The following is a 144,179-nucleotide window of genomic DNA, read 5'->3' on the forward strand; positions in this document are numbered from 1 at the left end:
CAGCAGGCCTGCCCCTTTGTGTAATGACTAGTCCTTTTGTCCTCATTTGTATTTGAAAGCTGTGGTCCAACCTGCTCCTTTCTGCTCTCACCTCTGCTTCTGCAGTGTTTGAGGCACGGACTCAGATGTGAACGATCCAAATCATTTATTACAAGTTCTCACATCCCTTATATACCTTCACAAGTTTTTGTTTTCTAGCTTTTCCATCCAACTTACAACTTTCCCGACCACCTTTACATGTCAACAGAGCATTCTACAAAACACTTTTCAACTGTCCATGCAGGCGCATATCTAATCAGAGCTGTGAGTCCCTTCTTCTCCTTCTAGAGGTGTCCTTGGTTCTCATGCTGTTTATCTTGCTCCACAGCTTCTGCTCTGAACAGCTTTTCTTGTATTCCCACACTTCTTGGGTCATCTCCAGTTTCAGTTTCAAGTCTCCATGGCAGATGTTTCAGGTAAGCACTGCCATACTGCGTACTGATGGCTTTCTGCAGAAAAAGAAAATAAATAAAAAGGTCAAAATTGTTCAGAAGGTATTTCCCTGTTATTTATTATTGTAGTTACCTTAAGAATGATTTGTAACAGAACATTTTTAAGAGAAGTCATGGCATCAGCAGTGTCTTTAAATTACTTCATTAGGTCACAGTATTTGATGTGGAAGCTGCATTCTTCATGCTTGCAAACTGCACACCATATTGACTCAAAACTGAGGGATACAGACAGGGCTGGCATTGCTTAAAACTCCAGCAGAGTTTTTAGGAAGCCCAAAAGTCTTTGCTGGGTACCATCTTACTTCCAGAGAAGTCCCGCTGATTTTTTGTAGGCAAAAATGGACAGTAGTTAGACAGCAGTTGGCTGCTCCCACAAGACAAATAAGGTTCTCCCAACCAAGAGGTGCATTGTTAGGCTTGAGTCTTTCCACCTCTTGTTCATTATCTTACCTGCCTTCTGGTTTTCTAGTTCATCTCATCCCTGCCTTTCCTGTAAGCTGTCCCTTGAAGTGAAGAATGTGATGGGGTGGACCTGCAGTCCCAGAGGCTCTGCTATGTATTTGGACATATACATACCATGACAGCTCCTTTGCATCAAATAATAGGGGAATCAAGCTTGGAAGTTTTGCTCTTATGGCCTTCAAAACTTTTCAAGTGAGTACTGGAGGTCTCCTTATGTGAAAATAACTAAAAGATTATTAAACAGACTGAAAAATAAATCCCTTTCCTTCTATCAGCACCATCAAGAACTTAACTCAGTTGGAATCCTGATGTGTTGATAACAAGGTTAGTTTGGCCAGTTTATATTTTTTATTCACATCTTGCATTTTTACATAAAGTTGATAATTTCCTAATAAATAGTGAATTACTCCACATTGTACTTGTCAGAAAGTTGCACTTACCTAGAGATGATACTACATGAAAATAGTGGTGTATTCTCTGTTTTGAGAAGAAAACAGTGTGTGCCAGATTAATGAATTATGAACAGAATGAACTAGTAAAATGTAATTAAGCCATTTAGCACTCCATAAAAACAGGAACACATAAAAAAGTAATGCAAACCACAGGGTGCAGTTAACCCACTGTGTCAGTAAGACTTAAAGGGGCGTTGTAGAACCATTTCAGCCTCTTTCTCTCCCCTCTCCCCCCCTCCCCCCCCCCCTCACCTTCAAGGCAAAAGAATTATGGACAAATGTTCAAATCACTTTGAGCTTTAGAATGTCTGCTACCACCATTTTTCTCCAGCTTCATGTCTTCAGTGACAGGAGGATGTTTTTGAAGAAGGCACTGTTTCTTCCGTTCTTTTTCATCTGAAGAAACTCTCCTCCATCTTTAGCAGCTGTTAGTTACTGTGTTCTCTAGTAGCTAGTATATGTAAACTCACCAGGAAGCAAATGCAGCAACCAAAATTGCTAGTCTGTATCATACTTTGCCATTTTGTATCTGAGCTTCAGATTCAGGGATGCCTGGACAGATGAGCCTTAGAAATGCACAGTATTGCATCTATGGATATCTCTAAGATGCACAGTATTGCATCTATGGATAGCAAGAGGGAGTTAATATGTGCTCATTTTAGGATTTAAACAGACTCTCAGTGATAACCCACAGCAGCTGCAGTTCAGTAAAGATATTTTCATTGCAGAGAATAGATATTTCCATAGTTGTTGTCTACCAAGGGTTGTAAAACTGGATTTTCATTATGCATAAAGCCATTTCAAATGCCACTATGTACGAGGTAAAGGATCACAGGAAGAGAGCTTAACATGCTGGCAATATATCTTAGATTCCCTCTAGTAGATGATCTTCCAGAATTTAATAAATTACTATTTCCAGTAGATAATTTAAATATAGTCCTTCATTTAGCTCAAGTGGAAGCTGTTAAAGCCATGTAGGTAATACCAACAGGGGAATCATGATAAGGGTTGGGATGGAAAGAGACAGAGGGGGAAATGTTGTACGTTAACAGAGTGCTGCATCCAGAAAGAGGACTTCTGAGAGAGGCATAGGATGCAATCTGCCAGCAGTGGCTTGATGTGACAGATTAATGGCTCCCATCCTAGAGAAGGCTTGATGCAGAGATGGTCTGAGGGCTTCCATGCATCATGATAACAGTCAGTCAGAGAACAGCAGTGAACTTCAGTAAACCCAAAAAATTGGTTGGCAAATTCTCCTAGGGAGTATTTCAAACACAAAGTGGAAAGCTGAAAGTTTCTAAGGGAGAAAACACAAAAAGCCAGTCAAATAATTCTATTTCTGAAGAAAGAAGTTTTTGTAAAAGACACCAGGATCTTTTGAGTGAGAATAAAATCAAGGAGAAACTGTAAGTAGAAACAGGGTGCTGTGTGCTGCTTATAAAAACACACTGAAATGCTTGGACAAGACCAGAAAGAGAGAGAAGAACATTTCATTACAAAAAGAGATGGATGTAAGGGGCAACATCAACATTGCTAAAAATATTGCTCTGTTATAGCAGATAGAGAAAAGTACAACCCTCTAGCTGAATGGAGACAGGAGCAGAAGCATTCAGCTTTAGTTTGTTTCATTTTGCAATGATAATGTGGTTACTTCTCTAATACAGCTAACAACAGTTAATGAGAGGACAAGAACTCCGACCAAATAGTCCAAGATCATGTCAAATAATTCTTAAATGCTTTTAGGGCTCTCCAATCATTAGATTTTCTGGAATATACCCTTCAAGTGTATAGGGACTAAAATGAGCTATTGCTACATAGTGATTGAAAAGATAGGTGAATTTGAGAAGTCTGCGCAAGGACAGATATGTTGCGTACCTTTAAAAAGAAGGGAATGAGAAACAGAAAATCATAGAATGGCTTAGATTGGAGGGGACTGGATATTCTAGTTCCAGTTCCCCTGTTATGGTCAGGGTTTGCAGCCACTAGATCAGGCTTCCAAGGGCCCCATCAAACCTGGCCTTGGGTGCCTCCAGAGATGGGTCATCCACAACCTCTCTGGGCAGCCTATTCCAGTGCTTCAGCACCCTCTGAGTAAAAAATTTCTTCCTTGCATCTAACCTAAATTTCCCTTCTTTTGAAGTCATTTCCCCATGTCCTGTCACCATGTAAAAATCAGTCCACCTCCTGCTTGTAAGTTCCCTTAAAGTACTGGACGGCCACAATGTGGTCTCACCAGAGTCTTCTCCAAGCTAAACAAGCCCAACTCCCTCATCCTTTCTTCATAGAAGAGTTACTCCAATCCTATGAACATATTTGTGGCCCTCCCGTGGACATGGGAGCTCCAACAGCTCTGCATCCTTCCTTTACTGGGGGCTTAGATGTTTGTGTGTGAGAAGAAAACTGGAGACAAACAGACTGAATTTCTGTACCCTAACAGAATACAAAGGTCTTTCAGTGCTGAGAGGATGCAGTGGCACATGACCAGCATGTATTTATAAAGAACAAAGCATAATGAAACTATATATTAGCAACAGTGTTGCACCTCTGGCTCACACTGCAATGAGGCAATAGATGCTATCTACTTCCATTGCAGAGAGGCTTTTGGTCCATTCCCACATCGTTGTTGGAAGCAGTCTAAGCAGCTACAGTACAGATAAAATTACACTGTGAGGTTCAAAAAGCAAAGCACTATATTTAGCAAGGAGACTGGCGACCAACAGGCTACTCAGCCACATGGCAGTAATATGACCTAGAGCTGGTATCTTATGTTCTGGGAATTACACACCCAGTTTAAGTTCCCAGTGCAAAAATGTTAGCTTGTGCATGCAGTTTTTAAAGTCTTACCTCTCTGTGATCTTTCCAGAGTGAATTCGCATGTAAGTTAGCTAAAGGATCTCTTTTAAAGTAATTTTCAAGCCTGTTGTTAACATTCGCAAATTTGAGAGTCCAGCACATCTTGCTTTAGAAAACTCTTCCAGTATTAGTAGTATTAGTAGTTTTCCTTTCCTCTCTAAGCATTTCTGAATTTTACTTCTGGTCCTGAATATTGTTACATTAATTTGTTATGAGAGTATTTTTTTTCATATTAATGTGATACTATTATCAAGTTAGCCCTTCACCTCTTTGGAGAACTAGCTACATGGCAGTCCCTGAGTTTAAAGGCTTGTATTCCAACCATGTAATGATTCTCACTGATTTTCTCTGAACCTTTCCCAGTACGTAAACATCCCTGATGAATCATGGACACCATATTTCAGCATAAACATCAAAATATAATTATGCTAGTGCCAAATCCAGGCTTAATATAATTCCCTTTTGCTTGCTTGCAGACTGCCTACAGAAATTTGGCAGTTTATTCTTCTGGGGACTGTACTGTGTCTTTTGGATGCAGCATCACACTAGGCATTTGTGGACCATTGATTATCCAGTATGATTCCTAAGTGCTTTTTAGAGTCCCTGAAGTAAACTACTACTATATGTTTGGCTTAAACATCATATTTCTGGATGCATTTCTTTACATTTAGCTGTGTTGTATCTCTTAGTGTTTGCTCATTTGTCTAACCTAGCCTATGAGTTTTTCTGTCTTACCTATTTTATTCTGATTTCACTTATTCTTATTCACTTATTCTTAGGTATCACTTCTAGAAAAGATTATCTTCCCTGGTCTTCTGGATAATTGATTAAACTGCTAAAATCATGCAAACTAAAACAGGTTCACAGAGATGCTTTGAAAAAAGCCCAGTCTATTAGTGATTATTCTCTCATTTGAATACTTATAAAATTCCTCTATGTTTTTGATCAAAATCATGTCATCCATTTCTTGCCAGGCTTGAACATTGCATATAATGCCAGTCATTACTTGTGTACTTCAAACACCTTTATTAAGTAGCATCAGAACCTGTGGATTCTTTCCCACAGTTTCAAAACTAAATAGAAATGAGCAAAGTAGTCCAGAAAATTCCTAACCAATTCCTTTCTCAGACTGAAGGTTGTACATTATCCCCACTGATTTAAAATGTCCAACTTCAATAGCACCTTTATAAGTCTTGAGTTGCTCTTGGAAATCCTGATGTGATAAACTTTTTGTAATTTTGCAGCCTCAGGTGACTTTTCCCAAACACAGAACAGATGCCTAAATGAATGCTTCTTGCTGATGGCTAGTCTCCCACACACAGTTCATCTTCATTATGCATTATTTATTCCTCTTTTCATTGTTATGTACCAACTGCAGGTAGCATGCAGATTGAAGTGAATTTTATTGATGCTATGTCCATCAAGGTTTATTTCGGTTGAGTTACCTAGGACATCCCATTCCCATGGTGATTAATATATCTCAGTGCAGCATGTACCTTGACTGCATGCTGGATTTTGTCTGTGTCTCACTGACAGTATAGAGGGCAGTCTTCAGTTTACACAGATTTAACTGAATGGAAGACTGATATTAAGAAATTTGCAGCACAAAATAAAATTTGTAGTGTAGTTGAGAATTACTGCATGTTGAAAAAGGATTCATAACTACATTTTAATAATGCAGTGCAGAGGTAGCAATTAATATCTGACTAGTTTCAGTGAAGATCAGTGTGAGATTTCAGTGAATTAGTGCAGGTAGCTGTTTGCAACTCACTTCCTATAAAATGATGGTAAATTCCTTAGTATTACTCTATAGGCTTTCTAGAATATCTGCAGATATTTATTGTTGTTGCTGTTTTAACTTATTATTTATGCGACCAATTTACTTACACTGGCTGCCCATTTTTGGGTCAGGATGTAAATATTTCTTGCAATACCTTTGGTGCCTTTTTGTCCAGCAGAACTTCAGGCATTATCATGAAGTAGAAAAGGCACTTAAAAATAGTCATCAAAATCCCTCTAACACTTACACATTTTTCAGAAGTAACATTATCTTGTTTTCTATGGTATCTTTTTGAAACTTGCAAATTCAAACATTTAATTGTGGTGGATTACTCTACACATCCTATTTTTATGATACCTTAAAAATATGACAGTACACACAATTGTCACTGATCTAAATGAACTCTGAAAAGACTTACTTATATATAATTGCTTATATTTTGCAGGCTAACTATTTTTCACTGGGGTTTGAGGAGTTAAAAGACATTAAATTCACAAAAACAATGTTACTTAGATTGCCTAAAAGTGGACAATTATATTTTTTTTCTTCGTTAAGGTTTAAGTTTTGAAAAAGTGATGAACACTTTCAGTTTCTTTTCAGTGCCTGTAAGGGCTTGCAGATACCCGCTGTCATCTTAAGGCACTGATAAGGACAATAAGCAGAGCATTGGGAGCAAACTTCCATTTTTCTTCTATTGTTTATAAAGTGTATTTCACACAAAATGAAGCATGGGAGCAACCCCACATGACTATATGTCTAAAGCTGTTCCTAGGCCTGGTGCCAGCAGCTCTCCAAGCTCTGCTTGTGTTGTGCTGTGAGAAGCCAAGCCGGGGGTCCCAAACCAGCACTCAAATCCACACACAATGTCTGCAGATAATTCCTGGACAGCTTTTGCATTGTGACATGTCTCCAGTGAGCCGTGGCTCCTTGAGGCTGCAGGCAGGCTGAGGGCCTTCGTCAGTTGCCAGAGGAGCAGGGAGATGGTGATTCAGTGCCCACACCATGCGGCATTTCATGTGTTTCTCTGGCCTGGCACAGCCACGGAACAACGGGGCACATGTTCCGCATGGAGGGAGAACATGCTGAGAAAAATAATTGAAAATGAAGCCACATTTAAAAGTAATCAAGTGACTCCTTGAGATTAAGTTCTGAGAGAGAGATTTTAGCTTCGTGCTATGACAGTGCCTTGCCAGGATCACGTAGCCTGGCCCAGTTCCATGCCTGGGGAGAGTTTACTACTTTTCTGAGAAAACAGAACACAGGAAGCCAGACTATCCTCACTGTCATTATTGCACACGTTTTCAACGGAGTCCTCCATGATGGCCTAGTTACTTCCTCAGGGATGCTGATCCTGCGCTGTTGGCTGCAAAGAGTACAGCAACCATTAGCACTGAGAGACTGACCCCAACATAGCACCTGAGAAGTGTAAAATTCCTCTGTTTAAGGACTCCACCCTTAACAGAATTGAGGGGTTTACACTAAAGTGCTCGTCTCATTGCCTCTTGCCATCTTGCCTGTGAGAGTAGTTTCTGAAATATACAGGGGAAGCAAAATGATGATGTTCATGAGGCTATGGTTTGTCCCTGATCTTCCAATCCACTTCTACTTGCAGGAGTCTAGTCATGGAAATGGATGTTGGTGGTATGGCAGTAGAGACTGAACTTCCCACAAATATTCTATTATATTTTGTTGCTGTGCGGCAGATGGCAGCAGAGGGGTAGTCTGACAAAATGGTGCCTGACATGGAAGTACACAAAGCAAAAATGTGTCACTGAATTCCTCCATGCAGAAAAAATGGTACCCATTAAAATTTGTTGATACTTGCTAAATGTTTATGCTAATGTTTACAAACCATGGCTGTGAGCACAGTGAGACAGTGGGTAGTACATTTCAGCAGTGACAGTGACACTGGGTCACCTCAGCTGGTGCAGATTTTTATGAGTGCAGCATGCAAACTCTTGTTTGTCGCTGGTAAAAATGCAAAGTAAATGATGGTGACTGTTGAGAAGTACTGTTTTATAGCTAAAAATTTGCTCTATCAATGAAATAGCATTATTGTGCTCTTCTTATCTGTTGCAGTTTCCATATAAATAAATAGAAGGCATTACTTTTGGAGCAACATATGTGTTTAAGAAAAACATACATTAACATTTTGAATTTAGCAAGGAGATAGAAAACTCTTGAGGATGGTGGCAAGATTGTTTGTAATTAAACTTGACAAATGCACCAGCCTAGATTTTGTTGCACTGAGGTTTTGCATTGTAACACATGTATCTGTCTCTCCAGTTTCTTAGAACGAACCCATCAGCATGTTATTTGAAGACTTTTGTGTCATATATCCTACACTGTGCTCTGACAGTATCTAGGCAGTACAGAGTGAGTTAAGAATGGACTGACACTTCCAAGACAGTCCCTTGCTGTTAGTTTAGCACTGTTTCATGTGAAAAATATCTTCAGAATGGCTGTTTCTCTTTCAGATAACAGACCTGTCTTCCCTTACTGCTGACAGCTCCATCCCTTCCACTTCAGAAAACAGAGGGCATCATTAAAATGTTGACATTCACCAAACATTTGTTAAATTTATCATAGTATTTCCTGTTCTCTGTATAGAGAATACCAAGAAAAGAAAAGAAAACAATGAGGGTAAATACCAAGGTCTGGTAAATGTCAAGATTTTAATGGAATCCATGTTGTTGAAGAATTCAAAACCAACCACTTGCTTAAGAGAAATATTATCACTTCTTTACTGTTCTGGTTCCTGAAAATTGGTAGGCAGGTTTTACTGAAATTAGGTCTGTAGTGCCCCAAGGTGAGAGTCGCCACATCTGTGGTCTCATTAGAAGACTTCACTTCCTCCATGAACACATCTATCAAAAGCGATAGGCAGGAATTCAAGTAATGAATCCAGATGTACTGTCTCCTTTGGGATCTTGAGTCAGTGTTCACTGAAATCAATGAAATATTTCTATCAGGTCCCTCTGATCGCTTTTGGTATTCCAACATGGATTTGTAAGTTTCATTTTGTTTCTAAGATTAAAAAAAAATAATAAAAAAGAAAAAAAAAAGAAAAGCAAAAAAAAAAAAAAAAAGTAATAATAATAAGTTACTTTCAGATTGCACTAAATCTGCTAGTGTGTTGATGACTAAATGTAAGGATTAGAGGAGTATCAGTTGCCAAATCAGATTGGACACAATGAACATGTTGGCTCTGAAACTAGCCACATGTATGACAAGTCTTTATGGGAAGCCATGTAGTAGTGGGATGCGACTGTAGAGGAATTTTCTTCCTGTCCTGTTAGATAGAAAGAGCTCTTTGATTTATGTATGCTTGTTTATTTCCTCTCGGGTTTTATTCTTCTAGCGTAACTCTGAAAGGTCTTATTGTCTACAATTGAATAAAGTACCTTCTGCTCAATTCTGGACTTTTACCAAAAAACAGATACAAAGCAGATACAGGGATCAGCCTCTCTCATTAATTTGATGGCAAATTTCCCATCTTTTGTCCTACCATTGGAAGATATTTCTCTGTTGGAACTAAATTTGCCAAAAAATGTCACAGAATCAACCTGAAGGATTTGTAGAGTTTTGGCTTAATTTCTAAGATTGTGTTAGGCAAAAATTAGGAAAAACTGTAAAAGCATGGAAAATTTTAGAAAAACAAACATAGTTTTAGCTTTCTTTATAAAAATTGATTTACTACATATTCATCAGCTTATGTTTTGCACTGATAAAAATGATCAAAAAATGACCAGATATCATCCACTGTATATATTCTGTCTTTTACTGTGAAGAACTGGGATTAGGACTGCAGAATCCAAAATGCAAAATATGTTTTTGGTTTCTGACCTCTAATTAAGTACCCTCTTATCAAAGGACATCTATTCACAAAGGAGAGGAAATCCCATCATTTAAAGGGGTAGTAGTCATGAAATATAAATGAGAAAATAACAGTAAGGCTATGTTCTCTTATCATGCATCATATCCCACAGTGATTTTTTTACTTATAAAACATTAAACTGATTGCCTACTGTTTTGGTCTGTATCACTCTCAATAACTGCACTTGGGTAATGAATTGTAATTAAGAGGAATCTTATGTATCTCTTCATTCAAAGCCAGTGATTTCCCGTTAGGTATCCTCTAGAAATATGGCACTTTGTAGAGATAATCTTGACCATTACTTTAATTGATCCAGCTGTCTATATATGTTAGCACTGGTTACCAACAGTTAGACGTTTCTGCTTAACTCATAGGTTAAACTAACATAAACATATAACACTCCTTACCAGTCATCAGGACAGTTTACTAGAACTGATGCTAAGCATCCATTTCTTACTTTGAATAGTATGAAGTATGCCCTTTTTATTTTTTTAGAAGTTTCTTTGCATTTGCATTTGACAACTGGATGCAAATTGGGTAATCTTTGCATTTATTATTTTTTTTTCTTTCTTAGGTTCAATTGCTGTGTCTTAGAAGCTAATCAAATACTAGTGGAACTTGACCATATCAAATACCTAACTTCTGGTTTTCTGAGCACTGAAAATCCGCATACCAGTTTATGATTGTCATGGTTTTGTAATTTTTGCTATTGGTATTCCATATCATAACATCGTGTGGAGCATAGAGAAGAACTACACATCCCAGAGGACCTCATGGTCAGAGAAGAAAATATGTCATGGAAGTGACGCTCTCTCTCTCTCTCACTGCCTGGAAGCTGGTTTGGGTGTGCTTCCAAGACGCACACCTTCAGTTTCAAAGTAGGCTTCTCACTCTTCCGAAAACTCTTTCTCTCTCTTGTATTTTACTTGATTTATTAGATTCAATTTCAATTAGGTTGTATTATATTGTGTTATCTTGCATTCCAATATCATAGTTTGTAAAATAAGCTTTCCTCCTTAGATTGTTGCCACTGCTCTGTTTGTTTTCTTAAGCACAGCTCCCATCTCCCTACTTTTTCCTTCCCATTTTTGGGGTCAGGGGGCCCCCCTATCACAAACATAGACTGATCTAGGTAACTCTGTGAGAGCAAGGGCATAGAAACAGAGGGAAGATTAGTACACCCTCAGAGGTGCAGCAGCTTACACAGATGTGTTATTCCTTACTTACAGCTGACAGCTGACATCTCAATAGGGGTAATAATAACCTCCTTGACACCTGTCTGAAAAGTCACAGTAAAGACCTGTTCAGGAAGTTCTGCAGCCTGGTAATGATCTGCAGGGGAAATTCAATATAGACATGGTAAAATGCAGGATAACAAAAAAATTAAAAAATAAATGAGCAAACAACTGAGTTTATGAAATTGAACACACTGATTTCCAGTTAGATTTAACAGTCTTTTATCCTAGTCTTCTACTAAGGAAATTATCTTTAGATTGAAGGAATTTGTCTACTCTACAAAACTAATAAGGGCAAATTAAGCAACAAACTGCTGCTAAAATAGCTCAATTTCTGGGCAGCATCAGCCCACTCCCTTTCAATTTCTGTATGAACATTTGATTGCAATGCATTTCACTAGCAATCCTGATACCTGCATACAAGTAAGCATGAAAGAGATCACCATGACTAAGTTGACTGATCTGAAGAACAAGGTGCCCTGATTTACAAATAGGTGAAACTGAAAAGAGATTGTTTGTTATACAAACTATATATTAGACTACAGCTGGCTCTTCACAATAAGATATAAAAGAAAGCCATCTACTTTTCTGTATGAATACAATAGAGCCTTGGGGTGATTCATTCTTCACTCCTTCTGGAAAAAAAGACTATTCTGAAATCACCATATCTTTGCTCCATCTCTGTTCCAGTATACAAGGCAACACCAGTTTAGAGATTAGGACGGAACAAACTGAAGGTGTAACAATCCCAGCAGATCTCTTTTCATGGGAGCTCTTCACTTTGCAGTATACTGTGCCTTCTATAAAACTACCTTTGTTCTCTGGAAGCAAGCTCTCATTCAGTCCTCTGGCAAAAAGGAACTGAGAGGGACCTCATAAAATATGCAGTCTAAAATCTTGCCCTAAAATGTTGTCCTTCCTGCCCAAACTGGCAGACTTTTGCTAGTGGAAGTGAAAACCTAAATAATTTTGAAAGAAAAAAACCCACATTGTTTTTAATTGTTATGTTCTTTCAGCCTCAGTTAAATCAGCCTATTAACTATGTCTTTCAGCTGCCTAGGACACAGAATCACTGTAAACCCCACTTTGGGCCAAGAGCTTTCTTCCAGTCAGCACTGACACTATTGAGTTAATGGTCATGAAATGTCAAGATTCACTTTCACCTTGAAGAAAGCTTAGAACAAGAGAATAATAGCTAAAAAAAGTGGAAGGTTAGAGGCATTATCATTTTATTTTATTTTATTTTATTATTTTATTTTATTTTATTTTATTTTATTTTATTTTATTTTATTTTATTTTATTATTTTTTAATATTGTACAACAGAAGGGAGGTTATCCGTACAGAATTTTTTCAGGATGGGTGCATCAAGAAGAGAATCTCTTATCTTTAAGTTACTGTATACATTTGTATATGTTAAAGATATATAAAGGAACAGACATGTAAAAAGTGTTTCAATTAAACATTACGTAATAGATTCTGAAAAGTCATGTGGTATTTTGAATAAGCACCAAGGAAAGAGATTACTTTTATTACTGTATTTTAGAGCTCACAAGAGATTGCAGACAGTTTGTTATTCATTTCAACCTAATTTGAGCATTAACAAGCTTACCGAATAAGGCTTCTGCTATCTGAAATGTCTTGAATCTCTAATGCTCCTTATTAATTGTTCTAATATATGTGACTTGATGCAACTTGTCATATATGTCTAGACATTCTTTAGGAAATTAGGAAATAGGGTTTCTGGCCATTAAAAATGCCCTGGAAAAAATGAATTTTGTCACTTCTCAGTTATCTATGGCTTGAATACATAAATTCAAAGAGAAAAAGCTTTTGGAACAGAGGGATCGTTGGGAGGTTAAAAAAGTTGAATAGTGGCCAAACAATAGCATTTTTGTATTAGCTGCTACTAATCTCATAACTGTTAGAAATGGTTATTAACATGTTAGCATTTTATTTGTTAACCATGGTTCTTTCTTGTGTCCATGAGCTCTCTTTTTGGCTTTTAGTTGAATAGGTCTCAGTGCTGCACAGCTGTAGTTCAGAGGTAAAAAAGAATAAATGCAGATGTGTTCACAACTCCCAAAATATTGATGCATCCTTATTTTGGAAGCTGCTATAAAACCAATGCATTGTATTTCAATAAGACATCTATTTTGTAGAATTTAGGAAGATGTAGGACCCACTGTCAACCTTTGTCCTTCTGTATGCTGCTGAATTTAGTAAGCCTAATCTTGAGGCATCCGGCTGGCTTAAACCACTCCTATTTTATTCTTCAGATGGCACTGATTTACACAATGGTTTGCTTTAGACAGGGCAGCTAGGCTTTGATATCTGATTCCCATGAGATCATTGATTAATAAGGGCTGAGAAAAAAGTTGTAAGCGCAGAAGATGGGAGTAAATGAGAGTCCTTTGTAAATGAGAGTCATGGGATCTGCAATGATTTCAAATTATAGTTCTCTATGCATCGGAGTGTGTGCACATGCACACTCAGTCCTTTGGCATTCCAACCGCTCTTAGTACGCTTTACAAAACACTAATAATCTTTGGAGCTAAGCTATAGAAATGGCACAATCAGAGAGTTACAACTGGAAAAACAAACAAAAGAAGAAAAAAAAAAAACACTACAGGAAAAAAAAATACTGTAAAAGCATCAAGCTAAGGAAAACAAACTTGCCATATATTTTAGCTGAGAACTATGCAATTTCTTCCTGAAGGTATAAGAACAGACATATTGCTATAAAAAGAAAGTTCCAAATTTGAGGCATGAAGGGCCATGAAAGTAAGCTGTCTGCTTGACACCAGGCCAGACACCTGACCTTATTGCTTTGGGCTGTACCTGAGCAAGCAGGAGCTTCTGGCTACACAAAGCATCTGACACTTTTTCATATGACCACATATGACCTTTCTTAATGTGGAAAAGGCTGTGAATTTAGCAACTTCCACCAAAACCTAGTAGTGAGTTGTATTACATGGAGGTAACAAAAACTGCACTGCAAATGTACTGAAAAATGTTCACAACATGCACAATCAAAATGAAGAAAATATCTTTGGAAACTCCAGTCACAGTGATCTCAGATTTTGCTGATGACCTTCACTGAGAATACTGTTTAAAGCATAGAGGACACATTTTGTAACCAGCCAAATGTTAAATATTGGCTATGATTTTCAAGATACACGATTAACTTAATATTTTCATTTTATTTTACCTCAGATTAGTTGTACAAGGAATATTAATGCTGGTATTTTGCAGTCAGTACATCTAGGGGTATTTAAATCAGAACATAGATCTTTCTTCTAAATATGGATGAGAAGGACAGGCACTTAACAGTTTTGAAATATATGGTTAATAGGCATATGCTTTAAATTTATAGTTTCATGATTATATTTTATTTTTCAGTTTGTAGATACTGGGAAATAATCTTTGGATGCTTAATTACTTTGCATTCAGCTAAAGTGAAATATTTCTACAGTCCAAATTCTAAGTTTACAAAGAGGGAAACATACGTATTATTGTTTTCTTGCTGAATGCTATTAAAAATATTATAATTCCAACCGGTAAACAGTTTTATTTTAAATTTATTGGTCTACATTTTAGAAATTTAATCACTGTGTGCTGTCCTTCATACTGGGTTATTAAAAAATTCAGTACAAATAGCTGGGTGAGGCCATGTTTGGACCAAACACTCATCCTTGTTTACGTGATGGGAGTAGCCCCTTTTCCATGACATTAGGAGGTGAGTTTGGCCTCATGCTGGTGGCCACAGGACAAAGGTGCCCACACACTCAATAGTGCTACCTACTCCACAGCTTCTTAGTGGCTTGGCAGAAGCTCAAAGGAAGGTACACCATATCCCTACATCCAGTATATCCATGCCACTATTCTACCTGGAGACAAGGACATGGGACTATTCAAGGCAATTAGTTAGGAGGACAGGGGCGGGCAATGACTTTAGCAGGGTTTTTCTCCTGCTTCCACTTTCTTGGAATAACTTTCCTTTACCAGATTGTTTAATGAAGTTGGGATCTCACAGATTATGATTTCTGCTTGTGTCCAACAAGTTCTGCATTCTCTCACTGACTCAAGGCATCCATTGCAATGAACATTCTATGTATGCCTACAGCAAAATGCTGTCATTCAGAGATTAAAATAGGCATTTGTTTACATACAGTAATACTTTTTCCAGTGTATATCTGAAAAGGTACAAGGAAAGCATGTTATTTGGGTAGCTTTGCAGATAACTCCATTTTACTATGGCAGATTTGCCTGTGCTTTGATGGCTAGTTGGATTCCTTGGTAATTTTCTTTTCCTGTGCAGGGTTAAAGAAAGGTGATTCTTTGTGCTGAGGCCAAGGCATAGAAATGGTTACATTCTTCCAAAGCAGGACTTCAGTGTTTTGGTAACTGCTTAATTTCCTGTAGCATCCAAATTTTAAGGGAATCATTGCGTTCTCTTTAGTTTGAGTGTGATGGCAGGAAATATAAGTAATTCCTGATCCTGAATCAATTCATGTATTTTGGATTAAGCTGTGTTCCCATTTCAACTCAATAATAGAAAAGAAGGATAATGCATTGTTATGTATAAATCATCTGATAAAGATATGTTTTGACCTTGATTAACTCTGCGCTACTAATAATATAGGAATGGAGAGCATGGGGGTTGACATGATTGCCAGCAAGGTATTTATAGAACTATTTGAACAGACTTTACATTAATTAAAACAGAGTATAGGTTATGTTTAAATAAACGAAATCAGTTTAGTTCATGATCATTTTTTCAGTGTTTCAAATTAACATAACAATGACAACTATAGTTGTCACTGACTTGAGCAGCAGCAGTTAATCATTGTAATTAATCACTATTAATACATAATTCATAATGATTGATCATGCTTAAATCTAGGATCATAGTGGACTTATACAAAATACTTAAATAAAAAATAGCTGTCCAAAATCTAGGAAAATTAGCCCCTAGTTTTCCATTTTTAGGTACTATTACAGGTTATCACTGCCACACGTCTGAATTTGTTAGGACTTGTTTAGTTTGAATTAACCTTGGCAGCTGAGAAACGAGATTGCAGCACACACAGACAAATTAAATAAATGCCCCATGTTTGTCTGAGATAACCGTGTACATGTCAGAGTTCCAGTAAGTCTGTCAGACAAATCTGGAAAACAGAGACCGGGGAGTTTTTCTCCTCTATTCAAATAATGCATGCTTAAACCATTAGTAAACTACAGAGTACTATAAAGTACAGCCCATTTTCACTGAATGTCAGAAAGACAAAATCTTTCCTTACCTGGTGGGAATGCATATATAGCACACGAAAGATTTCACAGCAAGTGATGAGGTTATGTATTTTTTATGTCACCTGACTCTTTTTGACATTTTTCTCTCTTTCTTAAACTGGTGCTTTCACCGAGCAATCCTCATCTACTCTTCTCCACATGGCATGAACACTAGGAAAATCAACATTTGGCTTTCAAGAACCACTCTGAGGTCCTCCTTGTTCCACGTTCTCAAAGTTTCTTCAGTAAAGGTATATTCTGAGGTGGACATTGAGCTGTGGTTTATAACTAATTTGCAATAGCAGTTGTCAAAATTACTCTGAAAAAATAATTTTGTGGGCTGCATCTATGGCTTTACAGGTCACAGGTGTTCTCCCTGTATTTTAGAAGCCCATGTTGCTGACCTTGTTTGGTTTTGTATCAAAATTTCCCCCTTTATGTGCTTGGCTACTTCTATGGCAAGTAGAAAAGCAATGACATAAATTATGTGTATTCTTATACTGCATCACACCACTACTATTCAAGTTAAACCTACCTAGACATTTTTATGAGTGTTCTTTGCACTGAAAAGTAGCCATGTTTCAGACAGATAATGCACCCAAAATCAAATTATTATTATTTTTTAAATGGAAGGCTGTCTTAAAAGTGTTTGTTGTTATTGTTGTTGTTTTTGTTTTTACTATGACTGAAAAGCAAAAGCATATTTAAATTAATTTAAAATATTTTGGTTTACTCTATAGAAAACAAAAACCCAATGTGCATATCCATAATGAACTGCAGTAAGACTTCATTCAAAATCAAAACTGTTTCTCTGAGTACTGTTGAGATACAAATGAGATGATTGATAGAATTAAGGTCTGACTGACATGATTTCTGGGCAGAGGGTAAGAACCCACTGGAAAAACTGCATAGTTACCTGGTACAGCAAAGGGTGTTTAAAAGCAAGTGCTTTTTTCTTAACCAAACTAAATATTTCAAAAGCAGCAAACCCTTTATGTAAATTCTTCCATGAAATGAAAGCCCCTTCAAGGGTTGTTTGGTAGAATTAAACTATTAATTCATCGGATTTCAGCAGCGTCTGATCTCTGAATAGCATGCACACCATTTTGTGCCTGAAGGACAGACAGAACCATGTGACTCCTGAAAGTGGGTAGGCATTCTCAAAGCAAGCTTAGAGCAGCAGATAAAGTCTACTTCAAAACAGGCCAGGGAACAGGAAGCCATCACTAAGTAGTGAATTCCAAATCAGTCTTCCTACTACAGATGTAATTTCAATCTTGTTTTCTACCCAGAAAAGTTCTCCTTTTTTCCTGTGTTTTCTTTTTTTTTTTCTTTCCCATTTTGCCAGTAGTTTCGCCCCAAGTTTAAGGATCCTTCATGAAACTATTATTTTTGTCATGCTGCAGTACCTCTCCTCTGGGAAATCTCACTGTGCCAAGGACATGAATTTACTTTTCACCTTCAAGCTGGTACTTGTTCACGTGTCTCTCCTGTTGTCCAAAAAACACCTTCACCTTTTATAACCAGCATGCCAAAAAGGGATACTAATAGAGTAAATTATTTCTCAATGTACAGCTGATTGCAACCATGTACAAGCCCTGGAACAGGAGGCCACCAGTACCATGACAAAGCTGGGGACAGGGTTCTGATATGCACCTTGTTTCCGAACCCTGTCAGTGGAGAACTGCTATTTGACTAGAATAGGACTATTCTGCCTTTCTGCCCCAGAACATTCTCACTGTTTAACTGTGATAACCTGATTCATTACCTAAGTTGAATTAATAATGGATTCCACCTTTGTCCTTCTATTTTCTCCAGTCACAAAGGGACCCCGAGAGAGAGGAACAGAAAAAACAGGCAGAGTTGCTGGGGAGGGAATGAAGAAAAGCCTCTTCAGTGGTAGAGGTAGGCCTTTACCCAAGATCGCTATGAGACATCTTTTTGTCTAGCTGGGATCCACAGTCTGAGAAAAATCAATAAAATTCTTTTTTTTTTCCTTTTGGTAATGAGAAACTGAGCAGGACTCACTGCTCTGATTGAGGAGAGTGGCAGCACCAGGTGTACACTTGTGTAAGCCTCAGAGCTTAGGGGATTCAAGGTTAGGGAGGGCATAGACACCTTCAAGTTGAAGTGGTAGCTGGTGTCTGCTTTTGAGAGGCAAGTGCTCTCTGTAACTCCTGCTTTTATTGCTAAATCATGTATTCTGTCCTGTTATTTGTCATTCATTTCTTACAGATATGAGAAGTTCTTCCTAGGCATATTTTTTCTCTCTTATTTATGTCAGTCACAATTCTGTTGATGAACTATTACTGTTCAGATACAACATGCTTAGCAGAGCAAAGGATTCATCAAGATTGAATTGAAATGTATGTATATTTTGTAAATTGAAATGTATGTATATTTTTACCTTTTCTAAAGTGATTGGAAATACAGTTGCTTTCTGAAATGCAGCAGCATTCATTTTTCAGGATGCTACTGTGAATAAGGGTTAAGTTAAGTGGAGCTTGAAAAAGTCAACCACATTATTTTCTCCTAGAGAATTTATCTTTATGTGAGGTCCTGAATACAATAATTTATCAATTGATTTCCCTTCTGTTGTATGTTTCATTGCAGTGCTTTGAGTCTTGTAAGTAAAAAACTATGATTATTATTTTTTGTGTGTGTATGTGTGTGTCAGATTGCAAATAAATAGTTTTGTTTTGTTTTAATGTAAACTTAATAAAACACTATAACACATGGCAAGTGGGTGTCAAAAATATAAAGAAAATAATTTTGAATGTTTTTTCTCTAGAATGTCAAGGCTTTCTTTAGGAGTATAGAGATTAATGTGTATATGAATGAGTGACACTGTCACATTGATGTATTGTTGTGTATGTGAGGAATGTGTTAAAATATACTCTTATATTCCTTAAGGTGAGTGCACAGGAAGTCTTGAGAATTTCAGTGATGCTAAGGTTACTTTGTATATTAGTTGCACAAGAAGCTGTAGGCATTTATATAGGTGGATTTACCTACAGCAGAATATTTTTTATCTTTTTTTAGTCTTCTTTAATGTTTGGGTAAAAATCTTATTTGTTCATAATGGAGAGCACTCTTGATGATCAGAGTTAGAAATTAGAACAGAAAATATGTACTGCATATGTTTCCTTTGCGTCCTCCTGCAGAGTTTCACAAATCAGAGTGTTTCCCTGATGGCAGCTTGCTGTGGGTTTATTAATGCCTTGAACTGCAAGACATCCACTGTAGATATGTGTTTCATGGACATTACATGGAGATTTAGTTGTCTGAAAATGTAGTACAAGGTCTTGACTTCAAAAATACAGGTACTTTTTACAAAGGCCACTTTCAGCTACTCCTCAGTTGGTGTAGGTAATTTTGTACTTTGTGAAGTTTAGGTGCCTGGAGGGAAAGCAGTATTACACACACACTATCTCTTTTCTAGAGGCTGCTCTCCCTTCTCTCACTCACAACTGTAGTTCTGCTACAAGCCTAATGACTTCTACTCTCACACATTTTGTGTTTGTGTGTTTTCTGAGGGAGAGATGACGGTTGCTGGTGACCTTCCTCTTGATCCTCTTTGTCATCTTAATCGCATCTCCAGACACTGAGAGGGAATAAACTGCAGTGTCTATTCAGAAGTGCAACCCAGCTGAATTTATATATATATATTTTTTTTTGTTACTATTTGTGGTGTTGAATCTCTGCTCTGGTGTTGCATGCTGAGAAGCAGCTACAGAGGTACGCTTAAATTTAATGCTTAAATCTTCACATTACTGTCATAATAATTTGGGGAAAGCATAGGTAACGTTTTTTGTTATTAAACAAGGTTTACGAGTAGAGGCTTTCTTTGCTGTTGTGTCCTAAGAGGAACCAGCTACATGCAATAGTGTGAGCTTGTGTCTACAGCATCCTTAGGAGGAGTGCCACTGCTTTGGGGTCTGGTGAGGCCAGGGCATCCTCAGTATAGCTTGGTGAGGGCCCTCAGCAAAAGGCCCCGGAGTTTTCTGGGAGCTTTCCTGCTTGTTCCTGTAGTGGTGCTTGTTTGATGCTTGGAGAATGCTAATATTTCAGTTTCAGAAGCATGAGTGCACTCATTCATTCACTCCCAGTTCCAACAGAGGGGTCAGCATCACAGTGCCTGGAGCTATTTCCATGTCCAAGCCCATTTTAAATTGCCATTTTGTTAGAATATTTGAAGAGAAAGACACTATCTCAGTTCAGAACCTTCCAAGTAATTATACTTTGACACAGAGGTTGGAGAGAACCTTGATTATCAGCTGCCTGGGTTGATGAGGGCTAGTGATGAATGATGATTTCTTAATAGTCCTTTATTTCAGGGAGGCTGCATGATTTGCATTTGTAGATGAATAGCAGTGGTGAAGGGTTTTGACTTCTGCCATTGCAATGGCATATTTTTCCAAGAAGATCTCGCTATACCTGTTGTGAATACAATTTGTTACAGCAAAATCTATTTCCATCATTTAAATATGATTTGAAGGTACTTTTCAATTATGTTCAATTCTTCTTGTTGTAAAAAGTCAAACAACAGCACACAATTTACCTTCTGAATCACATTCTGCATTATTTCCCATATGGGCTACCTGTTTATGAGTCATTGTTTTTTTTCTACTTAACTCCTCTAATGTAATAATTGAACAAAAACAGAACAATAACCAGAACACTTCATTTCTTGTTACAGCTAGGAACAAGTTTAAGAACTAGATTAGGTTCAAATAGAATCCATGAGTCATGAGTTGTTAATGCAATCAAATTTTAAGCTAAATGTCAGTGGCCTGAAGTTGGGTCATTTATATATATAAAGATTTCTGCATACTAATAGTCATATTTTGTTACAGAATATATCATTCTTAATTTTTTATTTTTAGCCTGATATCTTTTAGCACTGTGTGTTACTCTGTATAAATCAACTACTGTCATGTAGACCTTACCAAACACCTTTTCTCTCTGGCTTTCATGCTACTTGGAGAATAGTACTAGATGATTTGGTTAATAAAGTTTTTTATAGATAAAATCATTTTATGCAGCTTCTGCTCAAGAAGGCTAATTTTAGAGAATTTCAGAGCTGACAAAATGTGCTATGATGACGGAACTTGAAATTTCAGTCATTATACAGTTGTACCTCTGCCACCTCCAAAAAACCTGCAACAAGGTCATTACTAGACCCACTGCCAAACATGCTGAATTTCAAAACCTACATATATGTGTGTTATCCTACCTCCATTATTTTACTTAGGATGACCTAAAGATACTCCCACTGATCATGAGCCCCTCTTACTTGTCTAAGCTCTCCAGTGATAGTTAGATCAGTGAAACAAATCACAGGGAAAATGATGCCACAAGCTTTCTTGTCCTAAACATATACATCACTTTATTTTCTCATATGTATTAAATCAAACATAGAATCATAGAGTCACTCAGGTTGGAAAGTCCTTAGAGATCAAGTCCAATCATGACCTAACCATACTACCCCAAACAACCAACCCTCTGCTAAATCATATCCCTGAGCATCACATCCAAACAGTTTTTAAACACATCCAGGGATGGTGACTCAACCACCTTCCTGGGGAGCCTTTTTCAGTGCTTAACTACTCTTTTTGTAAAGTGTTTCCTAACATCCAACCTAAACTTATCTTGGTGCAACTTTAGGCCATTTCCCCTTGTCCTGTCACCTGTCACCAGTGAGGAGAGACCAACCCCACTTTTGCTTACCTTTCAGATATTATTCATGTCTTCCAGAGTAACTGTGCTCAAACAAAATAAATGTATGCAAATATTTTTCATCTGACAGTAAGTTCAGAAATTAGAAATTTTTGCTATTCATATCATCATTCCAAACTTCCTTTCTTCTTCTATCCCGTTGTTTATGTTGCTGTGCCAGAGAAAGCATTTAAGTAAATTCAGATCGTATAAAACCTAACATGGGTGAAACAGTATTTTCAAATGCTTGCTTGAATTTCATTGGTGTTTTTCACAAATCACATTATAAAAAAGGTTAACAAAGAAGCATATGTATCAACAGAGAGAAGAATAAAATAGATAAAATAGATTAAAAGCACATTTTCCTTCTCAGATGCTTTACTTACATCTTCCTTGGCACAATGTGTAAATCACAGCTCAGTCCTTTTTTCACATCTTCCTGGAGTCCAATTACATACATTGTGTCATAGCCAAACTTGAATGTTAATCAAAATTAATATGAAGAGAAAGCCTTAATTTTAGACCCAAAAGAACATCATTTCACTTTAAGTACAATCATCAGATCTCCCGTCTCAGAGATACTAAATAACAACTCAATAAATAGTACCATATTAGGTACTTAATCATTATGAAAATTAACCCCTTAATTTTTAAAAATTATTATTATTATTATTATTTATTTCTAAATTTTCATCCTGAAGTTATATGAATGTTATTTTTGCATTTCATGGTTTAGAATTTCTCATGGATTATGTTTACAGAAATGTTGATACAGCAGAATAAATAAATAAATAAATAAAATGCTACAGTTTCACTGAGATTTGTACCCTGTATATGTTAAATGATTATGTAGGTGAACTCTATGAGTTATTTATCATCCTGAAAGAAACAGAAATGACTTTGTCACAAGCTGCAGAATATATGCGGGACTTCACAATGCTCAGCCCCTACTGCATTCTGAACAGTGATATATTTTGGCATCTAATATTTATATTCATTTCAACTTGTATTCTCATTTTTCATCTGCCGTGCCCTTGATGATGATAAAAATTAATTTTATTATGGCTTCCTTTAAAGGACATCCAGGTTTGGAGAAAAAACTAGGAGGGGAGAAGTCATCCAGAGGCATGGGCTCCAAATTGGTATGTCAGGGAAAGATATCCATGAATTTCCTGTTGACATATAGTGATCCACAATCCTCTCTCGTATTATACACTTATAAATTACCTTCTTTTATGGTGTGTCGTTTAACTATAAGGGTCTTTGTATCAAAACTAGTGTTTCAAGCCCAGGCTGAAGCTGTCAGTGCTGTGGAGGTCACCCTGAAAAATAAAATGGATAGTAGTTTTGATGAGCAAAGACCTCCTTTGCATCAGACCCAGGTGGGGATGTGACTGCTGCAAGACCGTGGCAAGTCCTCGTGGTAGCATTTGTTCCTGTTATGTGGGATGGGTTGACACTGCTATCTGTCACTCACCATGTTGCACAGCTTTTGTGTTTATGTTGCACCTCGCTTTTTTTCTGAGATGGCCTCCCTCCAGGCTGCTGTAGTTTAAATCTTAGCAGTCAGGTGCTATTTTTCCTATGTCTCGCCTGTCAGCCTGGATCTTTGTCAAGCCTCCAGCGGGCCCTTTTCTCCTCCTCACTTCCAGAAGGGAGGCATTTAAGTAAGCCAAGTTTCAATTTCTGACAGGAAACAGATAAAATAATAAAGCATCCTTCCACACCACATGAAATTGTGGTAAAAGTATAGCGAAGGAAGGAGTAATTACAGAGAAAAAAGTGTTCTGCATTGCCTAATCTTCAACATCCAACTTGCTTAAAAAATCATGAAAATTGTACTGTAGCTGCAGAATTTTTGTTAGACTGGCCCTAATTATCTGACGTTTATTTGGTCAAATTGACAAAATATATTAGATATATATGAAAACATTTTGCAATATACCAATAATAACCTTGCCCTTTAGACCCGTGGTTGCAGAGATAATGACTTGGAGCTTGCTAAACATTTCACTTGTGTTTCAAACTTCTGCAAGCTATTTTTCTTTCAAGAAGGAGCTCACAAGACACAGTAGTGTTGCTGCAGCTCATTATGGGGAAGGAAAACAGGCAGACAGGCACAACATGTATAATCTGAAGCTGTTAAAATAGAGCGTGAATGGAGACTGAGCTGGTGACCGGTGGAAATTCCAGGACTTGCAGATAAACTGACAGAAATGTAGCTTTGCACTCTGGAGACAAATGTGTTACTTAGAATTTTCAGGAGTTCAGAACTCAAACCAGGCATCGCTACCTGCTGTTGTTCTTGAATGACTTGCCTAATTTCCTGTGCCCCCAGCAGGGGCAGATTGGGAAAACGGTTCCCAGGGGCAGAGTCCTGTATGAAGGCTGGCAGCACACAGTGCAGGTCTCAAATGTGATCCCTAAATAACTAATAGAATCCATATATTGAGCCTACCAGTTGATCACAAAGCATTTTCCAAAATTGTACTCCCAAAAGGAGGGGGCGCTAGATGAAGAAGGTAGATATCTGAAACCTTCACACCTGATTTCTTGTCTCTTTTTCATAGAATCATAGAATCACCAAGGTTGGAAAAGACCTAAAAGATCATCCAGTCCAGCCATTCACCTATTACCAATAGCTCCCACTAAACCATGTCCGTCAACACAATATCCAGTCGTTCCTTGAACAACACCACAGTCAGTGACTCCACCACCTCCCTGGGCAGTCCATTCCAGTGCCTGACCACCCTTTCTGAGAAGTAATATTTCCTAATGTCCAGCCTGAATCTCCTCTGGCGCAGCTTGAAACCATTCCCTCTGGTCCTATCACTAATGACACGAGAGAAGAGGCCAACCCCCAGCTCACTACAACCTCCCTTCAGGAAGTTATAGAGAGCAATAAGGTCTCCCTTGAGCCTCCTCTTCTCCAGGCTGAACATTCCCAGCTCCCTCAGATGCTTCTCATACAGCCTGTGCTCCAGACCCCTCACCAGTTTTGTTGCCCTCCTCTGAACATGTTCCAGGGCCTCAATGTCTTTCTTGCAGTGAGGGGCCCAAAACTGGACACAGTACTCAAGATGTGGCCTCACCAGTGTTGAGTGCAGGGAGACAATCACCTGCAAGCCAGGATGCCCTTGGCCTTCTTGGCCACTTGGGCACACTGTTGGCTCGTGTTCAGCCGAGCATCAATTAATACCCCCAGGTCAATTTCCTCTACGCAGTCTTCCAGCCACTCCGCCCCAAGCCTGTAGCGTCATCCGTGGTTGTTGTAGTGCAGGATGTGGCATTTGGTCTTGTTGAACTTCATCCCATTGGCTTTGGCCCAGCTCTCCAGACTGTCCAGATCCCTCTGTAGGGCCTCGCTACCCCCAGGCAGATCCACACTCCCAGCCAATTTAGTGTCTTGATGCCCTCATCTGGGTCATCAATAAAGATATTGAAGAGGACAGGTCCCAGCACCGACCCCTGGGAAACACCACTCATGACCTCCCTCAAGGGTTTTTGTAACTCAACTGATTTCAATCCTTGCCCCAAAAAGCTACATCAGGCCAGAGAGGAGAATGCACTCTAGGTATGATATAGATGCAGGAACAAACTGCAAAGGTGATAAAACCAAGAATATTTTAAACCAGCTTTGCTTTTTTTGTAAAGGGTACTTTACACTGGAAGCTTTGGACTAATTCTCCAGAGCCTTTGTCCAATCTATTTTCTCTCATTTTTCCTCTGCTATGCTATAATCTAAAGGTCACTTTGGCTACAAAGATTATCAGTGTGTGTAACAACTGCTTTATTTGGGAAGAGTGGCATGAAATTCTCCCATTTTGATATATTAAAAGTTAGTAATTTGCTTATTCCAGCACTGATTAGTATGGAGGTCCACAGATGAGCTTGTCCAGTCTCCTGAACTATGCACTTCATCACTGGCTCCTTCAGCTTGGCCTATGCTTTCCAAATTAAGAGATTCGGGAAGAACTGATGCAGTTCCTGCCAGCTAGTTTTCTTACAAACTGACCATTAGCAAAAACAGCACAACAGAAATTGAAGTAGAAAAATGCTATGAGTAGCAATTCCCAGGGAGCGGACATGGAGTAGCCCTGGAGTAGAACCCATGCAGCCAAATGTTTGATTCAGTGTTTGAATATTTAGGCTAGAATTGACAGTATTTTCTCTATTGCAGAAACGAGTTCAGACTTAGGCTGTCTGGCTGCCCAGTAGATGCTCTGTAAGGTCAGCTGAGTTCTTTGTGGGAGTAGAACAGTGCTGGGGTGCTGGGGTTATTGAGGTACAGAGGAAAATTAGGAATGACACTGGGAGGCCAGTGAGAGCCTCAGGCAGCTACTTTCAATACAAGCAAGTCATGTTTGATTGCAGGCTGATTTTTCCAGCTTCCCATCACACTGTGAAATACTTCTTTGTGCACATGTCAGCTATCAATGGTGCTGAAAGACCTGGAGAGAAAGAAGGACTGCAATGATGTGACTGCAGTAGCATCCTCTGTTGCTTCCAAGCTGCTTCAAGGAGGTGCAAATGCCCTGCAGCACTGTCCTGCCTTGCAGGTAGGAGGTCCTGAGAATGGCTGAGTTCAGCCAGGTGCCAGTGTTGGTAAAGTCCTGTATGCATCAGACTCTCCTGCATTGCACATGGCTCAGCTGGAGGGAGATCCTCAGATGTCTTCTACAAAGGCATGCCAGAATGTAGAGTGTGGGTCAGGTTTGAAAATAAAATAAAAAATAGTGCAATGTTTTCAGTAATGGCCCTCATGAAAATGAGGTATTAAAGAGATGTGAAGAACCTACCATCTTGTTAGTGGCTGTTGTAAGACAGTGTAGTGCATCTCTGATGGAAGAGCACTGCAGGTTGTGTGACATACTGGATTATGTTTGCCTTTGCGTCATTTATGACATTCTTAATTTTCTTCAGATACTCCTCAGATTGTATTTTATTTTTGAGTAACATGGCCAACTAATTATGTTCTCTAAATTCAGCCAAACAATTTCTTCTTACCCAGTACTGAATCATGAACCTGGAGGAGTATAACTTATAGTTATGCATGTCTTTAGGGTCTGTATTCTGAAATAAGTAATCAGAAATGAAAAACTTGTGTAGGAAGGACTCTAATGTGGACTCAGCAATCAATTCTGGAGTAACATACTATGTTTGCTTTTCCTGATATGGAAATCTTTTCCTAATATGCCATCCATTTTTGTGGTTCCCTTCTGTTTGATAAAGCTGGGAGTTTCAGCTCTAAAGCTCTGGAACTGGAAGCTTCCTTTCTTCTGCATGATGAAAATAATTAATCATTGACAGATATTTCTTTTATGACACTTTCTTAGGTGCTGGCATATTTTCCAAATGAAGCTAGCTTTCCACATAACATTCATGGCATTTGTCTGGAAGGTTAAGCTCTGACAAAATTCTGAAACTTTCACATTGAACTTCTGATCTGCTCAGCAAATAAATTTGCATTGATTTACTGTTAAACCTCAGTCTGCCTTCTCTGCAATGGTTGCAAGCTTGTGCTGGCTAATCTGTGAAGCAGTTCTTGCAATGCCAAATGAAGAATAACCTCCTAAACTTGTAGAAATCATATTTCAGTATTACAGATTTCAACTTGTATTCTATTATAACATCAATACAAATTATTCTACTTTGTAGGAAGGTCTAAGATTGGTAATAATAGTAATAATAATAAATGATTTTTAATATCATAAAATCATATAATGTCCCAAGTACCTATGTAATGAGTTAGCAAACTTTAATGATCAGATGTTGAGCAAATCAATAAAGAAAGGCCGGTGGGGCAAAGAGAAAAACAAGGACAAAGAAGACTCAAAAAAAGATATAAAGAAAAACAAGATATAAAGAAAGTGCTTGAAAGTGGAAAGCATCATACAGCTGTAGAGAGGCACTGAACAAGGTAGGAACCCAAAAACAGAGAGGTGTAAAAAATAAGGAACAAAACAAGTAATGCTTTCATGACAATGGAAAGAATTCTAACATGAACTAAAAGATAGCAGGAAGCTAGTTATCAAGTTGTATCAAAGTGGTAACAAAGAACCATGAGGGAAATGAAATATTGAGAGCTGCAGGAAGTATGAGAATGAAGCAAATGCAGAAATAAAAGAGGATTTGAAGGATTTTTATGTCTTCCTCTTTATTAAGCCTCATCCTTGACAGGAATGGTGTTTTATGTTATTTATTGTATCAATATGCAGCAGCTACAAGATCTTATCTGATACTATATCATCAACCGTAACTACAGATAAATTTTAAAGCTTTGGCAGATTAGCATATGGTAAAGCCATAGTCAGGCATTGTTTTCGCACATTTTAAATTATGTCAGTGGCTTGGACAATAGCAATTAAGTGCTCCTCCACTGAGAGCCTTCTGAATATTTACAGCATGTTGTATGGGAAATCGGTAATCACATCCTGAACCTTTGATTAATCAGCTGAGGCAGGTGTCGGTCAGCTGTAGGAGCACAGGTGAGAGTAATTTAGCTGTGCTCCTGGAAGGGGTGGAGCTTGACTCTAGACCTCATTTAAGGGCTGACCTCCATGTCTTGGAGATTGCTCCTTGGTGGAGATTGCCTCAGTGGTTCCCAGCAGACTGAAGACTTCTGTACGGGTGAGTTTTCCTGTAAATAACCTTTTGGATATTTACTACCATCTTTTCTTTATTGTCACTGTACACACGTGCATAGGTGACAACCAAAGAGCTGATAAGAAAGCTATTACAGCAATGGCAAATCAGGAGGAGAAGAGTAAAGTAGACAACTAGGGAAACTTCATCTGTTGTTCACTGCTGAAAATAATAAGATGCACACTATAAATTAAAAAATAATAATGCAGGGGAGCTATAACTAATACAAGAAAGAGAAAAGTTTGGAATGGGGAAAAAACAGTATGAATAATAGGAAAAAGGTGTGAATATAGAAAATAAATAACCTATCTAAATGAATCTTTTGAAATGGGAACTGGGAATAAGATAAATACAATCATGCACTGATGTCTGTTTTGACAGTAATAGTGATTAGTGTGAGTTGATAATTGACAACAAGGAGTGACAGAGCAGAAACTGTCTTCACCGAAGTCCTGTGACACTGTTACTTAATTAGTTCAAATTGCAGACATGGAGCTGAATAAGCAATATTATGAACTGTGACTCACATATGCATTTCACTCTAGGAAAGTAATTCAGAATCTGCTAAGTAGAAGCTAATAGCCAGTAGGAGAACATGCACAATTTATGACTTTCATTTAAAAGGGACTGCTTAACCCAGATAACAGTTTTAAAACAGTAGGTCTGTTTTAACACCTTTCTGGTTACTAAAGAGAAAAATCTACATTGAAGTAAAATCATCTTTCTAAGCTATGAACACTAGTAATTTTGACAAAAATAGTAGCAGCATCATTGACATTGATACTTCCTTATGTCAGAACAATATTACTTGCTTTACTTCAGATATCAACACAGCTGTAGATCAAGAGGTGCTATCAGAAGCCTAGGCAATATTTTTGAGACTGTGTGCACATGTGGTTTCATTTAACTACTCGCATTGACTATTAGGTTCATCTTTCCTCCTACATTGATTAAAGAGAGGTTTGTTCTGACTTGCACAGCTGCTCCTAGAGCAGTCAGGTCAATTGAGTGTAGCAATGAACACATTCATATGTCAGCAAAAGCTTTCTCTGAAAGCAGTTTTGGAACCTTACTCCACAAGCAAAAAGATTAGACCCCCTACCCACTAACAAGCTCAGCTCTTACAACTGCCACATGTTATATTCACAAGCAATATCAAATAACCATCACCTTTCTTAAACAACATGACTTCTTCCTCCCATATAATCAATCATGTAGATCCAATCTGAAGATGTCATTGCTTCTACAAATACCAAGAAACACACACCTTTCTCATTTTTTACTTAAAACTCTTACCTCTGCATTGGCAAGATTTGGGGAATCATGGAGGGAGGGAGATGGAGCTTGATGGGTTGTGCAGTTTTTTTGTATTGAGTACTTTTCAACTTAATTCCTTGATTTCTTGTTTTCCTTGATTGCTTCCCAAGCTTTCTCTCACAGTGCCATTCTAGCATGCAGTCTGTAAGAAGATAATTTAGGATTTAATAATGTAATAGTCAGCCTTGAGCATACAGGAACAGATCTGTAAGGCAATACACAGTGCTGATATAGAATCAGTTTGTCCTTAGAGTGTTAGCCAGGCATGGCATGTCCCAGAGTACATGATCACATTGGTCAGACTGAGTTCACGGTGCAGCCTGCTGTATGTTGGCAAGTCCAAGCAGATGGCATTAGAGCATGTAATGATTACTGTAGCTCAATTATTTATTCTCCTAGCTATTATAGCTGATATATTATCTTACTATGAAGTACTTAGTTTGCTCTGAGAGTAATGCCTCTTATTTATTTCCATGGAAACTACAACAGATTAAAAAAAACATTCTTGATGAAGCAAATTCTCAGCTAAAAAAACTCACTATTTTTCAACATAGTCACCACTATTAGCCTATTCACACAGATGATCTCATCGAGATGCTCTTCATTTTGTGGTATGACAGCGGTTATACCACCAACATCTGTCTCTGATGTCATGAGTCAATATAACAAAATAGCAAGTATTACTTCCAGAGCAGCCTTTATTCATGCTCAGAAAGTGTTCTCAGTGTAGACTCTCTGCCATGTTGTTAGTTCAGAGACCTGAACCAAGAATCTGAGGACAAAGGGTGGGAAGAGATCTGGGATGTGAGCTGCTGCAGTCCATTATTCTAGTGCCTCCAACAACTCAAAAAAAGCTCCAAAAGCTCATGCATTTTTCAGTTTTGATGACCCTTGTTCAGCATGTGATGAATTACAGATCCTTTTGCATCTATGACAGTTTCTGAAATTGAGTTTCTTCAAATTAGCTCAAAGCTCTGAGAAACTATGCCATGCAGTGAGGCAGCCCAGTGGAAGAGCTGGATTTTCCTGCCCCTTTAATATTGCATAGATAAAGGCTCCTTTCTACCAAGCTTATGAACAGACAGCCAGATCCTTACCTAAAGCCAATTGATGTAGATGCACCTCAGTGCAACTGTGCTTTTCTACATTAGCTGAGGATCTGGCCTGAAGGATTATTAAATTTTGTATTTCATTTTTCTAAGCAACCATGTCTTGCTGAGATGATGTGCCTGATTCATGGGGCCTATTTTGCTACTGAGAGCAGCTGATGGGCAAGCTAAGTAGTAGTCCAGTCATCAAAAGACAATTAGGCAGAAGGAAGCCAGAAATTCTCCATCTCTATTCTGTGCTTCACCACCCGCTGGTACTTCCTGCAGGCAGCCGCATGTGTGAGGACAAGCCTTCCCCACAGCCTCACTTTCCTTCACCAATACAAGCAGCTGGCAAAAAGCAGATTGCTGCCCTAAAGTGGAGAAACCAAGCTGAACAAAAGGTGCTAGGAAAATGGTGTGGTTGTAATCCAGCACATCAATTCAGAGCAGTTTTTCATTTGTTTGTTACATAACTAGTCCAAATAAAAAGCAAGTCACGAGTGAACTAGCAGGATGTATGTAGACGTTCATGAATTCCTGTTAATTTCCAAAAAGCAAGGCTATCATGTCCTTCCTTTCTCTCTCCTTGCAACAAGTACAATCTGGCCTATTTAGGTACATATTTATTCATTATTCCACTGGTGTTTCTTAGGTTCTGAGTGAAGGGATCAAAACTAAGGCTTCTGGGATAAAATGTGCTTGTTATCATTTCAAATGTAGGTGTCCCTAGTTTTTGGTGTATATTAACTTTAGAAGGGCTTTGAGGTGCTGCAGTTAAAGATCCTTCTTATAGATCTGTGGCCTGACTCTGCCTGTCATGTTTGTGTCTGTGCTTCTTCTCTAAGCATGTTTGTGCTCAATGTTGTATTGGGGACAGCATTAAAAATAAAAACAGCGTCTGCTATGTCTTATTTAGCACTGGCAGAACAGGAAGCGTGCTGCAGGTTGCCTTGGGATTTGTAGGAGTTACCTGCATGGGTGAGGAGCAGCCAACATCAGCAGTTTAGGCCAGGACAAACCACAGCAGGTCAGAACCCAGGAGCCTTCCCAGTCCTTCTTGTCCTTCTCTTCCAGCAAGTCATTCCTGTCAGCCTGAAGACCTGACACTTGTTTCCCTCCCTAAATTTGCTTTGATTTGGCTTTTTTTCCAGTTGTTATTTTTCTGGAATATCCCAACATAGGCTTAGTGCCAAGCATGCTGCTGTTGAAAAGGAGAAGCTGTTCTGCAGTTGTTCTCACCATCAGGAAAAGCAGGTAAGAGCCTTTCAGAAATGCTGTCATGCAGTGGTATGGACAGTAGCTAGTAGCAGCAGGAGAGGGAAGAGCAGGAAAGAGGGTAAGCACGTAGAATGGTAAAATGTACAAATACTGATGGATTCTTTGCATTTTGTATTTTTTTGTTATATCCCCCTGTGGACTTTCATTTTTTGTTATTAGTTTTTACAGTGATGTGCATTTTACCTTTTTGCTCTTACAACATCCCATGGAAATGCTTGCTGTTGCCCAGTTATGTAGGCACAAACCAGCCTCTGCTGCTTTCTGCTTACTCACTAACTTCATTCTGGTGCCACCAGTTGTTATCTTAAATTCATTCATGAATCTATGATCCATGTATTTATACCTTGTGATTCTCAGAATTTTTACAGCTTTACCATGAGCTTCACAGTTGACTTTTTTTTTCTAGGAAGAGGGGCTGTATTAATTTCTGATATGGCATCCTTATTGCTCTTCTGAGTTGGTTTGTTTCTACTGTATGTTTTAGAGGAAAGTCTGCAAAGGCAGCAAAGCAGTCAAGATTTGAGCTTGTATAGGAGCATACAATATTCCCTGTTTTGTTCTGCTTTCTGCCATAACAGTTCACAAACTCCTCCCCATCTGGTACTTCCTAGAACTGTTTAATGACAAGATCTCTTTCCTAGGCAGTTAACTGTCAGGCCTATTTTTGTGTGTATGGAGTTAAAATTGTTTTTTTGGGGGGGTTTGTTTTTTTTAATCTTGTATGCTACTATACCTTTATCTACATTCAATTTTGCCAGCCCTTTCATCTGCCAGTAAGTGCCAGAGGTCTTTCTACAACTTTACACAGCTGCTTTCATTTTTCTGACATTGGGCAAGCGTGTATCGTTAGCTGGCTTTGTCACCTCAGTACTCATGCTGTTTTCCAAATGGCTTATGAGCTATCCAGTATAACTGATTTTTCTTTGGTAGAGTTATGCTAAAAGAGAATCAGATGCACTGGGTGAAACCCTTCTGCTCTACTGTCAATAGAGTTTTGTTAATGAGAACTTAAATGAGAATGAGGGTTGAACACAGAAAGCTTAGTTTCTTTTTCAGGGCTCCCTTCATTTTTTAAAAAAGCAGAAATGAATGCAAACTTCAATTCTATTTATTTCCTTTTTTTTTTCTTTATTTCTTTTTTTTCGTTTTTTTTTTCCCCTCATGACTGATGTATTAAACAAGTATCAATTACATTTAACAAAATGCACACTTAAGTTGGGCTCCCATTGAGGCTGATTTACCAATTAGAGTTTCCTTATTCTGAGCCCTGGTTAGATGCTATCTTACTGGCCGGTGATCCAGCTCCTGACCCAGGGTGTCCATTACCATCATCAGCCTCAAAGTGGGATGGTTTGAGTCAACTCTAGTTTAAAGCCCTCCTTCTTCCATCCTGGTAGATGTTGGCTAGCTATTAAGAAGAAATTTGTTACTGGGGGGGTGGTGAGACTCTGGAATAAGTTACCCAGTGAGATTGTGAATGCCCCCTTCCTGGAAGCATTCAAAGCATGGCTGGTTGAGGCTTTCAGCAATCTGGTATAGAGAGAGGTGTCCCTGCATATAGCAAGGGGATTGAAACTAGATGATGATAAAGGTCCTTTCCAGCCCAAACCACTGCATGATTGTGAATAGTTGGCCAAATAGCATCATTTTCTTGTCTTCAAGATATCTGAGGTGCCATTTGTTGCAGCTGGGTGGTGGCAAATACTGGTAAATGTAATGGAGAATTATTTTGCAGAAATAAGTAATTTTAGCTGTGTGAATTAAACATGGCCCCTTCAAGGTTTGAAAATTCCTCGAAATCTCTCTTTGGAATGATAATACTTAGTGCTTATACATCATCTTACATTTTTAAAGCACAGTGCCAACACTTACAAATTAATCTTGACACCCCATAGGCAACCTGGAGTTACAGTCCTTATTTTAGATGTGAGACACTAATTTAGAACTCTGTCTCTGATCAGCTTGGGGCTCTTTACAGTTCTCAGAGTTAAAAGATAAGGACACTGACCCTTTTTTATCTTTTTCTCACTCTTCCAGTTTTTAAAATTGTTGAGGTAACTCTGTGCTGACAGGCTGGTCATTTCCTGTTTCATCCTTTTTTTTTCCCCTGGTAAAAGTTTCACTTTCCTTAATCTAAATTTGTTGCACTTTCTCACTTCATCATGAGCTGTAAATAAAGACTTCACATTTGGTCATTTTCTGTTTAGTTTCTTTCAGTTTCCTTGACAAGATAGAAAGTGTGAAATTATATATGTAATTCAAGGAAGCTGTAGTTGCTTCAGCTTTATGATATGTAGCCTTCCATGAAAATGTTACTTTCAAAAATATTCATGATGTGCATAATGTTGAATTTTGAAATACAGCTGCATGTAACTGATCACTTGATCCTTCCCTTATGTTTTTTTTATGCCATGAACCATAATTCTCCAAGTCCGTCTTTCCTCTGCAATAACTTTCATTCAAACAAGTAACAAAGCTTTACAAGAGAGTTTCCCAATTCTGGTAATGCTTAGTTTAATATTAAACTTTTTTTTTGTATTACCTTATTTCTCTAATATGATTTAAAGTGGTCAGAGTCTACAAGTAGCTCTTCAGTATGCTTGAAGCCCTCTTAAGTTGAATACATTTTAAAACTATGATTCTAATGCTCCTTCAGATGTATCTAGATTCATGCTTTCTGGAGATAAAATGACATGTCTTAGTGTGATGTAGAGGAAGACAAAGTTGGAATAATTAATAATTATTGCAGATGGACTCTGAATCTGTAGATAAGGATGTCAAGAAAAAAAAGATTTAGCGGGGAAAGTCATTTGTAATGTGATCTATTTCTTTTCCAAATGGAAGAAGACCAGTGTCTTAAGTGGCATACCATATATCATTCACAGGTGAATAAGATTATTTTGCTAGGAGCAATAAACATATAATACATGCTACCTGACTCACAAGATGTATGTGTAGGCTGAGATTTCCAGTGATTTCTCAATCAAAGAGTGCTGTCAGGGTGCATGACCTTAATAATCATGCTCTGTTAGTAGACCAGTGATGCAGGATGCTTTCATTATCATGCACAGCTTCAGACACCTGACGTGTGAAGGACATAGGCAGGTGTCCAAACAGCTCACTACCCCATCCTTCCTGCTGTTCAGCATCCCTGCTCAAGAACTCACCTCTCATTTCTCCATAAAAATAAAATATTTACTTATCAGAAGTGCCATTTCTGTTATGCTATTTCCTTGTTATCATGTGTTAGGCTTTGACACTTGGTTTCACCTATACCTGTGTTCTGAGTTTCCTTTTTTCTATTTAGTTTCTCTGATATTATACCAAGATGATTACAGAAAGCTGTATATTTCTTGTTGTGTTGCTACTGATAGTAGAGATAGAATACAATATGTTGTTCTCTGCCCTTGCTCAAGCTGAAGGCTGGCAAGTTTGTCTCCCATTCAGTGGTGTGAGCATTTGTATTGCTGTCTCTGAATGAGCCAGCATGCTGCTCTCCAGTGCTGAGCTGCTTCTGATAGAACAAGCATATCTGTGATGGTTGGCAATGGCAGATAAAATCACACTCTTCCTTCTGTGAATGTTTCACAGACCCAATCATTTGTCTTTTATATGCACTTCTGTGTTGTGGCTATTGTGGGATGCAGAAACTGTCAGGAGCAATTTGAGGCAGGAATGACACAGACGTCTTAAAAACAGTTTACCAATACAAGGCTGGGCTATAATTTGAGGCTTGCTAAAACATTTGCACTAAGAAGATCAACAAGGTGTAAATGAAGTGATACTCAGATTTGTAAATGAGGTGGAGGCAATTTGTAAATGAAAATTTCAGTATCATTGGGAGTCATGGGCTGAACACCAGGTGATGGTCTTTGGTACCTCAACATCTTCCTTCAAAGAAACAGTCCTTGTGCTCTTAAATAATATATTGTGATAATTTCCTTAATATATAAGTATGTCAGTTGGCCTAGATCCCTACAGAGCATAGAGCAAGAACTGTGTTTTTGGAAAGGGAAAATACTGCAATAGGAAATGGAAGACGGTAACATTACTAAGCCAGAGGGTTGCTGAGATCTAAGATTCTTCCTGAGAAGTTTTTTAGAAATCACGAGCTACAGAAAATGAGCTACTTTTAGGTCTCTCCCTGAAGTTTCTTGAAAGACAAGTAGTTCTTTCTATGGCATAGTTGTTCTGTCTTTAGGGCTGTATGACCCTCCTGCCTACTTTTCCTGGCACATGTATGAAGTGCCAAGATAGAAGGCACAATTTGTTCAAATCTCACTGTCCTTCAGCTTTAACATGCCTTAACCGTATTCTTGGCTGAATGTGTGTGTGTGTTTGCTTTTTCTACTTTGTTTCTCAGAGATACACAACAAGAAAAAAAAAGGGGGCAGGAGGGAGTGACAGGAGGGGGGGGGGATTTAATGGAGGGGGAGTCATGGGTCTCTGTTTAAAAAAAGATCAGTGAATGTAGTCCAGACATTTTAATGTCTAATGAGAAGTCGTCTGTGATTTCACTTAAGTAGAACTTTAATGGTGGTATGATTGATAAAGCAGTATCTAAACTAAAAGGGGAAAAAAAACCAAGGTACTTGTATTATTTGAATCAGAAAACTATTTCAGCTGATGAGGAAGTTACTTTTATCCAGAATTTCTGCACAATTTTTGAAAATCAGATACTTGCATAAAATGGGTAAGTATCTTAAAAGTCTGGTTACATACTTAGGAATTTTGGATGAGTTCAGAAGAATAACTTTGTCTTTTAATACCTTTTATTTTTGTTGAAGCACAATATAGAGGTTTTTAATGTTCTCAGGACGGTTGTTAGAGCAAGAGAGTACCAATTCTTATTCCTAGTCTTTTGAAATCTATTTCATATCTTCTGCAAGACAGGGGCATATTAGTCAGAGCGGGAGTTTAAAATCTTCAACTTACAGCTTAAACCTGCAGCCTAGCAGCTCTTTTTTTCTGCGGTACTAAGGTATTGGATTCCCTTCCACTAACCATAAGAGTTGAAAGCTTTGTCCTGTTCCTTTGTATGACTGCAGTCCATGTCAGATTTCAAATCAAACTTCACAGGTGGTACAGCTAGAGGAGGCTTTTCATCACAAGACCGAATAAAAAAATAGTGTCCCAGTAAGATCAAAACTTTAAAAGCCTCCCAGTGTGGTCTGGACTGAGTAGCCAAAAAATCCCAATGAGATCTCTGGCATTACAGACCATTATAGGCTGCAAATGTTTGCCTGCTGACAAGACACTCCTTTGCTTCTCTGTGTTGTAAATGATAGTTAATACAGAGATTAATTACCTCTTCTTTATTCTCAAGCACCAGTGGGAATGAAATGTCTTCTCGCAGAAGATATTTGTTTTTTGTTAGTGTTACCTTAGTCTTACTGATCATTTTGCCTTCAGTCTTCTGTAATCTTTGATCCCACCTGTCTGGGTGGATAAAGCTGAATTGAAAGCCCCAGCACATGGTTTTATTTTTCCAGATAAGCGTCTGATAGAGTTGAGAGTGAACAGTTCTTCATTTTCCCTAGCCTTCTGCAAGGCTGGGTCCCCAAAGGCTTGCTTGATGTTCAGGAACACAGTGTATTCACTTATTCAAACATAATCTGAGCATCACTAAAGACAGCTAAGTACTATAAATCATTACAAATCTCTAATTCAATAGTGACATCCATTTTCATGGAAGCTCTTAGATGGATATGAGTACAGACTGACTGGCTGATAGTGGCAGTGCTCTTTTACTGTAATAAGACTTGCTCTTGGCACTTGCACATTATGTGAGTATTTACTTATATAGAATTATTTTATCAGAACTGTAATTTGGCTTGCTGAAAAGTATAGCAGGTTTGGGTGGCTGTAGACTCGTATTATTTCCAAGCTTAACTGTAATATGGGGACTTAGAAATGTATTTGGGTGAAGGCATGAGGAAGAAACAAACCAGGAAGAATAACATGTGCTAATTAAAAAGGCAAGAATTAAATTGCTTTTATTAGAGGGAGCTTGAAAGGAAAGGATCTTTGCCAGCTTTTTGGCTGCTGTGTGGTTGTGCAGTCTCCATGCAGGTGGTAGTGTCACCAGTGGCCATACTTCTGCCTTCTCTGGCTTTCCAATGAGTAGTACAGCTTGTGGTGTGGCTGGGACTGTAGCAGCAGCTGGGAGAAGGGAGCCTCTATTAATGCATTTTCTGATGCAGAAATACTTTGTTACTATTTTGTTTTAAAAATGTGAAAGTAGAAGGGTGTTTTCCAGCAGTGGTTTGTGTGTTATATTTCTTACACAGATTAGGCAACTTCAGAGATCTGTTTCAACAGTACTCTGCACATTACAGGCAACACATGCACCAGAGGCCACATCCTGGTTTCAGATGGGACAGGGTAGATATTTGTTCATAGTGTCTGGGATGATGCTAATGTTTTGGTTTTGGGAGAAAAGCTATGTTGATTATCACACTCATTTAGTGGTTGCTGAATAGTGCTGTGCATACATGCCAAGGACATTCCATTCTCTCAGCTTCTTACACTGCCCTGCCAGTGAGAGGGGCTGGGGGTTACAAGGAGTTGGGAAAGGACAGAACCAGGAGAGCCGTTCTAAACTGGCCTAAGGGGTATACCATCTCTTATGAATAATGAGTAAAAAATTTGATTAACTGTGGGGAGCTGGCTGCTTGGAGACCCTCTGGGCATCAGTCAGTGGGCACTGAGCAATTATATATATATATTTATTTATATATGTGTGTGTATGTATATTTATATATATATTTATATATCTGTGTGTATGTATATTTATATATATGTTTTAATCTATATATCTCCTTACTTACTATTATTCTCTTTTTCCTTTTCTGTCTTAGTTTTTATATCTCAACACATTATCCCTTCTTCACTGATTATTTTTTTTCTGGTTGTCTCTTCTGTTCCACTGGAAGTGAGTTGGTAAGAAAACAACAATGTGGAATGCTAGAAGGAAGGGATGCCATCCAGAAGGACCTGGAAGGGTTTGAGAGGTAGGCCCATACTAACTTCATGAAGTTCAGCAAGGCCAAGTAGCCTTTGAGTACCTAATGCTGAGGAGAGACTTTTTTATAAAGGCATGTGTAGTGACAAGGAAACTCTCCAAGGCCTGATTTAAATGCAAATTTTCTTCTAAAATTTGGGACAGAATCTCTGAAATTTATATAAATATGCTGTAGTCACATCAGTAATAGGTACCTAATAGTTTTTGTAAGATGTAATTAATGTATTGTTTATAATTCATAACATATTTTATGATCTTGTAAATATTTCTCAAAGTCAAAAAATGCAATTTTACCCTGGTTTCTTTGACATGCTGGATATCCCCACCCTATTTTTTTTTTTTTTTTAATCTACTTCTCTGACAACTCAGTGAGGTGACCCTGCCTCCTTGGAAGCAGATTCACAGCTACACACTCCACAGCTGACACTGGAAACTCCCCAACAGATCTCATCCCCTGAGCTTAGTTGTTGAGAAATCACCATGCCCCAGGTAGCTATGCAAGCATACAGATGGGTTTTAGTTATTGAACTGATTAACAATTATATATGTGTGTGAATTTCCATTTTATAACCAAAGCCATTTGGTTGATTGCCTGTTTGTATATTGTATCTTTGCAATAAGGAAGAAAAAAAAAGGGGTAGAGAACATGGGAAGGGAGTGGAGAACATGGGACTCAAGGGTCCTGTCTATCAAATGCTGCACCAATTGCTTGTCATGTAATATCACTAGCTGGTGGGTTCTCTAGCTCTTCTGATTTTGCCATCTGTAACTTCATAAGTAATTGATGTCTTCTATTTTTTAAAATTTAAAAGTTTGTATTGGTGACTTTGAATTTAAAGTACACATAGAGTGAGAATGCTGGGTGTTGTGCTTTTATTTAATCCATTCCACTTCATGGACTTTATCTACTCAAAGCGTGTTTTCATATTTTTTCAGCTGCAGAATCAATGAAGGTATGGCAGAGCAGGCTGTATGCCTTTGTCTAATGCATAATAGAGCTGGCTGGAAGGCAGCCGTCCCTTTTCACAATAGCCCTTATGATTTTTAAACTTGTTTTCTTATTTCACAAACTAAAATTGCTTTCAAAGTTTTGTGGAAAGGAAAATGAATTGCTTTAAAGGTCAGTTTGTATGTTTTCCTAATAGTTATAGAAGTTATAGGAGGAAAAAGGAAAATAAGTCAGCCCAGGATTGATTTACTTTACAGTACTTTACTAGTGGTAAGCAACTCTCTTCAGATCACAGACTGCAGTTTATAAAATGTATTTTATGCCTCAAAGGTCTGGAAGGACCCAACAGGATTTAATCCACAAACCTGCTCTATGACATGCTATTTGATTTCCTCCAATGATTTTCAACTTGCTTCTCACAAAGTAATCAAAAAAAACTTAGTGTTTTCAGTGTTGATACATGATAAATGGTCAGACTGTGTGCTTCTTTCAAAAAAAGCTTTTTTTTTTTTTTTTAATACCAAAAATAGAAGACACAATTGGGAACCATAATGAACTAACATTTGGGTAAGAAGATATTTTAACCATTTCATTTCAACTTTTATTTTCCTATGATTTATTCTTCTGTAAATGGACATATTCCAATATATGGCAGATTGTCCTCCTGAAGACAGAAGGGTTTGGGGTTTTTAAATGTTTGCTTACAGACCTTCTAGAAACCTTTCGGTCAGGGAGAAAAAGATGGCTGCATCCTATCACCTCAGCCATTCATCCATTGGAAACAGAATTGTTGGTAAAAGCTTGTAGAGCAGGTTAACTGGCCTTCTTTCCCACTTCTGTTGTTGTCTTAGCCTTCATGCTAAGACATGTCACAGCACCAGGAACAGAAGCTTACTGTGCCATGTGTGGGCAACCCTTTAGCAATTACTGTTGCTGACGCACAATGTGTGTGCTCCAAGTGCACAAATAAAGTCTGTGGCTCTGGCACAGTCCTGGATTCAGGGCATCAATTCATCTTTTCAAAAGAGTCCCAAATTTGTACAGCATATTGATGTGCTTTTAATTCTATTTTGTGTGAATTTGCAAGCCCAGTAACGCCACTGTTTCCTCTCATACTTTGCAAAGGAAGAAAATAAAAGAATGGCTGGCTCCTGGGAACAGAGGTCTAATCACTTGGAAACTTGGAAATTGTCATCAGCAATTGCTGGTGAACTTTTTTGGTATCATGATTAAATTCTGAACTCAGTGCAATCCCAAGACCTTCTTGGTGCAAAACCATGGAAATCATTCCCTTGACTCAGTACAGGTGATGCATTTGAAGTAGCTGCATAGTGTCAGTAATGCTGCTTGTGTCTGAACAAAAGAAAAGTCCCCACTGAGCTACTACTAGTCCTCGCACCTCCATAAAGCAGAGACATTTGCAGGAGCAAATCCATCAGTTTATATTGTCTAGAGGAGAAAAGGATCCAGGCTTTGTATGTTTAATATTTTTTAAAAAAAATAAATAAATAAAAAATGGGCTTCTCTCTTGCTTTTCCCTTACTGCTGCTGCAGACTGTATCTGAGAACATTCAAATGCTGTACACTCCTTAGTCTTCATGAGTCTGGTGGTGCTGGATATTGAAAGGAAATTTGGATTTTGTTTTACAAATTATGTTCTTAATGCTGTGTAGGAAAAGTGTAAATAGAAACATGACTAAATGTCCAGCTATAGGATTTGCTTTTCTCAGAGATAAAGCACAGGCAATGGAGTGTCTTCTCAGGAATTTTAAGGTCTTTTATTAAAAAAAAACAAAACAAAAACCCCAAACACTTTGTGGGGGATATATGTATGTAATTATATAGGTATTGATTCTAGATAAAGATCAAGGTATAATGATTCACAGTTTTATAGCCCACCATAAGCAGAAGTAGTGGTTGAAGCAGTTTATATTGCTGAGGATATATAGTCTGGTTGTAGTCCAACTAAGCGATGATCAAGGAATGAATAACTGAAACCATGTTATTATTCATCAGATAGGAGTCCTTTGCCAACCAGAGATAGAAATCATAATTCACAGAGGTTGCTGTGTGAGAATTTAACTTCAGGAAACTAAACATTCCCAAACTGAATGAATAAATGTCCGATATTTACTGTGGATGAAGAGACACCTTGAATACAAATTCATAGAAATATTTTCTTATGCTCAACAATAAAAGCTGTCCCTTACTTGGGGTTAGTTTTATCAACTATCCATTGTCCATCTTTAAGCTCAGCTGTTATGATTATGTAGTTAAAGCTTTGTGGTGGAAAATAACAGAAACTTAAGATATATTGTAAAAGCTAAGATTATAGCAGTCAAATGAAAAAATAAATGTAAACTTTAGAAAGTGTTGTATGGCCTGTCTTTAGACATTCAATCAGTGCCCTTTAGGTGTTTTTGGCCCCTGAACCCTTTGCAGCTGGGAGAAAGAAATAAGGATGTTTCTTCCATAAAGTCATTGAGAAGTCTGATAAGGCAAATTGCCAGCTCATATGCCCCAGTAAAGGGTCGATGCTTTGGTTAATGGTGTGACCAAGTCTTGTAGGCTACCCAAAACTAAGGAAGCAATTTACTGCCACAATACTATTCCTTAACAAAATGACATGTTCTATTTCCAGATTTAATAGATCCTTTCATGTTTTCTTTTAGAATGTGATATGGGGACTTAGGATGAGAATAAGAACATGCTAATATTTGCAGGGATATTGTATGCCAGGTTTAAAAATGTATTTACAGAAGCTTCTGCAATGAAAGAGCCAAGGGTTGAGGGAAAGGAGGTGCTCATCACTCAAATTATGTGGAAAAAGGAAATAGCATATTTTAGGATTTGTCTGTTCTAAGAAATTTATTTGTTTGTGTACACTAAACAAGGTTAGACTGGAGAGATCGTTAGGTTTGGTGCTGTACAGGAACTCATCAGGATAAGGCTATACACAGACCAGGAATGAGTTTAGCTCATTCTCTGTTTTTAATTTGGTTGCTTGAATGCCAATAAGAAAAAACAGGCACTGTAAGCATGTTGAATCTGCATCTCTGTAATTGTATGTCTCTACAGCAGTCTAGTGTAGTTACTGAAGCAGATTTCTACTTCTGAGCATCTGCTTGGCTGCCTGTCTTGTGCTGGGGAGTGCATGAATAGCTAGAAGCCTGTGTGCTTTCCTCCTCTTGGGCTATTGTACTGGTTCCTGCACCTGTTTAGCCAGCAACTTCTGCAGCTTCTGGTTCTCCACTGCATCTCACACAGTCACTTAAGCCAATGCAGTAACTGTGCATATTTTTCTTCTTTCTTATTGTAAGCGTATAAGAGGCTCTAAATAAGCAACTTCATAGTTGTCATCATTTCTTTTCCTCTTTCCCCAGGCATAATGCTTACCTATTCTGCACTTCACTTTCTGTTGTCCAAAAGCAAGAAGAACCACAGTGCTGGGAAATCTTAGGTTAAACCTTCCTTCATTTCTGCTGTTGTTTCTGCAAGCCTACATTTCTCTTTTTCTCTCACTGTGTCAAACACTCTTAGCAGGGACAATTTGTTCATTGCATCTATGCTTTTCATGCCTTTACAGAATCCAAAGTGTAAGTGGTGTTGAAAATCAGCTGCTGTGTTTTAGACTGAAGGATTTTTCTGTTGATCTGAATGAACTTACCAAAGACAGATGAGTGCAATCCTCTTTGTCTTATGTGCATCTATGGGGCTAAAAGCTTTGAAGTAAGCTGTGAGTATCGCTGTGAGTTCCCCATCTCAAAGAAACGTTTCTACCATAAGGGAGAAATTCAGCGAATACGCCTGTGAGAGATTATATATTTCTGTATTTATGCTTACATTTTAAAGAAAAACACCTATTTAAATAAGAGTAAAGGGAAGGAGAGCCATGAAGTGTTAAGCTGCAGACCGTGGCCAGACAAAGCGGCAGTGCAGAAAGCCCTGCTGAGCCAGTGCCTGCGGAGCGTGTGCTGCCAGGCAGTGCTGGCTGTGGCTGCTGACTGTGGACAACTGATCCATTGGATGAACAGGGCTTGAATCAAAGAAGAGACAGTCTATGTCCTTCCCCTCTCCTCCCTTTGCTAGCTGCCACCATTTCCTCTATTGTACTTACAGACAGGCAGATGGGTAAACACATATGTTCATTTGCCTGTCTTACTGTGATTCATTTCCAGTGAGAGAGAGGAGGGGAAAAAAATCCTACAAGGTGTTAAATCATAATATGTCAGATATTCATACAGAAACAACACAACAATACCAAGAACAAACAAACCTTATTTATTTTAGAATGAATTCTTTTGATAACAGGTAAGTGGTCTTTCATGTACTGAAACACAGTAGCAAAGAGATATGCAGGAACTTCTTCAGCTGCAATGCTAACTGTAATTAACTTTCAGTGTAAGAGCATTTTGGAGCTTGAATAGGTAATTGCTGATTCAGACACAGGCAACTCTGAGGATTTATGCAATAACATGGCTTTGCAACACTTGTTCTGAGCACAAGTCTAAGTAAGGCACATAAATTGATCTATGTTTGCTTGATTATAAATAAAATAGACTACTTATACTTAAGTCACTTTTCAGACATTCATCTGAAAGTGTTTATAAAGAAAACCATTGTTTAAATATCCTAATAGCATCTCAGTTTAGTTTTTTTTTTTTGAGCTTTGTGACACTGCTGTGTATGGGGTATTTAATTAGCATTGTGGACAGAGTGCAACATGTAGTTTCCATGCAGTGCTATTTTTTTAACAAAGTTTCAGTGCCATTTGAACCTGGAAGCATCTTTCTTTAATCCCTTTAAATTGTTATTAGTTGTGTTTTTGTTTTTTTTCTCATCAGTCTTAACCAGAGTATGACTAAACACACAGCAATGAGGTTGAGTAACAACTTTTTTTTTTTTTAAATGTCATGTTAATCAGAGTGTACCACAGTGCTATTTATTAGTGTTTTAAAAGTAAACAGTACAATGCATTTCTTTTAAAATGTATTCATGATATAAACAAAGTGTATCTGATGGCAGGCTGAGATTGCACTGTCTGTTTACATTGTAATCCTGTGAAGAAGAACAATGACAATTAAGAAAAGCAAGCAGTTAAATGACGTTTAAATATTATCAGAATTTTCTATACTGTTTCAATTGTTTCAGTTCAGTCTTGGTTTTCCTGTGACGTGAGACCAGTGAAGTGTATTTTGGGTGCTGAATCATAGGCAAATAAACCTGCAGTATTCCTTATCAGGAGAAAAGCAAGTCCTATATAACACATGGCTCTGTAAGAGACAATAACAATTCAGATTTCCAAACTGATAAACAAGATATTTGAAAAGTGAACTCACAATGCTGAGATAAATAATAAGTCATGGGAGACTTCTTAATTTTGATAAACATTTACAGTTATAAGAAAACTTTAATTAGTGGCATCTTGATAGAAGTATATAGCTTAAGAGAATTGTTGTATCTTAAGAGAATTGTTTCAGTTGTAGTTTGATAATTAATTACACTGCTTATCTTCCCAAACATTTAACAGTAATACAGTTATAAAATGCAAGGTGTCACATGGAGCAGCCGATTGCTTGGTAAGTCCCAGCCCAGCACAGTCCACTCCTAATTAGCTGGCATGACCCTGTAAGCATGACCAATGGTCTGTCTGTTCACATCCCCTGCATCACTAAGAACACAGAGGTAATTGTTCATTTATGCGCCAGGTATTTGCAGCCACTTCTAGCAGCATAACATAAATAAAAAGACTTAATCACTTTTAATGAGTTCCACTGTGTGTGGAAAATATGAAGGAAAAAAAATAAATAAGTAAATAGAAGAAACAACAAAAGTTCTCTAGCTATGAGAGCAGGGATGGATTGATTTTTTTCTCACCAGCAGCCTTTTGGCCTATTCTTTTCGCTTTCTCAGTGACACTTCTTGCCTGGGGCAGGTCTGATGGAGAGTACAGTGCAAGAGTGGCAGGCAGAGGGTACCTCCTTCTCTCTAGGGTTCAGGCCCAGGAATCTTACTTAAGCAACATCAGCCAAACTATAGTCTCAGGGTTTATCCCTGCCTAAAAGAAGCAATAATGCTTTCTGTACTGACTGGGAGACAACAGATCTCTATGTCTTTAGTGAGGAGTTCTTGAGGGCTTGCTTTATATCATAAAAGAAAAGCATCTGCATACAGAGGAGTGTAATCTTCCTTCATCATCCTTCCGTGGCTTCTTCTGTGTAGAAGAAAGCACACACAAAATGTTTGTATGAAATAGAGACCAAGCCTAATATATCTATAGAGAAGTATTAGAAGAAAGAATAGTGTCCCCTTTTCCTCCCAGCACTGTGCAGGTTATGCAACAAGCTCCCAGGCCAGCATTACAACAATCAAAATCTAAAGGTATTGTAGTAAGTCTACATATGCCTTGCTGTATGTTGCTTCTGATTGTTACAATGCAAAGTTTGGCTTTATAAAGCTTAAAAGTGCTTGGAAAAGCGGAGAAGGAGATAAAAAAGTAAATACTGTGTGTGACTGGTAAAAAGATATACTTGGAGCTCTCTTGGCAGCTGCTGGAAGTTGGGAGAATGTTCAAAGCCTGAAGGCTTTGAGAAACATGGAAATCCTTGGATATGTAGAATCATCACTTTTATTCCACGGCTCATCTACCAGTTCCTTATCATTTTTCATGTCTTTCAATCAACATTAAGTTTTTCTAATTTTTCTAGTATCTCTGTGCAGTATAAATACTCAGATTTCTGCAACTCAGATTTTAAAACAGTGGGAGCATTTCCTCTGAGCTTCAAGAAGTAAGTGCAGCTGTGTTTAAAAAAGGGAGGGAAGATTTTTGTTCATTTGTTTTAAATGCCTTCATATACTTGCTACCTGCCTCAGTCATTATTTTTGGTTTGGTTTGGTCCTTGGTTTGTTAGGTGGTTGTTTATTTTTTACCTTTTTACCAGCTTTTGTTTTTGCCCAGTCTTACAACCAAACTACCAGACTTTAATAGCTGATGTTAGCAATTCACTGTTCTTGTATTAGGTTATAGTTTTATTAGATCCCATTCCTGTACTGTTTTCCTAGTTTCTGTATTGTGTTTTGAATGCTGGTATAATTAGTGCAGTAGCAGTCAAATGTGAGAAGGTGAAACAGCCACTCATTCAAGCCAAAAAGAAAGCCTGTCTTGAACAATGCAGGGTGTGCAGGCTGGGTTCTTGTGGTGGTGGTGATTTCATTTATTTATTTATTTTTTCGGCCTTTTTAACAGGTGTTTTTTTGTTTGTTTGTTTGTTTTTGTTTTTTTCCAGTGTACCCTGAGAATAGTATTCTGTTTTTTAGTGTTAGTTTCTGAGCTCTCTCATGTAGCTGGAGAGCTGGGAAGTCTTGCAAGGGTCTGTAGAACAAACTATGTTTATTCTAATTTATTGTGTACATCCAGATCTTCCTATTTATCTGTTGGTTTATGGCTCTACTTCTGTAGGCCCACTTTGAGAAAATCATGAGCACTGTCCCAAAGATGGCTCATTTCATGATTAGAATTAATATTCCTCTTTATTAAGTAAGTCTTTTACAGGTATTTGTTTTTTCTCTAACCTCACTTGCATCTGAAAGGAAGTTTTCTGGAAGTCATTCAAATTGTTCTGTGAGAAAACAAACAAATAAATGAGCACACAGCAAGCAATCTGCTGCAATTAATATGAGAGCTGTCAGGAGGGTATATCTTAATAAGATCAACTGATGATGCTGTTCCAGGGCTGAACTTAAGATTTCAGCTCCACAGAGGAAAATGACATTTATGCTGATTATCAATTCCATTTCAATGACAACCTTCATTTAGGAAAGATGAGTTTATTTATTTCGTAGATAGATGAGAAATAAAACCTTTTTTTTTTCCTCAAAGGAGCTAGCTCAAGACTTTTAAATTATGGTGGCTGAAATATTAGGGAAAAATAGCTTACAACAAACACCGACCAGCTGCTTCTGCTGTATATTTAATATGTACAGCTCTATTAGATTGGTTTATTAATATATCTGCAGGTATCTTGCAACAGGGGCCAGATGCCTCAGGAAATGGAAAATGGCATAAAAGAGTTGCAAATAACTATTGCAGATCAGACATAGCCAAATTATGTCGCCTTCTGAGGTCTATACAGTAACCAATTTAAATTAATCTGGAGAGTGGGTCTCACTCCAGTAACCAATCTTGTAACATCAGATCTCCATGAGAATTTCTTTCATATGACCAGAAGAAAGAAAATGTGTAGAGCTGCTGCCAGGTAATGAGTTCTCTGAGAATCTCTGTAGGTATGAGTGGATAGGAGTCTACGACCTGGGCTCTGAAACAGAATGTGTCCATCCCAAACCTCAAGAGGCATACTCAACACCTGCCAGAGAACCACAGGCTAAACTGATATGTATACCCAGTAATAAAGTACGCTGCATATTGAAATTTACATGACTGACTCTATGGTTTTGAATTGTAAACCTAGGCAACAAATATTAGGAAAAAGTACAAGTCTTTGGGCCTGCTTGTAGTTTTATTTTCTAAAAGATTAGTAGCTTGTTGTTTTAAATTTATGAATGTCATGGTTTTGTAATTTTGTAATTTTGCTATCAGTATTCCACATCATAACATCATGTCAAGTATGGATACTTCTGTTGAATGTGCAGTCCACAGAAGAAGACTACATATCCCAGAGAACAACAGGAGTAACAATAAGTCACGGGACCAGGACTCTATATAATCTCGTTCCCAGGCTGGAGTGCCCTCCTTCTTCTCTCGAACCTCTCGGAGAGTGGGAAGCGTTCCAGCCGTGTCGCCTAGAGTTCACAGTAGGCCTCTCGGTTTTCGGAGACTCTCTCTCTCTGTTTCGTTCGATTTTGTTAGCCTTAATTATATTATATTGTGTTATCTTGTATTTCGATATCATATTTAGTAAAATAAGTTTTTCCTCCTTAGATTGTCGCTGTTTTATCCCACTCCCCTTTTCCCCCTCCTTTCCGGGCCCCGGGGGGGGGGGCGTGGGGTGGCTTCCCCTGTCACGGGCATAGGTAAATCTAAGTAACCCGTGACAGATTTTTTGGTGGAGAATGCGGGCATAGAGCTTTTTAGCTTTTAGAACAACTCTCTCTTTGCTCTTAAAGAGCTTCGTTACGGGAGTGTTCGGAGTGTTATCTTTCCGTAGCTGCTCACGGAGAACGTGACCTTGAAATACCAGACAAATTGTCAACATTAAGGGCTGCTGCACATTCTCAGCATTGCTATCTAACTTTTGTGTAGAAAACAAAGGGATTTCTTTCTCCCTTAGAGCAAAGCTAGCTAGCTCTGACTTTTACAGAGCCTGCCAGCTATGAATCCACTCTTCATCCCAGTTGCTCTGTTTAAGGGATTGAAAGCAATTATGATCTTCTTAAAGTATTGGTCAACTATTAACACCATAATTTGGTGTTGTGGAATTGTGCAGATATATAGCCTAATAAGGTGGATACTGATGGAGACACCTGCCTGGTACTTTTACGAGATGTGGTATGGTCAGAATTTTGGCATCTACACCTCAGATGCAATTGTGAATCTTACTAACACTTGCATCCCAGATGGAACAGGCAATTTTACAAATACTTGCATCCCAGATGGAACAGGCAATTTTACAAACACCACCATGTTTAATTCATTGTACAGGCTAAAAAAACCCTTTTTATTTAGGTTGTACTCTCAGATTTCCACACACTTTTCAATAACTGAGATAGGGTTCATACTTGCATTCATGTTATCACTATCAATGCATGCATATATGTTCCTATGCATTCGTTCTATGCGGAAGTCTCCTCCAGAACCAGAGAATGATGACTGGCAGGGAATATGGAAAGGTTTAGGAAAAGTCTTAGAAGCATGGGGACCCGCAGTGTCATGGGATTTCACTCTTGAACACCTAAGGGACCCTAAGAAATTAAGTGAGTATTTGGGTCAGAGATCTAAGGAGGTAAACCTTATGTGGGGTTTGGCTTATGCATACCGTGCTTTGTATCATACTATTCTGGAGAGAGAGAGTTTCCGATCTGAGATTCAAGCCCAAGTTAATTCTGATCAGTCACAGGAGGCATCAGTAGCAATATCAGTTGCCCCTGTGGAAGGCAAGAAATGGAAACGGGTGTCCACGCGTCTAGAACGAAAAGAAGGAGAAGCACAGGGGGGGGCAGCAGAAGACCCAGGTGCCGGGCATGGAGCAGTACCGAAAAAAGCAAAGGCAAAAACCAAGAGGCATGAAGAAGAGACTGATGATGAGGAGGAAATCACCTATTGTCGACCTCTGAAGCTGACTGAAATCCAAGGCTCAAGAAAGGAGTTTACACGGCGTCAAGATGAAGGTATCCTTGCTTGGTTGCTTCGCTGCTGGGACAACGGGGCCAACAGCTTGTCTCTAGATGGTAATGAAGCTCGCCAACTAGGAAGCATTGCCCAAGATGCAGGTATCGACAGAGGGATTAGCAGATGTTCGGATGGAGCTGCTACTCTCTGGTTGCGGCTGTTAGAAGCCGTGAGAGAAAGGTACCCCTATAAGGATGCTTTGAAGCCTAAATTTGATAGTTGGAATACGGTCCAAAAAGGTATTCAGCGCCTGAGGGAATTGGCCATGGCGAAAATGTTGTACAGCCCTGATCCAAGCGAACTTGACCCTGAGAGAGTGAGGGCCGATCCTGACATGTGGCAGAAAATCACAAGTACAGCACCAGAGAGAATTGCACAGTCATTGGTATCAGGATCTAAAGGATTCGTGGACAGATGGCCCCGAGTTGTTGAGCTGATTATAATGCTTCAAACCATCGATCAGCAGCTCCCCCAACTGCATGCCGCAGTTTCTGCCATCTCACGGCTAGAAAACCGAGTAGATGAAATGTGCAAGAAATTGTTTCCATCAACTAATTGTAATGATCCCGTAATAGTATCAGAAACAACTGATGAAGGTCAATCCTCGTACGGGCCACCAGGTCTAATGAAGGATCTGATCAAACTAGTCCAGTCCTACTCCCCACCTGCATCATCAAAAGTCTCAGCTGTTAAACGCACACGCTTCCCAGCTCGAGCAAAGAACAACAGTACGATTGCACCGCGTGTTTCCATGTGGCGCTACCTACGTGACCGTGGAGAAGACATGAGGAAGTGGCATGATCAGCCCACGTCTGCACTACGAGCACGGGTGAAAGAACTACTAGACATACCAACCACCAGTGGAGTTGCGCCAGTCATCACAGGTAACCAATAGAGGGGCCCTGCCCTCAGTCAGGGGAGGGAAAGGGATAATAGAGTTTATTGGACTGTGTGGATTCGATGGCCTGGCACATCAGAACCACAGGAATATAAGGCGCTGGTGGATACCGGTGCACAGTGCACCCTAATGCCCTCCAGTCATGAAGGGACAGAATCAATCCATATTTCTGGAGTGACTGGGGGCTCTCAAGAATTGACTGTGCTGGAGGCTGAAATAAGCCTCACTGGCAAAGACTGGCAAAAACATCCTATTGTGACTGGCCCAGGGGCTCCATGTATACTGGGTATTGATTACCTCAGAAGGGGGCATTTCAAGGATCCTAAGGGGTATCGATGGGCCTTTGGGATAGCTGCTGTAGACATGGACAACATTAAGCAGCTGTCTGTTTTGCCTGGCCTGTCAGAGGACCCGTCTGTTGTGGGGCTGCTACGAGTAAAAGAGCAGCAGGTACCGATTGCTACAAAGACAGTGCACAGACGGCAGTATCGCACCAACAGGGATTCCTTGCTCCCCATTCATGATTTGATTCGCCAGTTGGAGAATCAGGGAGTGATCAGTAAAACTCACTCACCTTTTAACAGCCCCATATGGCCAGTGCGTAAAGCCAGTGGAGAATGGAGGCTGACAGTAGACTACCGTGGCCTGAATGAGGTCACACCCCCATTGAGCGCTGCTGTGCCGGACATGTTGGAACTCCAGTACGAGCTGGAGTCAAAAGCAGCCAAATGGTATGCCACCATTGACATTGCCAATGCCTTCTTTTCTATTCCTTTGGCCGCAGAATGCAAGCCACAGTTTGCCTTCACCTGGAGGGGCATTCAGTATACTTGGAACCGTTTGCCCCAGGGGTGGAAACACAGCCCAACCATTTGCCATGGGTTGGTTCAAACTGTACTGGAACAGGGTGGTGCTCCTGAACACCTGCAGTACATTGATGACATTGTTGTGTGGGGTGATACAGCAGAAGAAGTTTTCACAAAAGGAGAGCAGATAATCCGGATTCTTTTACAAGCTGGCTTTGCTATTAAGCGAAGCAAAGTAAAAGGACCTGCCCAGGAAATTCAGTTCTTAGGTATAAAGTGGCAGGATGGACGTCGTCACATCCCAGCAGATGTGATCGACAAAATCACTGCCATGTCTCCACCAACTAGCAAGAAAGAGACACAATCTTTCCTGGGTGCAGTGGGCTTTTGGAGGATGCACATTCCAAACTACAGCCTCATTGTAAGCCCCCTTTATCAGGTAACGCGGAAGAAGAATGATTTTGCATGGGGCCCTGAGCAGCAGCAGGCTTTTGAACAGATTAAACAAGAGATAGCCCGTGCTGTAGCCCTGGGGCCAGTACGGACTGGACAGGATGTAAAGAACATCCTCTATACTGCTGCTGGAGAGAAAGGCCCCACTTGGAGTTTGTGGCAAAGAGCCTCAGGAGAGACCCGAGGCCGACCCCTGGGATTCTGGAGTCGATCATATAAGGGGTCTGAAGAGTGCTACACTCCAACTGAGAAGGAGATCTTAGCCGCGTATGAGGGGGTTCGGGCTGCTTCCGAAGTAGTCGGGACTGAAACACAGCTCCTTTTGGCACCTCGACTGCCAGTGCTGAACTGGATGTTCAAAGGACAGGTTCCCTCCACCCATCATGCTACCGATGTCACCTGGAGCAAGTGGATTACGCTGATTACACAGCGAGCACGAATGGGAAACCTCAATCGTCCAGGAATCCTAGAGGTAATCATGGACTGGCCTGAAGATAAAAAGTTTGGAACATCACCAGCAGAAGAAGTATCACGTGCTAAAGAGGCCCCACCATACAACGAATTACCAGAAAATGAAAAGAAATATGCCCTATTCACTGACGGATCATGTCGCATTGTAGGGAAGCATCGCAAATGGAAAGCTGCTGTGTGGAGCCCCACACGACAGGTTGCAGAGGCCACTGAAGGTAAGGGAGAATCAAGTCAGTTTGCAGAGGTAAAAGCTGTCCAGCTGGCCTTAGATGTTGCTGAACGGGAGAGGTGGCCAATGCTGTATCTTTATACTGACTCATGGATGGTGGCAAATGCCTTATGGGGGTGGTTACAGCGGTGGGAACAAAATAACTGGCAACGGAGGGGAAAATCTGTTTGGGCCGCTGAACTATGGAAGGACATTGCTTCCCGAACAAAGAATATGGTTGTAAAGGTGCGTCATGTGGATGCACATGTGCCCAAAAGTCGGGCTACTGAAGAACAACAAAACAACCATCAGGTAGATAAAGCTGCCAAAATTGAGGTGGCTCAAATTGACTTGGACTGGCAGAATAAGGGTGAATTATTTCTAGCTCGATGGGCTCATGAGACCTCAGGCCATCAAGGAAGAGACGCAACATATAAGTGGGCCAGAGACCGAGGGGTGGACTTAACCATGGACGCTATTGCGCAGATTATTCATGATTGTGAAACATGTGCCATAATTAAACAAGCCAGAAGGATGAAACCTCTCTGGGAGGAAGGGCGATGGCAAAAGTATAAATATGGGGAGGCGTGGCAGGTTGATTATATCACCTTGCCACGATCTCGCAGTGGTAAGTGTTATGTACTCACTATGGTAGAGGCAACCACTGGGTGGCTTGAAACATACGCAGTACCCCATGCAACTGCTCGAAACACCATATTAGGTCTTGAGAAACAAGTCTTGTGGCGACATGGCACCCCAGAAAGAATTGAATCTGATAATGGGACACATTTCAAAAATTCTCTTATAAATACTTGGGCCAAAGATCATGGCATTGAGTGGATTTATCATATTCCCTACCATGCACCAGCTTCTGGTAAAATTGAACGATATAATGGGTTGTTGAAAACTATGTTGAAAGCAATGGGTGGTGGAACATTTAAGCACTGGGAGAAGAATCTGGCAGAAGCCACTTGGTTGGTCAATACCAGAGGATCTGTCAATCGTGATGGTCCTAGTCAATCTAGCCCCCTACACACTGTAGAAGGAGATAAGGTCCCTGTTATACATGTAAAGAACATGTTGGGAAAAGCTGTTTGGGTCCTTCCAGCTTCTGGAAAGGGCAAACCTATCCGTGGAACTGTCTTTGCCCAGGGACCTGGGTGCACTTGGTGGGTAATGCAGAAGGATGGGGATGTTCAATGTGTGCCACAAGGGAATTTGATGCTGGGGGAGTGCAGTCAATAATTTTATGTATCTATATATATATATATATATATGTTTGCATGTGTAGTGTATTTTAGTTATTATAGTTGTACATTTAGTTATGTTACATGCAATTCTACTATTTAGCTATCACAATTTTACATACGTGTATATATATGTATATATATGTATATATTAACCATGATGTAATAATGTAGAATAAGGGGTGGAATGTCATGGTTTTGTAATTTTGTAATTTTGCTATCAGTATTCCACATCATAACATCATGTCAAGTATGGATACTTCTGTTGAATGTGCAGTCCACAGAAGAAGACTACATATCCCAGAGAACAACAGGAGTAACAATAAGTCACGGGACCAGGACTCTATATAATCTCGTTCCCAGGCTGGAGTGCCCTCCTTCTTCTCTCGAACCTCTCGGAGAGTGGGAAGCGTTCCAGCCGTGTCGCCTAGAGTTCACAGTAGGCCTCTCGGTTTTCGGAGACTCTCTCTCTCTGTTTCGTTCGATTTTGTTAGCCTTAATTATATTATATTGTGTTATCTTGTATTTCGATATCATATTTAGTAAAATAAGTTTTTCCTCCTTAGATTGTCGCTGTTTTATCCCACTCCCCTTTTCCCCCTCCTTTCCGGGCCCCGGGGGGGGGGGCGTGGGGTGGCTTCCCCTGTCACGGGCATAGGTAAATCTAAGTAACCCGTGACAATGAACTATAAAAATTGACATTATTAGGTGACAGCAGACAAAAGTGAGAGTTGTGGTGCTGCAGTCCTAATAAAGCTGGTATAAAATAAGTTATGCAGATGCAATACAAACCTGATCCTATTTTCTCTGACGGCACCATAAAGAATTGGTGTAGGATTTATTCTATGGTCAAACATGGAAAAAACTTGTTTTAATGGTCGGAGTATGCTGTAGATATATTCATCTAGAAACCTTACCTGTGCATTGCTATTACCTCGTCATTAAGGTAAGATGGTCGTAATATGCCTTATGGTCATAATATGCCTTATGAAAGATGCCTTGCATAACACCTGGTTTCAAGCATCAAAAATAAAATTAATGAGCTTGGAAAAGCTGCTGAGTCCATGAATGTACCTATGATACCAAAACACCAATTTCCCTGATCAACATTTACATGGGCAGATAGTAATGGTACAAGGGGTAATGGTTTTAAAATAGAAAAAGGGAGAATCAAATTAGATGTTAGAATGAAGTTCTTCATTCATACGGTGGTTAGGCACTGGAACAGCCTGCCCAGAGAAGTTCCTTCCCTGGAGGGGCCAGGCTGGATGGGGCCCTGGGCAGCCTGATCTCATGGGCGGTGTCTGTGCCCACAGGAGGGAGGTTGGAATTAGATGATCTTTAAGGTCATGGAACCAAAGAATTGTAGGGGTTTTAAGTGATCTCTTGAAATCGAGTCCATCCCCCCTTCCAACCCAAACCATCCTATGATTCTGTGATCTCTGTATCTCTTGTAACATTCTGAGTTTATTTGTACCTTGCAGCTCTGTTTTTAATAATTCTCTCTGATAGCCATTTAGAACAACTGATAGCCATTTAGTTGCCTGTTACTGAATCTTAAATCTGAATAATTTCCCAGGCCCTCTTCTCAGGGCATCTGTTGAAATTCAAGCCCCTTATCCTTGAATGCTAATGGATACGGATGTCAAAATAACCATGGAGTCTCTTTCCACTAATTACTGCTTTGGGATTTATCCACATGCTGGTGTGGTTTTTTTTTGGTTTTTTTTTTTTTGTTTGTTTGTTTGTTTTTCTTTTAATTATAGTTTGTTTGCTTAGTTATTCCTCATGCATTGTTGCTGCTACCCCTGTAGATGACACTGAAGCTAGAAAATCCTGAGATATCAAACTGGAGCAGGGAAAAGGCTGGATGCTGAGTAAATACAAAACCAAAAGGAAGAAAATGAACTTCCTCTGCTACAAAATTGTAGTTATTGTTGAGAATAAATCTGTAAAAGAACGTCAGCTTTGCACCGTGAAAATACTGACATCATCCTCCATTACAGTTAGCAAAATCCTGGAGACCGTATTAGAAAATGAGAAAACAGCATCAAGAAATATTCTTAATAAGGGCTAGTACAAGAATAATTCATTAGTTCATTTACTCTTTCACATCAGGGGTCTTTCACACAAAAATAAAAGAAATCCAAAAGAACACTTCCAACTAGCTAACTGTGAAACTAAGTAGATGAAAGCCAAAAGTCAGCTGATATTTGCTTGCCAAGTAAATGATGTTAAACAAAGAAACAAAGGCTAGGTCCTTAACTGGTTCAAACAGATTTACCTCCATATCTTCCTTGAACCTATAACACTTTACATTTGCCAAGACTTTGATTCAGTATAATGAGTACAAATATCAATAAAAATAAATCAGGTAGAAACTGTAAATAATTAAGGCACTTCTTATGTAATGCTCTTAAAATCTCATTTATTTCATGGAATTATTATAAAATAATTATTTGACACGAAAGTACAACTTTATTAGTATAGTTTAAAAGTTTAGTTATTAGAGTTATTGCTAACAGGACTAGACAGTGAGAACTGTTCAGTGAAACCCAAACTAAATGGGAGGTAAAAGCAGTTATTTCAAGTGCAAGATTATACCCTCTTGTAAAAATTTAGATAGAAGAATCAGATTTACAGTATTTAATCTAAATTCAACAAAAAATATTTCTAGTATGCAATGACTTCCAACTTGGTCTGCACAGGGAAATAATAACATCTCTAAAAATAAATAACTATTGCATATATTTACCATGTTTTCTAGCTGTCAGAAGTGTTTGAGTTACATATGAAGTAACATCTACCATAGAAAAAGTTAAAAAGAATATAGTGATAAGGTCCTTTGCTAAAATTGAGCATGTTTGCTTATAATGCGCTCAAGGTGAGGTTTAAATCAAATGCTCAGGGAATAGCATATTCAACTTCATAAATTAATCATAAGTTCATTTTGTAATTGCTGCAGCTGTCCTTCATTCATGCTAGGTATCCTACCTACAGAGAGTTCTGCAGCTGTCTGTGTAATGTCCTCCAGCTGGGGGTAGGCAGTCTTTTTTTTTTTTTTTTTTTTTTTTTTTTCCTCTCATCTGTTACCAACTTTGATCATTTACTTCAGTTTCCCTTAACTATCTTTAAGGAAAGTTGGTGATGTCCTTTAACTCTCCACCCCTCCCTTCTCTCTTGGTATCAGTTATCACACATCTCTTTTAATCTGTCCCCAAAATCACTCCTGCTTTTTTCAATACATCTCTTCAGTATTCACACATGGCAATACTTCATTCTCTCCCTCATGAGTTACTCAGTCACTTCTAACGCATGGGAGTTAAAAAAGGCTTTTCACACTGCCTGCTGTTACGTGAATTTAAGGGACTGTATCCATGGCAGAGAATAAAAACTATGTTTGGGGGCAATTAAATTTACTAGTGAAGCAGAGAGTTGTCCAGACTGCAGGGCCACATGGCCATAATCCTTCCCAGAGCTGAGAAAATCTCATCATTCGCTGGAGCCACGGGGAGCTGAGAGGCTCTGAACACTTTGCAAGAGCATACCGTGAAATCTATGGAGAAGCCAAAGAATATATAAATATTACATATAAATATTCTTTGGCTGACTTCACGTAACATTCCTCTTGTCTTCTAGGGCCCTACAGATTTTACGATGCTGCCTTTTTCAGTGCAGCACCAGTGACAGTGCATGGAGAGCTTTGGCAAAGCATGAGTTAAAAGAGAAAAATGAGAAAAGCAAGGCCTAGCTTTAACTATTTCCTCTGGTGCCCCCACACCTAGCTTTGCCACTGGTTACATCAATAGCACTGCCCTGTTCTTCAGTCATGGACAGTTAAGCCAAACAATGGCAGTATAAGTGCTATAAATACTGATAAACATGCTAATAATCCTACCCATTTTTTGGTAAATAGTCTTAAGTAAAGCCATGCTCAGGTGATTAGTCATCATGCAAATAAGTGATATCACATCTCAAAGAAGTGCCATATCATTTTGTAGTCTGAATTTGCTAATAAGCTAATCGCTGTGCATAATAAAAAGGATTCTTAATGTATTTAGACATGCACGATACATGACTTTCAATCTTTCATCAACTTGGATGCAATAAAGAAAATCAATTAAATGAAATGAAATGCCCTGTTCAGTACTATGGATTAGTTGTAGCTTGAAGAGATTTCATTAAAATAAAAATCTAAGAAGTAAATCCTAAACTGATAGACTTCAGGGATTTTATTATTTTTATTTTATTTTATTTTTGTCTTAACTAATAGGCTTATATATTTTCAAATGTTTCAGTTAATTTAAATGTTCCACTTGTGTGTTCCTCTTCCTGCCTATCACTATCTTCACCAAATAAGAAATTCATGGGCTAACACAGAACAAAACTGTAATCCCTTAAGTTGCATTGAATTCTTGAAAACTTAGAAAAGCAAGAGAAATTTTGATAATAAGCAACGTGATTCTAGTGCAGTAGAATTTGTTCAAAAGTAGTTCCTGCCAAATTGCTGCTCCAAACCACTTTCCCACTAAAATTTTCCTTTACCTCCCTTCTAAAGTTACGTAAGTTATTACATCCAAATGAAATGAAGCTGAAACATATCTGCATTGAAATTCATTCTACGTTTTTTATCACCTCCCTCAATATACACTGGTGACAAACAATGGACAAATAGTATCTCTGCATCCAAGATATTAAATCCTAGAATCACAGAATCACTTGGGTTGGAAGGGACCCCAAGGAACATCAAGTTCTAGTCCCTCTGCCACAGTCAGGGCCACACACCTGCAGATCTGGTACTAGATCAGGTTGCCAAAGGCCCATCCAACCTGGTCTTGAATACCCCCAGGAATGGAAAATCCACAGCCTCTCTGGACAGCTTGCCCAGTACCTCATCAGTCTGTCTATAAAGAACTTCCCCATGACATCCAATCTAAACCTTCCCTACCTGAGCTTAAAACAATTCTGCCTTGGCCTGTCACTGTTTACCTTTGAAAAACTTGACTCCTTCATATAATCCCTTTTTAAATAGTGGAAGGTTGCAATTAGGTCTCCTCTCAGCCTTAAATCTCATTATATACTCAATAATAGTAATAATAATAGTTTTGATTTTTCCCTTTTGAGGAGGAAGGAACTGGAGGAGCCAAAGGCACAGAAAAACAGTATCTTAGTGTCATTTCTCTACAGCTACTCCTTCAGTCATCCACACATTAAAAGAAAGATATTGCACACTGATATCCCTCACACGAGCAGGAAAATTCACACCTAGCATGCATGAATGCAGAATTCAGAGCTATCTTCTACAGGGCAAATCAAGGTGATCCTGAAAAGACAGTCATTGCAATAGACTGGAAGAATAAATATGTTGCTAGTTTACACAACTGCTACAGAAATCCTGCTAAATATGAAGGCAGCTGATTCTTGAAAAGAAAGACTTGGTATCTAAATTTGCTATTAAATGTCCCCAGACAGCCTTACATACTGATTTAATTCTCTAGTTGATTCCCATTGAAATAGGCAGAAGTATATCTGTTGCAAAAATGTGTGGGCATGAACCTGCCCATCCGTACTCAGACAATGTCCACTAATGTCTTTTATCTGTAACATAACAGTGCAGGAGCATGAAAGACCATGCATGTGCAACTTCATGCTGGAATAGCCTACTGATATTTTCCTCTCAGTAAATTTGGCTCAACAGTTTCAAGAGTGTATTATGCTGCTCTGTTCATTTAGCATGCAAAATCTTGTCTGTGTTACGATATTCACCAAGGCAGGCTAACAGCAATATTAAACTCCTGAAAGAGTTAGTATTCCTTGGGGGCATAAAAGCCAATTTCCACTCAAGGCAATAGGAGCTTTACTAGCAATTTCTCTGGGTTTGGCATTAAAATTCACATATACACTGTGATTTATTTACACTGGATCAAACATCATAGTCATCCAAAGAGTTGCATCTAAGATCTGATGCCATGCCTGATAGATTCTTATTCACTACAGTTTATGTATGTAATATTGAGAACAGAATTATATTAGAGAAAAAAAAATAGTGAAAAATCACATTATCTCGTTGAGGTTGAACAATTATAATACTACTAACTACACTGTTTAAATATTCATTTTTATGAAAGACATTCATTATGTTCTTCATCTGGTAAGTTACTCTCACTTACGCCTCATTCCAGTGTTCAGTCTCTGATAGAACATTGGAAAAAATCATAAAAAATTTAAATATTCTCATTATGTTTTGGACAGCTTGTATTGACAGCATATCCCACGCTTCATTTACAACAAAGCTTACACTTTTTGCCACTTAGAGATGGCCACAGCTCTTCTGAGGCTGAAAGTATTTGCTACTAGGAGGTTAAAATGAGCATTGCTGGCAATACATAGATTTAAAACTAAAAGACCCTTGACTTCAGTGTAGGTTATCACTTTTAAGGCTTGTGCTGAACCATTGTTTTAACTAATAGTGTAGATAACAATGTTTAGACACACTGCATGGTGTTCAGTATTGCATACAACACCATCCAGCATAACACCTGCATGACAGTGACAATGAAATAGGACCTTTGTACATTATGTTTTTTCTAATCTCTTTGCTTGTATCTTGTTCTGTCTCGCACTCTGCAGTTTCCACCAATTACTGTACAAACCAAACAGGTACATCAGTAATTTCACACACACAGTAAGACACCTATTCTTGAAAGTGTTACGGCTTCTTTGAACTGCAACTCTGGCATTATTTTTGTTATGTACCTGTGTTAGGCATCTGCCTCCCTAGTGAAAAAAAAAAAAAAAAAGAAAAAAAAAAAAAGCCTCCTTGCAGAAGGGAGGCTGTCAGGCTGTAATATCTGGATCATCTCTGTACTGAAATCCTTTCTGTAAGAACAGCACATTATTTGAAACCAAACTAAAAAAAATGTATGTATGCTACCAGACAGAAGCTAGACACAGTAGCTCTGGGGTTTTCCTTTGGGCAAGCTCTTCTCATCTGAACTCTTGTCTGAATATTTTGAGGAAGGCTAAGATTTTCCAGGCCATATCTTCTTCCAAATTATTTCTAAAATCTACCAGGAATATTCTGCATGCAGAGGAGAGCAGTGAGCAATTACCAGCCACCATCTCTACCTAGTGAAGGCTTTAGTCCTGGCAGATTTCCCCCAGTGCAAACTTAAGCTGCCACTGTTTTTGACATGACACTAGGAGCTGCAGTGAGCAGGGAGGGGGCTGCAGCTCAGCCACATCGTGCTGCAGTGCCCAGGGTTGCCAGCAGTGCCAGCTCCCCTCAAGCTGTGGGCTTCAGAATAGCAGTGGACTCCCTTCTCCCAGCATCCCATATGAAGACTCAGCTTTCACAGCCTCTCCAGTTCTCAATGCTCCTACAGTTGTTACTGAAATCTCATCTTCCAGATGTGTCCTCAGGCCCTGTCTAGCATTTTAAAGCACAGATAGGGAGTTTCAGCACTATTATGTGTATATTTATAATGAACGGAAAAATTATAAATGAGTGTATTATGCATAATAAATAACTCCAGTCTTCTCCTCTCTCTTTCTGGATGTCACTCACCCTGTGTTCTTTACAGTGGAACACTGTATTTTTATGTGTTTAGATAATGGTATTCACAACAATGACTAATTTTTTATTTGAAACTAAGGTAGAGCTTTTACTTATAGAAAAATAATAATGTAAGTTCCGAGAAAGTGTTTGCCCCTTGCTAAGCTGAAAGAAAGAAGTGATGGTCATATCTACTTTAGTTACATGAGCTGTTGTGCCCAGGGCCAGATAAACAGAAATGGAATTGCTGCTCAACTTTTGGTGGCCATGGGGGATTTTTTAGCTCTGTTGATCACAGCCTTCTATTCAGAATTTCTCAGCAATGTTTTATGAACCATTTTAACAGATAAAAACTTAAAATTTTCTTTGTCACTGATGGAATGAGATCAGGCCAAAGAATCTTAGCTTGTAATGATATTCTGAATAGATGGTTGTAGAATATCAAATGCAAGATAGATGCTTCTTGGTCTTTGAAATAAAAAAGACAATACATATAACTTACTTTATGAAAGCCTTAGATTCAGCATGCTGAATTTATCCAGGAGTTGATACTGAGAATTTCCCAGTAAAACATGTTGCAGATACATACCCTGCTTTAAAAAGTAATGCCTCCTATTTATTTCCATGGAAAACGCAACAGACACAGAAAGCACAGTAACATTATTTGACAGAGTAAATTCTCAGCTACAAAACACTAATTTTTAATATTTCATCACCATTAACTATAGATTTTTGCCAGCTATGAACAAGAGTCTGCATGCACTCATAAAAATCTACACAAACGGAGGTGACCAACTGTCACTCCTGCTGAAATGCACCACTCACTGCCTCACTCCATTCACATCCACTGTTTGCTCTCCATAAACATTCGGCAAGCATCAATGAATGTCTATGGGTGCCATTTTTTTCTATATGGAGCAATTCATTGACACATTTTTGCTTCAAATACACCTCCATGTCAGACATCATGTTGTCAGGCTGCCCCTCTGCTGCCATTTGTCACACAGCAACAAAATGTTAGGGAATACTGATGGAAAGGTTCAGCCTCTACTGCTATACTACTAACATCCTGGCATCATAGGCCAACATAATAAAATAGGAGACATTATTTTTGGAGCAGCCTTTGTAGCATCACAACATGGAAGCTAACTAGGTTAAAATATTTTGGGTCCCTCCTGCCTAAAGTACCTACTGCTGCTGTGAGGGAACAGAGTAGAACCAGGAATTGGGGAGATGCCTTCATTTTGGGATTGTGCTATCCTGTAATACATACTAGGCTTTTCTGGAAGGGAGGAAGCATCAGCATAGTGATAGAGGAGCAATTGTTCATTGAATATTTGCAATGGAGTTTGAGGAATAAATGAACTCATTAATCTGTTCTGAAACAGAGAGTTAGCTTTCCTTTTTCTTTCACAGATATATTGGAAAGTGTTTTTACTAGCTACACTTAAGATTTTTTTTCCTCTGTTACTTTTTTTTTTTTTATATACACATAAAAGGGAGAGTACTGATTGCTAAGAATACCTTGAAACTATCCAGGGAACTTCAGAACTCTAGATGAGTGCATGTGGTATCATTTTAATAGGGAATCTTAGTTGCCAACAATTGCATCTGACAGACTGTTTATAAATAATAATGCATTCCCTGCTTGATGCTTTTGCAACACTGACTTATTTAGTAGCAGTAAGGAAGGATTCTTCAAAGCACAGACCACTGGACAAGATGAAGAACACTGCCTTCACAAATGCAGGGGAATCAATGATTTCTATTTTCTGAGCAAGAATAGTTTCAATTGTACTGTAGTCAGAATTCCCTCTGGTTGAATTAGTTGCTGAAGTGGAAAATTTTATTTAGCAGCATTTGGTACAAGTTTAGCAAATCTCCACTGAGCCATTAGGAGTGGTAGAGAAAGTCTTTTTTAGCTGAGAGTTACATTTTGGCACCTAACTGGGTGAATATTGTTGTGAGATGCTGTAGTTGCCTGGCATGCGATCTCATAGCCATTTCATCCCATCCACACAAAGCAACTTGCTTAGGACATGGTTTAGGACTCTTGTTTTACCCAGGCTTCTAAACTTGCCCATCTATACATCCAGACTAAACAATTAAGGCATTTTAATATAACAGTTTATTCTGTTACATTACTGTTCACCAGAAACCTATAGGCTTACTCCATTTATTATCAGCAAGATAGAGGACCAGGTTAGCCAGAGATGCAGAAAGACCTAGTGTCAGTTTTACCTATGCTTCATCTATTTTCTAGTTATTTGTATATGTATAGAAGAATGCACATAAATATCAAGAGTGAGACACTGCCGGAGAATGCCAACTCATCAACATGCCTCAAATTTGACCTTAGCCACCACAAATAGGTGCACTGGGAAAATGATTTTCAAGTTCTCTTACTACTTCACAGATATTAAGCTTTCTAGGTCTACCTTTTGTGAGAATACTCTTCAGAGAGGGGGGCAGATCTCTCCTTCTGGGGATGTTCTGCCACGTATAAAGTAACTGGTACTTATCTGCCTTGGTGCAGACTTGTGATAATCCAAATCACTGGCCCATTCTGAAGTTACTAGGAAGTGTCTCTTCTCTATTTCTTTTTTTCACTCATGTCCTAGGTGGGGAAAAAAAAAAAAAAAAAAAAAAAAAAGGGAGAAACTGATTTTTCTCTGAAATTTTGTATATAGAAGATACAGAAGATGGGAAAAATATAGATTCAAGCGTAGATTGGAAGACTATCTCTGAGAAAGTCACAAGTTCCTGATAAATCATATTTCCATTACAAATTTCATTTGGTTATTTCAGAGTTGTGTGGGTGAAGGAATATTTATATTTCATAGCCAGATCCAAAATCTATGAATAACCTATTTTTAATAATTGTTTACAATTTCTATAGGTACGCTCATTGGAAATGCAAGTAAAATATGTCTTAGATCTTCATCCCCTTAATTATGATGGCTCCATTCTGGGTTCAGCTGGAATCTGGCATAGAACGAGGGAGAGCAGCGAGACTGCCCTTTCTTCTCTTTCCTCAATGTCATGTTCTGTATTGCTGACGAGGATACCTCAGGAAGAACCTGACTGAATGACTGTGATCCAAGCTGGAAAGGCCACCCATCATTTCTACTGCAGTAGATTAGCACCACTGGCCTCATCTAGAGCATAGCCACCAGAAAAGAAAAAAAAAAAAAAAAAAAAAAAAAAGAAAAGAAAAATAACCATTTTAGCCTATTTTTTGGAGGTATCTGAATGTTGTAACTGAAGCTGAACAAGCAAGGGCAATTCAAAGCGTTATTAGCTGCTTGTCTGCATGAGGGATACATCTGGACAGCATACTGTCATCATGTGAAGGGATACCCAAGCTAGCTCTCACTGAGCTAGTTCAAGTACTGCAAGTAATATAACCAGACTAGCATGGCACACTGCCCAGACTAATTTATCTGTCTTTTCAAAGGCAGGAAGTCTGACAGGTCTGCTTTATTCAGTGCCTCAGTTGTCACTAATGAGTGCTATGTAACTAGAGCCTGAACAGCACAATAATCAATTTAAAACAGCTCTTGCAAGAGCTCCTTGAAGTTACGTTCTCAGCTCTGTTAATGATACAAGATGTGAATCCATCTATGTAGACTGGTTGTCTAGAGTTAGCTTACACAAAAACTATAAAAGCACAACACAAGGTAGAAATCTCTGTGGCTAAAAACATACTCCAGAGCTTCAGAGTCCACCCAACAAGGACTAGGGCCTGTGCTCCACTTGTGCTTCAAAAACCCCTACGCTCTGCAATGACCATGTTTCAGCTATGAGTGTGTTTTAAATCCTTCAGCGTGCTGTTAAGTCAGGCCATCAGTGAGAGGGCAGCAGAGATGTTAAGCCTCACTGTTTGGCCATAGCTTTGACATTTGTATCACAGAATCACAGAATGACTCGGGTTGGAAGGGACCTCAAGGATCATGTAGTTCCAACCCCCCTGCCTAGCAGGGCCACCAAACATACACCTTTACTAGATCAGGTTGCCCAGGGCCCCGTCCAACCTGGTCTTGAACACCTCCAAGGACAGGGAATCCACAACCTCCCTGGGCAGCCTGTTCCAGGGCCTAACCACTCTCCTAGTGAAGAACTTCCCCTAACATCCAACCTAAATCTTCCCTCTTTTAACTTAAAACCATTTCCCCATGTCCTGCTATTGTCAGCCCTTTCGAAGAGTTTACTCCCCTCCTGAGAGTAAGTTCCCTTCAGGTATTGAAAGGCTGCAACGAGGTCACCCCACAACCTTCTCTTCTCTAGGCTGAACAAACCCAACTCCCTCAGCCTGAATTTTTCCCTCAGCCTCAGTTTTATACTTCTTTCATCTGTTTAACCTATCATTTCCAAAGTCATCAGCTGTCTTCTAACATTATTTGCTTTACAGGCATTATCACTTTTTAAAATTTTGAAATGCTATTGACAGGTATGATGCAGTCAAACTGATATAATGCAATGATAAATTAGATACAGCTGAATTCCAATATCCCGATATAATCATATTAGGAGAAAGTATTCTGTTATACACATGAGATCCTAATGAAGTCAACACAGCTGCTCATGTGTAAAAACAGTAGAATATGATCCACTGAGTTCAGTTGGATCTGGCAGCCTTCCAGATTTTCTGAATTGTGCTATTCTTGTTTCAGACATCACAATCACCAGTAGGAGCCGGTAGCATTCAACATCAGAGCAGCAAGTTCCAGAGATAGTCCTCTCTAGAACTGATTAAAATAGCATTATGATCTTGCCATTATTAAAGCTAAACTGACTGTGGAAAACCAGGTAATAGGAGGAAGTTCTTTATTCCAAGGTATGCACCGAGCCTGACCTATATAATAATTACAACACCTGAATAAAATGGGAAAATGTACTGCTAGTTCTGCTGTTTGCTGAAATACATATGGGTCCAGTACTTCCAGAAGTGTAGTTGATCCCCTCCACCTCTGAGAGGCACACCAGTAGATAACTGCTTTTGGAACTAACACTGTAGCCTTAGAGAAGAACATATTAAAACATACTTTATTTTATCTCAGAAACCTTTTTATGCCAATATGTAAATAAGATGCTAATCAAGAGGTGTGCAAGGAAAACATATTCTGACACATTGGCATATAGCATTTTCAAGCAATACACAGCACATTTATCATTATGTTAATGTGAGACCCAGTGGCAGCATTGCCTTAAAGGCATACTTGAGCATGCCAAAGTTTTCTCTTTCGTAGGAGGCAAAGTGGAATATAGATTTGTCATTCATGAAAATGCAAAGATTGAGTTATGCAGAGCAGCCAGAAATCCTAAAATAACTTTTAGCAGTGATATTTTTTCATTTTTGAATCATGAGCAATTATCTACATTTTTTTTCCCAACTTCTAGAGTTTATATTACTCAGGCACATGGTTTAAAGCAGCATTTTAAAAATAATGGTAGGGAGATTTTGATGCAGTTTGGTTACAAAAGGCATTAAACACCACTGGTTTCCTTTTCCTTTCAGAAGTTATACATAAAGAGACAGCGTATGGATTCACAAGGTAAATAAATGAGCAAACAGCAGCCCAAGAGCACCAGATCAGAGAGAACTCCTAAAACATGCTCAAGTCATTTGCTCAAGGTCAAATCACAAGTCAGTGCAAGAGCTGGGGGAAAAGAAAAAGAAAAAAAAAAAAAAAGACTCATTATTCTCAACTTGTTCCAACTCAAAAGTCATATAATACCCCAAAGTTTTTAAGAAGTTCCAAATGTCAGATAAACCTTCTCTGAAAAAAAGATTTTAATCTCAAGGATATGGCTTATGGTAAAGTTCAGGAAATAGTTTATTCCTGTGAGCTTTAACTAGTGAGACTTAGCTATAGGCCTGCACAAGGAAATGTCCTCAAACTTTCAGATTTTCAAGTTTAATTTGAAAATACAATTGACAATGACATGTCTGCATCTCCTTACTTTTCTCCTCCTACTTTGTTCCAAAAAGTAAGGGGCAGAAATTGCCACAAAAACACATACAGTCTAACGTAAAGGAAACCCCTCCAATACTTTTCTTGTCAACTTGCTCAGTCACTGAATCCAGGCCATACTACAGCAAGTAAGAGCACATAATGTTCATAAATGCATCAACAATCATTTAATATTCCATTAGACAACTTTGCTTTCTTTTATCTTCATTAGAAGGCTGCTCTAGAAAATTAGTCCCCAAGTGCCAGACATTTGCAAACTAAGACCTATTCTCAAAACAGTCATTAAAAAGGTAAACTCAGACAAAGAGCAAGCACTTCCTTCACAGACACAGAGAAATTGCTCATGAAAGAGTCAGAGGACGCACTAGGCAGAAGTGTGGGATAGATTTCTATTTTAACCAAAGCACCACATACATCTTCAGTATGATAATACAGTTTGCTGTGGATTACAGCTCTACTTTCTATTATGCTGCTTAGCTAAAATGGCTCTAAAGTATCAGAAAAAAAATTGGGAATGTCATGAATGATTATCAAATTCAGAGTCAGTAAAAATAAAAAAGAATAAGAGCAGCCATATCCATGTGGCAGTTCATATCTTCAGTAAAAATGCAACACAAAGGTTTAAGGTACACTTAATTTTGGATCATTTAAATGCACAGGGTGCAAGCAGGCAACATTTCATAATTATCTTTTCTCCTTTCTTAATTTCATCTTAATCTATTTGACTTTGTTTTAATATTATCAATTTGTACATTAAGGTAGACTGTGGTGGTTTAGGCTTACAAACTTAACCACAGTCAAGCATACAAACACAGTCAGCCTGTGAAAAATACAGCATTCACTGAGACCATGGCCTGAGTTTCCATTGCAAGGAGACTTCAGTAAAATGGGATGTATTTTTGAAACAGAGGGCAAAACTAATAGAGCAATTGGCATCACCTATTAAAGCCAAACAGTAAAGGGCATTCTGTTTCAGGAGGTTTATGAGGAAAGGTATAAGCACTGAGCAGTGGGAGACCTCAAACGAGTGCAAATAACTTGGCCAAGGAAGACAGCAATATCTATTAAAGGAAACCACAAGTTAGCAAGATAATTGAAAGCAGAAAATAAATGAATTGTTGTATGGCTAGAAAGCTCACTAACAAAACAACATAGCAACAGATAATGACTTTCATTAGTTGTGCTCTTTACTAAAATGAGGTGATTTTATGTCAGCTTTGCTGCCCCAGAGCTAGTTTTGAGCCTTTTCTTGCCATTGGCATTAACAGACACAAGCTGAAAAATCCAAACCTGTGTTTTAAGTGCTTGGTAGCCTGTGCATTCAGTTCATTTACCTTCGTGACTATCAAGTAAAGCATGCAATTATTTTCCCATTATCCATAATCCTCCTATTTACAGGCTTTCAAGCTAGCAAATCTTTATAAAATTAATGAAATAGTCAAGGCAGAAATAAAATATAATGACTTGAAGAAAATTTGTTGGGATGTCAAATCACAATGAAGAGTCCTCCTAATCAGTTCTTTTCTTAGAAGACTTGCAGCAGTCATTTTTCAGGATTGGATGGGGCTCAGTTCAGCATGTTGCTAAACAGAGTTGGCTAAACATTGCTACTGCCTCATACTGCACTCAAGTTGCAACTGCAACAGAAAAGCCTCTCCTTATTGTTCCCAGTCCACACCACCACATTCAAACTGAACTGAGCCAAATTTGAGCAGAGTGAATACTGTTCTTCACAAAGATTTAGTCACAGATCTCTTGAATGTGCATACCTGCTTATACAGCAAGCCAGGACACCATTTAAATGGGCAGGGTGGACACAGAGCTGAACTACTTACCCTAAAGACCATGCTGTAGGTTAGCATCAGAGCCAAGATCCTGAGGCCAGAGCAGTATGATGTTTGAAATCAGCTAGTCCTTAGTGGAAACAGCTGAAGGGTTAGCATTAACATCTCTGTATCACCCATTGCAAGGCTATGTCCCAGTGCTCTGGGGTTAATTGCTGGTTATATCAGATGAAAAAGGTTGACAGTGGGCTCAAAGAAATTCTAATAGTTCACCAGCAATATCTGAGCACTTGGGAAACACAGTGAGATACTCTAAAGCAATCAGTATTGGTTTTTATTTCCACAGGTTTAATTGTTTTTTTATAGAATCATAAAATCACAAGGTTGGAAAGGACCTACAAGATCATCTAGTCCAACCATCCTTCCATTACCATACCTACAGCAAACAACTAAACCATATCTTGTGCCTCTTGAACACTGCCAGGGGCAGCGACTCCACCACCTCCCTGGGCATGCCATTCCAGAGCCTGACCACTCTCTGAGAGGAAAAAGTTCTTTCTTATATCTAGTCTAAACCTCTTCTGGTATTATATGTGCTAACATATATGCATACACACATAGGTCACTCTGAAAGTAATACCGCCTATTTATTTCCATGGAAACTACAACAGAGAACAACACTATTTAATAGAACAAATCCTCAGTTACAAATCACTATTTGTCAACACAGTTACCACCATTAGTTATGCTTTTTTTGCCAGCTATAAACAAGAGTTTGCATGCCTCACTCATTAAAATCTGCATGACCATATGGATCATGGCTTTTCTTGCACGTCACTGTCATCTGTGCTGAATCATGCTACCCACTGCCTCGCTCTGTTCACATCTACTGTTTGCTCTCCATAAATATTCAGCAAGCATCAGTGAATATCAATAGGTGCCATTTTTTCCCACACAGAGGAATTTAATGACACACCTTTGCTTGCTATGCACTTCCATGTCGAATGCCGCTTTGTGAGGCTGCCCCTCTGATGCCATTTGTCACACAGCAACAAAATATAAGGGAATATTAGTGGGAAGGTTCAACCGCTACTGCCATACCACCAACGTCTGTCTCTGACATCATAGGTCAACATAATAAAATATGAGGCATCACTTTCAGAGCAGCCAGTGTATATACATATTTGTATAATTACATGTACAAACAGATACACAAACAATTTTTCTTATTCTATCAAGGCTGGAACACAAATTAAGAAGCTTAGTGCTTCTTGTGAGCGCTGTCCTGACAAGATGCCAAATCAGCAGCTCTAATTGAAGTGCGCTTTGCCTCTCCTAGTGTCACTATTATACTCATTTCCCTCTGTGTGGTGACAGTAATGAAAAGATAGTGGTGGTAAATATCCAAAAGGCTGTTTACAGGAAAAACTCACCCAATGGAAGCCTTCAGTCTGCTGGAAATTACTGAGGTAACCTCCACCAAAGAGCAATCTCCAAGAGATACTGCCTTAGTGGTGGTCAGCCCTTAAAAGAGGTCTAGAGGAGGTGGAGTCAAGCTCCACCCCTTCTGGGAGCACAGCTAAATTACTCTCACCTGTACTCCCACAGCTGACCTGACACTTGCCTCAGTTGATTAATCAAAGGTTCAGGCTGTGATTATCAATTTCCCATGGGTGTCTTTAATAGTTACTATCCCAAAACTTTATAGTTCAAGTAGTGCAGCTATCAGCATGAGCCAGCATTTCTCCTGCATGCTACCAGAACCTGGAGTGGTTGTTTCCATTTACAAGATTTAAGATGCAAGGTCCGTGATGGTGTCCTGAGGCATTTGTTTAAATCCAGCTACTTTTTAATAAGTAGAAGTTCAACAGAGGGTTTAGCAGTTTGACCTAAGCAGTTCAGCACTTGAATCTCATCATTTTACTGCTGATCAGACAGGAAAAGAGGGAACAAGTGGCAAAACTGTGGGAAGATGAGAAAAATACCCACTGTGCAGACATGATGATACAGCTCCCCAGTGGATAATGAAGGTATAGGTGAAGGTCGACATATGACAGAACAGGAGGTCCTTAACTGTGTTCCCCGGAGGTCAGTAGTGGGTCTGGTCATGTTCAGTGTCTTCATCTGCGACCTGGATGGAAGGATAGAATGCACCCTCAGCAGTTTTGCTGATGATAATGAAGCTGGGAGGGGTGGCTGACACACCACAAGGCTGTGCTGTAATTCAGCAAGATCTGGACAGGCTGCAAAGTTCAGTGGGGAGGAACCTGATGAGGTTCAGCAGGGCCAAATACAGAATCCTATACTTATGGAGGGATAACAGCTTGCATCAGTGGGGGCTGACCTGATAGAAGGGAGCTCTGCAAAGAAGGACCTAGTTAGCCTGGTGGACAACAGGTTAGCCATGTGCCAGCAGTGTGTTCTTTTGGGCAAGAAAACCAATGCTATCCTGGGATGCATTATAAGGAGTGTGACCAGCAGCAGAGATAGAGGTAGGTTATCCTCGTCCTCTACTCTGAAGCCACATCTGTAGTACTGTATTCAGTACTGGATGCCCCAGTTCATGAAAGACAAGGTTCTCCTGGAAGGAGTCCAGCAGAAGGTCACTTAGTGAGCGGCCTGGAGCATCTCCCTTATGAGGAAATGAGAGAGGTAGTAGATTTTCCTCTAGAGATATTCAAACCCCAGCTGAACACTTTCCTTTGTAACGTAATGTAGGGAACCTGCTTTAGCAGGGGGGTTGGACTAGATGATCAGCAGGGGTCCCTTCCAACCCCCCCGGTCCCCCTCCAACCCCCCCCCCCCCCCATGATTCTGTGAAGGGCAGAGATATTAAAAATGAAAGGCCCGAGTGAAGCTGCTCTGCTGCTCTGAGTACTCATACACTCTTTGAAATATTTTAGTTCATTCAAAATCTGACCTTAATTAGTAGCAATAATAAAACTGTGGTATTTCTTCATGACTTTAAATTATTCTCTCTACCCAAGAATGCTAAGTATTGCAAAGAATGCTGCAAGGGTGGGTAAAAAGCCATCTACACCTCCCAGTCTGTATGTATGATGATCTGATGTTGTATTAGTATTTAATTTTCTTGTGCTAATCATGCACCCAGCGTGCTTTCTTCATCTGTGAAAACGTATGATTTCTGTATTAATCTTGAAGCCCCCACACACACACACTATCCCTTCTTACAAACACCACGCCAACACAGAACACATATTCTTGCCTCTGAAATCAGAGTATATAATTGTGTACAAAACCACATATTTGATGACTAGAATAATCTAACAGAAAACTTTGCGAACAAAAAGTTACTATGGTGTGCTGTTAATGATCTTTCTTTTGCTTTGACAGCATCTATTAACATAGAAGTGTTCTTACTTTAGCTCTAACTCAGCTTGTTAATTAGAGGATTTTCCCCCTTTCCTTGAAGTATTCACCTCTTCCTTTGTAGTGGCTGGAAACTATTTGTTCAATTTCCGTGTAAGAAATGACACTGATCAAAAGCTGTTTTCTTAAATATATAATATCATTTTTGACACCACCGTTTTAAGAAAAAAGTAGTATTTGCAATTCTTTCAGATACATATTTGCTCAGCTAATTTTGGTGATGGATTTTGAAAAGATTAGAACCCTTATCAGTAACTGAAAGGTTATGGCAGAGGAAAAATTGGCTAGAAATTTTCCCACTTTCAGAAAATGTAGTGTGATGGTGTTACCTTATTTCAGTAGTTCTTGCCCCTATGTGGAAATAATAAATTTGTGTGCTTTCTTTGTTTTTAGGAAATGTGGTTTATTTATTTCTCATAATAGAGCTGGAAGAGTTTGAGCAATGAAAAGATTTAATTCCTGTCTTGTATTCAGGAGAATTTCCTGCAGCATGTGTGCTGCCTCTTAGGCATCTCCCATAGCATATCCATGCCTTCAAGCCACTGAAGGCTTGGCTGGAATCTGGTTTTTGCTACAAAATCCCCATTGTGTACTATGACTTTTAAGTCTTTGAGCCTGTGCCTGCAAAACAGCTGGGCAGTCTTAGAGAGATTTAAGGGCTTTAGGTTTAATACTGGACAATGTGCCCCAGCGAGCTAGGGAATAAGAAATACCAAGCCCAAGGAGTCCCATGGAACCTTTTGCTGGCACTTGCTCTGAGGCCCCAATTCCATACTTTCTCTTATCTTCCACCCTACGGCTAGGAAAGCATTTGAGAAAGGGAATTCTTGCCATTGGAAATAATAACTTGGAAATATCATTTTAACTCCTCTGACATCTTCAGAAAAAAAGTGAAAGTCTTTCCTAAATTTGACACAAAGCCAAAGCCTTTGCCTCCTTGATGCTGTCAGTGGGTGTGGAGGCAGGAAAAAAGCTTGTATTGATTGCAGAAGGTTAACCGCAAAGGGGCTGTGAAAATATATTTTTTCACACAGCTTTAAAAAAAAGATGTGGGCTTCAGACATGCTAAAATGTTGTTTTGAAGTTGTAAGCTGTGTCTAATGGCTTTAGTAATACTGCTGTGTAAAGTTGGAACTCCAGAAGTTATCCAATGCAAATGCAACAGAGGAGCATAAGAAAATATATTCTTTATGTATGAAGTGTGTTGTCATCTGTTTTTATAACAATCTGCTTTTATCAGTTGATTAGATCCAGTAATCCAAAAATCCTCTTACAAAAATGTGGACAGTCTACCTCTGGAAACAATGTGATTTGATATATTTCATTCACACACACTTTTTATCTATGATACAGTCGAAGCATAATTTTCATAACTCAAAGTGCACACACACAGATTTTTATCTAATAGGGTCTATTTTAAAAGTAACACAGGTTTCTTTAGTCCTGTTCAATGTTTCCCAGTATCACCTGTAAAAATGTTCTTATCTGATACTGGAAGTGATCTCTATCAGTTCTACTTCATAAAACTTCTAGAGCTTTCATTTTCATGCACTTTCACATTCTTCATGACCAGTGGTATTGATATGCCATATAACAGCCTATCTCTAGGATGACTGCAGTAAATAAGCAGTATGAAAAATATCTCAGATTGATCTGGTTTTTCCTGCCCAGTTATCTATGTTCAAATTATTAGGTAGTTCCCATGGGCATAAACATGGCCAAGAAAGATGCCTTTGAGAAGCAGTGCAGAACATTCTGGATGAACATTGACACTGAGGGAGAGTTGGGTAAGCCCAATTTTTAATAGACATACAAGTACTCTCTCTTGTGAAAGGAGTGTGAGACTAGGAGGATCGCCTGCGGTCATCTAACCCTGTGAACCAGATTACACAGGGTTGCCCTGGCTAGTTTGTGGAGGTCTCAGCTTGATTATTGCTACCTGAGTGCATTCTGATGCAGACCCTGCTGGTACCATCATGATCACATTTGCAAGCTTATATTTCAGTATAACACAACTCCGCTGTGCTCCACATGAGCTGGTCTAATCTGTACCAACAGATCAATATGGCTGTGTGCTGTAGCCTTGATGTGGTGGTTTATGTGAGCTGCTTACCTGTGTGTACCAGGGTTCTCTGAGCAGCTCCAAGGCCCACTTCTCACATGCAAATAACTCCCAAAATATCCAGGACATTTTAAATGGCTAGTTGCGAGCTGCACTGCCTGGTAAGCTATGAAGAACAGCTTCTGCAGCATTGAATACAAACATGTCTCTCACAACAGCTTTACTCATTCACATGCACCAACAGCAGATACCACTCTCTAAAGAAGCAAATTGATCACACTGAGCACTTGACTTCTACAACCTAAGAAAAATTGTTTTTTCTGTTTATCCAAATGCCCCCCACCACACTGCTAGCAAAGGAAACAGATGTGCTATCATGTACTTCTTCAAGACAAGAATCTTCCATCAAAAAAAAACAGAGACAGACAAACACTGAGTCTAGAGAATTGAGGTACAGGCATGGGATAGAGAGGCGAGCAGTTTCCCAGGGAGTAGCAAAGAGCTCTGAAAATTAGAGAATGGAACAGCAGTGTTTTATGAAATGTGGAACAAAGAATTCATGGGTTTAGGGCAAACCAACAGAAGCAAAAACTGAAGGTGGATCTTTGGTTAGAATATTGGCAGCATATCCCTTTGGCTTATGCTCCTTCTATTAAGTACCGGCTTTCAGGAAGGAAATTAAGCAGTTTGGTAACTTTGGTTTGGTAGTATATCATATAGCACCAATAAAACTGTAATGGGGGAGGAACACCCATTCCTAAAACAAAAGCATTCCCAGCTAATGAAAACTGTGACAGAATCATTACCACCACAGGGGTTCTGATTATATCTGTTGATACAAGATTGATTTTTCTTGGCCAACAATCAGCTGCCATCTCAGAAAACAGCTCGCAGCCCTATAGCCCACAGGGGGTTATTTTAGAGCCACTGACCTAGGCGATACCATTTGGTTTACTGTTTTCTTGTGAATACTCCCAGACTTTTTGGTGCCTGATTAAGTATAGGACTAGCCAACAACAGCCAATGCAGGTCATAAAACACAGTAATAGAGGATTTCCATTTCAGCTGTGACTCTGTCCTGAATTCAGGACAACTGCCTATGAAGCAGTAGAGTTAAGAGTGTTTATGATTCAGGAAAAATTTTGAGCCCATACAGTAGTTGCAGCTTTTATCTCTTCATCTTTGATCTTCTGTATATTCTACGTTACATCATTTTCTCCCTTCTCACTTTCTCTCTGAAACAAAAGATTTATGCACAAATTAGGAACTTTAAACAAATATAGTTTGTTTGTAGGGTAATAAAATAAATTTGGGACATTTCAGCTCCATCATTTCTCAGCAAACACAGTGAATTCCATCCTGGCTAACTCCTTAGACCAAACTTTTTATTTCACTTTTCTTAGCACAGTGTGTTCTTCTGCACTTTCTCTTAATGTCTGGCACTGCTAGACTGGAACTGTGAGTGTGAATGCTAATATCCCCTTTGTCTTAACACAGCACTAAATGAATTTGACAATGCTGTCTTCCAGCCAACGCAGAAGTCAAACTGCACAAACTTCATCTTGTGGTTTGACCCATTGGTTAAACTCAACAAAAAATCTGAAAGGAAATCCCAGATTCATTAAAGCTCTCAACAAAATTGTGCGTTATTCTGAGGTTTAAACATAGTTGAGGAAAGTAAGGATGAACTTATTCCTTTTAACTACTCCACCCAAGCTCAGTATCTGAGGAGATGCTAAGTGAGCATCCTTCTGACTTGTGCTTTCCATTTTTTTACCACGTATGGAGTTCTGCACAAAGAAGTAAAAGCAAAACTGCTTTTCAAAGCTGTATTGCACTGTCTTTAAAACCTAAATTCAGACTCTAGAACTGTTGTTCCTTACAGATTCATAGTAAGATCTTTCCTAGTATCAATTCTCCTTACAGATACATAGAAAGATCTTTCCTAGTATCTTTAATTGCAACTTCCCATTACATTTCAAAACTTTATCATCAAAATACTTCCTGTCACCCCATAGCAGCAAAAGTATTATCATCTTACAGATAAAGAGCCAAGGCATAAAATGATTACATCTCACCCACTGCTACAGCAGAATTTTGAAACACAGCCAACTTTCCTCCCACACCAAAGGACAGCATTTACACAGATGCTAGGAACCTATATAATAAAAACTTAAAACAGCATGTTAGGAAAGACATCTGGTATGATTGGTTCAGCCACATGTAATGGATTGCATGAAAGACTTATGAATTACATAAAAGACCAATGAATTACATGAAAGAATGATGAAATCATAGAGCGTACTGTGCTGAGTTCCATTAAAAGTGTATCTGCTTCATAGTAACTGATGGCTCAGAAAGGCAGAAGCTTGACAGCTTGTTGTTTAAACAGCAGTAGATAAATCACAACTTGGGATACTCACAGAATCAAAGCATGGTTCAAGTTGGAAGGGGACATACTTTAACTTGGCAGACTGTTGAGGGATTTTTGGAACAAAAGGGATATGATTTCCATCAGCTGAGCAACCCAAGCTACCTGACTGAGGACTATAAAGAACCTCCATAACTGTGTCATTGGACTGACCTTCAGTGACTGATTAGAGGAACTACGTCGATGCTGCAAACAAAAATATTCACACCTCCAGGATGCAGTTTGCAGAACTTCTGACCGCATGGAGGTGGGCTCAGGATTGTTATTCTAGAAGCTTTCCACCAATGAGTGGACCAATAGTCTATTTGCTATAAAAGTACGGCTTTTCAGGCAATTAAGGAAGCATGATTTAATCATATTGGTGTGTGTCATGACTTCGGCCGTCTGATCCAATGACAGCCAACCACATGAGGAGTTTCTGCTGTGTTTCTCCAAAATCTATGCCCTATTCAGATAGCCAAGCTACTAGCCCTGCCCAAGTTACCTGAGCCAGGTGAGGGTAGCAAGGATGTGCCAGACCTGACATGCCTGGGCACTTCTAGCATGGTTATATCAGTTCTGGTGCTGCCCAGGCCCACTGGGGTAATTACACTGGGGTAATTTCTTGTAGTGAGGAGCCCAAAACTGAGATGTGGCCTCATCAGAGCTGAGTACAGGGGCATGATTACCTCTCTGCACCTGCTGGCCACACTATTTCTTATACAGGCCAGGATGCCACTGGCCTTCTTGGCCACCTGGGCACACTCTCAGCTCATGTTCAGCCCAGCATCGACCAACACCCCCAGGTCCCTTTCCTCGTCACAGTCATAATGCAGATATTAGAGATGATTTGGCCTGTTGTTGTGGAATAGGTTAAATTAGATACCTGTTATGGTTCTTCCTCAACATGAAATACATAAATGTTTGTACTTGACAGATATATATGAATGTCCAGTTGCATGTCCCTCTCACAGTGCATCCTGGAGATACACTGTCAGCCTCATGCTGACATATCCCACAGTGTGTGGCTTTCAGCCACAGACCTTTGATACTGCTATTTAATAAAATATGTAAAAAAGAAAATATTAAGACAAAACACAGAAAATTAAACAAATCAACTTTCCTAAGCATGTGTGACTCCTCTGAGTCACTGTTTTACAAATAAATAAGGGCTTATGAAGGAGCATAGCAGTAGTCTTAATGTCAGCACATAATCTTTTGAGGAGAAAAAAAAGACACACAATTCAGTCCTGTTAGCATATGTTGTATAAGGTTGTTTTTCAGTCATGTCAGGCATTATCTGATGTAACAAGTTCTGTCAGCAGCGTGATGTGGCAGCACAACATGGTATGACAGAACCTCAAAGAAGGTGATTGTTTCAGGTCTGTTTTGTTTAGAAACACTATTTTTTCATTGGTTCCTTACTTTGAAATAGTGCCAGGCTGGTGCAGACTCACATTGCTGGAAGACACAGATATTTTTGCCATGCTGTCAAGAAGTTCCTTCTAGACAGATGCTGTAAAGTTTGCAGGATTGTCACACGTGTCTCATTAAATGAACTGACATGCTGAGGTTGCAACATAGGTTACTATTTATAGAGCCTTACTGCTTCAGGTATATATATCAGATGGTGCCGAATTCTATGCAGTTATCCATACATTTCAGAGCTGTAAATTTGGGCTTGGAATATAGTAATTTTGTAGAAAGATTTGAAAGGGTGAAATACAGTGAATGGAGAAAAAAGGAGCTGTACTGTTTGTGACTACCATCTTAATGCTCTGTTTTGCATACAGCTGCCCATTCATTTTGATACTGAATTCTCTTATTTATCCCATCTAAACTAAAGTCTTGCCTGATGTCACTGTATTGTATTTGGTCCACTGCTGACATCTCACTCCATGCCAGCAAAAGTGATCAAGTATTTACCAAGCACCATGCTTATGTCCTCATTCTCACAGTAAAGCCTTCAGGGCAAGCTGCAGGAGTAGAGGATAAGGTTAAAATAATACAAGGAAGTATTAAGTATTAACTTTGATTCATTTGGATAAAAAAGAATGCCAATTCTTTAGTTGTCCAAATAGGCCACCTTATTTCTAAGTAGAGTACAAAACAAAGGAGATATCACATGAGACATAAGTGGGAGAATATGACTGCCCACTTGCCATGATGCTTCTCTAGAAAGGTATATTATCATTTATCAGGACAGGAAAAATTAAACTCACTGAGACTCCTTCAATCAAATAAAAACTAAATGTAGCATTTTTTCCATCAGTATATCAATATGACTTAGAAGAGGCCCTCTGCAGTGATTGAGAGATGATCTAGATCTTCACATTTTAAGAAATACCAATTCAATTTCACAAAATAAATCTAATTACCTAGAAGTGATTAACTGCTGCCTTCACACTAGTAGGTTAAGAAGTTCTAGACTGAATTATATATATAAAATACCTTCAAAATATTGCAGGCAATTGAGAATACAGTACAAAAAAAGTCAGAATAAAAGAGAGAGATGTTATAGCTGAAATAAATGAAAGAAAACATATCATAGGTAAACACAATATACATCTAATAGGCATGGTAATTAAGATCTACATCCATAACATTACTCAGTTCCAGTACAGACTTGAAAAATGCACAGGAAAGAAAAACAAAATAAGGAAGAAGTTTAAAAAAAAAAAAAAAAAAAAAAAAAGAGGAAAAGCCCTACAATTAGGAAAATTATAGCAGCCAAATTTTATCTGAAAACTTCTCCCATCTCCCTCCACCACATTCAAAGCTGGCTGAAGAACTATGGATATTTCTATAATTGGCCAAAAAATGTTAGGAGTATATGTTAGGAGTATTCAGTATTTCAGTATTCTTAATTTCACATCTCTTGGAGTAGCTTTTGTAAGACTTCTTATGAATCAGTGCAGTTTAGATAACAGTTGATATGCTATACTGAAACATAAAAATAAAACAGCACAAAAATTCATGTGACAAAAATATATAGGCAACTTGCTGAGATTTGTACAAAACAAAATAGATGAGAGAGGTCATGTTATGCTCTGCTTCATGTCAGTTCTTCCATCTTTACATGAAAAACATTACCTGTCTCTTTAATATATTGAGATGTGGTTTATTCCATGTCTTTATTTCTAAATATAGAAATAACTAAATTAAGTGAATCTTTTGTTTCCTGTTGCCCTTTGAAGTCCTCAGCACTCATTGGAGCCAAGGAAGCCTTTCAAAAGCTGCTCTATGTACAGTAACAGTTATTAATCTAAATTGCATTGATAGTTCAGAGGAAGACCAAAGGGGAATTAGAACCTTTGCCTTCTTTATGCAGCCAGCACTGCACCAAATACAGTATAAAAGAGCCATACCAGATCCTTACTTACATCTGGTTGCTTTTTCTCAAAGACTTTGAGAAACAATCATTTGCCTTATTTTTCAACATAGATATGATTGTTAGAAAGTCTTATCTATAATTTTTTTTTATGAGCTTGACATGTTGTTCCCCTTATAGTAGGTCACAATGATGCTGTAAAAGGTGATATTACAAATTTACAGTTTTTAGAGGAAAAAGGAAAAAAAGGAAAAAGGGGAAGGGAAAAAAGAGAGAGGGGGAAAAAAAAAAAAGAAGAAGAAGAAAAAGGAAAGGACAAAAAGGAGGGGGGAAAAAAAAAAAAGGAAAAAGCAAGTGAGTGCAGCGTACAGTGGGAATTGACTATCTCTTCCTTTGGGATTCTGTCACTGCAGCTCCAGGGGACAAATGATCATTCCTCAAAGATGACTGTTATCATGATCTGCAGGGTCATACAGGGTCTTTGCATCAGGGAGGGTTTACCCCTACTGAATTTAGCACTGGAACTGAAAAAGGGCTTGGTACTCATCCCACTGTACAGGAGCCAGATAGAGCATCTCAACAGCAGGCTGGTTGCCAGATGCCTCTTCATCACATCCAGAAAAGATTATTTAAATGCATTAGCCATAACATAACAAGATGGAGAACCTCTTGAAACCACTCCCATTACACATTGCACCACATCTACAGATGAGGCTCAGCAATCTCCTGCAGTATCTCTTACATTATATTCATCTGATATCAGTACAGTGCCTCCACTTTCACAAGATGTTATGGCAGGAATTGCTCTTACCATCCAAGACAGACCCTCAATGCTCTAGAAACTATTGGTCTTAATTACATGATATGATGATCAAATATGTTTTCTTTTTTAATCACAGTTTGGATGATTTATTTTATATACATTTAATCTAGTGGGCAAGTATTTTCAAAAGTAAATAAATTAACTAATTCTTGAAAAACCTACACAACACAATTCCACAATCTGCTTACAGTGCATTAATCAGCTTGCAGTGTATGCAACTATTGATATGCAATTTAATCTTGTAAACTGTCCACAACTAGACATTCATCTTCGGGGATTCCATATTGGGCCCTCAGTCTAAGTATAAAATCCACTGCTTTGTGAAGCAGGGAAAAATTAGTTCAAGACTGTCCTTCTTAGTCACCTGAACTACAAACTTGAAAAAATATATCAATAATAGCTGCAGTTAAAGGTAGAATCACTGAGGTGGGAGCAGTGCTTCAGAGCAGATAAAAACAAGAGGGAAAAAGCAGATGCTAACATCAAACATAGACCAATGCACTGGCTTTTTTCACCCAGGCTGAACACATTTCCAGACAGTCTGGTAATGTTTGCAGTGGTCTTAAGGGAAGGACTGCTAATGGAAGAACGTTCATCATAACCATACAAACCGAACTGAAACAACAGTGATGTTAGCAAAGTTAACAACAGTAAGTAACTACAAAGAATGTGCTGTAGGCAAAAAAGCATCAACCACTACTATGGTAGGAATAAAACACTTTAAAATATCCCACTCCTGCCAGAAGGGAGGCAGTGCTTTAATAATACATCTGGCCCATCCAGTGAGCTGGTGGCACTCCAGGAAATTGTATTTAAGAAAGAGCAAAACACCAGACAAACAGAGAAAGAGTAAGAAAAAAGCAATGTGGGAAACAATTCTCAAGTCAGAGGAGGGAAAAACAGGTGCTTAAGGTGGAGTCTCCTGCAAAAGTGCAGCCCTTGGAGGACCCACACATGAACAGGGGGTAGAAGAGGGAAGTGGTGGCAGAAAGGAGCTGCTATGGACTGCCCACAGGTTCCATTCCTCTGCACTGCCCAAGTAGGGGAGAGGTAGAGGAGTCTGGAGAGAAGTCAAGCCTCGGGAAAAAAAATGGGGAAGGTATTGTCCTGTTTTGATACCTGTTTCGCACTGTCCATGTCCATTTTAATTGGCAATAAATTAATCTTCCCTAATACATTTTTTTCTGCCAATGATGGCAATGGATAAGGCTTTCCTTGTCTATATCTGGACCCATCAGGTTTTTTTATCCCACCCTCTCACTCTGTCCTACTGAGGAGGGGGAGTGACAGAACAGTTAGGTGAGCATCTGGCTGCTGGCCAAGGTTAATCTACCACAACCTGTATTGAAGTCATTGTATCCAAGAAGAATAAGGATTCAGTTAGAGCCCAGAAATCCAGCTGATGCTACTAGCACCTGCAAAGGCATGAGTCTTACTAATTTTCTGAGTAAATTGTAAGTTACACAGCTGGAAAAATAGTTCTGTCTAAGTTTTGAGGTAAAGAGATTACAGCCAAACCAGCTCAACCAGCTCATTTCCCTCCGCTCACATCCCAAGAATTATTACTTGAAATTGAGTTGAAACATCTTATTTCTGAAAAGAAAACAGTGATCTATGAAGAGTCCTGATTTTTGCTTTGGTCAGAGATGCCTCGTGAATTGTAACACGCAGAACAGACATGCTCTTCTCTTGTCTTGTCAGGGCTTTCATTTGATATTCACACAGGTGAACCACTTATATGCGTGACTTGATTTGTTACCTTGTTGAAGGTTTAAAAACAAGTTACAGCCCTTTAAACAGCTGCTTTACCTGAGTCCCAATCAATAAGCAGCAAACAGTGTCTTGTAATGTTTGCTTTAAAAATTTTTACTTAAATACCTGTTACCCTATTGTGAAGGTGAAGAAAAAGGTGCATAAATCTTCTAGGGACAGAGAATACAAGAGACAAAGTGCAAAATGTGAAGACAGACAGGAACTAGAGGAAATAAATTCGCAATGTAATAATGAGACACTATACAGTTGAGACCAGCACAAATGATGAGATTTATCAGAGAAAAATTGCAAAAGCTCACCACTTTATTTTAGAAAAGGACTATGGGTATCAAAACCTCAGAATTTATTATCATGATGAACATCATACAGAAGGCACTTCACATGTCTTTTCATGTAGGGAGGATAGTCTTCATATCAGGGCAATGTGCATTTCAAACACAATATTCATTAATTTATCTTCATTAGAATAAAGTCAAATGTACACAAATGTAAAATATCAGAAAAGCAGTACTGGACATGAGTTCATACTAAACATACTCTCCTTTTTCATATTCTATATCCAGGTGGAGCTAAAAGATCTTTACTCAATCCAACTTTTCATATTTCTGTATTTTGAGGTCCCAAGTACAGGAATGATTTTTCAGAGTCCTTATTTTTTGCAGAAATCATCACATAGAGTTGACTTGCTAGGTAATCTTTTCCTGCCAATGTGTCTATCAGGCCATAACAGGAACTGACCCTGGTCCATGCTAGCAGGATGGTTTTCTCTACCAGACTCATCTGCAAATTAAAATCTTCCTGTATCTTACTTCAGAACTGCATTCCCTTGTTGCTGGCACATACTCTGTCCTACGGTGCTGCTGACCAGCTTTCGCAATTGTGTACAAGAGCAAGGCCAGAGAGTCACTTTCTGCAGACCAAAATAATAATAATAATAATATATTTCAGGAACTGTAAGTTCCTGGGTATAGGGAAGTGGAGCAAGAGGGCAAAGCTGTCTGCACAGTCCATGGAATAAATGAGAGGAGCCTCAGGGCTCCTAGAGGCAGTTCTAGCAGAAGGAGCTACCCACACTCTGCCCCCTTGCACCAATGCCCCATAGAAGTCACAGCTCAAGACACCTACCTCTCTGGAAGGAAAAGCCTTGCAACAACCACAACATGAGATGCACGTTTCAAAATTGATCTCTGGTTGCACTGTGTGCCTGGCTTCTGAGTGCCTTACACTCTGCAGACAAACAGTATTGTACTTTGTGAAAGTATGCAAAATGCATGCCTCATTAGACGCTCAATTCTGCAGCGTGCTCAGGGCCCCTTTGCCTCAGATCAGGTGCTCAGCCACTCGCAGAACTACCCTTGGTGATGCTCTGTGCTAGCTAAAGACATCAGCATCATTACACTCTGTACAAAGTGCACTTGTCATAATGAAGGAAGAACCAAAGTTCTGTGCTGCAAATTGGCAGTTTTCTGACCTGCAAACTGTAAGCCATGGATGAAGGCTTTCTGAAGTTTGTAGGAAAAAGAAGCCTCGTTCCAAAAATAAGACAACATGCAAAGCAACACTGACAGAAACAAGGACAGTGAAAATGAGAAATCAGGTTCCTAAGGATCTCAAAGCAGCTTCCCCAGCAGCTCCGCATCTGTGTTTTTCACAGTTCAAGTTTACTGTGAACAGCTGAATTTCCTGATTCTCCTTCATAATTTATGTCTAACAAGGCATTCATGTAAGGATTTCTGATCATCAGTTTACCCTTTAATAAGATATGATTTTTGGGACCTGTACCTACCCAATTGTGCTTTGCCAGGCTGAGATACTTTGCACAGCATTATTACCTGCTGACAGGGATCACCATGCAGTGACAGAGCAAACGGCAAGGCAGCAGAAATCAAGAAAGGACTGAAAGCAGATAGATCTGAAGGGTGAAAGGTTGCATCTGGTCTTCAGTACTTCCAGATTGTTGTTTCAAAATGCATGTAGCTTGTTTGTAATTGGAAGCGTGAGGTGTTTTGAGTCTGGCTTGTTTTAATGATTGTCAGCTATACTGAGTATATTTTTAAAGCAGAAAGCAAAACACAGTGATCATTAGTGCCTCACTTACTGGCACTGGAGGCCATTAAATAATTAGCATTTTCCAGTCTGCAGAGCTGCAGTACTGGCATTTCTGTTAGTCTAGGTACAGTAAGAGAAGCTCAATAACATAATAAAATGTAATGAGTTTGTAGCAGAGTCTTTTCCAGATCTGCACTACTGGTAACCTTAGATGGTATGGCTGTATCACTAATAGATGGCAAGATGGCTGCTTTGCAAAAGAGCAGCAGTTCTTTATTTAGAAGTGACTCCCAAACACAGGAGTTCACTCGTGAGGATTTTTGTGAGTTGCTCTACTTCTTTGTAACAGTACAGACATAAGCTAGAATGAAATAAAAACTGAGCCAAATTTACTCCAGATCTGAATTTCGATTTTTAATATATCTTCATGATTTCTCCAGTTTTACTTTCTTGATACCACTTTTCATTCTTTGATCTTTATATTATTTAAGGTTGAAGTATTCACATTTTAGACCCATTTTCTCTTCATATTTCAATTTAAAGTGAGTCTAAGACCACTTCTAATTAACTGTGCTATTTTTTCCACCATAGCAAGAAACAAAGCTGAAATTTCCAAAAGAAACAGATGCTACTTGCTTCCCAGGTGCTAGCTGGAATGCAGTGTACATTGGTTACTATTTTTTGTTGCAGTATCTAAGGCTTAACAGCGAGGTTGTTATCTGCCTATAATTAGCACAACGACTTTACATTTCGCTACATTTTCTTCACAGATTTGTTCCACAACTAATTCAATGGAAAGTAATTTGAAAGCGACAGAAAGTAAGGTGCTGTTTTCCAGTTGCATCTGACTATAGTTTTGTTGTTTTTTTTTTAAAGAAGGAAACGTTATTTGTCTGTCCGCACATCTCTTATCCAACCCAATTGGAAGGACCAGCACTGCCGCTGCCTTTACAGCTACTAGCATTGGAGGTGACACATCCTGCTCCACAGCTCCCAGGTCATCTCCCTATGCAGTAGGAAGGGAACAGAACTCTGCCTGTCCTGTATAGGGACACTCACAGCTGCACTCGTAGGCTGCATCAGCCTGGCAAACAAGCATTAATTACTGTGTCCATTTGTATGCTAAATCTAACTGCATTCTGTCTGAGGAGAAAATTGCATAAGAAATCAATAAGCTGAAGGAAAATGGCTATAAAAATACAGTTCTTTAAGTGGAAGGAAAGTAAATTGCCCATGTTGCTCAGGTAGTTTTGGATTTGTTGCCTGTTTCCATATGAGAGATTTCCTTCCCAATAACTTAAGACTCAGAAATTATTGTTAGTCAGTGTAAGCCTAAAAGTCTGATGCATTAATCTTTATACACATTCCCTTCTATTGCCTCTTGCTTTATTTATGGAAATCATTTTGCTAGAGTAATACCATAAGCTATACAACTTGTTTTCATGAGGAACTGAAGTTTTGAAAAATAGCTCAAAATAAAAATAGACATGAAATATAATTTGGAAGGCATCGCATAACAATTACAAATATTTATTACCCATAGTAAATATTGCCCTGGTTTCTATGTAGGTGAAGCTTTTTAATACTGCAACAAGCCACTATTTATATCTCTTCTCTGTCATTTAAGAGTTGAAAAGCTCTCAAGTGCCTCTTCCTCTCTTAGAGAATTCACAAGCCACCCATATCTTTTAACACGTCACCCATATAAGTAACATTTCTGAAAATGAGCTCTGACTACAAGTAAAAGCTTTGCCCACAGCATAGATAGCAGCATTACTTCTTATAAAATTTAACTAAATATCATTCAAATAGTAACAAAATATAATGTGAAAGGTTATTATTTATGCATTTCTTTAGTGATTCTCTAACTCCTTTAATTTGTTAAAACTCGTAGCATACTCTAAGTTCATGTACCATAGAGGCAGGCATGTCTGGAAGAAAACCACTGAAGGAACAAGTAATGTAAACATCATAGGGCTTACAGTGCCCATTCCATGAACTAAATACAGCAGATTATGAAACATGATAAAGTAAGCTTAGCTTGTCTTGTACCTGTATGTTTGTAGCTGGGTGTGTAAATGGCATCTTCATGTACTAGTGCTGCACTTGCAGGTATAATCAGAGGCAACTGTGTCAGGTATACAATACCTTTGCCTTTACTTGAATGTGGCATTTTATGAAAAACTGACTAAAACCTGATGCTGACATACATACTTGGGGGAAAGAGAAGGAGTAAAGATATTATGAGTTCCAAACAGAACCCTCCATCTAAACTTTCCCCGCTGTCATCCTTCGAAGCATCTCCAAGTTTACTGTTCTTCAAGAGAATATTTTGATCTATTAGATTTGAACATGCTGCTTGGCTAAGGCGCACAGACACCACCCTCAGAAATCTTTTACGTGTAGTCAAGACCTTGTATAGATCTCTGAAAGATCTGTAGTATAAATGATACTCCCTGATCCCTCACTACTGCCTACCCACCAAATAAATAAAGCACTTAAGTTATCACAAAAGTAACTCAAATTTGATCCATGGCCAGCACTTAGGGAAAGGTTTAGAAATAGCTTACTTCATATTTTTCATTAGCAATTCAAGCTTAGCAGTGATTGATCAGAAAGCAGTATTCTAAACATTTCAGCATAAGATATCAGCATCGACATCCAAAGTAACTTGCTTACAATACTTTGGGTAAACAGCTTTGAAAACTCTCTGCAAATTGTTTGCTAATTTTAGTATCAATAAATTAATAAGGCTTTTTATTCTTCATTGGCCTTGCAAAATATTATACAGTAGCTTGTTTCTTCTTCGCTTAGCATTTATTATCCTGTGTGTTACATAAACCTACAGGCCCCAGTGTATGCCATTAAAGGTTGGTGGTAAATACCAGGTAGGTCCCCCAGAGAAGACATGGAAGGTCATCTTAGGCAGGATTTTAAAAACAATTAGATGAAGATCAGTTAGGAGTGACTAACATGGTGATTCTGCAGGAGCTGAACTTAGTATCACTCTGCTGTTAACCCACAAACCACTAAAGACCTGGGAACATTAGAAGCTGCTTATAAAATATTGAGTTTTTACACAAGCAGATAGTGGTAGAAGAAGAGGGAATGGTTTTAAACTACAAGAGAAGAGATTTAGATTACACAGTAAAAGAAAATTCTTTATTCAGAGGGTGGCAAGGCAGTGGAGGAGGCTGCCCAGAGAAGCTCTGGATGCCCCATTACTGCAGGTGTTCAAGGCCAGGTTGGACAGTGCTGGGCAGTCTGAACTGGTGGATGGCAGCTCTGTCTATGGCAGGAATATTGGAACTGGATGGACTTTAGGACTCTTTCCAGCACAGATCGTTCTCTAATTCTATGATAAAATAATTAGGAAAATAAAAAGATAGCATCATCTAAATAAACAATTTCTACTTACATGAGCAACAAATACTTAAAATGGATGTAAACACGTGTAGGGATATACACTCAAATTTCAGTTAGCCTTTCAAATCAAGCCTATAGTTTTCCAGATAAAAGTGCTGCAAGTTTGAGGTTAAACTAGGAGTTACTGTACTCCCATATGAGAACACTGAGCAAGAATCACACCATTTCTGCTGGTACAAAGAGACAGACAGTTTTCAAATGCCGCTGTTGGAAAATACTACAGAGTTGTAGGGGTAGGAGTCTGAATTTTAGTACTAAGTATTTTCCACAGCATGTCTGTCCCTTGCCAGTCATCTGAAAAAAAGTTAGTGGAGTAACCACCTGGGCTGATCACATTTTCTGAGGTGAAGCATTTTAGTGTACATCTCCCAACAAGAAATGTAATCCTGCAGCTGGAGTAATCATTGCCTGTGCTGTGCTTATTGTCTACTCTTTTTCCTCCAAATCTAGCACTCCCCTTTTCTGTGCCCAGCATCCAGCAGATCCTGCCTATCACCTCAGTGACCAAGGAGATAAACCAGTTTGTTTTTTCCAGGCACTGTGCACTGGCCCAGGGATACAATATGCAACAGCTTGTAAACTATCCAACAGACATTTAGGGTATGCAGTTCTTCACACAACTCTGAACAGTCCATTCTGAATGACCACAATCCTATAAAAATAAAAACAACACTGAAGGTGGTCAAGTGGTTGCAGTGCCATGAATTGCAATGAAATGTAATGCTCCCTATTTCAGACCTGTGTTCCTTCTGATACTCCTACTGACTTCTCCAAAATAATTTGATGTTTAAAATTATTTTATAGATATTCTTTACCTTTGATCATTTTCCAGCATTGCCTGATATCAGATTTGAAACAGTTTGGGGTTTGTTTGTACAGCTTCTTGCACACCAGGGTTCTGTTGCATGATGAGGATCAATTCCTACAAGCTACAGTCACATAAATAGTAATTAATGGCTGGAACAGTTTGTACTCATCTAAGCAGTGCATTTGGGCTATACAAACATTTTTACAAATGCATGGCAGCTGGCAAAATACTGGTAAATAATGAATAATACAACTTAGTTAATAACAGAAAACCAAACACATTGGTTTTATTACAAATCAGCTGTTGGTACTTGCAGAAAGCAGTATCTTTCCCCATACTGCTAATTACTTCAAAACATCAAAGGCTTTGGAGCACTCTAAATTTCATAGCTTAATTACTCAAATGGAGAGATTTGCATTTCAGGTAGACAGACCCATTGGAATTAGAGTGCTGTTATCATTTTATTTTTGACACCTAATTACAAATAAGTACTCTAGGTCACATGACTAGTTGCCTCTAATATCTGCTGACATGACACAAGTGCAGTAAAATAAGGGCAAACTCAGCTTAAAGTCATTTATGAGAACTCTCATGTTTTGGCAGAATTTAGGGTTCTGAATATATCTGCAATCATCTTCTGGAAGCAAATATTGTAAGCAAAGATTCTGGCATTTCAACAGCATCTAAACTACTCCATCTTCTCAACGTGCACTTTTACACTCTCTTGTCCCAGTGCCAGTCAAAGTGCACTGTGTTGTACACATGGTTCACGTATGACCACACAGTGCTCTGCTTGATAAGGAAACAAATATTGTACAGGAGCTGTGATTTGGGACACTTTGATTAGTAAATGACTGTACTAGTATGAGCTGGATTAAACCACCTCTCACAGTTGATACTTTTCTATTGTTAATGGGAACAGTTGGCATAATCTCCTAAAAATAAATAAATAAATAAATAAATAAATAAATAAATAAATAGTTGTATAGGCAAACTCCAGTCAAATTGCATTTAAAAACTAGCCCTTCCATTGCATTTAGAGGAACTGCCATTTAGGGATTAGCTACAATTTCATTTGCATGCTGCAAATTGGCAGCCAGCATCCACAGCATGCAAAGTTGATTCATCTTCCTCTGCAATAACGAGTCAGTGGTTAAGCAATGCAAGTTAATTCGAAAGCAACATCTGTTTGCACTTCAAACTTCCAATCATTCAGTTGTGTTTGCTTTTTAACAACAATTTAGCTGTGAAGAGCAGGGGCATTTTGTATAATACTTAAGAATTTGCTTATGTAAAATTCAGAAGAATGACTTGTAAGATTTTGAAGAAAATCTCGGATCAAACCATTGCTTTTACGTTCTCATCTGTATATAAAGGGTATCCATCTAATACAGTTCCACTCCTTGTCTCTTTCTGCGCTTTTGTTAGTCAGACAACATGTGCTGCTTTGCACATGAAAAGCGTGTTTCTGCAGAACTAGTCGTCTTTAGTTCTTCGGGTCTGTACTGATCCGTGGTATAATGGCTTCATTGACTTCTGCGACGAGGCACTACAGCACCGACCAAATTATCTATTTCATGTGATAATTAGATGCTAAAGAGTGCTCGCTGACTAAAAGACAACTTTCGAGAGCTTCACTGGATAACATGATTGCAAGTCCCTATGGTCAAAACAGCATAGATGGATATATTTGCAGGGAGTTTAAAAGAGCTGTGAAAATTTTATCAGCTGTGTGTCTGGATAGCAGCTTCTCATTTTCACAGGCAATACAGAGATTAGAGCAGGAGAGATGCCCGAAGTACAGCAGAGGTGAAGGTGGTTCAGAGGAAATTTATAACTGTAACCTGCAGGGGTGATCTGCGTGAGCCACCACGCACCTTTGCTCATGTTCTTTGAAGTCCTTCTAAAGGGAAATGCTGAAGTAAGGAAGGACAAAACTATAAAGAAGAAAATAAATTTTGAACGCTAACTATTTTTAAAAGTTCTTCAGGCTTCAACCAAGACAACCAGTGGTGACCAATGAATTTATGTTTCTCATTGGCAACATAGCAAAAGGCCCCGATCTTCAGAAAAGTGCTGAACCACCCAGAATATTAATGCGCTAATCTGCTCTCTTGGAAGGCGAGTCAACTCTGCATAAATGTGAAAAAGTTTTAAATGTGTATTTTATTTGAGTTATACACTGTTCTTTTTTATTATAATTTTGTCACAGACAATGTCACAAACACTATTTCTACCAGAAAAGAAAAGAAAAGAAAAAGGAAAAAGGAAGTGTATTCTGCCCTGTAGACCTATGTTTTGAGGGTTCTGTGGACTGCAGAGAATCTCCACCCTGTGACTGTTACACAGATGGGAGGTTTGTGTATTGGATTTTTGTTGGCTTTGTCTTTCTGAGATCACATCATCAAAATGTGGCTAATGAGAAATCACACTGTAGAAAAACTCTCAATCCAGGGAAAATTATGTACGTTTAAAGACAATTATTAATTATGTTATGACTTTAGAACAAGAACCAGTTAGATAAACTCTTGTGTCTCCTTTTCCTCTTCCTAAATGAATAAATACATAAATCAAACTTGTAGTTCACACACACTTCAATTAAAATAAAAAAATAAAAATAGAAAATACAGCTATTTGTACTGTTGAATGATGATGCGTCAGAGAAGCAAACTGACCCTGAGAGGAGTCCATGAGCATGAAACAATTTTTCAAATAAAAGGCCTTTTAATGTCCTTCTCCTTTGACTGTCCCAGAATGCCTTCCCAGAGGAGGAGCTCATCACAGAAACCAGTGCTTAATTAGGCTTCATTTCTGCCTTGTTCTTGCAGTTCACCTTTATAAGCTGAGAGCCACTGCTTTTTGTCAGGTATGCCAGAGGGTGCTGGAAAGCATGTGCTGCATACTCTGTTGCAGATCCTTCCTCAGAGTCAGCAATTGTGCAGCCCTCTCTCCACTCTCACACCCCCCAGGGGTCTTGTAAGGATAGGTAGTCTATTTTTATCTTTTCAGTGCCTATGTCTACCCTAATTAGTTTGAACCAGGCTATATTGATTAGTTTAGATCCCTTTGGTAAGAGGCTTTAGGGCAAGGGTGACCTCCCACCTTCCCAAGTCATATGTGTGTGGGCTCAGAGGCAGTTCTGAGGAATGGTATACATGCTAGACCTGCATTCAAAAATGGCACAGGAAACTAGTGCATTTTTTTTCCTTTTAATCTCTAGAAACCAGACGCTGATTTCTTCCCTTTCACAATGTTTATGCCAGTATAAAAGCCACCAACTTTGCCAGCATAATTCTAATAGCCATAGGCCTGCCTGGAGAAAATGTGTTCCTGAATGCTTCCTCTATGGACTTCAAGATTTTTATGTGCTGTTTGCAGTACTCATAGTATCTCACCTTCTCATTTTCATATCTAGGTTATCATATCTGACACTGTGCTACTAATCATCTAAGCACTATTGACATTTTTCCTGTTGTAATCAATGATTTTAGCCTATCTGCTGGAAAATTTGACTGCTTTTTAAGAGGGACATGCTGCTGTGGCAGAAAACAGATTTGTTGTAATAGGATACCAAAATATGAATGCAAATGAATGGGAAGCTCCAGGGTGGAGAAGATTTTCACTGAAAAAGCTCTGGGAGCCCTGATAAAGTTGCACATGAGGTAATGTTGGTGGAAGCTGATAAGTACAGAGAATGAAGACAAAAAAGAACAAAGTGGGATTGCCAAACAGAAAGTAGATGAAGTTCACAAAAATAAATAAATAAAAAACAAACAAACAAAACAACAATAACAACAACAACAAAAAAAAAAACCTTTTGAGAAGATAACAGTATTGCAGCCCTGAAGTGGGTTCAGACTCTTGTATTTATACTAAACCCTAAGATCAATGGATTTTCAATTTGACTTTTAAAAGTTTATTGTAGCAGAAACATTGAACACTGAGTTCTTACTCCGCAGCTGATCTGACTTTTTTGGCTGTCCTGTGGAGTATATCTCCTGGTACAGATTCTGCTTCCCATTACGAGTCAGGATAATTCCAGGCTCCAGCAAAGTGACCATTTTCAAGAAGCATTCTTCTGTTTTTAAGAATTCTTATTCTGAGCTGCCAGTTTTACTAATTATCTGAAAAATAAAAGTTCTTTTTCCTGCCCTTTATTGTATTTGAAACTTACACTCCCACCACTGTCACCATTGTTAAACAAGTGCTTATGCTTTTTTGTAAATACATTTATTTCACAGGGATATGCTTCCTACCCACTGTTCATTAAATAAGGCTGAATCAAGCCTACTGAAGTGAGAAAAGCTCTCTGACAGAGTATAAAAATTTTATTACTACAAAATACTACACATACACACACACTACAAGTCAGCAGTGTTTCCAAGTGCTCTTCTTTTACCTCACTAAAATGAACTGTGACCACGTATGTCTGTTGTACAAGACACAACTGCACTTGAGTTTATCTGCATTTTAGCTGCCCTCTTCTGAATCTCACTTAATCTGTTAATTTCAGTTTCGTCATGAGAAGGCCCAAACTACATACAGTTCTAACTGTATTCTTACTGAGGCTGCATAAGAACTGTTACTCAGAAAGAAGAAAAAGTGATTTATTTCAGTCATTCATTCTTATCCCTAACAGACCAGGCTAAGCTTCACTGGGGACAGTCACTTGTGTAGGCGGCTTAGCCAAACGTGGAAACTCATATACCATATTACATCCATATCCTAGATATTACTCCCTAATACACTAAGGATGGTAGTTACAGAAATGTAATTTCTTCAATAAGACAACTCATTCTTTTTCCTATTTATCATCGTGTTGCTTTTGCAAAGTAACTGGAGGGTTTTTTTAACCCTTTCACATAATATACACAATTTCCCATTAAATACACTGTACTGCCATCACCCATTAATATTTCTTCTAATCCAACAGTGTTGATGCAGCGATCGATGCAGAGGTCTACACTGTTGAATACTCATTCTCTTTAAACACTCTAAATTAGGCAGGCACCAATGTCTACTTAAAACAGATTACATCTATGTGATGCTTACTTCAGTCTTACCACCTTTCTCCTGGTTGCTGCCTCACCAAGTGTGCCAGCCCTAAAGGAATAAAGCTGTATTAGTACTATCATACAGAGTAAGTACTGGAAAAATTAGAAGACAGTGCTCAACAACTGCCTCATTAAGAACGACTGACCAGGATTCACAGGATAAACTACATTCAGAGCTTGTCATGAGTGAAGGGACAAACCACTCTGAAGCAAATGGTGATATCATCATGACCATAACGTTACGCTGTCAATAAATCCTTGACAAGGCTTTAGAGAATAGCTGATACAGTCCATGTTCATCAAAATGGGATGAATGAGAAGAAAAGTAATCAAGAGAAATTTGACCAGAATTTAAGTGAGAACAGGCTTCATTATGAAGAACTGGAAACTAGTATTTCCTAGATGTTGCCATTTTACAATACCAGACAAGATCTTCAAGTGCTAAATCCATGATAGCAGGCTATATAGTATTAATGGGATATGACATATAAAAGTTGAATGAAATCTGGATCACCTTTTTGTCTTCAGAAATACTATCCATTATGAAAGAAACCAGAGAAATTCTCTGTAAGAGCAAAGGTAACAGATTGTCCTAGCAATTACATCTGTAGAAAACTCAGAATTAAAAGCAAACAAGCTGTCATCACAGCACTCGTCTTGAGTCAGAATCTCAATAAAATTTGTCTTACAGTGCCATTGGGTTTGTTTCAATACTGTTAAGTTAGTGGGGATGTCAACAGAATTTTATTTGAATAGGTACATGGGTGCATATGCATACAAGTGTACCTACCTGCCCATAAAAGACTAAAAAGGGGCTTAGAAGAGACAAAAATATTCGCTTGACAACACTTGTAAGTCCTTGCTTTCAGCTTTTTGGACTCAACCCAAACTGAAACTGCCCACTGCCTGTCTCTGTGAGCCTGGGGACAAAGAGCAAAACCTCCCACTGAAGGCCCTAGCACAAGTACCTGACAACATGGGAGCTCTGTAGTATCTTTGAATGCTGATTATATGTCCTAGCTGCTTTTACACGTTGTAAAGTAGGTATTGTGACAAGTTTGCAGGAGGTTTGCAGTTACCTCTGTCATAGTATGATGACACTGTATAACAACTGTATGATGACACTGTATAACAGAGGAAGTCTGAAGGAGAGTTTATAAAAATCTGGAGAAACTGGAGTGTGCAATCCCCATAGTACTTGACACACTGAAGTTAATAACTCTGGATTTCACCTTAGCTAAAATACTTGCACAACCTTATTTTTTATCCCCATTGCTTTATTTTAGATTTGATTTCATTTTAAAAATGTAAGCCTATAATTCATAGTCTAAGCATAAAGTACCATATTGCATATATTCTTATTTATACTGCAATGTAATAAAAAGCTGTTGTCTGGCATAGCTGATTGAAATGAAACACACCATAAGTTTAAAGCGTTTGTATCTACTGTGACAGCTAAGGTGCTTGCATTATGCTGAAGAAGTTGTAGAAGTCATAAAAAGCACTTTTTAAGCCTCTATACTTTTAAAAATGAAAATTATCTGATGCATAAAGCAATAAAATTCCACTATTTAAATATAAATTTCTAAGTGTGCTTGTTTTCAAAAATCTACCATTGATTTCACTGTAGTCAAATGGCTACTGGCCTTAATGACTTTTACTAGAAGTTTCCTGGAGCAGTTCAAAAGCAAAAAAATATATAAACCCAGTCACTTGACAGGTCAAGTCTTTCCATTCTGCAGTTTATCATACCCACATCATTTTTGTCCCATTTATTACAAAAAGTTTTCACATGTGCATTCAACAACTACTTATGATGCATATATATTATGCAATGCAAACTATACACCTTCTCATCACAGACTTAACACCAGGGTGAGGTGGAGGGACAGGATAACAAGGCAAAACAGTCGTGGTATTCAGTGCAGTGTTTTAAATGGAAAGATTTCTTGAGAAGATGTCCTATGTGGATGATTTCCTTACCTTCAACATGAATGTAACCCTAAAAATAACATTCCTTTGCAGACAAGCACACTCTCTTAGCCACATGAAACCCAGCAAATACACATTCCTGAAGATCACGAGACATTCAAACTAACCTCAACCCTCTAGATATCTAGGCAACCATACCAAAATATGAGAAAATGCATTCACTTCATCTGATCCCAGGCTTTGCTTCAAATTCAAATGTCTACACAACACAGTACAACTTCATGCTCTTGGTCTCATTGATTTCTTGCATACAAGGTTACCCTAACCCTGATACTGAAGACCAAGGTAAAGTCCCCTAAGTTTAACTTCTAGGATACTTCTGTTATCAGTGCTAATCATAACTATTACCTTTAACTCTGACCTGAAATTGAGAATTGGGTCCTTAAGAGGATCATGTGGGATATACTATTTCTTCCTGTTCAATGAAAATAATCAAACTTAGAACATACTGTGTATTTCCCCTTATGAAAGCCTCTTATTCACCCCTAAAATTCCATAGTTACCAAGAGAATACTCCTTACATTGAGACTTGCATCCCAGTAAAAGCCCTCTTTCTGTCTATTTTCCAGAAGTCAAACCTTCTTAAAATTACTGGCTTATTCATTATGATAATTAAGCAAGACCAGAATTCTAACCGTGGTTAGTGCTTGATGCAGGTTTATAAGAAATAGTGAAAAGTTAAGCCATAGGATGAAGTTTCTCATCCTTAACTCAGTAAAAACTAAACATGTACAACAACTTGATGCACTTCCAGGCCTTTGGGGGTTTGACTAGAAGGCTACCCACTCTAAAGATTTCCTGTTGTAATTGCATAAAAAGGAATTTCCTCCTTATTCATTTCCATCTTTCTTGTTCTGCCTCTTATTTTTTTTTTTTTCCAGTGAGATGATTTAGCACTAGTGTCCACTGAACAAAAAAAAAATCCTGATTAATGTGCAGCAGCTGACATTATAGCATATACATTCATGCAAGTGATGGAAGAGCCTCACATAATTGGATAAGAAATTGAATAAAATAATGAAAAATTTAACACAGCCTTTGTCTTTATACCTTACATTGGGATGGTTGGGAGGTCAGGGAGTGGGAAACATCTAGAGGTATTTTATATTCTTTTCTGGTAAAAATTTGTTTAACATAGGTCCATGATTAAAAAGAATGTGGTATCCTACTGCGACATGGAGGTACAAGAGAGGGAATAATAAATTGGTGGCATTGACAAGGTGTCATTTATTATCTGCTTTAACACGTCGGGTCATGTCATTGCAGTGAAATATTTTCTCTCTTGATGTATGTCTTACAAAGCAAGTTCAATGTTTGGCACTTTTCGATTTCAATAAAAGAAAACAGCTTTTAATCTGGAAAGCACAGTAACCAACAGGAAAATAAGGTCAACTCAATGCTCCTATTTGAACAATTTTTCACAGGTCTCTCAAAAAAGCCTATTTTAAGTGGTTTAGTTCATCACAGAGCCTTGTTCGTTCATCCTCACACAGCTCTGGCTGACACTCTGCCCTTTTCTTTTCTCTCTCTTTTTTCCCTTTAATTTAAATTATGTGAATTTCTGTGAATTCAGCAGCAAAAGTTCAAAAATAAGGAACTGTTGTTTTCTAAAGAAGTGTTGTGATAAATAAACTATAAGGAGAACATTTTCAACATGACATTAATTATAACCTAGAAATACATTCAGAGAATTCAAATAAGTTATGAAATCATATCAGTGATGCATCGATGATAAGGCCAATTAAATAAAGCAGACATGTTTGCATTAGTAGTGAATACAGATAAGGGACATACGTATTGCAAACGTCTTTTTTTCCCCACAGATCTACCAGAAACAGAATTTCAACTAAGTCACAAATATAGTACATAGGATACATGTACAAGAAGTAAAATAAATACTAAAAATGGTATTCACAAGCTAGGGAAGAAAAATGAAGCTTGCTTTGTAGGACACTCACAAATACACTTCCTAATATAGGTGAGTGTTAGTTACTTCTTGAACTTACCCTGCCAGGAGTGTCTACCTACTACCAATGTTTCCCCACTAAACTTGGAATGCCTTGGAATAATGTTCTAACACTTCTCAACTGCCTCCCTGTTCTCAACCTGTTCCATCTCAGAATCAGTAATTTTTGGACAGTTTCTCTTTGTCACAACTCATGCAGATTTATCCCAGGAATTCCAGGATGAAAACTGTGCTAGGAAGAGGAATCTATTTATTTATTTTTAAAAAATGAACAGCATGAAATTACATATTAAATGGAGTTCCATATCTGATGTACATTAAAATAAATCAGTTTGGTCTAGCTCCCTGGGAAATTACCACTTTCAGTGTTAGTGGCTATTTTGTATAACATAATACTGTAAAGTTTCATTTATGACCAACTGACAGAACAAACAGCAAGTTCTCCTATATTTTTTTCAGATTTCTGTTGTCCAGCTAGAATTGTTTTACATTACCTTGAGGTGAATGTCTTGAAGACACTAGAAAAAGCAAGGACCTTGTGTTATGTCGCAATACTTCACTTCAGCTATTACGGTGCGATTGTTTAGATGAGCAGAATAATAAATGGCCCAATTGTTAGCAAGGGAAGAGGGACTGCCATGCAGGGGGATTATTGCTATTGTCTGTTTCTTAGTAGCTAGCTGTTTGATTCAATGCCCAACACAGATGCATAATTAAAATTTAATTTGTGAGGGCAAGAGAGAAAGACACAGAAAATGTGCATCCTACAGACGATGGGAAGAGGCAGACTTATCTCAGGCTTACGGACCAGTTCCAATGAGGGATTTAGGAAGTTTCTAGTAAGGCATGGATGAGAAGCTCAAGACTAAAAAGCTCAAAACTAGGACTATGAATATATTATAGTTCATGAAATCTCATTAAAAATGTGTGCTAGAGCAGGCAACGACATATAATTAGCTCCTAGGAAATACTAACCATTCAGGTATTCATGAAACATCACCTCTCCAGAGGTCAGCTGCCTGCCTCAAGGATGTCAGAGAAATACTTCTTTCCTTACAGTAAAAGCCATTTCTTAAAATATTAACACTCACCCTTTGAACAAACCTGCTCTTCTTATTCCTGGGAGATAAGTTATAAAAATTACAATTAGAAAAGCATAAATTACATGTCCTTTTGTTTTGAAGATTAAGATTTTTGTCATTTTACTGATGGGATGGTAATACTAAGTTTTCCCAGAGGATATATTTCAACAGTCATATTTCACATACTGAAATAAGTGCAAGTTTTATCATGTACAGTGTTAGCAAGATCTTACCACTCCTAAATAGAATGCACTAGGCAGAGTCTTTTACATTATGTAAAACAGTAGTATAGCTTATTTTATATTTCAGTCTGGGAATATGTTGCATTTTTGCTGAAGGAGTGGATATTACAGGAAGGCGGGTGACCTGTCATGTTCTGGCAGCAGAAAATAAGCATCCAGTGCCTGCTGCCTATGAGGAAGCTGTGTGGGTAGGAGCCAGTACCATAGGTGTACATGTTCCATAGCTTTCAAAACACACTGAGTATGACGACTAAGAGCTCCTTTGGCATTAGGAACAGTAAGATATTGCTTCTCCACCGCTGTACATCATCTGTTGCATGCTCATAAACTCTTTATGTAATGGAATTTCACTTATAAATTAGAGATCATTCAGACTTCCCTGCAATATTTTCTGTCAGACAAATCATAAAAACTAAAACAATTGCTATTTACTGATGTGTAGTTATAGCACTGGAGAGTATTACTATCTCTTAGATTTATTAAGAGACAAATAGCAGGAATGCCAGGCCACAAGCTGCGTTGTGCAAACATCAGAGTACACATATCTTTCCCCATTCCTGACCAGACTGTGCCCTAAGACACACAGACAGGAATTCTGTAAGTTCCCAGAAAGATATGGCTGATATCATAAAGTGCTATACTCACCTTTTTTACCTACTGATTTCAGCTGAATAGCCTCTATTTTTCTCCATCTCAAACTAATAGCATTTATATGTTAAGTTTAATACATTTTCAAGCTTTTTTATACAAATTCATATTGATTTAAAATAACTGTATCACAATAAACATCTATTTAAGGTGTTATGTCTCTAGCATCACAGAATCACCAAGGTTGGAAGAGACCTAAAAGATCATCCAGTCCAACTGTCCACCAATCACCAAAAGTTCTCACTAAACCATGTCCCTAAACACAATGCCCAAACATTTGTTGAACGCCTCCAGAGACAGTGACTCCATCACCTCCCTGGACAGCCCATTCCAGTGCCTGACCACTCTTACAGAGAAGTAGTGTTTCCTAATGTCCAGCCTGAACTTCCCCTGGCACATCTTGAAGCCATTCCCTCTAGTCCCATCACCAGTTACATAAGAGCAGAGGCTGACCCTCAGCTCGCTACAACCTCCCTTCAGGTAATTGCAGAGAGCTATAAGGTCTCCCCTGAGCCTCCTCTTCTCCAGACTGAATAATCAAAGCTCCCTCAGCCACTCCTCATTAAGCTTGTGCTCCAGACCCCTCACCAACTTTGTTGCTCTTCCCTGAACATGTTCCAGGGTCTCAATGTCTTTCTTGCAGTGAGGGGCCCAAAACTGAACACGGTACTTGAGGTGCAGCCTTGCCAAAGCTGTGTAAGAGGGACAATCACTGCCCTGTTCCTGCTGGCAACACTGTTTCTGATGCAATCCAGGATGCCATTGGCCTTCTTGGCCACGCTGCTGGCTCAGTGTTCAATGCTCAGTGTTCAGCCAAGCATCAATCAACCCCCCTATGTCAATTTCTTCAACAGTTTCTTCTGGCCACTCTGCCTCAAGCCCGTAGCGCTGCCTGGGGGTTGTTGTGGCCAAAGTGCAGGACCCAGCATTTGGTCTTGTTGAACCTCATCCCATTGGATTCAGCTCAGCTCTCCAGCCTGTCCAGATCCTTCTGTAGGCACTCACTACCCCCAGGCAGATCTACACTCCCAGCCAATTTGGTGTCATCTGCAAACTTACTGAGGGTGCACTCAATGCCCTCATTCAGGTCATCAATAAAAATATTGAACAGGTCCCAGCACCAACCCCTGGGGAACACCACTCCTGACCTGTCTCCTACTGGATTTATCTCCATTCACCACTGCTCTCTGGGCCCAGCCCTCCAGCCAGCTCCTTACCCAGCCAAGGGTGTACCTGTCCAAGCCATGGGCTACCAGCTCCTGCAGGAGAATACTGCAGGAGACACTATCAAAGGCTTTGCAGAAGTCTAGGTAGACCACATCAACAGCCTTTCCCTTGTCCACCAGACAGGTCACCAGATCATAGAAGGAGATCAGGTTGGTCAAGCAGGACCTGCCCCTGCATGAACCCATCTGGCTGGGTGTAATCCCCTGGTTGTCCTGCACTTGCCGCATGAACTCCCTCAAGATAGTCTATTCCATAACCTTCCCAGGCACCAAGGTCAGGGTAACAGGCCTGTACCCTAAGTCCTCCTTACAATCCTTCTTGTAGATGGGAATCATGCTGGCAAGTCTCCAGTCTTCTGGGACCTTACCAGTCAACAAGGAATGCTGATAGATAACTGAAAGCAGCTTGGCTGTCACTTTCACCAGTTCCCTCAGCACTCTCGGGTGAATCTTATCCAGCCCCGTGGATTTGTGGCAGTCCAGTTGGAGCAATAGGTGTCTGTTTCCTCTTGAATCGTCAAGGGTTTTGTCTGCTCCCCAGCCAAGACTACCAGGTCAGAGAGTGGAGTACCCTAAGGATAACTGGTCCAATCTTTAAGACAGATGTAAAAAAGGCATTCAGAACCTCTGCCTTTTCCTTATCCTCAGTGGACAGATTCCTCATCCAGTAAAGAGTGGTGACTCTCCTCTTATTCTTGATGTATTTGTAAAAGAGTTTCTTGTTCCTACTTGACAGTTTTAGATGTAAAGTATACAAACAGTACATCAGTTGCACTGACAATGATAAAATGTGCTCTCATTTTGTTGGGCTACCTCTTGATAAAACAAGTTTTTAGTCCAGAGCATTCTCACTCCACACAGTAGAAATCTTTTTATTCCTTTCTGCTTCCTAAGCTGAGGCAGATAATCATTTTGCAGTATGATCCTATTGCATCAATTGCAAACAGAAAATCTGGACCTGCGAGCTGCCTTCTCTCCTCTTCTTTCCTTCCCTACAGTTATCTTTTGCTGTCCTTATTTCAAGTCACCAATAATCACACATACTTGGTTTTTTTCTTCTCTATAGTTGAAAATTTGAGTTTGTCAAGACCAGAAGCAGCAGTAGTTTCATTTTTCAGACCAGAAGCTTATTTTTGTGCTACTTCAGTGTGCTCCAAGAATGGCATTCACTCCTGTGAGGCATTGTAAGGCAAAATAATCATTTAGAAATCATTTAGAAAATCACACATTAAAATAAATATTCATGAATCATAGTGTTGAATCAAGTTTGGTTCCAATGACAGTGCTGGAAATCCAGAACTACTCTATTAATTTTAGTGAAGCTATTACAGATTAGCACCCGAGACTGCCTTCTTAAAAAATGTCTCACAAGTCAATGATTAAGTCTCAAAAACACTTCTTTTACTCCAGAATAATTCCACTGGGTCACATTCAAAAATCTTACTACGCATCAGCCTTTATGGAAGTCTGACGGCAGCAAGTAAATCACAGCGGGAGGACTGTAATTTAAAGGCAAATGCAGAGGATTGCTAGCAGAAGTAGTTGCACTTCAGTGAATCTCCAAGTGGCTATTGCTGCTGTATTAATAGCGCAAAGACAACAGAACATGTGCTGGTGAGTGACAAGTACACTGAAGACTCAAAAAATGTCAAAACAAAATGGTAGCAGACTATTTTTTGCTATGCATCCAGTGGGACAACCCTGGCAGCTGGCCTGCTGAGAAGTCATCCAAATGAGAAGGCAGATACACTCCCACAGATCCCTTAACCCACAGTCTCGACAAGTGCTACTCTGCTGGAAAAAGCAACAAAAATCCATCTGATGCTCACTGCATCTAGGCTTGGTAACAGACATAAGCAGCTATTAAGGAAGGTTGATGAGATGGAAACCTGTGCATCTAGAACTGGGGCATGTCACAAAAAGTCAATAAAAGAACTGAAGCAGTGCACAGCAATCCAAGGAAGTATGGCACAGGGGATGAAAGCCATTCTGGGTAGCATGAAACTCCCAGAGAATTATACCCAAGGGGGATAAACATTAATGAATCTTTATATGTGGATAGGTCCAATTGAAAGCTAACTGAATGCAAGCTCCCTGCTGACAGCAATATCCTACATACCCCACCACCACCATCAAAACTACTAGTGTGACAACTAAAGACATTTCTTCTCAAAGCAGTAAAATCTTAAGTAAAACTGTTCAGGTCCCTAAATTCACAAAGAGGTCTCACTTTAATGAAAAATACTGACAGAAAACACTGGGACATCCCACACCTAGTGATACTGAACTGGTGGCTACCATGCAGGTCCACTATTTGCCTGGTTCTGGATCTCCTTATTTCTTGCATTTTAATGGAAAACAAAAGCATTAAATTCTGCAAAATCAGACTTTACCATTTTACATCAAAGCTTATGGACACCTTGGGACAATTTGTATTTTTGGTGAGCAAGAGAAAAGCATAGTGTATTGCAGAGGTCAACAACTGCTTCCAACATCATTCAAGAACATGTGAGCAGTCAAGACCTCAGACAGTTCAGATCCAAGATGAAGGACAAACAGACACTGCTGTGTCCTTTTGCTCTAACCCTTATTCTAGTCTGATGTATTCAGGTCCAGTTCAAGCTGAATGCAGGTACTTGCAGTTCACCCACATGGACACAATACAGTTGTGTTACCTATATATTTACAGCATGAGAAAATGACCATTTACATAGACAGTCATCTAGAATTTGATTTAGCACATACAAAATATGGCAGACAGCACATAAACATATTTCCCAAGGAAGATGCTGTGGGAAAATAAAAAATAAAATTAAATTTAAAATGTAAAATAAAAAATAATAATAATAATAAATGAAAGAAAGAAAATAAAGAAAATGCCATTTCAAATTTAGCACCCAGTTTTCTCAAATGATTGGCTTGGGTTGTTTTTCTTTTTTGTTGTAAGAAACACTTATTAAATTCAAATCAAATGGTAAAAGAACTGCCTACTTACTCAAGAGAGAATCCGGCTGCTACGTGAGTAGCATTCCAACCATTCCCAACTAGGCAAGCTATCTTGAAAACCTTCAGTTTTCAGTTTATAAACCAGGTCAGAGCTATCTGGGATTAGATATAAAAGTGTAACAGGAAGAGTATCTCTGTTAATGGTCTCCACCAGGGGAAACTGCCATTTAAGAAAGTACTTATAGGAGATATCAGTCCTGTATTCTCAGTTTGCTGCACCAAAGTATCGCTGCCTCCAAAGGCTGAGAATGCAAGGCAAAGTATATAGCAACAGAGGTATGGGAAATACTTGTTGTAGGTGGTTGTCAGTAAACAAGCATATAATCATATTTCATGTTCTGATAGCTTTACAAAATGTTTCTTATGGACTACATGAAATACTACTTTAGAGTAGTTTGGAGAACAATAAGTGTTTTGCTGTTAGTTCTTTATTAGTTAGTTCTTTAACACCTTATGAGTGACTTTTTTTTTTTTTCTTAAACATCCTATAAAGAAATGAAAATTAAATCTCTAAAACACTGAGAAACAGAAAGACATTTCAGTCTTCCTTTTCTTCTATTGGAAGTCAAAAACTACTGGCTTCTCTTTCCCAAGGTTGACACATACATAAGTGGACAAAGTCTGACATGGAGAAAGTATATTGAGAAGGAACAGTTCTCCATATATTACTGAAAAAGTGATATGCATCACTTCATCATGTATCAGTGGGAATGTCACCTGAGCAGAGAGGAGAAAGAATAGGTTTCTTAATTCGGAAGTGACGCTCATTCTTTCTCACTGCCTGCCGGTGGGTGTGGGCATGCTTCCAAGCCACGGTGTCTTCAGGCTCAAAGTTGGCTTCTTGGTTTTTGGAAACCTCTCTGTCTCATTTTACTTGATTTATTAGCCTCAATTTTAATTAGATAATATTATATTATCTTGCATTCCAATATCAGATTGTTGCCACTGCTCTGTTTGTTTCCTTGTGTTCAGCTCCTACCTCTCTACCCCTTCCCCATTCCCATTTTTGGGGTCAGGGGGTCCACAGGCCTACTGCCCCCCTATCATGGACATAGATTGATTTAGGTAAGTCAGTGACAAAGTAGACATTTACAGATGGGGGGGTTGAATGAAGGACACTGCATCTTTCCAGAGGCACCCGTGCTCTGAACACAGAGATAAGCCAACATCACTTGGCAGCAATACTGACTTCTGCACTGATCCCTTGGCACTTCCTGTCACCCTGTGTGTTGTCAATCAGGAAAAGAAATATAACATTTTCACTGAAAGTTTTGGTTTCTTATTTTTCATTCCTTCACAGTGAATGAGGAGCTTCTGATGTAAAGCACAAAACCTCATATAGCACATTTGCTGCAGCTCTGTGGAAAGCGTTAGCTAATTCTAATGGTTAGAATTTCAGTTTGTCCAGCAGACCCTTTTAAAGTTTTTTCATGAAATCTAGAAAAATTAGGGAAAGAAAAACTTTCTGCTTTTGAGCAGAGAACCAAAACTAAAACTGGAAGTTTGTCATCAAAATCTTGACCTCATTGCCATCTGAGACAAAATAAAAGATACAAAATTAGACTTATCTTCCTTAGATTAAACTCTGAACAGACTACCATGCAAATCTCACCCTCTTTTCCCTTTGGTATAAGCCTGTTATAGCTAAACTGAATCATCCAACAAACTGCAGTGCTGCCCAGCAGCAGGCTATTCTTACATAACTTTTTCAATTTGGCACATAACGATTAGAGCAGACAGTATAGAGTCTGTGCATTAATAATGCAACAAAATCTTGCAATGGCTGGACCATCTTTTTTTCCCCCTCTTCATTGTTTTTAAGCATCTCAAATTGTCCTGCTCATTTCAGAAGCCTTAGTACTTAAACGTGGCCTTTGTTTAAGGCTTTTTTGTAGTATAGTCAAATCATACCTCCAACATGGCTGAAAATATGTAGTTTTATTATTATTATTTTAATGCTTCTGACTTCTTTCTCTCCAGAGAAGGTTAACTTCTGCAATTCATTAGATTGGTAATGGAGGTCCAACTCTTACCTTTCCTTCACAGAGTCACGTTACAAGCACTGTGACTGGCACCATCAGAGAACATCTAAGACATTCTCATCTGCAAAATCCCCCAGCACTGCTAGAGGGGGCTGCAGGGGAAAAGCAGTTCTCTCCTTCCTCCCTCTCCTGGATTTGAGCATTACCTAAAAAGCAGTATGTGGGAGATCAATGCAGGCTGTGTCTTGTTCCCAAAAACTGTTTTTGCCCTTTGGAAGTTGTTAAAGTCGGACTTTCTCAGGGGTGGGGGGGTGGGGAAGGCTGCAACAGCAATGGAAAAACAGTAGTATTTTCTCTCTCTACTAATAGGAGCAGAAATATTCTGCCACAAATACTACTATCACTTCCTCAGGCTATGTCATATCTTTTAAAGCTGCTTGGAAAGTCATCACAATAAAGTTGCACTTCAAACCAGTTACTCTGTTCAAGCTCCCAGCGAGTAGAGGTGACGCAAACAGGGAATATTTCTGTAAGGAGAACAAAGATAGGAATCTCTGTTCAAGATGCTGATGCCTATTAGGATATAAACTGGGAGCAGTATCAAAGTACATGAGGCTTCTTTTGTCCACACTCACACGACAAAGCAACTCTTGATATATTTACATAAACGCACAAGCTCCGCAGCAGAGTTCCAAAAAAAATAAGCAGAAAGTCAGTTCTCCAGATACAATAAAAGAATCAAACTCCATCTCAGCTGGAAGAAGATTACTGAAAAAGAGAATCTTCTTAAAGCAGTTGCAAGCCTAAGCAGGGTATATCTGCTAATATGAATGTATCAGCACTTATTGAGAAAACTGAAGGTAAGTACTGACTACAAAGAATATGATCACCTCCACAATATGCCAACATTTTTCACTAACCACACACCAACAGTTTCTTTCCTCTTTTATTCTCAGGACCCATAATAAATAAATAAATAAATAAATGTAAACTCAAGTGCAATGCTGTGATGCTATAATGAGATGGAAAGTACAGTTACAATAGTAGTGTAGCACAAGCCCAAATGCAGCAGCCGCACAAATGGTGGAAGAAAAACTGCTTACCTTTGGAAGGCTTCAGGTAGACAGGGATGTCCAATAAGATACCTTTCCCTGCACTGCCAACCCTTAAATGAGGTCTGGGAAGGGGTGGATCTTGGCTCCACCTCTTCTGGTTACTCAGGTGCATTGCATGCACCTGAGCTCCACTGGGTTGGCCCTGCCTTCCCACTAGGTGCCCAATCACTGGTTTAGCTGTGACCTCCCATTTCCACTACACCAAGTTAGCAACCATTTTTTCATGCAAATATTAGTATACTGCTTGCTAATATCTCCACACCAAGTTCTATAATAAGAACATGCTTCTAGGGGAGAGAATTTCTGAATATTATTTATTCATTATCTACAACAGATGCTGATATTCTGTATACTTTCAAGTAAAAATATGAACCTCTATCAAGATTTCTAGATATAAATCAAGCAATAATATTTTCGATTAATTCCACCATTCCTTTTAGTAAAAGCTCATTTATCTAAAAAGATATCTCAGCTGACCACAAAAGCTCTTTTTTTCTTCAGTCTTTCATTAGTCACTTTTATCACAAAACAGAACTCACTGACAGACCAGAGATCATCTATAACAGAGTTATGTCATTAGGACTGTAGGAATCACTCACAGCAGACTGCCAAAAGGCAGTAAGTCACCCAGTGATCAAGAACCGTTGTATAATGTACAAGCAGAATGCTCACTGTTTCAAGCTCTCCTCTCCCCAAATACAATTTCAGCTCCCAGCTAGATGCTTGCTTTTCTACCTTAGTTAGATTTTCTATTAGACAAGTCAATTGAACTGAGTCACCTTCTGTCATTTCAAGGCATAATCCTGACAGCCCCCTTCTGTTTCAGCACTGAGACCTATAGAAACCATTTTCACTGTGTACATTTCCCTGACTGAGAACACACGAAGTAAGTACAAAATAACGTTACTCTGTGGGCCAGGTCATAATTGCTTGAAGTGAAATTTGTGACACATCCTTCTACTTCATATTTACTATTACTTCTATTACTTTTTTTTTTTTTTTTTTCAGTCAAAATGATTTAAATTCTACTCTGCAATGGTTAAAAGATTCCTTACAGACATTCCCCAGATGCAAATAATTACATGTGGGCTTGGAGGAAAGGAGGAAAGGAGCATGAACATACTACTGTCCATTTTTCTCTTGGTGCTCATTATTTGGTGTTGTTTCTGATACTTTGTATGGGATCGAAATTAGACAACTCTATTTATCGACCACTTGACTACCTAAAAGAGGCCAGGATTGATCAGCAAACTGTAATGCTCATTGTCCTGCATCCATGGATTAATCAGCTCTGGAATACCCAAATTACTTTGCCTATTACGCTTGCTTATAGAATTTATCTATTGGAAATATTGTTTTCCTCCATTACATACTTCATTCATTGTAGATCAAGAGAATGCTTTTGTGTTATATGCAGAAGTTAATTCAATTTACACCAGTAAAACAACAGCAGAACTGCACAGGTTTACAACTGCATCTGAACGGTACTGCAGGCTTCATGGCAATGACAATGATTTGAGTTATATTTTGTACAGTGTAAAGGAAGGATATTTCATGGGCAGGTGCCGATGCTTCCACAGGATTGCTTCTGACATAAATTCAATTTGCTCTTCAATGCTGTTGGATAGCCACAGTTTATCATCAGTGCTCATTTACTATGGCACAAGCTTATTCACCATAATAGTGGATACCTTGAAAGGGCTTTAAATATGATCTGTATGATAATTTTATTAGCTTTATGCATAAATCCTCAGAAATTTAATTACCAGTCTGGAAAAATATAAATACAAATTATAGAACTCAAGAGGTTTATAAATCCAAGCAGATAGAATACGCTTCCAGTTTCACTTAAGGATATATTAACATAGCTTATTTTGTAGAAAATATAGTTTTCTAATTTCCCAGAATTTCAGTTATTTCTTTAACTGAGATGTCAGCTGTCTACTGCTGTCTACTCTTTAAGACTGAACAGCTCATATTATAAGTGCTCAACAGAAACAAGCTGAGATAAGACCTCTAGGCTGTTGAAACCTTGTAAGGCCTACAGAATATTGAGATGCACATCACAAAACTGTACAGTAAGTCAAATTTCAAGTAAATAAATGGAAATAAAATTTTAGTAGTCATAGAAGAAGCAGTAGTAAAAAAAGAGAAAGTAGATGGCTCTTAAAAAGACTGCTATTTTTCAACCTGCATAAAATCTTATGTAACATTTTCAGAGCTTCTTCAGAATGTCTTAAGAGATCACCAGCTCAATAATAAAAGCACACACATACATATAGGTATTTCATATATAGGTTTAGAATGTTGTTTGAGTCATATTACAAAATTGATTTGGATTGCTTATACACTGTGAAGTCAAAATTTGCAGTTGAATAACAATAAAAATTAAGCTGAGAAAACACGGTATTTCATGCTCCTCTCCACCAAGCTGAAGGTAGGAGATAATTCTTTACACTCAGATGTTTTCTATCAAATATACATACTCAATTTAAGGGAAAGCAAGTATCATAAGCACAACTGAAAATGTACAACTTCCAGTTTTATGCATGATTCATCTTGGTATACATTACAAAGAAGCACTGGCACAGTTTTAGCCAACCCATCAATTTTGTAGGACACTTGCCACCTACCACCTGTAATTTATATAATAGAGCAGGTAATTTGAGATGTGCACTTGCTCCTCCCCACATTCATTTTCAGTATCACCCAGTCCACCTACTAAGTAATAGCCATTCATCACCCTTTGACAAATAGCACAATAAAACTGCTCACTTTGTCTTAAGATGGGAGCCAAATCAAACCAAAAGAACAAATCTTACACTTGCACTATGGAATAGACACAGGTCCATGTAATGCCATTAAAAATTCAATTACATTGCACTGTGATTATTAATGACAGAACAATGTAATGAGTCTGGGTGAAGATAAAACTCCTCTGGTTAAGTGAGTCCTTGATGCTGAATTTTCTTTACCAAATTAAAGCTCTCTCTTTTTTTTTTTTTTTCTTTTTTCTTTTTTTTTTTTTTCCCCCAGGCATCTGGAAGTCTCATTAAAAGTCCATTGAAGCCAATGAGAATTTCCCCATTGATAGGCATATGTTTGAATTAAGTCCTTGCTGCATTAAAATTGAAATGTTGAGGGGTCAGAGTTCTTTCAAAGATTCTTAGCTCTCATAGGCATGTACTAAAAAACATGCCATATTTGCTTCTCTTTCCAATTACTAAGAATCACAGGAATTTTGCACTTAAATTCCCCACACATAATTACATAACTTTATCTTCAAAGAGCCTATAGCTACCTTAAGGAGAAGGTTGCCTAAATTCAACCCAATTTGCACTGTGTTCCCCTAATTCCAATCTGTCTTCTCAAATTCCCCTGTTAGTGATCATCTTAGCCTGTACAATCCCTGGACACCTTCATTTTTGACATTAAAACTCTCCATTTGCCAGAGAAATTGTTGTCTGTCCAAAGCACATTTCTCAAGGGGCTGGGTGTGATGCACTCACTCTTCTTCCTAAAACTGATAAACTCTTTATTAAATGCATGTCATATATATGCAAATAAAATCAAATTTTAAGAAAGTGAGAGCAAGGCTGGGTAGGACTGTATAGCCTGAATTAAACCTATACTGATCTGGAGACTCCAAGATGGGAATAATGTTGTCCTGTTCTTTTCACTCCTTTTCACTGGAGCCTTTTCACTCCAAATCTCAGTGGCTAAAGATTTCTCCAGTAGGTTGTGGACTTTGTTCTTTTTTAGCCTAATAAACCTTGAATTACCTTGAACACAAGGGAGCTGCTTCAAACCAACAGAATAGGTTATTGTCATTCCTACCCCATCTCAATACCTTACTGGAAATTATTGTAATTAAAAGCTACTGGCTTTTAATAAGAATAGATAATAATAAGGTCAACCACTTAAACAAATTTCCAGAGGAAATGTTTTTAAAATGACAAATTCAGATAAAAATCTGATAACTTGCTGAAAGACAATCTTTAACAAGCACAACAACAAAAAAACCCCAATGCATTTTAGAGGTAGTTATGGTGGCTTAAAAAAAAATTAACTAGCTATCTGGAATGGAGCTAACTCCATTATATATAATTCACATTTGCACTAAAACTCATAGCCCTTGGAAGAGCTTCACTCACTGTCCTAAGCATTTGGATCAGACTTGGAATCGCTGAAAGAAGAAGTGCCAGTGTTTTGCACTCATTTCGCTGCTGCAAATAAAAATTTGAGAGAAAAAAAGTATATTTTTAAAATTCTTTCTTTCTCAAAGCGTTACCTAACATCACAGTACAATGTACATGTTATCAGAATTATCATAGATAACTGAAACTTGAAAAATGATGCCAAATTCTACTCCGAGTATGCATAAATCTTTAGCAAATTTAGAAAGAAATTAATAGAAGTAACCAGCTCATTCCTTTTGTTCATCACTTTCAGAAAGCATTGAAGATTAAACTTTAAAAATTTTGATAAACATAAAAATTTCTTAAACAACTGGTTGAAATCTTGTGCAAACCAGGAAATACAGGAATAATCATTTTCATTCTGCAAGTATAAGATGGGTTGAGCTATTTCCCTGCCTCAAGTATGTCAGTGTATGTCTATAAGCAAGTGCACAACCTTCTGGTTTGAGTTAGGACTACAGAAATGCTGTGATATAAGAATTTTCTAAATCTAAATGCTACAGTTTTAAGCACGGCTTTGAAAGTCAATGCTGTATTATTTTACCACAGGAGTGATACCTCACTGGCTTTCTTTATCTGATCAAAATCAGAAAAGCTGTGGATGTATAAAAGCCTTTCAGCCTGTTCTAGGAAGATTTCTAACCCAATTTTGTATATCTAATATATTAGAATATTCTACTCAAATCTGCATGGATGGCAAGAGGCAATCTGTAGTCCATTTAAGACTCTAAATGATTGGGGATGGTAAGGAATGTCTTGGTAATATTATAAGATGTATTTTCTGGTTTCCAGAACTATTTGAAAGGCATGTTTGCTGATCAAGTAAAGTTTCCCTAAATCTAGTCTAATGTTAGATAGTCTTCCAAACACTTAAATGCTTATCTGAAAATCAAACTGGGATAATAGCCATTACTAGCTATTATGTTTCTTTCTGTGAAAGATTTTGATAGCATCAGACACTACTGCAGTATGATTTTAATTGTGAGCTTTCAAACAAGCCAGTGCATACAAAGCACATACCCAGTGAACAGAAAGTGTTTGAAATAGTTGCTACCCACATCTATAATATGCATCAATAACAAATAAATTTAACAGATGTAAGAAAAAAAATACAGTGCTAGAACCTCAGTACTACCAAAACCAGCTCAGAGACATCAAAGATAATGGCAGTTCCCATCCCTGCTGCATTTTGTCTATGTTCCTACCTGAAGGATGGTCTGTCCTTTAGGATTGCAAATGTTGTGATACTTTTCTCAGCCCAGAGCTTCCTGGCTCAGTGTTACCCTCCTCCACTAGTCTTTGGACAGCTGTAAAGAGTGTGACAGAACACCCTAAAAACTTCTCTCATTCATTGCTTCAGTCTCTTGGGACTCTCAGCAATTATGAATCCCCATTTTCCAAATGCCTACAGAAGCAAGACATTCATCCCACCCTTTACTATAACCAGGGAAGTTAAATAGAAACAAGGGACTTACCGTGTTGCAGAGAGAGTCTGGAAATCTTTCAATAATACCTTATGGTCCTTTTACGTACATAATCATCATTATGTATTTAATTATGATTCTTTTACTTTCATTTTTTTCTTATTTCTTTAAGGATTTAATTGAAAAAATAGCACAGATTATGATAGGCTACCTAGAAGCAAGAATTTGTTGATTTTCTTAGCAGGTATATCCTGCCTTACCATATCATCATGTTAATACAATTTGCAGAATTTAGTAAGAGTTAATGAAAACAATAATTGTTTGAGAGTGAATTTTGCTTTGGGCCTTATTATTCCTTTCTTATAATTTTGAGCTTCTTTGTTTTAAATTCTGCCAAATGTTAAACTCACTACATTGCCAAGTAATTGAATTTCTCTTATTACATACAAACACCACAAAGTGCATGCTCTCCAAGACAGAACTTATATAATGTTCTTCTCCTCACTGGATCATTCAAACTCTTTCTGTGGAGATGACTCAAATCCTGATTACATTAATGAAACTCGGTATAAGGTCCACAGATTTTAGGGGGGGGGGGGGGGACCCTGCAATCAAGATAATTTGCAGACTGAAGACTGAATTAATTAGTAAAAATAATCACATTAAGGCTTGAACTTAATAATAATAAACTGGAAAGGCATTAACATTTTGGTCATTAAACCTGTTTAATTAAATTTAATAGAGCTCTCATATTATTACAGTTACAATACACAAAATAAACACATTGTCTTCCCCTCTTCCCCTGTCCCTCCTAGCAGAAAAAGAGGGGAAAAAATAAAAAAAAGGGAAGAAAAAGGAATTCCAGATTTAGTCAAAGAAAACAAATTTTTCAAAAGAGTCTCATACCAAAGCCAAGCTTCATGACATCAGAGAATAAGATCCTTACTAGTCAAATACAGGAAATACATAAAATACATTAGGTCTCTTTGATTATTTCTCAAATCTTTTTCCAGTACTAAATAATAACTTATATACTTACATTTTTTGGGTTTTTTTTTCCTTTTTTTCCTAGGAAACAGTGAAGCAACTAATGCTTAAATACTTATCAAAGTGTACAAACCATGACTCTGTCCCCTTTTTTATTTAAAATTTCCTTCGTATGTATTTGAATTGTACTTCATTTTAATTTTTAAAGGCTTTAGAGAGCACTAAGTTAGAAATTTCATTCTCTGTCAGAAACACTATTTTTATCATGCAAGAGTTAGGACTCTTAATAGCAGCCTTTCCACTGAATTAAGCAGAGAAGAAAATACCCTGCATATTAGTAGCTCCAGCTCCACCCTGAAAGAAAACCTGGGTTGCATTTCCTTTCTGGGTCAATTTTTCACACAGAATTATCATTTACTAAATGCTAACTGATCCTTCCCCCCACTCCAACTAGCAGCTTAGCAGCAATGTTGTGAGCGCCATGGCACACAGTGCTTTTTCACAAAATAAAACTATTTCACCGTGAACTGTCAGTTCAATTAAATTTGTGACTACTTTACAAATTTTTCCATCAAAACTATACCTGGTAAATATCTATTTTGATTCAGATACATAATTGGAGCATTTTACTGCAGTTAGAAATAAATAACTACCATACTTTAATTCTTTGATGGGTGCTAGATGTTTAAACAAGACAGTGATGTCATCTGGACCATATAAATTGGCTGGGAATGCATTAACAGTATAGGTGGACAAATGAGCCACTAGTGTAATACTTCTCTGAGATACGATGACAGCAATCCCAGATACAAATATTAAAAATTTATAGCAAAAAAATAGAGTTTGGTTCTTTGCCAGAAATTCAGAGTTTTCCAAGGAGATAAAAAGTCATTTTTCAAACAGTTCAAATAATCACAATTTGCCATTTTTAGAATAGATACTGGCAGGTTGTTGTGCAACAAGCTCCACTAGACATTTCATCTTTCCCAAATACTTAAAGCATCCAGAGATGTCTTCTGAAGGCTTTGTATTAAGGTGTTCATTCAAACCTCACAGATATTTTATCATGGTTGATTTGAAGCTCATCAATATAATAAAAATCACCTTCTCTACAACCAACTTTACTGAATCGTTTGCAGTCTTCGTCAAGAAGATTTAGTGCATAGTTTCTCCAAGAGTTAATTCTGTATATGAAAAATAAAGATACCCCCAATCCTATCAGATCTTTCTCACTTTTTTTCTGATCATTTCAGATCTCATAATGAGACCCTAAAAACTGAAGGATATTTAGCAATTAAGTCAGATTTTGAAAGAGAGAAAGAGAAAAAAATTGGGGAGAAAAGTTTCACAGCTTGAATCTCCTATTTCAACCAGAACAAGGTAGCAAAATATTTTATTGTCAGTCAAGTACCATTGCTAATAATGTCAGAGATGTGGAGATGTGTGGGTTCAAAGGCTGATTCACACTACTTAAAAGAGAAAGACAGACTATATAATTTTTGCAATCAGTAAATCAAATTTATACAGAGAAAGTGACAAAAGCTTACTTGCAGACAAACAACACTTGAAAATCCCATAACCAGTAATAGTGAAAAAAACTAACTTGGACAGTTCAGCTACCCATAGAAAACCACAAATTTTCCAAAGTTTATTTCATGGAAACCACAGGTCAACACAAAGAAATCTAGAATTTATACACATACATTGGATAGATAGATGTGAGGCACAAGATATAATGAAGTTCAATAACTCCTCTAAAGTCAGTAGTAAAAAATAGGTGAAAAGTCCTGGTTTCAGACTACAAAACATCCTGTGCTATTGCCAAAGCAGCTTAAAGTCTCTCTGTCTGAAAGCTGCCCTTATGTTAGATACATATAATACTGATTCCTCTCTATTCTACCTCTTTTAAGGATCCCAGCAGGACTAAGATGGGAAGAAATGACAGAGAATCTCAGAAGTGCTACTTGAAATCAATTTATGCAGTGAACCCTAATGTCACCCTTATCAATATTTATAAAAAGATTTCACATTATATGGCCAGCATTGAATGGTGCATGTTATTCTTATTAATGTTTCATAAACATTTCTACAAAAAACAATATGCTTTACTTTGCTACTGAGTATTAAGTAGAATTATGGCAGCATCTGCTTCCAACAGTTGAGTGCACAAGCTATTCATGCCCTGTCGTAAATTCCATGATGCATTAAGATGCCATTAAAAGTACCTTCTGTGGCTGTCTCCTCATTTACATACCTTGTAAATCATCAGGTAAAAATCAAGCAAACTGGGGAGTTACTTCCTGCTTTCTTTCCTTCTGTCATGGAATCCAGTGCCATCCCCATCTTCCTCCATCAGGAGTATCACCTATCAAAAAATGAAGTTAATGATGTCAATGATGAAAAACTTAATTGGCAAATGCAATTCAACTTGTTTGTTGTTTGCTTTTTAACAAATCTTCTTTTCTTAAAGAAAGAAAATTTGAGAGTCAGCGCATGCTAGAATACATGAGTCATTTCTTTCAGGATTCTCGTTTATGAGACTTACATCTCTTGAATGATAAAATAATTAGATAAATAAAACAACTAGAGGAATGAAATGCAATTCAAATTGAAGCCTCTGTATGGCATTTTTTCCCTGTTTCATTACCATTCTTTCCAGTATAGACTTTCCTACTGCTCTGTTCCTGAGAAAATGAAATATGAATAATCTAAGATTTTACATAACTAGAGCTTATCTGCAGGAATGTCAGTTTCTTCTTGATTTCAATATAGTTCCCTCTATGTTTCATTTCTTCTAACTACCAGATTAGGTGCTTCAGTGCAACTGTTTAAGGAAACAGATGGAAAATATTTCCTTTCATGGAAGTGTCTAGGCAGTTCCATGCATTGGCTGGCAGGACAGTTTGGGGAGCATTGCAGCTGTCACTCTGATGCCTGCAGACTGTAGTTCTCAGCACTCTGGTGACTCAGCCTATAATGGCCAGGAGTCTGGAAATGGGAACCTGCACCTGGGTATCACAGTTGACAAAAGCAACGTGCTGCTGACCAAATATCTGATTTGTTTAACCATTTCCCCTCCTACATTCAAACCAATTAGGTGCAGTAAATTAGCCAGATCAGCTTTCTCTGAACTAAACAGTTATTTCCATATACTTTCATTACTTCCACAAGCTTTGCTTTTTTTGTGAAGTCAGAGAAAAATGCATAACCTATGGAAACTTTGTCCTGTATCTCTATTGTGTTGTAGCATAGTTGGAAGGGAACAAGCCTGCTGAACTACAAAACTGCCAGGGGTATCTCATTTATTTCATCTGGAATGTGTCAGCTACCAAAGGAAAAATATTTTTTAAACTTAAGAAAATGAAATAACCCTTACTCTTTGTTTCAGATTTTCACCTGACATACATGACTTCCTGGCTGTGCGAAAGCAGCTAATGGGAATTCTTAGTATTCTTTCTACTAGCTTCTAAAAATGATCAGATCACAGGTTTTTCCTCAGAAGGAGAAGAAAAGAAGTGAGAAGGAAAGCTAATAAATTACATGAAGTTTCTTACATTTAGTGACAAGCATGAAAAAATCTCACAGCCTCTTTTAAGTGATGCTTTCTCCTCACTTGCAATCTATGTTTATACTGTACATGTTTTGCAAACCCAAGTCCTTGAATTGCTGTGGATAGAAATAACAAGTGTCTAACGTGCTTTATTGCTGAACAGTGAGGCTTTTTCTTTAGCTTTTCAGTAAATAAAGGGAAGAGGACTGGAGACCTCATAAAGATGAGAGGAAAAGATGCTGAATTGGGGGTGATAGGTCTGCTACGAATTATGGGTACAGAAAAGCATGACATGCAGACATCTTTGTAAACTGAGCCCACTCAAATCACAGGGCTTCTGGACAAGAGCCTCCTTCAAGCTGGTTCTTCAAACAGGAAGAGAGGATGCCAGGTGTTACAGGCACCCTTAAGAGCTCAGCCAGAGAATGGAAAACACACTTTCAGAAATTATTATAATTAGCCACCTCTATTAGTTAAAATATTTACCTGAAAGACTTATGAAAGCTTTATCAGCATTATGGTAGAAGATGCAAGTAAGGGCAGCAGGCTGGGTACAAGGACAGTTGTGGCAATAGCCACTGCTGTTCCCACTGAGCTGCCGTATGCTTCTGGGTGGATAAGCCACATGAAGAAGCTTGTTCTCTCCTGCTTTATTCCTACAGGTTGTGCTGTGCTGCTGACTGTCTCCATGGGGACACCACCTATATCAGCTATTTGTCTGCATCTAGTCTACTGCTAACCTTTATCTCCCATTTAGTTATCTTGAGGCAGAGGCTGCCTTTGTGCTGTGTTCTCATTTTGGAAAAGCTGTTACTGTTTATAAATACTTAAACCCCTATCACATCTTATTATTCAGTTTCTACCAATCTCTCTAAGTAGTTCTAAGGTCAGCCAGCACTGCCACAGCTTACAATATTACTTCTTCATTGATTCCTGATGCTGCATCTTTTTATTTTCTCATTTAGGGAATTAGTGATACTGTTTGCTAAAGATCTTGCTTTTTTACACTGCTCTAGAACCAGTGTTTGCATTGGGAGAAACTCTTAGTGGTGCTGAATTAAAGCAGAGCACTGAGGGAACTGAAAAATTAGAGTGTACATTTCCTCTTTAAAGACAGTGTGCTCACTTCACCCTCTCTTCTCATTACAGCACCTCCATGTATTCCATATTACGGTTTCTTGTTAGAGTCTCACAGCTCAGAAAGTTTAAAAATAGATTTTTACCCTAATCCAAATACAGAGTGCTAATCTATCTCCTGTGAGACAGTCTTCAGTTTATCTGTCCTACAAAACAACACTTCTAAAGCTCTAAGAACCTTTAAATACTCATACAGAAGTAGATCATTATTAATCTCAGTATTAATGAAACCAGGTCCTTTAGTTCTTACTGCCAAAGGCAGACCTGCAATTCTTTACACCTGTGCAAAGTTCATTCCAACTAAGTCAAAGACTACAGGGATGCAGCAATCTGCCCACGTGGCTTTATTTCTGGTGATACCAGAGCCTACCAAGCCATATTTCTGACTCACGTAAAACCATCATTGCTTAAAAATAAATAAGTTAACAAAAAGCTGTTTGAGAAAAGTGCTTGAATCATCTTTTAATTTTCTACCTAATTTCACCTAGTATGGTCCAACTGTGATGCAGGACCTGTGCTCCTGTTTGCTGCCACAGGATAAACAAGTTATCTTTAACAGTTAGAAAATGCAATTGAATCCAGAAGCACAGCCTGCTGCTTCTACAATCTAGTACATTTTATTACCACATATGCAAGTATATGTATCCATATATGAACACACAACTTGAAATTCCTGGCTTCAGATATTCTTTCACATTACTGACTATATTATTAATTATATAATTGTTCCTTATTTATCTTCTTCCTAAAAAAAACATCACCACTTTTTTTCTTTTATTCCTTATCAGTTTGATATTCAAATAGGAGAGAAAAAAAAAAAAAAAAAGAAAAAAAAAAAAGAAACAACCACAAGCAATGGAGGTTTTGTGTACTTGTAAATTTCTATTCCAGAGGGAAATTAATTTTTTTTATGAACATTTCCACCTCTTCAAATGGAAAAATATTTTGTCAGGGAAAAAATGCAGACAAATGTTATGAAAGGTACTTTAAGCATGTCTCAGACATATTTATGACTCTGAAATATACGATATCTCACTACTCCCTACTCTGTTACATAACTCAGCTGCCAACTATACTGAATTTCATTATAAGCATTTAACACAAAGCACACTTCACCCCAACTCTGAATTTTACTTTTTACTTTTTACCTTCAGATTGCCATATCATCTCTATTCCTTTTATATTCATCTAGGTGTTTGACTAAAGTTACTACAATTTTTAGGAATGGAGCTCTATATATCTGCTTTATATCGTCCTTCATTGCTGCTCACCAAGGTTTTGCTACATATTTTACACAGAATGTCCCTCCTAGATGTTAGGTACAATCATTAGGTATTCCAATTAACACATTGGCTGCTTAACTTTTTTATTATTATCTAATTTTATTCTCTTTCTTTTTCCTCTGTTGTTTTCAGACCACCTCTTACCATTTCCGTCTCTATCAATCACGGCACTCACAGTTCTCATACCAACACACTAGTTTTGCAGGGCCAACATGCACACCCTAAGAGGTGTCATACACTTCTGTAGGTAGCCTAAGCCAGGCTGTACGCATTCAAGAAAGCTATACTGATCAATCTCAAAATCCTAGAATCACTTACTGCTCTTCTCCATCCTCTCTTACCATATCCTTCAAATCAGAAAGAAACCTTGTTACAGAATATTCAGAAATACTGTCACTTAAACTGAAAAAGAGCAGTGTCCTCTCTTACCATATCCTTCAAATCAGAAAGAAACCTTGTTACAGAATATTCAGAAATACTGTCACTTAAACTGAAAAAGAGCAGTGTGTAGCAATATAGACAAATACTGTTTTCTGTACCAGACTTTATTTATAGCATAAACACAGTGTCAAATCTGTAATTTTTATGGGAAAGCCATTTTGCATAGCACACAGACACACAGAAACTTACAGTATGAAGTAAGTGGTGTAGCCATGTGCAGCTTTATTCTTGAGGCAGAAAAATCTCCCAAAAGACTATATTTTTAAGAAGCGGTGACCTGAAATTATATATATATAAAAATATATGTATATAATATATACAATATAATATATATATAATATATACAATATATATATATTGTCCTTTTTTCCCCTCTCTTTTTCTGTTTTTAATCTTCAATCTACCTTTTCATTTCATAAGAAAACAGAAAGAGTCCCTGGATAAGAAACTGAAGTCTTTGTAACCTAGGGCTTAGGATAAGTTTGTTTCACTTTCATAGGTTCAGAGTTTTCCCAGTTCAGTGCTGGCTTTAATCATAACAACCTCACTTTGAAGACATTAATAAATTATCAAGTTATTTAAATAGATTATTTATTCTGCAAGCTATCACAGGTATCTACATATTCTGAGGATGCGACTTGAAGTTATATTATATGTGTATTAAAATCAGTAATAACCGCATCCTGGAATAAGAGGTGGTATTATTTCTCCTAGAGAAGGAGGTGGCTCTAGGGAGCCCTTATTGCAGCTTTTCAATATTTAAAAGGACCTAAATTAAGATGGAGAGAGACTTTTTAGAAGGGCATGTAGTGATAGGACAAGGGGCTTTAAACTACAATAAAGTAGATTTAAATTAAACACTAGGAAGTGATTCTTGGCTTCAGTGGTTGTGAGATACTGAAATAAGCTGCCCAGAGAAGTTGTGGATGAAGGTGTTCAGGGCCAGGCTGGACAGGGCTTTGGACATCTGGTCTAGTGGGAGGTGTTCCTGCCCATGATAGAAGGGTTGGAACTAGATGGACTTCAAGGTCCCTTCCAACTCAGACCATTCTAAGCAGCAAATTTTCCACCTAAATAAGAATCTAAGCTGCACATTTGCTTTATTTCCTGACCCCAAATTATTCCATTTCAACTTGAAAAAACTAAAAAGAATATAAAAATACCTTCCAACTATGTGTTAGAGATGTAGTGAAATTAAGTATTACCCCCACACTTGCTGAAAGCCTGGCAAGCAACATCATGGTTTAGGAGAAATAATGGCGAAATAAGACAGTCAAAATAAGAATTTGTGAATTACATAGGCTATCCCCACCTCCATCAAAGCAGTAGTTTTTACTAAACTACACATGCAAAAAGAACAACTAGAAGTGTAATGGTACATCCCCAAGAAAACAAGATGTAGCACATTTTTACAGCTTCTTACAATCTAGAATCCTGAGTGCCAGTTTATTTCCATTCTGACTGAAGTCTGTAACAGCTCTGAAGATGGATTTTGTTAACATGATCCTTATTGCTTCTCTTCTTTCTAGGTCCTCCCCACTCATTAGCTCCAAAGAGAGCAAGTTCAGATTAATGGCAGAACAGTCATATAATAGATCAATAACCTAATTAAGGTTATTAAAAAAAGCCACAAAACTTTAAGTCAAGGAGGTGAAGGGAAGGAAAAAGAAAAAACAAACAAACAAACAAACAAACACATCACCATTCTGTTCTTTATACCAGAATGGCAATTTACATCCCTTGCTTCCCTGCTAACAGATATGAATCAAAGTCTGCTAGAATGAACTGAAAATATTAGACCAGGTCCTAAAGCCTACCCAAAAATCCACTTGGATTACACAGTTATTTCAGTTCCATACCCTGATGTTCCTTTTAACCCTACTTGGCATCTGGTAGCAGTCCTGGTATTTTCTATATTTGGATAAATTCAAGTTCCAGCAAAAATCTGTTTCAAAGCTCTGGTCAGTCATAAAGGATCACACAGTACAAGTACACCCTACATTACTAAAGACTATTTTCACAAAGAAGCAACTCTGATAAATCCTGCTTTTCTTTCTTTTTTTTTTTTTTTTTTGTTTCTTATTGCTCCTCAGTTCAGTGGGAATTAGATGTCCCAGATGATCTTACAGAGCCTGCATCGTGATGCCTGCTAAGCTGTGTGGTAATACTATCCCTATGAATATAATGGTTTATAATAGCAAACATCAGCATATTTTTCTGATCTGATAGGCACATAGCAAGTAACTATCACTCAGAAAAATCCTCAAATATCTGTTAGATCAAGAAACTCTATTCTTCCAACAATGAAGAAAGCTTCTAGTGAATGCAATCAGACTCATTAAATAAACGAGGCAGTTAGCAGTAATTTTCAACTCACTGAGTCAGGAGATATATGTGTGATTTGGGCACATTTGTTACATTTGTCATCCCTTACAGCCAAAAAATCAGAACCTGTATCAGAAGAAAGCCCATGAGTTTTTAAGTAAATGATAGGAATTGTACTGCAGCAGCCAGCCGTAATGAGGTATCATAACACCAACCAATGAATTTAAAATGCAAAAAAATACTAATGGTTTTCTCAAAAACAACACATCCTCACAGTGCCAGTCTAACATGCATCAATTGGCTTTTATCTTTCTGTGGAAGGATACAGATTGACCTAAGACACTGGAGGTAAATGATTATGTGATTTAACAGTTACTAACATTTGCTAAAAGCTTTGCCTGAGCAGTCAATTTTACACCCACAGCAAACACTTCCTGCATTCTCCTAAATACTAATCTTTCCAGGTACCTCATACATTCTCATGTTGTTTTTGACCTTTCTGTAAGCAAGATCCAATTTCAAAAAAAATAAATACAGAATAAAATAATTAGAGTTAAGTCATCCTGCTAGTGCAGGATTCTTCCCTATTGCACAGTTCATTTCAGCTCAAACAAGTCCCTTACCTAGGCTGGGGAAATATCATTGATTCCTGTTCAGAGGGATTGTTCCAGGAAAGAGAACTTTCTGTCATAACGCACAGTAATTATATGCTCTTCAGATTCTTTCTCTTAACTTCATTATATTCAGTACTTTATTCACCTTCTTGGCTTGGTGGCAGCGAAACGTATGCAAATGATAAACATGTATTTTAATATCCACATAATTTTACACTTTAAATTTATTACATATTTATGAACCCAAGTATATAAAACAAACAAAACATTTCATAAAACAAAATAAAATCAGACAAGGAAGTGATAATATTAGCCAATATGAAATAATTCAAATCCTACTAATTCTACAAATTATTGTATTTTAAAAATGAATTACTGTGAGACCTTTTCTACCCAACATGATTCTGTTCAGTGAAATTACATGCACAGAACAGAGTAATACTGCAGTGAACGGACAGCTCTGTGTTTTGGGAGAAATAAAACAGACTTTTTGCTTTGTTTTGAGAGACTTCAGGAATCTACCATTTAAAATTCATATCCTTTGCAATTCTCAGTGAAAGCAGCTAATCTCCCATATCGGGTTCAGGCATTTAATAAATAAATAAATAAATAAATAAAATCCATCTCAGAAGCATTTAACTTAAACTTGCTTTGCTTTTCTCTTCTCAGTGTACATCAGCACAGAGCAGTTGCACACCATGTATATAGGACTGTTTCAAAATAAAGTCACACTTTCTTTTGGACTGACAGTGCTCCAAGACTCCTTCTACACATAACTCTGCCTGTCTCCAAAACAGATATGCCAAGGTATAAAAGAAATTTTGAAACCTAAGATGAGTAAATACCTGTAAGCTGGCAAATAGAATTGTCTTGCAAAGCAGAGAAGGCCATTTATTTCCTTCCTGCCACAACTGACCTATCCATAGATGAGGACACCAACAGCACTGCAGAGGTTTCCACTTATAAGCTTTCTCAAGGCTCCTAAATATACTTGTGGAAAACATCACTACTATGCCTTACTAAAGGTCAATCTCGGAACATACAAAGCAATAGCAGAAAGGTTGTGACTACCACTTTGTTTCTTAATAAAGAAAGAAAGTATTCTTCTGAATGCAACTGGTTATAATTTATCACTAAGCATCAGAAACTGCTTGTGTGTTCCACAACTGCATTTATAAAGCAATACTTTAAAAGCTAGCTGTGGGAAAGGCAGGTGGCTTTAAATTGACAAAATATTTATTCTCATGGAAGTCACTGAAATCAACACTTATCTTCCTATCATGTGTCTGCTTGACAGTTCCTTTTGTTGCTTTTCCAAAGCTTTGCCCAGCTACCATTTTTCTTAAAAAATATTAAACTATAGGGGCAGGTATGGAATTGCAGAATAGGTGTCTCTGGTGTCATGGGAAAGAAAGTGATGCAGGCTGTTGTACAGGGCCCTGCTTGGAGGAAAGAGGAGATGAAGTAGGAGGGGTGGGATCAGCTTATTCAGGACTGTTCCTTCAGTGCACTACTCTCAGCAAAGTAAGAAATTTGAAAAGCTGAAGAATATCCAGAAATTCATTTTTGTCCAGAAATGTAATGCATGTTAAAGTTCAGGGGCTCCTAATGCTTGCTTTTCGTCACCCTTTGACCTTTAAATCTGACCCTTGTCTCAAGTGACATGCATGTAAATTTGCCCCACTCCTAATGACTCACTCATAAGTATTTTTAAGAACTCTCAGCAAAGTCTTGGAAGACACAAACTTCAGGAGAGAATCTGCAGTTTGCCAGTGAACTACAGCCTCACACTTCTCTAAGCACTGCAAAACAGAAGTAGTGAGGGGTGAGGAATAAAGAGGCAGAATTAAATTAGCACTATCTTTACCCACCTTGCTGTCATCAAATAAAAATTGCAAGAATGAGACTCTATCCAGATCAACTATAAAAATACCTTACATCTACCACAGGCGAATATTTCCATCTCTATATAAATAAAGCATTTAGGTTCACTATAAAAATATATAGATTCTCAGTATAAAAATTAAAAAGAAAACATCTCCACTAAATATACATCATTTGTTTAATCACGGAGACAGAGGTGATGATTGAAGGAGAAAAAAGAGGAGGAAGGAAAATATGAGACAACACTCAGAAGCCAAACTGATTAAAATCCTGAACAAAACATCGTGTTTAGAATGTGCTATTTTTGCCCTTACTTGGGGGCAGCTGAGTTATGCCCGCACTCCATGAAGTCTCAGAAGATCATTTTGTTTAATAAGCTCAAAGATCTGAGAGAAACAATTGGTGGGAAAAATACCATAGGAGCTTGGCTTTCAAAGTGATTCAAAAACATCTTCTTACTACAAAGTGTCTTTTCAATTAGGATGCTAGGAATCAGAGGAGGCTAAGAAGTAAGGTAATGAGGGCAGGCATGACATGGAGCCTCAGGGCTCCATGGGATTTTCCTTCAGCATTTGATTCAGCCCCTTGGAGGAACTTAAGGTGAATGTAATAACTAACACCTAATTCTCTTCCTCATTTCTCTGCTTCGAGGTTTCCTGTACAGTCATATTCACATCTATTATGCACATGCAATGACAATTATAGAGCTTTTGTTCTCAGGAATTCACCAGTTTATTCTTTAAGAAATAACTGTAATAAGAGGAGACTAGACTTGTTACTTGCCACTGAGAGATTAAAAGGAGGGAGGGATCATCTGAAAGTCTCTGTGTGCTGGAAACATCAAGTAATGACCTTTATTACTAATGACCTAGGCCCTTCAGCAATGAACCTAGACAGCACTGATTAGGAGAGAAGCCTGCTGCTTTTTACAGGCATATAAAATAAAAGAAGTCTTTGTGTTAATGGAGAGGGGTATGACACTGTAGGATATGTAAAAATGAATGAGCTGTGTACAAAGAAGGAATTTTTCCTCCTCTGTGGAAGACAATGAAAAATTAATCCATCAATATAAAAACCTGAATCATAGTTTCACACAGAGCTGCAGATCTGTACAAGATAACATTAACCAAACCTTACACTGCAGATTTGCAAAACAATTTTAGCCTGGAAGTTCTGCTTAAATCACCTAAAATTAACAGTAAGTAAAGTCTAAGGTCTATACAAGCATTCTTGTATTAAGGAAGCATCAAAAGGAAGCTAAGTATAGATAGGCAGGATATATATTTTAAACAGAGCTTATTACTTTTGCTGCCTCAAATATGAGCAGTAGCAGAAAAAAAGAAACCAAGATGGGTAGATGAACAAATGCAGACCTTAGTTAAAAAGGCCACAAATTTCTTTTTACTTCCAGCATTAGTCCTGTGTTTGTATAATTATCTTTCTCCTGACCTTTTAATCTGGATCACACCATAATTCCAATGCTGCTTCACACCTGGAAATTGAGTAGGTTACCTCTCTCCTTGTGATACGTACTGGGGCACTCAGGACAAGGCACAACTGCCAGCAAATGTCAAAGTAGTACAACAACCAAGACACCCATCTGTTGGCACACAAGTGTGGTTGCATGCAGATTTTATCCTTCCTCAGCACCCACAAGCTCATCAGATGTCAGTTGCATCATTGTGTAATATTGCCCAGCCACTTTCTCTTCAGATCACATCTTGGCCTGCTGTATTTCTCCAGCTGACCAAGTGCAGTTTGAAAGCAGGTGACTCGTCTTCCTAAGGAAAGCAAACCCAAATAGCTAAAGCTCCTTTTTCTCCAATCCTTTTTATGGTTTTCTCATTCTCAGTATTGGTTTGCCAGATGACCCCAGGGCAATGCATCAAAATTTCACAGATTCCTGTAGCTTCATCTAAAATGCCAGCAGAACTCACAGATCAGCCTTCCTGAAGGTCCATAACTTTGTTTCAACAAGATTGAGCACTCTGTCAGGATTTTGCACACCTGTAAGTCGTTCTCCAAGACATTTTTGCATGGCATTAAGATGAGCAGCATTAACCTCCATGAATTTCATACTACTTTTTTCAGAGTTAGTTCTGAACTTGCGGTTCTGAGCTGTGATTTCTATCACCCACTGAGATTTTGGTCCTCAAGAATAGCAGCTTTCATACATGATTAATGAACAATCCTATACAGAACACAGCACAGCAAGAAATTTATTTTCAAGATCCACACAGACTACAACTATCTTTATGTTCTCTGAATTATCCCAACAATTTTTGGAATTATTTTTTTTATTATTATTATTTTTCCCCCCAAGATTTCTCAAGAAATAATCAGCATTTGTGGAAATATGCTGGCTTAATCTTCATGTTTGTCTAAATGACTGATGGTCCCTTTAAAAATTAATTTCCACTATATGTATACCACTGAGATCTGAGAATTATGGTCCGCGTTTTCACCATTCCTCCTTAACTCTTTCTTAAAACATTAAACAACTATTTTCCTCCTTCTAGTTCCTGGCTCTACAGTGACTCAGAGATCTGTCATGAATGAGTTTTTTCACTATAGAAATGCTATTCATGAAAACTAAATGAGTTCATGAGAATGGGTTGACTTACATAATATTCTTGTCTTAAAAGGTTTCTTTCTATTAAATCTGTTTACAGCAAATTATAACAAATTTTTATTTGCCTACTTAAGCCATCTACAGGTTATAAATGGTTGATAACTTCAAAAAAATTTCACTTCAATTTCAAAATAATTTTTTTAGATGTGTCTGTGTAGAATATTTTATGGACTCTGCTAATTCGAAAAGTTCAGTGCTTCCTAGCTTTCCTATCTGTTATGCCACAGCCTACAGAACAACATGTAGAGCAGCCAAGTGCCAGCCTGCATGCAGAGCTCTGATAAAAGAGGCCAGAAAATCTTCAGCAGCTCCCGGAGACTGTGGGAGAAATCACCAAAGGGACAAAGGGAGGAATGAAAACAAGCACAAAGTGCCTGCAAGTTTAAATTCTCCAGAGAGAGGACAAAGTGGTAAGGGTACAGCAAGCTGTCTACTGAATTACTGAGAACTGAGCTCTACTTCTCACTAGCATACCACTGCTCTGAACAAGCACCACAGAGGTTAGAAAATATTATCATTGCCCAGCTCTCATTATCAGACAGAACCTGGCTGTGTCTCTCCATGTTCTAAATAGGACTGTCTCCATTGAACACAGCCATGTTACTTGGCAGCTGAGTAATATATTTGCCTTCTTGCAGAAATAGAAGTTGGTTTACAAAACAGAACTTTGCAAGATTTCTCTCTATTAGAGTATCAGCCTAGACTGTCATGCTGATACATGTAGCCAGCTCAGTTTAACCAGCCCATCATGCAGAAACATCTGCTGAACTCAGCAGTCACCTGAGCATAGGCTGCCTGGTCCAAACAAGAAGGTAGAATAGAGCTTGCAGCCAAGTTCATCCAGCTGATTACCTGCTCAGTTCTGTTATTCACAGTGGAGACAGGCCTCCATTGCTTCTAAATATCCAGGGCTGATAGTTTGGAAAAACACACAGCTTCTTGCAAAACAAGGGCTAAGGTGCACTGAAGTAACTGCATCAATGGCAGAAACACAAGCAGAGATAATCCAGAGTAGCTGCATGGCTTAGAACAGTTCTGAATTTTGTGCTCTGACTGCTTTGCTTTTCACCTGGGATAACTTTAACAAGCTGAAGAATAACTTTTAGGGATAAAAATAGATCATTTATATACTTACATGCAAATTCCTTAGAAAATAATTATTCGAATGGATGGCCTATTGAAGTCAATGGTATTTGCTGATAATCACAAGTACCCATTGTTGTAAAAGTCTAATTACATGGTTATTCTAAATAATTGTTTTTCAAATGATTAAGTCAGACTGATGATCATGAGCCACAAATTTGACTTTAAAAGCATTTATTCTAAAACATAGCATCCAAGGCTGGATTAAGGAGTATAAATTTGTGGAAAAATAAAATGCTATAGCTCAGTTTAAATAATACTTCTCCTCAGCTTTTATTCATGACTGCAAAATGCTGAGGTGGGACACATTTTTTTCTTTATTTTGCAGCCGCAAATTCAGTGAACACCCAAGTGGTGCTAACATATCTCTTTCCAAAAGTGAGAAACATTTCTACACTTTGTATACATCAAGAAATTTGACCTATTTACAACTGTGAACACAGATGCATTTCTACCTGAGAAATGCAGAAAATGTGAATGTGAAATAGAAGCCAAGAAATAAAGAGATCAAGCTGATAATATATATATATATTATATTATATATTATATTATTATTATTATATATAATAATATAATATATATAATATATATTATAATATAATATATATAATATATATTATAATTATAATTATATATATATATATATAAATAAAACAATTATAAAATGTCTAAACTGTTTCACCACAGTAAGTAACGCTTGGGGACTTCACATTAATACAGGTTTTAACATTAATACAGTAGCTTCATTATGGTGCACCAGCTTGGTAGTACTAATAGCACATCTGAAAACATATCTTGCTAAATAGTAATAATAACACTAATAAAAAGCAAGGTGTATGATTCACTCTCCTCACAGCATTTGTGCTGGCTAATAACTATGTCTCATTCAACTATATTCATTGAATATTTAACTCATTCAATATATTCTGCTAATAAAAATATCAGTTCCCCATTTTGACTAGTAAATAAAAGAAAAAAAGAGCTGTTGGAAGATTGATACCAACTAGAAATTATTTCTGCTAATTTATCCTAATGAATCATATTCCTAAAACTCAGAAGGACCTTACTGATCATTTTGGGATGAACCATAGGATGCTTTTCCCAAAGTTCCAGATTTACTGTGAACCTCATCGTCAGGTCTGTGGGCTATTTAACTGAAGTCCCTATCAGATATTTTACATCTGAAGAGAAGTCCTGGAGAACCAGACACCATGGAGTCAAGTTTTTTTCCCCAGATTTTTCTTATGCTTATTTTTGCAATGTTATTTTTGAGTATATATCATAGAAACACAGAATGGTTTGGGTTGGAAGGGAATGTATGGTTCACATAGTCCCAACCCCCTTGCTATGGTCAGAATTTCCACCCACTAGACCTCAGCCCAAAACCCCTTTCAGAACTCCCAGGGATAGGGTAGCCATAGCTTCTCTAGAAGTTGTTCCCATTAAGCATTTGAAATTTGCTCTTTGGCAAATCATATGATTTGAGGTGACTATCATATTTTCTTCTGTATGCATAAGCAAAGCAGTGTAAGACTATTTCTGACTAACCATCTAATTTGAAAACAGCAATTAAGTTTATTTTTTAAAGCATTTTACTTTATAGTTGTTATAATTCAATAATGACAAGTAACACTCAAGTTATAAGTTACAGGTAAAATGTTACGATTACACCATACCTGCAGTTTCTGCAAGCTATTCTGCAGATGCACAGAAAACACGGTGCTTGTCCCAGGCAAGCAGTTTACAATGCAAGAACATGAGCAGAGCCCATGCAAGTTATAACAGAGATGTCACAGAGCAAGAGAAAACATCTCATAGGAACAGACACAGGCCACAGTATGGCAGCTACCTGACTTCAGTTTAACTAAAATGCAATTTTTATTCACTGGATAAAGCTCTTCAAATGCTACTGCTAATAAAAATCTTTCCTAGGTACATCTTTTATAGGCTATTTGTTACTTTCAGCATTACAGTATCCAAGCAGGCTGTTTTGTTTCTTGCAAATTACGTAGCAATTTTGCAAAACAGATAGCAGCTGCAAGTATATCAGTATGTAAGTACATTGTAAGAAAAAAATGATCCTTTTATAATTCAAAAAGCTATTTTCTCTTTGTTGTCTTTGTTGCATTTCATAATCATCAACAAAACCTAAAATTAGCAGCATGCAGCTGGCGTAGCTGCCTGCAGGATAATTTTCTCAAAGGATGGAGGATTCATGTTTTCCTGTTTCTGAAAAGACAAAGTTTGCTTTTACTGGATGGGTGAAAAGGGGCCTGATGTTTTTGGCAATGGTTTGATATGAAATCAACATTTCATTCCTCTATAGATAATCTGAGTTATCCCTTACCAACACCTATCATTTTTTCCTGCCTATCATCTTTTTCAGTGCTGACAGTTTGGAACATACATTAAAGACAACCCTGATAATGCTGACTATTTCACTCTTCACTTCCACACAGAACTCTTTTCCCAAAGGTCTGAATCTACTGTCAGCCTCACAGTCAGGTCTGTGAGCTGTTTAGCTGAAGCCCACACAGTCAAGAACTATTATCACAGGTTAAAAATCCTAGCTGTAATTCTGATTAACAGTGATGAAGCCTAATCATGCTTAGCTCTTGAGGTACAAACACACTGTTCGGTAGACAGAGGCTTTACTGCCAGATGAGATGACTGGCTTTACCTCAGCAATGTTGCATTACTCAGCTGGCTAAAATATTCTGATGCAGATCAGGAAATGCCACACACAGAGATCAAAGCCTTCAGCATGGACAAACTGAGCTTCTGCAGTCATCCCAAAGCTGGGCATCTTCTTGCACAGCACCCTCTTGTTCACACTGTCACATTTCTGCTGGGGCCACCCTTACCTCTCAAGGTCACGTTCTATCTTTTCCAACCCTGCCTTTCATCCAGCCACCAGTATGGATTTGGGAAGGGAGGGTGATTTTTCTACAGGTAGAAAAACATGATAGCCGTCATGATATAGTGATGATAAACATAAAGGAGGCAAATTTTCTGCCCATGCTGGAATAGCTGGAACGAGTCGCTGACAGGCTGAAGAGATCAGTAGCAGAGAGGAAAAATATTTCTGTCCTGTAATACTGAGAAAAGAGCATTTTGTTTCAGGAATATCTTCTGCATTGAAAAATTTCCTTCTCTGTCCTACCACAATATATCCACTGGTGGGCATCCTTCAAATCCCAATAATCAAATCTGATGATTTTCCCTTGAGTGTAGATTAGCAAGACCCTGCTCTTCCATATTATTCATTTATTTGGGAGATGTAACAGTGCCAAGGAAACAAGAACTACTGTAATATAATTATTTTTCCATAGACTGTTTTTTGTGCTTTATACAATACTGTATAAATTCTCCACAGAAATAACTAAAATAACAAATTGATTTTCTTTCTCAATGAAACCAGATTAACCAAGAAGAATATACAGGAAGAGTCAAGGATGAAGTCCTGTAAAAATTACAGTGGGCAGCTAAGAGCTTATGCATCTTACAGACCAAACAATGCAGAGTTCAGACTCACTGAAATTTAAATGAACGCTCCACTCCTTTTTTGAAAAGGTCTTCAAGGTTGCAATAATTTATACTTAAAATCATGGTTTTACATATCATTGCAGATCACTCTGGAACAAGTTCCTTAATCAATCAGTAGAAACTGAAATCACCTTCAGAAATTCAGAAGAAATACTTTGTGTTATACTCCTCATTACCAGCAAGGTTATACATGGCCCTACAGCCTCTCTTACAGAAAAGCCTGATTTTCATGACAAGTCAGTAAGACCAGTTGGAAGCCTAGTACTGTTTACTTGATAGAGCCCTTCCAATTATTTGAGTTCTCATACTCTCCTCCTCTTGTATCCCCACCAGCAGCCTCACCAGACATTATTTTCCTGCAGTCAAATGACTGTTCCTTAGATCTGCAAAACTGGGTGGGAATTGTAAGGAAGAGAAGCATATATTATTGTATTACTACCATCTCTTAATCAAATCCCAGCAGAAACCACAGGCATAGCATCAACTATAAAAACTCTGAGTCAAAGTTTTCAGCAGAGATTCAAGGAGGAGGCTGTCCTTAGGGGTTCTGCTTTCTTTCAACTGTTTCACACATCCTCATCCAAATTTATTTGAACCACTTGATAATTTTCTTCTGAAACACATCTCTCTTCATGAAAGTGATAAATCATATGTTCTCAGTAAATGTCTGCTTTGCTTTTAAATTTTGCATACTAGAAAAATGAAAAGTAACTTTCAACTTTTTAGACTTTTTAAACAGAAAGTATTTGGCTGTTACCAAAAATGCAAATAGAACTGGGATTTCTCTTTTCTGATGAAATGCTAACTTTACCATTTAACATATCAAAAGAAAAGCTTGCTTGTTTTAAGTATCACAAAACAAACAAACAAAAACCCCACTATTTTCCAATACTTTTTTTTTTTTTTTTTTTTTTTCCAGATGGGAGTGAACAACCTTGAATAACTGATAGAAATAATGCAACTGCATATTTTTATTAGTACAGAATTATAAAATTACCTTAAAGGTATCATGATTTTAAGGTAAAATAGACTAAATGCAACTATATTTTCACGATATTTTTGGTTTTTGATGTTCCATTTTTGACTCTGTTATACACAGATCTGCTACCACAACTACTTCCATATATACTTTGTGATATGAAAAAGAAAACAATAACATTCATGTTTGTTTCAGCTAATGAACAACCCAAAATGGACCTCATCACTCCTTCTTGTCTCTACCGAGCTGAAACAGAAGATGTTGAAAAGTAAGAAGAAATGGGAGAATATTTTATCTATTTTTTTGTTCTGGGTTTAATAGCAAATATATCATACTGTAGTCCACTGATAAAAATGCTACAAGTTCTAGATACAGACTTTTCAGTTTCCAAGTCACAGATACTATACTCATGTCATTTTCACCTCCAAGTCTTAAATGTGAGTTTGTGAAGACAAAATAAGACAGTATCAATCCTGCATTTAAGACCTGGTCAAAACTATGTAATGAACCCAAAACCAAACAGAATAAGCACATCTCAGAAGAAAGAAAGGCTGAACAGTGGAAATAAATAAATAAATAGATAAATAAATAAATAAATAAATAAAAAGGCAGACACAAAGAAGCTGAGCATCTTCCTTATTAAGAGTTAGATAAAATTACAGGTATGAATCCCACTACAAACTTAACTCTTGAAAAAAAACCACAAAAATGTACTATGACCCATCCAGAATATACATATGGTTACAGTCTTAGTACTACGTATTAACTAGAGTACAAAATAAAGCTATCATGTAGCATGAACTGTAATTGATTTTGAAAGTACAAAAAGACTTTTCACAAGTTGTCCTCAGCTATTTCGAATAAGGATGCTAACTAATCTCCACTTTTCTTTGTATTTTTCCCACTTCATTGTAGAATTAGTATCTGAATGCTCTTATCCTTTAACAGACTTTGTTCAGTGACATTGAGACAGAGGAACAGACTGAACATTTCTAGCTCATCCTTCTGTACTACTGTCTATTGGTTAGTGGGATGCTGACATAAAAAGTGACCTGCCCTTCTGGACAGTTTTTCAGTATATAGTCAAAGCCAGAAAATTACAGCAAGGTCAAATTAACTTAAATAGACAGAAAGTTGCAATTGAATCTTGCACACCATATCCGAAAACAAAATTGCAAATAAATAATTGGATGCAGAAAACTATGATCTACATCTTTCACATATTATAAGCAGTACTTCACGTACATAACAGAACTTTTGCCTGTCAGCACTAAAATGCAAGACTTGATCCTCTACATAAAAGACTAAGATACATAGCTCAATAACCAAAGGTATACCTTTATTATATAATATTAATATATATAATATTATAATAATAGTATAATAGTATTCCATACTATTGTTTTAATGAAACTGTAGACATAAAGCAGCATTGCTTCTCTAGGCTCCCCACTGAGGTGGTTAAATCGCCATCCCTGGATGTATTTAAGAGCCATTTGGATGTGGTGCTCAGGGATATAGTATGCCCCGGTGGTGCAAGTGGTAGGAATGCCGCGTTGCAACACCGGAGGCCCTGGGTTTGAATCCCCCCTGTGGCGCAAGTGGTAGCAGTGTCGCACTGCTACACAGGAGTCTTGATTCCCAGGGGGTTGGACTCAATGATCTCTAAGGTCCCTTCCAACCCGCATGAGACTATGATACTATGATGACAATATGATTTAGCAGAGGGTTGTTAGAGTACTATGGTTTAGGTTACAGTTGGACTTGATGATCTTCAAGGTCTTTTCCAACCTGGGTAATTCTATGATTCTATGATTCTTTAGGAGCCTTTAAGTCATTAGTAATAAATACATGATACATTATTTAAATGCAGAAATACTGGCAATATGCAGGGGGAAAAAAAGTCTTTTTAAAAAGGCTGCTTACTAACTCTTCTCCTAAACAATTAGACAGTTGAGAAAGAAAGTCATTGACCAAAAGAATTTTTTATATCAGATATTCAGCTAATATGAATTTGGAGCTAAGACAAATTCCTTTCCTATAGTAAAACTTGCTAGCACATATTTGTAGAACTTCCAAGATGTTAAAAAGACTTTGAAGAAATGCATGTGATTAATTCTTATTCATTTTTATTTTGGGTAACAGACACAAAGCAGCTCAGAAAAATGAATTTCTTTCACACAAAACATTTCACAACTTGGAAGAAATAATCTTCCTCAGTCAAAAGAAAAATTTGTTAATACATAATTTTTTATTTTGTTTTGGTTTTGTGGGGTTTTTTTGTTGTTGTTGTTGTTGGTTTTTTGTTTGTTTTTTTGTTTGTTTGTGGGGTTTTTTTGGTTTTTTTTTTTGTTGTTGTTGTTGTTGTTTTTTTGCAAGGGATATTTCCTGGCTTGTTCTTAAGCAAGCACTCTCCTCCTCATCCCTTCCCTAGGGTTTGCCTTTCAAGGTTTCCTGACTCCACGGCTGGCCAACTCTGGGAGCAAGCAAGACAGCTTGTGTTGACAGAAACAGGGACAGCTGGGCAGACTAGCCTGAAAAGACATTTAAGTAGTCCAATAGTCTGTGTTAGGTGGCTGAGGTTCAATACAAATACCCAGTAGCAGACTCCAGAACTCCAGGTGCTGGAGGTGGCCATGACACACTTTTTCTTTACGCTGATCCAGAGAAGGCTTGTGCAAAGTGTTAGCTTTGTTGATTTCACTGTACTAGTCACAGCATGGGAAATTAAAGAGTCATAAGCATATTTCACTGCTATTGTTAGGACTAGAGAGTTAATAATAATCATCTCACGGTACTGCATTAAACACATACCAGAAATATAAAATGCGAACAAAGAAATTTGCTTGTACTATGACAGATCAGTTATTCTGTTACTAGTCCCACCTTTCTGCCTTACTGAGATGGTTGCTTTCAAAGCATTACAGAAAGAGAAAATTCACTATGTTGCTAAAAGGATTCAAAATCCAGGCAGACTTGAATCAAAAATGTTACAGTATTTCATGTAATTTTCTCATTAAAAACAAACAAAAAACAACAAAACAAACAAACAAACAAAAACAAACAAAAAAACCTCTGTAAGAAACTACTTATTTTCATCATTTCCTTAAATGCTATCCAAATTTGATCTTGGCTACACTGTGCTGGTGGCAAATAATGAACTCTCAAAATCCACATCCTTTAGAAATACAGCTCCAATTGCTTAACAACTGACACATGAAAATCCACAGATGTTCCTTTAAGGCTGTCATAGCTTGTAACACTTTACCTGAGGCTGCTAAAGTTTATCGTGATTGTTCAATAAGAGCAGGGACATTTGAGAAATGTCTTTCTCTGCAGATTTTAATAACAGAAGGCATATACGAAGTACAGCGAAGACACCTCGGACACAAAATGTGCAAGAATCCTCAAAATTAAATAGCACTCCTCTGACTTTGTTTTGCAAATAAAGCAGGAAAGCAGAGAGCTATATATTTCCCACTTTCCCGTTCTCCTCTTTCTTCCTCTCCCCAGGGCATCAGAACTGTTTCACTGAGTAATCACAACTCATTCATTGTAGTTATAAGCATGGAATCAAATTCAGAACCTCGGGCTAACACTTATGATTTTACTATTGCCTATCATTATTATTAATATTTTTAACAAGACAGGTGAGATCATTACAACACCTCTCCCAAAAGTATAGATTAAGAAAGTGTTGAACAGATAATCAAAGAAAGAAAAATAAAGCACGCAGCAGGTTAATTCATTTCCAGCCTCTCTGCTGCTGAAATTGATTCTTGTCATTCCAAGGTTCGTTACATTGAGCACCAGAATATAAATTGTGCACAGGGAGGACTGAATCAGTTTTAAAGAAAAATGTTTTCCCTGTGAGTACATCTTAGCAGTGGCACAAGATGCCCAGGCAGGGTAGTGTCTGTCCTCACAGGTTTTAAAACCCAATAGGATCAAGCTCTGAGCAACCTGGCCTGACCCTACAGCCTACCCTGCTTTGAAGTTGGACCAGAAACCTCCAAAGGTCCCACCTAATCTAAGAGACCTTTTGATCCTTGTGGTCAGAGGACACTCAAAGAAATCTGCTGAGGGAAGACTAAAATCAAAGAAGCTTTTAGTCAGTGGCTTTACATTTTGTAACGCTGGACATAGCTGTTGTGATGCTTTCCAAATATATTTTTTGCTACTGTTTGCTACTAGAGATGGATTTGTGTAGGTTTACATGTGAATTACTATTAGTTCATGAGCTAGCAGTCCTAAGCACTCATATTTAAGAAACTGTTACTGCTTGAGCACCTCTCCTCAGAGCACTTGCAAAAATAAAACATGAAAAAAAAAAGATAATAATAATAATTTAAAAAAAAAATCATACAAAAACTAGAAAACAGTTCTTCAACGTGGCTAGGATGATTAGTGTGCTGCACAGAATAAAAGAAAAGGAAAAAAGGAGTAGTATATTATCTCCTTAAAAATGTGGAATGAGACTATTACTTTTTCTGCCTCTTAATATATTCCACTGTCACATTTTGTAACTACTTTTAAATAGCATTCTGTATGAAATAACAGACAATGAAAAGGTATTTTCAAATAATAGATGTTTCTTTTTTGTGGTTATTCTGAGAAAACCAACGACAACGATATGTCGTTAAAGGAAAAATACCAAAGAAGAGAGTACAGGAGTTGCAATTAAATTCACTCTCTACCAAAACCCAGAGAATATAAAAAGAAGATTTTTGATATTTACTTTTCCTTTTGAAAATCAGATAATCTAGTCACTTCAAATACACCCCCTTCAAACTCCAGTACAAGAACTGCAATCAGAACCACTACTTCCATTTCTAGGTTGTCAATATTTTTAGAGATGAAGGGAAACAACATCTCAGTTTCTTCTGGCTTGCCAGGCCCAAAGCCCTCAATGAGGGGATTCACTTCAGCTTCCATCCACCTTTCTATCAAGAGTATGCCTATAAAAGCAGGGTACCAACTGAAACCACCATTACTTGAGAAATAATTTATTCTTGTTTTTGATTCATTTTCACTCACCATATGTCTTGCCTCTTAAACTAAGCAGCTTAGATTAGGAATTTTCCTGTATTATGTGGTAATGTACTGCAGAGCACAGCAGGATTCCACTAATATTTGGGACAAATATCTGCCAGAGATAGACAAATACATACACATACACACTCACACAAAAACCAAGACTATCAGAGCTATAGAAAAAAATATAGACAGATTAAAAGGAAACTTGTTTGTGATACAATTGTTTTTACTATGCTAAGCATAGCAATTTCTATCACATTATAAGCCATTTATGCCTTGATTTCTTAGACAGCATAAATAAATCTTGACCTGGAGGCTGCATGATAAACAGAAGTCTTCCTGCAATTTACCATTTTTAGACACATTGCTGAGGACTTTAAAGGTGATATTTATTCCCTAGATGTGCAGAAAAGTCAGTGTTCAAACAGTACTTAGGGTCTACCATACACTGGGGTGCATCAGGCTGGGCAGGAAGGATTGTCCCACCCTGCTCTTCACTGTACTCCCTCACCTCAAGCACTTTGTGCACTTTTGGGCATTGCATAAAAAAGAGCATTCCAAGAAGTGTTATGAGGATGGTAAAGGGTCTAGAAGGCAAGATGTGCAAGAACTAACTGAGGCCCTTTGGCCTTCAGTGAAGGCTGAAAGGAGGTTTTATGGCTGCAGGCAGCCCATGGAAATGACATGGAATTGTGTCGGGGGAGGGCCAAGTGTGGGTTAGGGAAAGGTTCTGAACCAAAGGTGTGTGGGCACATAACAGGCTGCCCAGCACAGTGGGTGCAGCCCCAAGCTGCCAGAGTTCAAGAAGCACTTGGACAACGATCCCAGACACAGAGTTCGAATTTTGTGTGGTCCTTTGTGGAGGCAGGAGCTGAACTTGAAGAACCTTGTGGATCCTTTCCAATTTGGAATATTCTATGGTTCTACTTCTAAATATTTTACTGCAAATGAACCATGTAATATTTTTTGGGAAAAAAAAAAAAAACAAAACAAAACACTGTGGTGTCTTATATTAAGTTGTTCTGTAAATATACAGGAAATAAGTAATTATAGGCATTTGGTGTGGCCCTATTGAATGGTAACCGTCTGGGCTCAGATTTTTGCAGTCAGCCCACCTTGCTGGACAGAAGAGAATGCTTCCTGTTTTGGAGATCTTTACTGTGTTTCCAAAGATCATGAACTTATTCACAAATTGGATGTGTCCTGCAAAGGATCAGCAAAATGATCCAGAGGTTAGAGTACCTACCTTACAAAGAAAGGCTAAGTAATGCAGAATTGTCCAGACTAAAGAAAAGAAGGCTTTGGTGGGATATAACAGCAGCTTTCTTATACCTGAATTGTGCAATGACAGGTTTTGCTAATCTCTTTTCCAAGTCCATCCAGTTAAGACCCATTTCTCTCCTAATTTCCAGAAGCAGTAAATCACAAAGGAATAAGGAGATACCAATTCACATAGGAAGAAAGCAGCTACATAAGCCTCCTCAACTGCTTAATAAGAAAAGACATTGCATCTTAACATCTGATGAGGGGGAGGGAGGTGCTTGCCTTGATCAATTTCTTCACAACGTCAAAGAGAAGTGGAAACATAATAACTAAACAAGGTCTCTCACCAAACTTCAGTCTCACACCTAACACCAAGCACCAGACAAGACTGTCTTTTTAAGGATGGGGAAGGGAGCTTCTTGTCATGTGCCTGCTTGTATCATACAGACATCAAAAGAAACTCATTCTTATGATTTGCTACAGAAAATTTACTTCACAGACTCCTGGCAAACATCTCTACAGTTGGAAAAAAATAGAATTCTTTCTTCAAGTTATCAGCTTTCACACATCTTATTATAGCAGCCTCCCTGCTGAAATTCATGCATGCTGATGACAATGCTGGTACACACACATGTCATCTGAGCTGTTTATAGCCACCCTTTTATTTAATGCATCTCATCTGCCAGGTTTTTTGCAGGTTTTGTCTGCTTTATCATGTTATCGTTTAAGTCTTTATCTATAAATCAAACTGATATATAAACCACTTTGTCATCTTTTGTTTTACAACAGATGTACAGTAAGCAGACTGCTTCTGAATATGAAAAAATGGGAATGAAAACACTGGCTGAAGTATGTGTAGAATTTCTCTTTTTTTAAAAAAAAGGATTTTGTTACTAATAACCAATGACACAGAAAAATGGATGTTTTTGCACAGAATATAAGAGGAGGAAAAAAAAGTAAGATGATGATACTCTTCATATACAAATTTGATTTCTTTCTCTCTGTAATCAGGCCAAGGAAAGCAAGCTGAGGGATAACCATATGGAAAAACTAAGGCTGAGTTACTTGCAGGAGGTTGAAACACCAAATTCAGCTGCACAAAAAAAAAAAAAAAAAAAAAAAAAAACGAACTTGACATTTCCACAACTACGCTATACGCTAGTGAGTTTTCACTGACGAACTCTGATCGTTGCCAGCACACACTGACTTCTCCAAAATCCTCTCATGATGATTCCTGTGATATTATCATTGCCGAGAGGACCATAGGTTGTATGACTACTGTAATGTAATCAGTGGAAAAAATTATACTACTTACAACTGTCCAGATCAAAATGCTTCAGAGAATCTGAGTTAGCATTGTTAGAAAGATTTCTTTGCAATGTACAAGATTTCATTTAAGGCACACTGTTCACTCTATTAATAGCATTGTTGTCACTTTTCTGGATATTTCTTTCACTCTAGAGAGTCAAACTGATCCAAAACACAAAACTCTGATTTCCTCCAGAACAAGCAGAAATTTAGGTTCACTGTTATAGGTGAAAACCTATTGTCCAATCTGTTTGACTTTGGCACTGATACAAATCAAAGTAAAAAATCTCAGTAGATGGCTTAGGTGAACAAACATATGCCATACATCCTTATCACTACAACAGCTTAAACATTGAACATGATATTTAACCACATATCAAACACTTCTTTTAGCCTGGAGTATAGTTCTCATTGTTCTAATTATCCACATTAATCTCTTACCTCCTGAACTTCCTAATCTCTTGGTTACAAGCACTTTTGTTTATGATACAACAAAAAAACATATTGAAAAGAAACTCTCATGAGATGCCAATTATTTAAGATTTTGGCAAGTATGAAAAAATATGCAAAAAAGATACAAAGAGTTTACACTTTAGCCAACTAGATTTAAAATTTGATCAAGACTGACAAAGTTAATAATCACTTTTTAGATGTATTTATTTTTCTGGTTCCATTTTAGAAATGTTCCCAAATGACTTCAGATTTCTAAGACTGACTGTAGACACTTTTTATTCCATAATGCCCAAACTCAGCTGTAGCAGTCTTCTTCTACCTAAGCAGTTACTTTCACATAAAAGTAGATTTTTTGAACTCACAAGATGAAATTGCTTTATATGTAAAATTAAATCCTTATATCACAAATATCAGTTAAAGATCAATAAAAGACTGAATATTTTGAGAAAAATGAAAACAGAGATATATAAAGAAAAATCAAATTGTATTGTAGCAATTCTCTCTAAGCAACAGTATTCAAGTCTTTAAAAATAAATGCAAAATATTGGAAATTTCTAGAAGATCCTAAAAAAAGCATCAGCATGGCAGATTTGAGCTACATTTAAGACATCAAGTATAATCAAATTTTCAACATTCATAATTTTATTAATACCACAACTGTTTGAAAACTTTTACAAAATTCTATTATAAAAATTCATCTTAAAAAACCATGATGGTGACCATAAATTTCATCAGGCCTTAGGACTCCAACCTCTAATAAATTCTGTGTCTGAAAATCACCAAACCTGATGTTACCAAAATTTGCTTTTCTCATCTTGGATAAATTTATACTGAAGCCATAAGATTACTAGAAGATTGCCTAATTTCTCACTATCTCCATACTGCTTGTATCCGCTGCAACATTTTAAGACATAATAAGTTATATACTTAACTCCTCCTCTGATAATTTTTACTCCTCAATACAGGGAAGGATTTACTTGCAGAGCTGCACAGAAAATGAAACACCTCAAAATTTTCCTCAAAGCAAAGCAAACAGAAGTAGAAGCATTTCTTTTAGGTACTTTTGCTCTTCCTTAATTCATGTTAAAATTATTAGTGTATAACAGAAAATTATGTATTTAAGATTCTTTACATTAATATTTGTGAAGTTTTGTAGCACATAGTGGAATTATTCATTTCTGTCACTTAATATGATGTACCTGAAGAAAAAGATACTCAAGTGCTGTGTATTAATTGGCTTTTGTTTGGTTGGTTTTATTATTATTACTATTTACAGCAGCACACAACATCAGCACCACAGGGGGCAGAAGCAAATTTGACACAGCGTAACTAGGAATGAAGGTCTACTTTTGAAATACACAATGCAAATGTTTTTCATCCCCAGC

The 144,179-nt window shown here is 38.1% G+C and overlaps 1 protein-coding gene and 1 long non-coding RNA gene across 2 annotated transcripts; one reads left to right on the forward strand and one right to left on the reverse strand.

Annotated features, from left to right (window-relative positions):
- Positions 1-22,880: 22,880 nt before the first annotated feature.
- LOC107313620 (uncharacterized) lies at positions 22,881-117,578 on the reverse strand. The gene is made up of 3 exons (XR_014945392.1): positions 117,454-117,578; positions 30,100-30,262; positions 22,881-23,480 (listed from the first exon to the last, which is right to left on the reverse strand). It is a non-coding gene; the product is annotated as an uncharacterized LOC107313620 (long non-coding RNA).
- Positions 32,361-51,710, forward strand: LOC107313621 (uncharacterized). The gene is made up of 3 exons (XM_085545262.1): positions 32,361-32,465; positions 39,425-39,502; positions 39,883-51,710. Exon 3 carries the CDS (start codon positions 49,792-49,794, stop codon positions 51,700-51,702), a length of 1,911 nt encoding a protein of 636 aa, XP_085401388.1. The 5' UTR covers positions 32,361-32,465; positions 39,425-39,502; positions 39,883-49,791; the 3' UTR covers positions 51,703-51,710.
- Positions 117,579-144,179: the final 26,601 nt, after the last annotated feature.

Source organism: Coturnix japonica, chromosome 4, assembly GCF_054131305.1.
Source record: "Coturnix japonica strain WE chromosome 4, WE-NBRP24, whole genome shotgun sequence".
Lineage (NCBI taxonomy): Eukaryota > Metazoa > Chordata > Aves > Galliformes > Phasianidae > Coturnix > Coturnix japonica.

Excerpts from the sequence above, each read along its gene's own strand:
- LOC107313621 (XM_085545262.1), top strand. The coding sequence starts at position 49,792 with ATGAATCCACTCTTCATCCCAGTTGCTCTGTTTAAGGGATTGAAAGCA.